The sequence below is a fragment of the Eulemur rufifrons genome, chromosome 23 (assembly GCF_041146395.1).
Source record: "Eulemur rufifrons isolate Redbay chromosome 23, OSU_ERuf_1, whole genome shotgun sequence".
NCBI classification, from domain to species: Eukaryota; Metazoa; Chordata; class Mammalia; order Primates; family Lemuridae; genus Eulemur; species Eulemur rufifrons.
In genome coordinates this window covers 12,466,220-12,570,105 of record NC_091005.1, presented here as the reverse complement: position 1 = coordinate 12,570,105, position 103,886 = coordinate 12,466,220, and the positions used below count along the sequence as shown (strand labels likewise).

The 103,886-nt window shown below is 39.9% G+C and overlaps 1 protein-coding gene across 1 annotated transcript; it reads right to left on the bottom strand.

Annotated features, from left to right (window-relative positions):
• Window positions 1-7,870: 7,870 nt before the first annotated feature.
• On the bottom strand, window positions 7,871-94,936 carry SNTB2 (syntrophin beta 2). The gene is made up of 7 exons (XM_069456546.1): window positions 94,357-94,936; window positions 47,740-47,953; window positions 39,271-39,481; window positions 31,971-32,113; window positions 21,714-21,910; window positions 11,635-11,819; window positions 7,871-9,290 (listed from the first exon to the last, which is right to left on the bottom strand). The coding sequence occupies exons 1-7, from the start codon at window positions 94,934-94,936 to the stop codon at window positions 9,198-9,200; spliced, it is 1,623 nt and encodes a 540-aa protein (XP_069312647.1). The 3' UTR covers window positions 7,871-9,197.
• Window positions 94,937-103,886: the final 8,950 nt, after the last annotated feature.

Here is a 103,886-nt window from a genome sequence, read left to right as displayed (position 1 = left end):
GCACTGATGATTCCAGTGTGATTCCTGAGAAACTGCTCTCTTGCTCTCCCCTCCTCTGTGTGACTCAAAGTATGATAAAGCTCAGATTGGTCCCGTGAGGAAGCTTCTTTCACACAGAAAGTGGTGGCACTGGCACCAAAGCTAAGTTTTTAAGAGTGGGGTTGTTGGGAATCTGCTCAAAAATGGCCCCAGAGCCAGGTGATCCATTTGTTCACAAGTCTCTCCTGTAAAAGAAAAAATTAAGGGGAAAAAACATGCAAGTTGCTTCTGTTCCCACCTTCCCTTCTTTTCCCTGCCTTTCCCCTCCCCACCCCTGAGGTGAGAGGAAGAGGACGCCAGGCAGAGGCACAGGGCCGTGTGCCCGGAGGAAGTGGGGTGGGGGGCAGTGACCCGAGTGGTTGGGGTGCTGGTCACATTACACAAGTAACTGCTTGAGCAAGTAAGTAAATGTATTGACAATAACTGGAGTCAAAGATTACTCACTGTCTGAGAAGGGATTTACAAACATGGACGGGGAAGTTAGAACCCTCGTGTGTTAGAAGTATCTGGTTTTTAAATACATGATCTAGAAATACAGATGTACATATATATGCACAACACACACAGGTGTGCACAGCCACGCACATTGTCTTTTGCCGTGTACGAAGGAGCAAACCAAGCACCCAGATGTTGGTTTCTAAATAGCATTCTACGTTAAAAAGCCTCAGGGCTTCATGGAAAAACGGCTGATTCCAGGACTTTTGAAGGAGCTCCCATTGGCCAAACCTAGGATAATTTGGACATTAAAATAAGCAGTGCGGCCAGGCGAGGTGGCTCACGCCTGTAATCCTAGCACTCTGGGAGGCCAAGGTGGGCAGATTGTTTGAGCTCAAGAGTTCGAGACCAGCCTGGGCAAGAGCGAGACGTCGTCTCTACTAAAAATAGAAAGAAATTATATGGACAGCTAAATATATATATAGAAAAAAATTATCCGGGCACGGTGGCGCATGCCTGTAGTCCCAGCTACTCGGGAGGCTGAGGCAAGAGGATTGCTTGAGCCCAGGAGTTTGAGGTTGCTGTGAGCTAGGCTGACGCCATGGCACTCTAGCCTGTGCAACAGTGAGCCTCTGTCTCAAAAAATTAAAAAAATAAATAAATAAATAAAATTAAGCAGTGCATTAAAACTCATTTAAAACCAGCAATCTGTGAAGCTTTAATATCAATACAAGGGGGAGAAGGGGAAATTGTGGCTTCTGGCAAAAAGCTAACTACTAAGGGCAGAAGGAATGATGCTAGATAATCACCCTTGGCAACCATCCCAGTGGGAGATACAGGAGTTATCAATGTTAAGCTGGTGGGGGTGGCATGAGGAAGCACAGAATATTGGTACATCTGAGTGTTTCCCCAGCAAACGCTAATCAAATACAAAGGGGAAAGTCATGGAGACACGAAGTGGACCAGGTGATTGAAGTTAACGCCGCCAGTGGCGTGCCAGGTGGCCATCGTATGCCTCCTGACAGGATAGTGTGCTGGAGAGCGTGGCGTTGCTTCTGTGGTTTTCCTGCCAAGAGCAGTGGCCGGGTCTGGTCCTGGGCAGAGCTGAGCACAGGGCCGTCCTGCAGAGCGAGACCTGTGCTCTCGGAGACTCCCGGGCACAGGAGAGCAAGGGTGAGACTGAGGAGCTGGTCCTGACTGATGAGACGTGACAAGTGGTCCTGGGCAGGGTCGTGGGCCAGAAAGGAAGGGGAAACGCAGCTGGGATGAATCTGGGGTCTCTGGAGCGGGTGGTGGTCTCGGACCAATATTGATTTCCTAATTGGGAGGGGTGCATGGTGGCAATGCGGGGAATGTCCTTGTGTTTTGGAGGTACACGCCAGAGAAGTTAAGGGTGATAGAGTATCATGTCAGAAAAAGACAAGGCGATGGAAGAAATGTGGTAAAATGTTAACAATTGGAAAATTGGGTGAAGGGCATATAGCAGGTTTTTGTATTGTTTTTGAAACTTTTATGTAGGTTTGAAATTATTTCAACATTTAAAAAAATGAAGAAAATACAAGTCTAAAAGCAATTTTTTATTTACAGTATAAAGGTTACAAAGGTATATATGTATTTATATATAATAGCCTTAAGTTACAAATTTTCATTGTAATGTACAATGCTATACGTTGATATGCAACTCAAGGGGAAGTGTTGTCTATGCATCTATATTTATAGAGTATACATAAAGCTTTTTTAAAAATTAAGAACACAAATACTGCCCTGTTTTATGCCACGGGTTTTTGATTTGGTATCCAGAAGATTTGAGACTTAAATTTTAAATAAGACTTAAAAAGTCATCTTTAAATACACTGTTCTAAAAAGAAGAAAAAATCCAGAATATCACATACTTTTAATTATTTGCAGACATATTATTTAAGCTTTCTAAGTCTTTATAATTAACAAAAATGAAAGCAGTATGGGAAAGAATACATATAAGTGGGTATAACCAGAATTTGCAAAGATTAGCCAAAATAGGCTTTCCGTAGGTAGTGGTTTTCCACATGATGTTCTAAGAAACCTCAGGTCTGGTACCAAAAAGGAAACAGATTCTTTGGGTACCAAGATCTCACAATGCTGAACTCATCCAACAGATTGTAAACATAACACTTGAGTCCTATCGTGGAGGAAAAAATCCAAAACCGGTTGTTACAAGGGCAGATTTGCTACAAGGTGAGAAGAGTATCACCGAGAATGATGACTGTACCAAACTTAGTTTTAAATAAGTTCCTCTCCCCGAATTCTGTTCTCAAAACGGAGGTGAAAGGCTGTGACACCCTCCTTAGCAGGACCAAGATGGAAGGAAAGGACTTCTTCCAACCCAGGAGGAGCAGACACTTACAAGACAATACTTAGGTGTGCTGGTTTCAATAATATACAATGATTAGCACCTGATTGTCAAAAGGGTAGGTTTAAAGTAAAGACCAAGACATTGAAGGCATGCCTAATTTTTGTGCACAATTCCAGGACACTGGAAAACAAAGGGGAAGGACCCCAGGTGATTATGTCCCCTATTTCATTCCAGTCACAGATAGCTTGCCTACTTTCAGAGCATGTCGAGGGACGTTGCCTGAAAAGGTGACCCTAGTGATGAATGGAAGGCAAGGTAGATAGGAAGGGACTGTTACTTTGTGAAACTTATGGGAAAATTCAATCAACCTCTTATTTTCTTTAGGTGCCCTTTTCACTGAGTTTCAATGCCAGAATATTCCAGAAAAAATGGAATTTTGCTAAGTTTTAAACATCTTCCCTATGCTCTATTGTTAGGGGAGAAATACCCCGTCTACCATGTGTATAAAGACTGCTAGCAAATGAGATGCTTAAGTGGTATAAGTGCAGAAATGCATGAGTTTAGCAACAATTAGAGGGCTGATGGAATACGCATTCACCTTTGCTGTTCATAGTTAAAAGGAGCATTTTTTTAAAGACTTTCCATTGATCCACTTTGGGCAACAGAGCTTAATTCTTGTTTGTTGTGATGTATCTTGCTAAGGATGTAGCGTTCTGTTTCCTTTCCCAAACTGAAGTTTAAAGTCCTTTCACGTTGGTGTGGATGAAAGCCTGGGCATCCCTTTAAACATTTCCAGTTGGCCAGATCTAGATAAGCAGAATTGTCAATTTTATACTTTGGAAAAAATATGAAGTGGTACTGAACTGTCGATTGATAAACAGATGGCGTGGTGTGACTGAGAAGGCAGGAGCTGTCTTTTGGACCCTTTGGAATGCCTGGTGCAGAACTACATATTAATAAATGTTAATTAGATGAATACATGAATTAATGTCATTAATTAGCCTTGCCGTTTCAAAGTTCCTCCAAGTACCCAAAGAACCTTTTGTGTATTTCATTAAGAGACTTCTATCGTTTTGGAAGAGGTGACAGCTAGAGGCATGTGTCAATGGCATGGAGGTAAGATGCCTGAGCCTGAGAAACATAGTGAGACCCTGTCTCAAAAAAAAAAGAAGAAAAATTAGCTGGGCGTGGTGGCATGTGCCTGTAGTCCCAGCTACTCAGGAGGCTGAGGCAGGAGGATTGCTCAAGCCTGGGAGTTCAAGGCTGCAGTGAGCTATGATGATGCCACTGCACTCTAGTCCAAAACTGAGAAAGGTACTTACAGGACTCAGAAATCAGAAATCTAACCAGGGCCGGGCGCGGTGGCTCACGCCTGTAATCCTAGCACTCTGGGAGGCCGAGGCGGGTGGATCGCTCGAGGTCAGGAGTTCGAGACCAGCCTGAGTGAGACCCCGTCTCTACTAAAAATAGAAAGACATTATATGGACAACTAAAAATCTATATAGAAAAAATTAGCCGGGCATGGTGGCGCATGCCTGTAGTCCCAGCTACTCGGGAGGCTGAGGCAGGAGGATCGCTTGAGCCCAGGAGTTTGAGGTTGCTGTGAGCTAGGCTGACGCCACGGCACTCTAGCCTGGGCAACAAAGTGAGACTCTGTCTCAACAAAAAAAAAAAAAAAAAAAAAGAAATCTAACCAGGATTCCTAAGCTTACAATATAATGAAGTATCATTTCTCTGTTACGTGTCTATAGTTTTAACCAATCTATCTTAAAAAGCGCAATTCAGTGATTATGGCTTATCTGGTAGATTTTTGTTGAATATAATCAAATGTTCGAGAGAGAGCAAAAATAATTTGCAAAAGGCATATTTATGCATTATGTTAAATGTGGATTCCCTTCTAAAATTAGAATATGCTTCAGTTCAGTCACCCAAAGTGGGAAGAATAGAGGTGGCAAGAGATCAAGCTCCAGTTTATATTGTGAAACAACAGAAGATCTTGTTAAAATATTCTTTCAAGTTAATACATGATAACCATTCTAGTTGGCAGCTGAGCTAGCGTCAGAGAGATAAGAAAACAGATGTGCTTTACGTGCCTTAACCTTAACTTGAAATATCTGTCCTTTAATAGGACAAACTTGTATCACTGATCTGCCAGATTTTCTTTTAAAGAGAAAGGGTTTCAAATTAGCCACTTAAGCAGTCTGTTACTGGTGTAAAATAAATTCCACTTAATATCATTACAGCATAGGAATAACTACATTGCTCAAATAGATAATCCTGATACACAGCATAATTATTTCAGAGCTGTCATGACACATTTACTGACTGTGTATGTATCCAGCACAGGGAAACACACAGCTTAAGTGCAGGGAGGAGAGGACTGCTAGTGTTGGTTTTTAAAGACGGGATGTGGAAAGTCAAAATAATTCTAGATTACCAAGCGATTAAAGTAAGGGCACGGAAGGAGGATGGTAGGTGATGACATTCCTATACTTGCATTTTCAGTGGGAAAAGAAAAGCCACAACCACTGAAATTTAACTGAAAGTGAGTTCCAAACTCAAAGTAGAATATAATATCATACATGATATATATCTGGCATATAATATCATACCTGACAGATATGTAAAAAGAATGACTATGTTCACATTCAACTTAGTTTAAGCAGAATCCCAAATTTAAATGTCTCTCATCACATAGATATTTGATCTAATCAGAGCAATTTGCTATGAGACCAAAGAGACCTGGCATTTATTTTACTTTATTAGGGATTAAAAAAAAGACCTTTGGCTTTCTAAGCAGCCATTTCATTCATGGCGTCAGCAGCCGATGGCAGCCACATGGAAATGTATGCTGGATATTTGGATAGTTGAAATATTATGTACAGTCAATAGCTTATAACCAGTGAAAATAAGAACATAATTCAGCATAAGTGTCCAAGATAAGATACAAAAAAGCAGAAAGTGCTTGAGTCTACAGGTCTTCCCTGAAAGTTTCAAAAATGTCTAACTCTAAGCAGGTAGGGCTTTTAATAGAATTTGCATAGCAGCATACAAGGTAATTTGCATTAAATATGAACAGGGATTCTTCCATGGCTTTGAAAACAAATATATCCACATGCATATAAGTTAAGCAAGAAGACCTGGAGTTTCACACAAAATTAAAAAAAAAAAATCTGTCATAACCTTTTCTCTTCTATCAGAACCATTTACAGCAAAACCTGTTTCTGAGAGAAACATAATCTTGTCCAGATTCCACACAGCTTAATTTTTTTCCCCCAAGAATAAATTCTGGGTTATCAGCTAAGTGCATTTTTTAGCTGGAAAAATCTTCACCATTCTGCTTAGGAGGATAAATTAAGAAAACAGTAACAATGTCAGCCATTTGTTGTTCATATTTTTCTACTTATAAAAATATAATAAATAATCTCTCCTGCCATGCAATGATTTTCAGTAACAAAGTTTGTGAGAGTACAGATGATAAAAACAGGCACTATTAGACTTTCTTCTAGCCTAAAAGGTGCGGAAACATGGCTTTAAAATAGGTGAAGGAAATGTGACATTTTGATTGCCTGTACATGTTCCAATTACTGAACCTGAAACTCTAGGTAGGTGAGTTTACAGTTACAGCTGTCTAATAAATACTGCATAAACACACATGTATTTCTTCATATAAAATATTAGATACTCATTTCCAAGGTAGGTTCATTTGATGACTTCAGGAAAGGGCTTGCTTTTTCAGAAAAAGAAAAACCTAGCCTTTTCTTTTTCTTTTGTTCCTTTCTATTTCTTTTTCTAAGGAGAGAAGTTTCAGGGAGAGAGGAGGGGGACTTGTCACACACCAGTTGGCTGCTTGCAGGTGTCTGTGTGGAATGTGGAGAAGATGTCTAAGCCCCGGGTGTGGGGGGGGGACAGGAAGTGGCCCATCCGAACTGGGACACTAATGTGCACTTTGCTTTCCATTCTACACACGGAAGCCCACAACACTCTCAATTTTCCTAACGCAAAATGAAAAGTTAGCTAGTTAAATAAAAGGTGAAATATTAAAAATGCCCATTTTTAGTTAAAAATGATTTGCCATATTTTGGCATCTAAATACAAAATATTTAATACGTACTTATCAAGGTGTCCCATTGTGGTTTGAAAAGCCCACAGACACACTTAATTGTCACCCATGCTTGGAAAGCTGTTAATGTAAAACAAGTGGCTTACGGGCTCTTGCTCTTGGGGCAGCTAGTGGACAAAGGAAATCTCCCATATACTTGCATTTCACATCACGACTCAAAAGATATTAAAAACCCTACGGACCTCAGTGCCGTCCGTGCCAGTTCAAGCCCGAGCAAAGCGAGCCGAAGTGCACGCAGGCCCTGCCTCCCCTGCTCCCGTTGCAGCCACACCTACTTTACAGATCGTCACGTAACTGATAAGCGGGTGGCTCAGGAGTTCCCCTGCAAATCTCAGCGACTCAGCCTTTCACGTTAACACAGAAAACTTCCACCAAATGGCTTTGCCGCTGAAGTCCGTGAAGACGTGGTTCAACATCTCACATCATTAATGCTCTCACTGCAGCGTGTCCGAATGTCGCGTCTGAGGGTACTATGTGTTGCAATTCTGCTGCTGGAAATCATAGCTGGACCTTCAAGACATTTCTTTCCTGCCTGAATTGAAAATTTATCTCGGGTGGAACCCATCTTTAGGTTTATGAATTTTCAAAACATAAAAAGCTCCTGAAAGACATTCTTGTCTAGATGTTCATTTCCAGTTTTAAGTGGATCAGATAATTCATTTTTGGAACTTCAGTTAGAAGACGCTGGGCAAGAACAGGCATCTCTCCCAGCCTCTGCCTGGTGCTGGTGTCGCTGCGCACGTGGAAGCAGGACTGACTCGCGGGGGAGACGACGAGGTCACAGTGTCTGCCCAGGGCTGTGCCTGCTCACCAGCCTGTCCCTTCACGTCCCCCACCCCACCGGCCAGTCTGCACTGACACCACAGGCTTCTGTTTTGCATACATGGTGTGTCCTCTTCTCTCCCCGCCCCTCGTGCAGTGCCACCCCCACCCTCCGGTGCTCACGTCCTGCTGTGGCAGTCTGGACAGATGGAGTAAATGACAACTTCTCCTAGACTTTTCTTCAGAGGGCGTGAGCATCCAAATCAATACTACCTTTGCTATCAGATCCAGGAACTGTACAGTCTTGACATTTTACACAGATAGTATACTATTTTGTTGTCAGGTATCTACCTCCTCCAAAATTAGGAAAAACAAACTGGGTGTGATTCTCCAATACCACAAAGTCGACAAGTCTTACTGCCGCTGTGTCCTCGGGATGCCATCTGGCTGGCAATGGTTAACAAAACCTTCCTGGAAGAGATCTGCCCACTAGAAAAGATGCCGTTGAGGAAACCCACCTCAGAGACGATTTCTCCAAACCAGGATCGGTGACGTCCCCGGAACGGCAGTGATATCCAGTTACTCAGATGCTGACGACGAGTAAAGCTCCGCTAACCCTAACCAAAGGCACATTTGGTAAGCAATAAAAAATGGCTTAGCCTAACATGAGGATTTTCCTTTAAAATAAATCTTACTCCCTGGCTCCTACCGAAGATAAAAATCAGAAAAACCTAAACCAAGCGAAACTTTTCTTTCAAAGCAGTGGTTTCCAACTGGCTTTTCAAGGTGGTCCTCACCAGAAAGGGAGTGGAAGGCAAGGCAATCAGAGTTTGCAAGTCCTAAGTCCTAAAGGTAGCACTTAAGAGTGGCAAAGCTTGTGATAAGGTGGGAAGGGGCCAAGGTGGGATGTAGTGACAGCCAGGACAGATAGAAGAACCCTTTGGTGACGCAACTGAAGGACTTCCTAGGGTGGAAGGAGCTAGTGAGGACAGCAAACTCCACCAGGACATGTGGCCTATCTGGAATGACCAGGAAGCGACTTGCTGCTGCAAACTGGCACCTGGGAAGGGACAGTCGTCCTAAACAAGAGAGCAAGGCTAAGCCCAAAACAAATCCTACAGGAAGAAGAAAAAGAAAACAGCTCTTCGCTATTAGGTTATGTCTAAAAAGGGAAACACGACGCATCATCCTTTTTAGCAGGGGAAATAACCCTAATTACTGATAAACCACATTAGGAAACAAGACAATGAATCAACGGCTTCATTTTGGAGCTTATTGGAGTGCTACCATGTCCGGCCAAGGTAGCCTGGGAAAGGCAGGATCATCCTCAAACACGGGGCTGGATCGGCAGAGATCTGCGGGTCCTTGGGAAGGCACTGTGCTGGAGGGGAGAGCAGGCAGCAAAGAGCTTTTTGTGCTTTTCTTGTTTGTTTTTGTTTTTGGAGTTGGAAATACTTCTTGTGACAGTCAAGGCTCTTTTCTGATTTTTTTTTTTTTTTTTGCTGCTCAGACAAGCAGTCCCATACGAGTGACTTTGGCTGACAAGAACGTGTGCAACACAAATACGATCGGCTTCGGACAAGAGTGCAGGTCCATGGTCTGTGGAGAGAGGACATTATCACCACCATATAATACAATTTAATAAAGATGCCAGACAAGCACATTTAAATGTGTTCTACTTTTTAGAACTTGGATAAAGAATGTACCAGAGCTATGGAAACTCTTGGGAACTTAAAGCCACAAACAAAAGTACACTATGAAGGAAGGTTATTCTGGGTCATAATGTAATAGTGGTGTGAGGTTTCACATCCACGATTAGGCGGTGTACTGCGTTCCGCCATGCCTGGTAGGAAGAACTGAAAAGTGGATTTAAAGAGGAATAGCTCATATGGAGACCATTAATTATATTCCTGGGGGAAACCACAGCAAACTCAGCGGAACCATGACCATCTAAGGGCGTGATTTTTGAGACCCCTTGTTGGGTTTGTGGTGGGAATGACAAGTCTCGAGGCTAGTCAGGAAGGCCAGTTAAACTCTCCTTAGCACAGGTGTCCAGGTGAACAGCTGCCACGTGATGGACCAGGAGACCTGGGATGAGGCGATAGCAAGTATGTAGCCAGCCTTTGGCACTGACAGCAGAGACCAGGAAGGGGACACAGTTTAGTGAACTATGGCTTTTAAAGAAAACAACTTATTAGTAACATGGATTATAAAGCACTAGTTTAATCACTAAACTTTGTGTAAAATTAAATGTAAAGCAGGGGCTAAAAATATATAAATAGCCAGGAATCAAACAGGGGTTAAAAATATATAAATAGCCAGGAATAATCTAATCCCTTGCTTGCTAAATGGCAACTGATAACTGGCTAATTTAATAGAGAAGAATTTTTTTTTTATTATTTTTTTTGAGACAGAGCCTCAGCCTCCCGAGTAGCTGGGACTATAGGCATGCGCCACCATGCCCGGCTAATTTTTTCTCTATATATTTTTAGTTGTCCAGATAATTTCTTTCTATTTTTAGTAGAGACGGGGTCAGGGTCAGGGTCTTGCTCTTGCTCAGGCTGGTCTCGAACTCCTGACCTTGAGCGATCCTTCCGCCTCGGCCTCCCAGAGTGCTAGGATTACAGGTGTGAGCCACCGCGCCCGGCCTATAGAGAAAGATTTAACTGTCACTAATGCCCCAGGCGTTTGTAAAGCCCTGGACCATTGCTTATCCATACTCTCCTATGTATGTCCATCATTTAAGATTTCTGCCAGGTGCAGTGGCTCACACCTGTAATCCCAGCACTTTGGGAGATGAAGCACGAGGAGGATCACTTGAAGCCAGGAGTTTGAGACCAGCCTGGGCAACACAGAACCCTGATCTTTACTAAAAAAAAAAAAAAAAAAGAAATAGCTGGGCATGGTGGCGCATGTGCCTGTTGGGAAGCTGAGATCGGAGGATCCCTTGAGCCCAGGAGTTTAAGGGTGCAGTGAGCTGTGATTGCACCATTGCACTGGAGCCTGGCTGACAGAGTGAGACTCTGTCTATAAAAAATAAAATAAAAAATAAGATTTCTAGAGCTGGATATGGAAATCTGGTACTATCTACACTGATAGTCCCAGCTACTCAGAAGGCTGAAGTGGGAAGGTTGCTTGAGCCCAGAAGTTTAAGGCCAGCCTGGGCAACATAGTGAGATCCCGTCTCTTAAAAAAAAATTAAATAATCAAAATAAGATTTTTTTAACTGCAGTTTTCTCATTTGGAGGTTAAACTACAATATCTTTAAGATATTTCAGTTCTAAAATTTCAAGACTGGATGTATCCAAGTTTACATCCATTGTGACTATGTCATTAGACATAAGATTTTGTGTGTGACAAGACTTGAACTGCTGGCTAAATATTGATAAAAGCGAAAAAGTACGACTGTACTCCTTTGTCATGACTTATTATTTTGGATGTGTGACATGTTTCTCTGGTCTAAGAGGAATCATGACTTACTGCTGATATCTCCTGTAAAGAACAAGGAGACCAAAAAAGATGAAGGCTGTGTGGATATATGTGTTTCTTTTTTTCTGATCAGCAGAGTTTCTATAGCAACCACGTCACTTTATTACTCAACTCTTACTCCAACAAACTGCTGGTAAGACCAATGGACAGAATTTATTAAAATTTGCCAGCTTTAGTATTTTATATTTTATTTTTGATAAAAGCCTGTTTCTTACAAGGGCTATTTATTTTTTTTTAATAGTCAAACAAAACTTTAAAAAGAGAATGGTTTCCTAATGTGGGGAAAGAAAAACAACAATAAAAACCTAAACCCAATGCCATCTTGGAAACCAAAGGAAAACGTCCTGGCTCCCATAGAATATCAGTCCATAATTTTCTATATAGGAAGTAAGAAGCGATGAGGAGGAAGGAGAATACCTATTAGAATAAAGATGTTTTCCAGAAACACCCTTACCAGTTCTCCCTCGGGACCACCAAAATCCAGATACAGATTTCGGATGCCGTCATCAGCTGACATTTTCAGCCTTTCGAAGGGGTAGCGGTACAGCATGCTGCTGGAGCCTCCGTTCTCCCTGGAGATAGTGAACCCATTTTCATAGTGGATGGTGAGTCTTACCTCTTGGCCGTTTAACATGCAGCCTGTTGAAGACGAGCAAAACACATCATTAGCAAAGTTAGCAAGTATCATAGGATTCTTCTGACTTCAAAAAAGGAAAAAGAATCTCTTGAGTATGTGTGATGCCTAACCTCCACGGAACCTCCTAACGTGAGTTTTATTCGGGTCACTGTTTTGGTTAACGTCTTGATTGAAATGAGGCAGAAATGACCGTAACTCTCCTTGACATCTGATTTAGTTCAGTTCACTGAGTCTCCCGTGAACGCTCGTGGTGGCAAGTGTGTGCGGGCTGTGTGTGGCACTGGAGAAGTCACGGGCATGGCCCCTGCTCTCAAGGACTTCATAAGCGCATCAGCATAAACACAAAATCCCCGTGTAAGGTACAAAGTACAGGACACGACTAAACACCAAACTAAATAAAGCCGCAGTCAAGAAAAGATCTCCTGCAGGAGATGGGAATTCAGAGAGGCCCTAAAGAATAGGTAAAACTGGATAGGCTGGGAAGGATATTGGACAAGAAGAAAGAACAACCAAAGGAGCAAAGGCAGTGATACTCTTCAGGGGCAGTGACATGGTTTGGTTGGTATTTGGGAAGAAAATAAAGATAATGTTTATCAAAGTTAAAGGCTATACTCCGCAGAAGTCATACACTAAGTCTTATCAAAGACACAATTCAGGCCGGGCGCGGTGGCTCACCCCTGTAATCCTAGCACTCTGGGAGGCCAAGGCAGGTGGATTGTTTAAGCTCAGGAGTTCGAGACCAGCCTGAGCAAGAGCGAGACTCCGTCTCTACTAAAAATAGAAATTATATGGACAGCTAAAAATATATATATAGAAAAAATTAGCCGGGCATGGTGGTGCATGCCTGTAGTCCCAGCTACTCAGGAGGCTGAGGCAGGAAAGTTGCTTGAGCCCAGGAGTTTGAGGTTGCTGTGAGCTAGGCTGACACCACGGCACTCACTCTAGCCCGGGCAACAGAGTAAGACTCTGTCTCATTAAAAAAAAAAAAAAAAAAACAGGCCGGGCGCGGTGGCTCACGCCTGTAATCCTAGCACTCTGGGAGGCCGAGGCGGGTGGATCGCTTGAGGTCAGGAGTTCGAGACCAGCCTGAGCAAGAGCGAGACCTCGTCTCTACTAAAAATAGAAAGAAATGATCTGGCCAACTAAACATATATATAGAAAAAATTAGCCGGGCATGGTGGCGCATGCCTGTAGTCCCAGCTACTCGGGAGGCTGAGGCAGTAGGATCACTTAACCCCAGGAGTTTGAGGTTGCTGTGAGCTAGGCTGACGCCACGGCACTCAATCTAGCCCGGGCAACAGAGTGAGACTCTGTCTCAACAACAACAACAACAACAAAAAAAATAAACAAAGACACAATTCAAAGGACACATCTAAACTGAAAAGATATAAAGAATTTTGATCATCGAGACTGGCAAATGCCATTTATCAAGACTGGTAAAGTCCTTGTTTCACTAACATTTGGGTACAGTTTTGTTGTTACTGCAGGGCTATGAGCGAGAGACCCTCTGAGTCTTGGGAATTAACACAGCCTTCTGTGAGCTGAGCTTAAAATCTCCTAAGGATCAGAGCTGAGCTACGCTTGATCACTGTAAACAGAAAGAATGGTTTCTGAACAAGCACAACACATACCCAGACCCCTGTGTTCTTTCACTCGATTATGCAAAAACATTCAATTAGTTGAGGCAGCTGGTGTGTTTAGGAAATAGCAAAAAAGAGTAATTGTTAAATATTATCAGTGTCCCTCTCAGCACTACTCAGAGAGTTTTGGACAATGGACTTTGAATGTTATGCAACAGTTACCCTCAGAAAAGGAATACTAGGCGGTAAACACGGACAAAGTTAACTACCTGTAGGAATAATCCAACGCAATCTGAATGGCTGAGGGGTTTGGAAGAATAGCCAGATCTCAACCAAAGCAACCAGGTATAGTTTTCAAGAGAAATCAATTGTATTAACATGAGTAAAGCCATACCATAGTCAAGGGTGTAGAGGGATCAGTTCTAGTCTAGAATAGCAACGCTCAAAGAGCAAGTCCTCGCAGCACGGGCTGGAGCAGGCACGACGCAGGTGGGCGAGCGTCCCTGCTGCAGGTGTCACCAGTGGGGTGGGATCAGGCAGTCACAGAGGGCCAAGGCAAGCCAGTAGCCCCCAACGAGATGGTTGTACAATGGGTTTGTTAAGTGTTCTCTTTCAGATCGTTTCCCCGTAGGAGGGACGGAAAGCAGGGCAAATGTCAGTGTGCATGTGTGTCTGTGTCTTTAAAAACAGAATGTTGTTTATGATTACCTCAACCTTGAAAAGGAGAAGTAGGATCGTAACCAATGTGTTTTGGACTAGATACTGAGTTTAGTTTAAAACTTGCAATTAATAAACCAGGTGCTTTTGAATGAGAGCGCTAGTTAATCGGTTTCTCTCTGAACGTTCAGTAGAGCAGTTGAGGCAATGAGACCGCCCCCCGCCACCTGCGGAGGGTCTTAGGAGTAATGAACCAAAGGGGAAATGAGCCTTTGACTCCGACTCAACGACTCTGTGTGGGGTGTGTGTGTAGGGCAGGCACCTGTGAGAAATGGCCTTTTCCTGATGCGACAGAATCTGGGGCTTATTAGCAAAGGTCTGAGCTGTTGCAGGCGGCTTATTATGTCATGATTCAACCAGAACACTTTCAGATGGCTATAAATGCACTGTCCACTCAGATTTATACATAAGTGAGTAAAAAATTGAATATACTGACTTTGCCTAACAGGGTTGTTACTAGAAATATACAAAGACACACCTTAGCAGCACAATAGCAGATATTGAAGTGTAAAAGAAGAAAAACTGTTTTTGAGATAATCGAGGGAGGGAGATAAATAAAAGTCAGTGCTGGGCTCCGCGGTGGGTGCTTCGTGTTCCTTTTGTAGAGCACAGTGTGGGCTGACGCTGGTGGGCAGAGCTGAAGATAAGGGAAGCAACTTCACTATTAGCCTGGACCCAGAATAATCAGAAAATATATATGAAGACTGTCTAGTGGAATTGTGAATTATGTCTTGGTTCTCTAGTTTGCTTGTTCAGTTATTTATTTTTTTGTTGAGACAGGGTCTCCCTTTATAACTTAGGCTGGAGGGCAGTGGCACTATCATAGCTCACTACAACCTCAAACTCCTGGGCTCAAGTGATCCTCCTGCCTCAGCCTCTTGAGTCGCTGGGACTACGGGTGCGTGCCACCTTGCCCAGCTAATTTTTCTACGTTTAGTAGAGACAAGGTCTTGCTCTTGTGCAGGCTGGTCTCAAACTCCTGAGCTCAAGCCCTCCTCCTGCCTCTGCCTCCGAGAGTGCTAGGATTATAGGCGTGAGCCACCGCTCCTGGCCCTAATTCATGTATTCTTATTTCTTGAACTCTCGGCTCCCACAGGGCAGCAGGGAAGATGGGTAATCGCAACCAGTGCACGCTGAAAAAAAATTGTTTGGAGCACTTGTTATTGCTGGGTGTTAGGTGCTGGGAGATACAGAGCTGAATAAGAAATCATTTCTGTTTGGACAAGTGAGAAAGAGAAGGAAACGGGCACAGTGGGAGGGAGAGCTGTAACCGACAGCTGGACAGAATGGTGTAGCGGGGAGGTAGGGGGAACAGAGTAACTCCAAGGAAGTGGAAAAGACTCAATAGAGGTGCTATTTCAGTTGGGTCTTAAATAAAAATGAAAATTATAACAATAGCCACTTTGAGTGTGTACTGTGTGTCAGAATTAGTTGTATATACATGACATTTTAACTCATCTAAAAATGAAAATAATCTTTCAGGGCTTTTTGGGAAAATTATTACTAAATATTATGCGAAACAGACATCCTCATCTCTTAGTCATTTCATCCTTGAGACCTACTCTGTTAACCACTCGTAACCTGGGGCAGGAGTCGGGGACAAGGCAGTGATCAGGGGGGAGGAGGAGGAGTGGAGGAGCGAGGCCTGTGTGCGCCAGACCACTGGAGATCAGAAATGGCTCAGCTAAGACCAATCGTGCCAAACAGAGTACTCTGATGAGAATTTCCCTGTATCGTGAATGAGCCGCACTTCCCAAGTCTCTGATTTCACCTTTAAAGTTTCAATTATTACAGGTTTTGTTTTCTGTTTAAGTTTTTAAAGTATGCTCATTTTAAAAATTGCTTTATTGAGATAGAATTCACATACCATCAATCAGTTCACCCATCTCAAGTGTACAGCTCAATGGTTTAGTATATTCAGAGTTGTATATATCCATTTATTTTAAATGAGCATGTGTTAATTAAAACTTTTCATGCCCTAGCCAACTGAATTAGAATCTGTGCAGGTAGAGCTTGCCCGTGGATTTCCAAGCATTTCCATGGTGCAACAGGCACACCAATATTAATTAATAGGAACCACCAATAGTAATATTCGATTTGGGGTATAATTCCTGATGATTATAACTTAATTGGGTAAATAGGGGACACTGGACTTGAGACAAGAGGGCCAATGTTTGGGCCCCAGCACAATCCGTTATTGTTGGCCCCAGACATCATGGGAAATCCTTAGGCTAAAATTCTAATACTTCTCCCAGCTTCTCTGTCACATTATATTGTAAATTCTTTATAGTGATGGTTTTGGTGTATGGGACTGATGGCTCCCTTAGGTAAAAAAAAAAAAAAAAATAAAAATATTGTTTCCTGATTACAAGCATAATATAATGTTAAAAATCCACACAATGTAAAAGCGGCCTACAATTATACTAGGAGATAGTGTTGGAGAAAAAGCCAGGGGTGTTTATGGAAGAAATTACTCACGGGGAAGAGGCAATGGCCACTTCAGCAGCTAAGATGGGCCTGTCCATCTCCCCCCAGCCTCTCTTGTCGCCCGTCTGTCCCTCTCCCAGGCGAAGGCTGACCCCTCCACCTGTGCTTTGGATCCCACCCACCCCTCCCTTCCCAGAAACCGCACAAGACTGACTACTCCTCCTTTCTCTTGCATTTTCAACACCTCCCTCTAAATCAGATTCCTCCCATTAACTTTTTAAAATGTTCAAGTCTCTCTCATTAAAAGAAATGCCACTACTCAACTCCTTACCTGCCTCCAACTAGCACTCTCCTCTCTCCCTCTCATCAGAGCAAAACTTCCTGAAAGATCCCTCCACACCGTTCGCCCCCGTGTCACCCCTGTTCCCTCTTTGCCCTGTGCAATGTGCCACTACCACCACTAAGCGTCTCCCCAGGGGCACCAATTACCTCCATGTTGCTACATCCCGCCTGCTGCTTCAGCCTCATTTGTACTCATCCTTGGCCGAGCACCCAGCTTCTATTTCTCCATTCTCCCTGTGTAGCTGACCCCCAGCTTTATTCAGGTTTCTATTCTGTCCTTATGTGTTTCGAGTTACTCGTAGACAGCTTCTGGGCCGATCAGAGCATGGCTTTCCCCTGGTGATTGTTACGGTCCAGAGTGAGCGCATGAACCAAACTGGCTCAATCAGATTGAAAAGAACTATGACTGGGAAGAGAAGCCCCCGTACTTCTTTCATTCTTGCTCTTTTTTACATAAGATACTACTTTAATATTCTAGTTTTAGTGGGCATGTTCTATTAATTTCAGCCTAAATCATCCCAACTGATACACAGAACCCTACTGACCACTCCTCTCCCTGAAATACTCTTCCTTTGGCTTCCCTGGCCTTTCCTGTCCCATCAATCCTGATTTTCCTTCTACTGCTCTGTCTACTACTTCTCAAACTCTTAAGTGGAGTTTTTCAGACTGGCTTTTTCAGACCACGGCGATGTTGTTGAGTGTAATGACATACATTAAAACTAACTTTCAGCCAGTTGCAGTGGCTCACACCTGTAATCCTAGCACACTGGGAGGCAGAGGCCGGAGGATCACTTGAGCTCAGGAGTCTGAGGTTGCTGTGAACTAGGCTGGTGCCATAGTACTGTAGCCCAGGTGACAGAGTGAAACTCTGTCTCAAAAAAAAAAAAAAAACAACTTTCTAAGGGATTCCCTAGTAGTAAAGAAATTTAACAGAGCTAGGAGGAAAAACAGCTTATTAACTAATCAATCAATCAGTATTACACCAAGGTGAACACTAGTGAATACAACCTATGTATCTACTTTGTTATGTCTTTTTAAATGAGAGACTCCTCTGGTTACCAGGGTGTAATGAAGGACAAAGAAACTAATGCCAAAGACGTTCTATGCTGCAAATCTTGTTTCTGCTGCTCTGGGTCTAGTTACTTAGTAGGAGGACTCTGGAGGGCTCCAGTGTTGCCAGCACATTCCCAGCTCATCCTTCTAGCAGCCATAGGACCATGTGTCACCCAGAGCACCCCAGGAGGGAGTAGGTCTCTCTAGTTCAACCTGGCCTGACTGCCCAGTACTGTGTCAGAGAAAGGCTGGGGCAGCGTTCCCGGTGACTGCACGTAGGATACCCCAGCCCCTCACAGCCAGGGTTACACACAAGAACACGAAACTGTGTTACTCTTTTAGCTATTTGGTCAAAAGCCTAAAGTAGGTCTTATTTATTTTTATTTCTCTTATTAAAAAACAATACCTGATAAATGGTAAAATACTCAGTAAATAATTTGTTGATTTAATGAATTAAGAGAGACTGATCCTGTATGTCCTTCAGGAGTTTAATTTGGTCATAAGAATGGGTCATCTAGAGAGGGCAATGCAGGGACTCTGGTTTTGTTTTTTTTGTTTTTTTTTTTTTTTTGAGACAGAGTCTCACTCTGTTGCCCAGGCTAGAGTGAGTGCCGTGGCGTCAGCCTAGCTCACAGCAACCTCAAACTCCTGAGCTCAAGTGATCCTCCTGTCTCAGCCTCCCGAGTAGCTGGGACTACAGGCATGCACCACCATGCCCGGCTAATTTTTTCTATATATATTTTTTAGCTGTCCATATAATTTCTTTCTATTTTTAGTAGAGGTGGGGTCTCGCTCTTGCTCAGGCTGGTCTCGAACTCCTGAGCTCAAACGATCCGCCCACCTCGGCCTCCCAGAGTGCTAGGATTACAGGCGTGAGCCACCGCGCCCGGCCGGACTCTGGTTTTGAAGTCAGAAAAGACACCCATTCAAGTCCCAACACACTAACGCCAGTGCCCATATCTTAAAAATGGAGGTGGTAACATTTGCCTGAGGGGGTTGTGTGCGGCTTAGATGATACCTCATTTATGCCTTACAGACAACCCTGACACAATACCTCTTATCCTTTGTTTCTGTCCTTCCTCCTTTAAAGGCAGATGCTCTGCCTACCTTAGTGCATATTCTTGTGCTTGTACTAGCTATACTATTTGCCAAATAGATGAGTAAAAAGGGATTCAAGAGAATTTCTAATATAAATACTTTATCCATTTTTTCATTTCTCTCAGATTTTCTGTGTATTTATTAATGTAATTCCTACCTCTATTGCTCCGTCGTCATCTTATCACCAAAGCTACAGAAATAGAAAGTACCTTCATGAAGTTCTTGTATAATTTAAAAACTTTAATGGTTTGTGAATAATTGGTATGATGAAAATAAGCCTTTAAAAGCATACTTGTTAAAGTACAAGCAACTATAAATGTATATGTATTTTCAACTCCTGTGACAAATGGAAAATGCTTTTATATACCTTAGGAGGCTATTTTCTGCCTACTCATCTTGAAGTTCGTATTTGCAAGAAGGAAAAAGTCCTTCTATATCAGGATTGTTGATCAGTTCTATAACTATTATAAAAAGGTTTAAAACTAAGTGAACATTATGAAGATCATTTATTGCATTCACTAGTCAAATTTGGTAGGTACTCCCTGAAATTTTTCTAGATGGGTAAACTGTAACCAAAACATGTAAGAGATGGGGAAGAGAGCTTGTCTTTTGGTCAATTTCCTGACTTGCTTTAGGCCACAAACATCTGAATATGTGGTACAGGCAACAAGTATGGTTTTATGAAGGCTTTCTGAATCTCCCAACAAGGTAACAGAGGGTAGTAACGTGCATCTGAACTACATGCGGCTTATGTATGTATGTGCCCATATATATGTATGGATGTGCACGCTAAGACCAAGTGTACATGTGGCCACAGATTTTAAAGGAATTCTGGCTCTCAAAGTGGTTTACCCTTCAGCCAGTTTAATATATCTGGCAAAGCTCTAAATAATTGTAGAATACAGCTGTGAGTGAGAACAAAAAAGTTTAAAAATAAAAGGAACCAGCTGGCCCTGCGGCTGACACTGGGTAGATTTTTATTTCTTGCACTAGGAACTTTAGCTGCTAGACACCGAAGAAAAAGAGGAAACTAAAAATTGTTGAAAATCTAAGTTGTACTCTTCATTTTGAGAAGCATATGCCTCTGGATTCTTAATTTTTTAAAGATGGGATCTCACTCTTGCTTAGGCTGGTCTTGAACTCCTGAGCTCAAGTGATCCTCCTGCCTTAGCCTCCCAGAGGGCCAGGATTACAGGCATGAGCCCCACCATGCCTGGCCTCCTCTAGATTCTTGAAGCTCGCACCCCAGATGCTAGTGAAGGGCCCGATGAGGGTGCTGGCCTGAGCTGTCAGACCATTACAGAAAGCACAGTCTGTGGCCATGACAAAAATCAGAGTCCTGCAGCCCTTAATGGGGTGACCAAATTCTGTCTCTCGCCAGAGAAAATGTGGAGAGACAGATAGGATGTCTTTTGTCAAAATGCAAGATAGGGTCTGGTTCGTCACTGGTGTCATTGCTTGAATCATCACTGGGGTTTTAAGGAAAATATCAGGCAAGTTCTAAATAGTTGAAGCACTGTGTCATTTTGACAACTTTAAGGAAACCCAAAGATGAGCTATGGAAGTGCTACCTTGTAGTTCTAAAGCCGTGACGATCCCTTACTTTCCAAAAGCAACAGAAAGAAAGATAATTCACAAGAGTTGCTATTCTTGAAACATTTTTTCTTTTTATATAAAATTTCATAAAAGCAGGTTTATGAAATAAAATACATGGAAATCAGGTGATCAAAATTAAGTAAACCAAGGTAGTCAAGGTAAATGAAACCATTTTAGAAACTGTAACTGTGCCTTCATTTTGAATAGTCTGGTTTTGTTGAAATGAAAAGCAATTTGGAAATATCTATATGTATACATATATATGAAATGATACATCAAATTCATGAAGACTGGCCACAAGAGGGCGCTTCCCCCATGGAAAGAGACGACCAAGCTTATTTCACCCTTAGATGCTTATTTATTTAAGTGTTGGGCACACATTTTCAAACTTTTGAAGAGAAATTCTGATTCTGAATCCTTTAAGGGTGTCTATCCATACCTTAGATTCCAAAACTTCTTAATTAACTAGAGAGTCACTGTATCTAATACTTCGTCATTTAATGAGGACTCATTTACCAAGTGTAAAAACGCCATGATGTACAATAGGGTGTTTTGGGCTTAGAGCCATGTATGGGGCTTAGGAAAGTGAAACCAGGTTTCTTTCCATCAGCATCACTTTAGCTGCTATATTTTAGCACATTTTTTAAGTCTGGTACATATGATAATGGGTTTATTTTAAAATAGAATAAAGTATAGTCATGTACTCTATTTAAGTAAGTCATGTCACTTAGCAGGGATACATTCTGAGAAGTGCATCATTAGGCAATTTTGTCATTGTGTGAACTTCACAGAGAGTACTTACACAAACCTAGAATGTACAGCCTCCTCTACAGCTAGGCTGTATGGTATAGCCTAGTGCTCCTGGGCCCCAAACCGGTACAGCATGTTACTATATTCAATACTGTAGGCAACTGTAATACAATGGCAAGTATTGGGGTATCTAAATATAGAAAAGGTACAGTAAAAATACAGTATTATAGGCTGATGGGACCACTGATGTACGTGTGGTCTGTCATTGACCAAGAAGTTGTTATGTGGCCCACGACTGTATTACTGTTAGAAATGAAATGTCAACATCTCTACCTAGAGAGACTTCCTTGATCAGCTCAGCAGCAGCATGGCAGCCCTGAACAAGTATCCTGGTCCAGGTCGACAGATCTCGATGTGTCTCCACCCTGAAGAGGTGCATCTCGATGCCCTGCCGGGAGCCGGTCCTGGTAGCAAAGGTAAGGTCAGAGCCAAGTGAGGGCGATCGACATCCGGAGCCAGAATGAACCAACCTAGGATCACAAACAGAGCAGAGATCAAAAGTAGTTACTGCATTTTCAGACGAAAATGTCAGGAATTTATGTTCCCTGATGAGCAACTTCTCCAAAAACTGCTGCTGGCTTTTATATTTCAAAGCAAGATTAATAAGGTAGATACCATGTGGTTTTCTCATAAAATGACCCCTGGTGTCACAGTCAGATAAGATACTGGGCTGGACACACCAGGCCCCAATTTCCCATAGGCTCCTTCATGCTCCCAGGAGGCTACACCTATAAAAAAGATACCATTTGGTTAGTAGGAAATTATCACTAATACTTCAGAGAGAAAATATGCTCCTATAAGGATAGGTAACTGCATTTCAGCCAGTGAGCACCTATTCTGGGGTGATGGAGAGGGGTTGTAGCTCATAAAGATGCACAGCAAAAACACACTTGAGTTTTATCTTAAAAATCCATGCTGCTTATGCCTTTGACTGTAGAATTCTTTGACCTATGAAGAAATGTCCTGTGAATAAAATGATTTCCAGAATAAATAAAACTGTCTTTGTTTGCAGATTACATGACTGATGATATAGAAAAATCCCAACGAATAGACAAAGCAAGAAAACTCCTGGAACTAATAAGCAATTACAGCGAGGAGGTTGCAGGTTAGTATACAAGAGTCAGTTTCTTTGAACTGTTGAAATCTTAAGTTAAAAATACAATGCCATTTATATCAGAACCATAAAAAATATATAGGCCTAAATCTAACAAAATATGTACAGGATCTAAGGAAAACTACAAAACTTTGACAGAAATCAAAGAAGATGTAAATAAATGAAGAGGGCAGGTGTGGCGGCTCATGCCTGTACTCCCAGCACCTCGGGAGGCTGAGTGGGGAAGATTACTTGAAGCCAGGAGTTCAAGATGAGCCTGGGCAACATAGCACGAGCCTGTCTCACAAAAAAAAATTTTTTTAAGTTAGCTGGAGGTGGTGGTACATGCCTGTAGTCTTAACTACTCGGGAGGCTGAGGATCACTTGAGCCCAGGAGCTGGAGGACACAGTGAGCTATGATTGGGCCACTGTACTCTAGCCTGGTTGACACAGTAAGTCCTTGTCTCTAAAAACAAACAAATATTTCATGTTCATGGGGAGGAAGACTCATTAAGGTGTCAATTGTTCTCAACCTTATCTACAGATTGAGTGCAATCCCAATGAAAATCCCAGCAAGTTATTTTGTAGATACTGGCCAACTGATTCCAAGTTTATATGGAAAGGCAAAACACCCAGATAGCCAAAATGATACTAAAGAAAAGTTGAAAACTGGTACCACCTGCCTTTAAGACTTACGACTTACTAAGCTACAGTAATCAAGATGGGCAAAACAGACAAAGTGACCAATGGAATAGAATAAAGAGCCCACAAAGAGCCCCACACCAATACAGCCAACTGAGATTTGACAAAGGAGCAAAGGCAATTCAATCACAGAATAATTTTTTCAACAAATGGTGCCAGAAACAAGTAGGTATCCATATGCAAAAAAAATTGATCTAGACATAGTTTACACTTTTCATAAAATTAACTCAAAATGGTTCTTAGACCTAAATATAAAACACAAAACTATAAAATTTTTAGAAGACAACAACAGAGAAAATCCTGGTGATCTAAAAAGATAAACACACAATCCATGAAAGAAAAAATTGATAAGCTGGGCTTCATTAAAATTAAAAACTTCTAATCTGCAAAAGCTACTATTAAGAGAATGAAAAAAGGCCCAGTGCAGTGGCTTCCGCCCATAATCCCGGCACTTTGGGAGGCCAGGGCAGCAGGATTGCTTGAGGCTAGGAGTTCTATACCAGCCTGTGCAATACAGTGAGACCCCATCTCTACAAAAAATTACAATTACCTGGGTGTGGTGGCACTCCCCAGTAGTCCTAGCCACTGGAGAGGCTGACGCAGGAGGAGCGCTTGAGGCTGCAGTGAGCTATGATTGCACCATTGTACATATAATTTTTAGACAAAAGGGAAAGAACATAATTGTTATTAAAAGTACTGTTAACGAAGGCTGGGTGCAGTGGCTCAAGCATATAATCCTAGCACTGTGGGAGGACGATCACTTGAGGCAGGAATTCGAGACCAGCCTGACCAAGAGTGAGACCCCGTTTCTACTAAACATAGAAAAAAGTAGCTAAACATAGAAAACAGCAGCACACGCCTGTAGTCCCAGCTACTCAGGAGACTGAGGCTTGAGGACTGCTTTTCCCTAGGAGTTTGAGATTGCAATGAGCTAAGATGAGGTGACAGAGTGAGACTCTGTCTCAAAAAAAGAAACACATTTTAAAAATCCCTTCAAAAACTTTCCACAAAGAAATCCCAAGCCCAGATGGCTTTGCTGGTGAATTCTACCAAGTATTTAAAGAAGAATTAATGCCAAATCTTTTCAGACTCTTCCAAAATTTAGGAAAGAGAATACTTCCTAACTCATTCTATGAGGCTACCAATACCCTAACACCAAAACATTACAAGAAAACTACAGACCAATATAATCTTGTGAATACAGACACACAAATCCTCAATGAAATACCAACAAATTGAATCTGGCATTACCACGCAGGATTTATCCCAGAAGTGACAGGTTCGTTTAACATCCAAAAATCAATTAAGGGTAATACACCATATAAATACAATAAAGGATAAAACCCCCATGATCATTGTTACAGACATGGGAAAAGCATTTGACAAATCCAAAACCCTTCCATGATAAAAACAACAAACATGGAATAGAGGGCAACTTCCTCAACCTGATAAAAGGCATGTATGAAAAACAAAACATCCTACTTAATGGTAAAAGATTGAGGGGAAAAGCATTCAGATCGTGAGCTAACCAAACCTGTCTACTTCTGCCCCTTCTATTCAACATTAGGGCACTTCTAGTCAGGGCAATTAGGTAGGAAAATAAAATAAAAGCCACTCAGAAAGGAAGGAAAACTACCTGTTTGCCAAAAATGTGATCTTGTATTCATACATAGGAGGTCCTAAGGAATCCCATAAAAAACTAGTAGGACTAATAAAAGGATTCAACAAAGCTGCAGGATACAAGAGCAAGCTACAACAATGAGGCTAGGGATGGTGGCTCACTCCTGTAATCCCAGCCCTTCGAGAGGTCAAGGTGGGAGGATTGCTTGAGGCCAGGAGTTCAGTAGGCACCATAGCAAGACCCATCTCTACAGAAAATTAAAAATTTAGCTGGGTAGGGTGGTGCATACCTATAGACCCAGCTACTCGGGAGGCCGAGGCAAGAGGATCACTTGAGCCCAGGAGTTTGAGCTACTGCACTCGAGCCTGGACAACAGCATGAGACCCTCTCTTAAAAAAAAAAAAAAAAAAAGTACTGATTGTATATGCTAGAGATTAACAATCCCAAAAGGAAATTAAGATAATTTCATTTACAGTAGCATCAAATAAAAAAAGCTTATGAATACATTTAAGAAAAGACTTATTTTTTTAACATTAAGAACAATTAATAAAACTTGGATTCTGAAAACTATAAAACACTAGTGAAAGAAATCAAAGACCTAAATAAATCAAAAGATAGCCCTTGTCATGAAGTGGAAGTATGGTGCCATCTTGATCCACAGGTTGAGCACAACTTCTCGAAAAAGAGCAAAGCAGAGGATTCACACTTTCTGATTTCAAAACTTAGCACAAAGGTATAGAATTGAGAGTCCAGAATTAAACCCTCACATTCATGATTAACTGATTTTTTGACAAGAGTGCCAAGGGAATACAATGGGGAAAAGAATAGTCTTTTCAATGAATGGTACTGGATATTCACATGCAGAAGAATGAAGTTTGACCCTTACTTCACACCATATACAAAAGTTAACTCCAAATGGATGAGACTGAAATGTATTAATAGCTAAAACTATAAGATTTGTGGAAGAAAACATAGTAGTAAATCTTTGTCAATTAGGCTAAACCTTCTTAGATGCAACACCAAGACTGATAAATTGGGCTTTATCAAAATTTATAACTTAATAAAAACAACCCAATTATAGGGCAAAGGACTTGAATAGATATTTCTCCAAAGAAGATAACACAAATGGCCAATAAGCACATGAAAAGATACTCCAAATCTATCATGAGGAAAATGCCACTCAAAACCACATGAGGTACCACTTCAAACCCATTAGGCTGTAATCAAAACCACATAATAGCAAGTGCAGACAAGGATACGGAGAAAATGGAACCCGCATATACTGCTAGTGAGAAGGTCAAATATAAAAGGGTTAAACATTACTTCCATATGCCACAGCAATTCTATTCCTAGGTATAGATCCAAAAGAAACAAATATTTACTCATAAAAAAAACCTGTATGTAAACATTATAGCACCACTATTCCTGACAGTCAAAAACCAGAAATAACCCAAATGTCTATCAACTGATGAATGTGGTATATCTATACAAATGGAATATTATTCGGCCATAAAAAGGAATCAAGCGGTGATACATGCTACTGCATGGATGAACCTTGATAACATTATGCTAAATGAAAGAGACCAGACATAAAAGGCAACAAAATATATGATTCCATTTATATAAGATGTCCAGATTAGGCAAATCTATAGAGATAGAAAGTAGGTTAGTGGTTGCCAGAGGATCGGGGAGGAGGTAACGGGTTTCTTTTTGAGGTGACTAAAGTGTCAATATTGACTGTGGTGATGGTTGCTTAGAACTCATTAAAATCCATTAAACCTTTTATTTAAATGGTTGAATTGTATGGTATGTGACTTATATCTCAGTAAAACCACCAAAATCCCCTCAAAAAGAGTGAGGTATACATGTGGATAAACCATAAGAAAAGTAATTTTCCTTAAGGTCATTAAACAATTCAATATTTTATTTCATGACAACCATTTAATCTATTCACTTCTTGTATTTTCCCTATTTTTTAGAAGTGTTAAGTAGATCCATGTAATAGGACAAACATACTATATACCTCATTTATAAGAAATCAGCAATGTTTTCTATACAGAATTTTTAATAACTTGGTAATGAATGTACACCCAATAGAAATAAATTACTTGTTCTGAGCTTCACTGTATACCTATAATATTTGTCTGTAAATTTGCTGGTTCTTTTCTTCATTCCCCTAAGAGGAATCTGGGCAAGAGGATATGGAAGAGACAATGGATTTTCCTCTCCATTTCCTTTAGTTGTCAGGGAGTCAGTATTGGTTCAGATAAGAAAGGCAAGAGTTACTCTCTCAAGGAGAAGGCAGTTTCTTCTAATCTACCAACTTGGTTCAGCAAAGTTAGTTACTGTACTCCTCAACTCTGCCTATTAGAATCACCTGGTGCTTAGCCTGTAAAACTCACTAATGTCTGGCTCACATCCTTAAACAATCAGATTTAATTGGTCTAGGGTAGGTCTCAGGCAACCTTATTTGATTGAAATGCATAGCCCTAATTGAGAACTACTAACCTAGTGGTTTGCCAACTTTTTGATCTGAGGACCCCAACTCTTAAAAACTGAGTACTCTAAAACGCTTTTGTTTACATGGGTTGTATTTGATATTTACTACTAATATATTAGAAATTTAGGCCGGGCGCCGTGGCTCACGCCTGTAATCCTAGCACTCTGGGAGGCCGAGGTGGGTGGATCGTTTGAGCTCAGGAGTTCGAGACCAGCCTGAGCAAGAGTGAGACCCCACCTCTACTAAAAATAGAAAGAAATTATATGGACAGCTAAAAATATATATAGAAAAAATTAGCCGGGCATGGTGGTGCATGCCTGTAGTCCCAGCTACTCGGGAGGCTGAGACAGGAGGATCGCTTGAGCTCAGGAGTTTGAGGTTGCTGTGAGCTAGGCTGACGCCATGGCACTCACTCTAGCCTGGGCAACAGAGTGAGACTCTGTCTCAAAAAAAAAAAAAAAAAAAAAAAAAAAAAGAAATTTAAAAATCTCTCATTTTTAATTCGTTTAAACATAAAAATAAACCTGTTACAAGTCAATTTTTATTAAAATATTTTCCAATAAAATTTAACGAATAGCATTGCTTTACATTTTTACAAATCTTAATGTCTAGCTTAATAAAAAAAAAATCTGAATTTTTACATTTGCTTCAGCATTCTGTTGCATTTTCTAGTTACAGAGTATGAAGAAAACCCAGCCTCACAGAGATATGTAGTTCGAAAGGTAGGAGTACTGTAATAGCCTTTTCAGATAATTGTGGACAGCTTCTGTCAACAGAACCTAGACTCAACAAGCGGTTTCATAAAAGTTAATTACAATGTGGAATCTGAAACTTCAATAAAGTTTCTGTATCATTTTACATTAAAAATCAACTGGTGGCCGGGCGCGGTGGCTCACGCCTGTAATCCTAGCACTCTGGGAGGCCGAGGCGGGTGGATTGCTCAAGGTCAGGAGTTCGAGACCAGCCTGAGCGAGACCCCGTCTCTACTAAAAAAAAAATAGAAAGACATTATATGGACACCTAAAAATCTATATAGAAAAAATTAGCCGGGCATAGTGGCGCATGCCTGTAGTCCCAGCTACTCGGGAGGCTGAGGCAGTAGGATCGCTTAAGCCCAGGAGTTTGAGGTTGCTGTGAGCTAAGCTGACGCCACGGCACTCACTCTAGCCTGGGCAACAAAGTGAGACTCTGTCTCAACAAAAAAAAAAAAAAAAAAAAAAAAAAAATCAACTGGTGTCTCTTACACTTTGAATGGATCTTTTTAACCTATGCATGATTTTATAATATATCATGTATCAGTCATTTGGAAAATTTTTTCGCTGAGTTATGCAGATTTTCCAAATGTTAAAAACATTTCATTATAAAAGATAAAAAAAAAATCACATTTGCTAGTATCACTACTTAGTGGAAAAGTAAGTACTAGAAAGCTGTCAAACTCATGGTAGTGGATACAAGTTTCCCAGAATTCTAACTTGTGCTTGGAAGCTAGAATCTTATCATAGGCAACAAATACAATTGGTGTTTTCCTTAAGTGAAACTCACTTTGGAGAAAATGTCTGTCAAATACCAAAGTATGACTAACCACAGTTCATTAGTCACTCATTCTTTCAACTAAAAAATGGTGTTTCCATGAAAAAAAATCAAGTTCAGTTCACAACTCAGTCATACATGTGCTTTTCCTTGAAACAATGATCACCCTGTGTTATGCAAAGGAAATGCTCCGAGTGCTTCCCATTTCATCAAACAGAATACTAAAAGGATGACTACTCAAGGGTCAAGATTCAGTAAAATTAATAATTTTTACTGCTTCAACAAAGACATTTTAAACTGGCATTTTTCCCCCTGGAAGTCTGAATAGGGAAGGATACAATGACTATTAAGTTGGGTTTCATTCATGCAAAGGCGCCTGCAATTTTACCCACCCTCAGTGCAAATGTCAACAAAGTGGGGGGAAAAAAGCAAATAATATCTTAGTATTACTATGAAAATAGCTTTGAACTCACAAACCCCCTGAAAAGGGGATCCCCAGAGGTCCATGAAGTATACTTTGAGAACTGCTTTACTGAGCTGATTTCCTGTAGAACCAAGATGCCGGTTAAACATTGGCTATCTCAGAAAGAGTTAAATAAATTTCACAGTTACTCCACATACGATCCAAGTAAGACAGTGTTGGGAAAAGTTACAGGGGGATTCTACCACATTCAGATTGCTAATCCCAAAACAAACATTAAAAAATACAAAGTCTAGGAGAATTTTTTCCTACAGATTTGATTATGAAATATTTGGCAAAAAGAATCTAATTCAAACCAGCTGTTGGACTCTTGCTGAGCAGTGGTTGGTTAAGACACACTGCCAAAAGGCCCCCCTTTGGTGGGGAGGCCACATGAGCTCATGCAAAGGCGTTTTTGGAGCTTTTGCCCCATAAGTCCCATAAGCACAACACTACTCAATATTCCACACTCTAGTCACACTTTAAGATCTTTTTCTTTTCCAAAGAAAGCTTACAGTAAAAGACTACAAAATCTACATCCTGCAAAATCCACAGCACCTATAAAACCAATGGGTCTTTCTACCTATATCATGTATCTGGCTTTAATCTCCAGCAGTGCATAAAATAAAAATCCTCTTCATTTATCACATTCATGTTTTACTTAATTTCTCACCAGCCTGAAATATCAGCTATTAAGAAAACACATGCACACACACAGCTTTGGTTTCTAAGAATCTGTAAATGTACAGTCCAATATAAATGGTAACTCATGTTAATGTATATCACTGTTGACATTGAATTATAATTCTTAATTTATCTACAAAAGTAGATAACCTAGGTCTATAATTTCTTTTCCTTACCTATGTGTTTATGCTATCTTTTTTAGAGAAACTAAACATTCAGTCCTTCTCATTACACTCCTATAAATCTCTCTCTCCCCATACTAACAAGACATAAGCACACCGCTTCCTGGCCTTGCCTCCCACTGCAGGACACCTGCTCTGGTTCTCTCAGTGGCTCCCTCGCCCACCTGGTTGTAGAGGATGATTAATCCCCACTTAATTCTATTGTACAGTGACTTCCACCACTTCCACCTGGCCAACGTGGCCACATGGAAAAACTAAACCTCTCATCTGCCTGTCATTTTTGATCCTAATCCATCAGTGCTTCCTGAACAAGGACTAAAGTATTCCTGCTGTTATGTTAATTAAGTTTATTAAGAAACAACATGTTTAAGGGCTGGGTGCGGTGGCTCATGCCTGTAATCCCAGCACTTTGGGAGGCCAAGGCGGGAGGTTCGCCTGAGGACAGAGTTTGAGACCCGCCTAGCCTAGGCAATAGAGTGATCTCTACAAATAAATAAATAAATCAGCCAGGCATTGTGGCACTCACCTGTAGTCCCAGCTACAGGGAGGCTTAAGTAGGGGGATTGGTTAAGCCCAGGAGTTCTAGGTTACAGTGACCTATGATCGGGCCACTGCACTCCAACCTGGGTAACAGCAAGGCCTTGTCTCTAAAGGAAAAAAAAAAAAATGGTAGTAATTCTTTCAGGACAAAAGAGCCCTGCAGAAAGACTCAGTCAATGGGATTGCAGTAGCCACTGCACCCAGCATGCCTTGGAGGAATTGAGGACATACCTCCTTAATTCTGAGGCTCAACAAATCCTTTAACTCTATTCCGTGATCTAGGAGCTCCAGGTCTAAGTTACAGAGATACTCCAGGTAAGGCTATGTGAAAATTATATTTTTATACAAAGAATAATACATGTAAGGGAACTTGGCAAGTTGAGAGAAATCCTATGTGAAGTAAAAGTCTTCCTGTCATGCAAAGAATATTCTTCCTTGTAAGAATCTGTCTACTCAAAGCAGGAAACCCCCCTATTGTTCCCCGTGGGATATACCAGATGGTTCCATCATTTAGGTCTTTTGACCATCAAATACTTTTACTGTGGGGCTCCTTTTTAATGTGTAGTTTTTGAGTGATTCTTGTAGTTGTGATTCTTTTTAAGTCCAAATAAAACTGAATTGGAATTTATTTTCTGTATCATAGATACTATCCCTTAAGATATCCTGGCCCCCAAATCTAAATTTCGCTATTCTTTTCCCTCTCAACCCCCCACATCTGGCATGCTAGAAACGTCCTGTAGCTTCAGGCCAAATCAATGTTTACTTCACATAATCAAAATTATGTGCTTTTACATTAGAAAGAGAAGTTGAAGAATATTTGGGCTGAGTTGTGTGGTTTATACACAGTACTACATTCTGGTTCAAATGATTTCATCACTCAGTCAAAAGGCTGCAGTGGTTTTCTAGTCACAGTCAATAAAATAAAGAAAAAAAACCCTGTTAATCTTCATGACTAAGCAAGCCTTGAAAAGGAGCAGTTATAGAAAGTTGCTTTAACTACTTAGAAAGTGCACAGAAAAATACCAGTGACAGAAACAATTTATTCTGAGCCAGGAGCTGCAAAATGATCAATACTGTTGTTAAAGAAAAGTTTTTGTCTACATCAACGATATATCAGCTATTTAAATGCTACTTAAGGCACCTAATACAATTCACTTTAAAACTCTTTAGTAGATTTAGAGTAGGATAAATATTTTACTTTTTTATCTTTAGTCTTACCTTGTAGCAACAAGAGGGTAGCTATGACACGGTGATGCCCAGGCATCTCTTGTCCACGGCATACAATCATAGAGCAGCAAGTCCTTCTCAGTCACAGCCATGAGGACAGGTCTCCATTGCTGTCTTCCACCGTCTAGTTTTGCCTGTTACAGTAGTCAAATCAGAAATCAGAGCTAACTATAATGATATGTCTTTCTATAATAAAAAGTTCCTTTAGTGATGGCCTAACATGGTGGGTGTCCATTCTGTCTTCCCATCCTAACAGACTTGGCCTACAAGAGACACCCTACCAGCTTCCTTCCCACTGGTAAAGATTCCCCACTAGCAGATGTGAGGTAGTGTGTGTATTTGAAAAAGCTCTCCCCCAGTGAGTTAAATATGTTATTTAGCCATACAGTATAGTTCTTTTTTCCCTATCCCACAATAACTGAATGTCATCAATTCTGTTTTTTTTTTGGAGACAGTCTCACTCTGTTGCCGCAGGCGGGAGCCACCACCATGCCCAGCCTGAATATCACCAATTCTAATTAAGTATATAACAATGTGTTCAAAATAATAGTAGTTTCAGTATGCTAATGTGTAACATCTTCTAAGTACAAGACAGAAATTCCTCCTACCTACTTCTATTAGTAGGATAGAAAATCCTACAAAATAAGTCTGTATGATCTAAACATAAATGTTTTTCAAATGTTTTTGATCAAGACCTATAAGAAATATGTTTTACACTGCAACCCAATACACATATACATAGATAACTGAATAATATGTTTTCCAAAACAACACAACTCTACATTTTGTGCAATGTAGTCTGGTAATTTTTATTTTACTTTTTCTAAATGCCAATCATGGCCAGGCATGGTGTAATCCTAGAACTTTGGGAGGCTGAGGCGGGAGGACCACTTGAAGCCAGGAATTCCAGACCAGCCTGGGCAACATATCGAGACCCTGTCTCTGCAACTAATAGAAAAATTAGCTGGGCATGGTGGCACTCCTTTGTAGTCCTAGCTACTGGGGAGGCTGAGGCAGGAAGATCGCTTGAGCCCAAGAGTTTGAGGCTGCAGTAAGCTATAATCACACAACTGCACTCCAGCCTAGGTGACAGAGCAAAACCCTGTTTCAAAAAATAAACAAATAAAAATGTTGATCATGATTCACTATATTGTGTTTTACAAAACTCTGATATATTGTCAAAGAGTTTCTCATTATATTTTAAAAAGTTTACTTCCGCTTCAAATGTACCATTGCATTTACTTGTATAAAGTTCAGTTATCTCTGAAAAGGTTTAAAAATGCAGGAAAAACAACCACTATTTATCCATACTGTCAAGGATCCGAGGCCAAAAAGTAAAAGACTATATTCAAGAAAAGCCCTATCATCATCAAAACTTTTGCCGTCCTCAGATGAGACCTTTCAACAAGGATTGTTTAACAACACTGTATTTTAACAGTGATCCTGTAGCTCACTGTCACTGACGGCTTCAAGCAGAATTCAAGTTCATCAGTCATTTGCCTCTTAAAGAGTTGTCTTCAGAGCCACTTTTCATCATTTTTTCCTTAATGACTTCGGAAGTTAATTTGGACATGGCAGAACACATCTTCCATCTATAATCTGAAAGAATTCTAGCCAGTAAAGGGACCAGTGTTCTACCATGTGCTAAAGGTGACAAAAAACATAACTTAACTCTGAGAATTCAAACAGAGTACTGTAGAAATAATTACACATTTCTTATCAATGAACTCCAATTTTCTAAGACCCTATATATTAGTCTGCGGGTAACTCTGCAATGTCAGCTCTAAAGAGGTTTTAACCTTAGTTCTTATATTTTTGGATCATAGATACCCCAAAAGGAACTCTAGTTTATATTCACTAGTAAGTCTTTGTCCTCAAGATTATTATGGACAATATTTCAATAGGGAAAATACTATAAAATCTATCTGCCCAAGGGGTTAAAATGATAAAATGATTTTCAAAAATTTTTTTCCTCTAAGTCACGGGAGAGATTTAAAAAAAAATAATATATTGATTTTGCTTAACAGGGTTGTTACTAGAACTTCAACAACAAAAGGACACCACGCCTGGCTAATTTTTTCTATTTCTGGTAGAGATGGGGTCTCGCTCTTGCTCAGGCTGGTCTCTCAGCCACTCCTCCCGCTTCAGCCTCCCAGAGTGTTAGGATGACAGGAGCGAGCCACTCCGCCTGGCCATAATTAACAACTTTTTAAAGTGTTTATTCCTTAGCTCTTTTAACTCCTTAGTTTTTAGAGAACATCGTTTCCCTCTTCTAGTTACTATTGGAGAAAAATGAACCCTCAATTTTAGTCGTTCTGTTCACTTATCTGCCTTAATTTTGAAGGATACTGTTTGTTTTCACTGAAGTCAAAGTGCTGCCTGTTATATATAGTATGTGTTTTCAGTTGTGGTATCAGCACAAGCAGCCTTGGGGCTCCACTACTGAGTTTTTGGCTGGAGAAAAAAGGAATACTAATTTTAGGGTTTTCGTTTGTTTGTGTTTCAACACCCACACATATATACACCTGGCCAAACAACAGCCTTCTCCAAATTTTATTTCCTAATAAACAGAGTTGAATAGCACTAAAGATGAAAAAACACTAATAGTTATTATTCATTCACTAAATCCCTTAATCCTGTAAATCTTTTTTGACAGGTGATATACTTTATTTTATTATTGTAGTAGAAATCAGCAAAACGACTAAGTAAATCTTCATCTTTGGTGCATGGGTGGAGGAAAAAAACCCAAATAAATCATTCCACTGATCCTGAGTTAGTGTATATGTTCCTAATTTGAGTCTTTATACAATTCGGGAGTTATCAGGGACAAAGTAGGAAGTGTTAAAGCTTTTCTGTGGCTGTCTTGGCTTTTCTCATTAATACCCAAATACATCTAAAAACTGGTTTCATAGGTAATACATGTCCTCCAGTTGGTCGACTCAAAGAAAACTTCCTTTTATGAATATAACCAGGCCTGATAAGGTGGCTCATGCCTTTAATCCCAGCACTTTGGGAGGCTGGGGCAGGCAAATCATGTGAGACCAGAAGTTTGAGACTAGTCTGGGCAACATAGCAAGACTGTCTCTAAAAAAAATTAGCCAGACATGTAGTCCCGGCTATAGGCGGATCACTTGAGCCCAGGAATTTGAGGTTATAGTGAGCTATGATCAGGCCACTGCACTCCAGTCTGGGTGACAGAGCAAGGCCCCGTGTCTAAAAAAAAAAAAAAAAAAAGAAAGAAAGAAAAATTAAAAAAAGGATAAAGGAATCACATAGACATTTCTCAAAAGACATCAGGTATACAAAAAAAATACTAATATCTCTAATCAGAGAATGCAAATTAAAATGACAATGCGATATCACCTCACACCTGTTAGATTGGCTGTTATCAAAAAGATGAAAGATAGTAAGTGTTGTGGAGAAAAGGGAACCATTCCACACTGTTGGTGGGAATGTAAATTATTACAGTTATTTGGGAAAACTGTATGGAGGTCTTCAAAAAAACTAAAAAAAGAATTACCATATGATCCAGCAACCCCACTTGTGGGTATATATCCAAAGCAACTGAAATCAGTTGTCTACATTCCCATGTTCACTGTAGCATTACTCACAGTAGCCAAGATATGGAAACAACCAATGTGCCCATCAATGGACAAGTGGATTAAAAAACTGTGACATGTATATACACAATGGAATACTATTCTCAGCCTTTAAAAACCAGGAAATTCTGCCTTTTGTGACAACATGGATGGACCTAGAGGACATTATAAGTAAAATAAATCAGGCACAGAGAAACAAATACTATATGATCTCATTTACATGTGGAATCGAAAAATGTTGAACTTACAGAAGTAGAGAATAGAATGATGGTTCCCAGAGGCTGGGGGTGGGGAGTAGACAGGGAAAGGAGAGATGTCAGTCAAAGGGGTACAGGCCCCAGGTGCAGGGGCTCATGCCTGTAGTCCTAGCACTTTGGGGGGCTCAGGTGGGAGGATCACATGAGCCCAGGAGTTTGAGGTTGCAGTGAGCTGTGATGATGCCACTGCACTCTAGATCAGGCAACAAAGTCAGACTTTGTCTCTAAAAAAAAAGGGGGGGGGGGGAGTACAAAGTTCAGTTCTGGTGATCTATAACATAGCAGTAGCATGGGGACTATAGTTAATAAAATGTACTGTATATTTTAAAATAGCTAAAAGAAAGGATTTTAAATTTTCTCATCACAAAGAAATAATAAATATTTGAGGTGAGGGATATGTTAATTAGCCCAATTTGATAATTCCACGATGTATACAGGTATTAAAACATCACAGGAGAGGGGGCAGAGCAAGATGGCCAAATAGAAACCTCCAGTGATCATCCCTCCACATGAACACCAAATTCAACAACTGTCCACACAAGCATGCACCTTCAGAATAACCAAAGATCAGATGAGTGATCATACTACCTGGTTTTAACACTGCATCATGGAAGGAGATGCTGAAGAGGGCAGAAAAGACAATCTTGCATTGCCTGTGCCACCCCTTCCCCATCCCCTGGCATACACATGGCCAACAGGTGTATGAAAAAGTGCTCTACATCATTAGTTATCAGAGAAATGCAAAGCAAAACTATACTGAGCTATCATCTCACCCCCGTTAAAATGACTTTTATCAAAAAGGCAATAATGAATGTTGGTGAGGATGTGCAGAAAGGGGAACCTTCGTACACTGTTGGTAGGAATGTAAATTAGTGCAACCACTATGGAGAATGGTATGGAGGTTCCTCAAAAAAACTAAAAATAGACCTACCGTGTGACCCAGCAATCCCACTGCTGGGTCTATATCCAAAGGTGGAGAATTCAGTATATCAAAAGGTATCTGCCCTCCAATGTTTATTACAGTACTATTCACAATAGCCAAGATTTGGAATCAACCTAAGTGTCCAGATGAATGGACAAAGAAATTGTGGTATATACACACAATGGAATATTATATAGCCACAAAAAGAATGAAATCCTGCCATTTGCAACAACATGGATGAAACTGAAGAATATTACGTTAAGTGAAATAAGCCAAGCACAGAAAGACAGATCTCGCATGTTCTTATATGTGGGAGCTGAACATCTCATGAAGATGGAGAATAGAATGATGGTTACCAGAAGCTGAGAAGGGTAGCAGGGAAGGGATGATAAAGTAGGGGTGGTCAATGGTGCAAAAATATAGTTAGATAGACAGAATGAACAATATTTGATAGCACAACAAAGTAACTAATCAACAATAAGTTAGGATACACTTAAAAATAACTAAAAGAGTAGAACTGGAATGTTCCTAACACAAAGAAATGATAAATGCCTGAGGTGATAGACACCCCAATTACACTGATTTGATTAATTCACATTGTACGCCTATATCAAAACATCACATGTCCCCTGGAAAGATATACAACTATTATATACCCATAAGTAAAAATTAAAAAAAAAAAAACCCCAAAACATCACAAAGATCACATTGTACCCCGTAAATATATACAATTATGTCAATTAAAAAAAATGTAAACATGGAATTTTTAAAAGAATATAACCCATTAGAGGGTAAAATATTAGTCACATAAAAAAGTCAGTATCAATAAAGAGGTACCAATCTATCTAAACCAATACATTACCTATCAGTTTACCAAATATCAGTAGTATAGATATTCCCTGTTTTAAACAAGCTCAATTTATGAAAATGTGAGGTAATAAAAAAGATAAATTAAGGAGAGATCTGGGGGTGGGGGAGGGGATGGGGGTATGCCTACACAATGAGTGCATTGCACACCGTTTGGGGAATGGTAACACTTGAAGGTGCTGACTCGGGAAGGGGGGGTGGGGGGGAGGGACATATACCTACATGATGGGTGCAACGCGCACTACCTAGGGAACGGACACGCCTGGAGCTCTGACTTGGGGGGAAAGGCGGTACAGGTACATGGGCAACGTATGTAACCTGCAATTCTGTATCCCCCATAACAATAAGATGAAATAAAAAAAAAAAAAATTTTTTTGGGGAAAAAAAAAAAAGGAGAGATCATTTAAAGTTAAATGAATGATCCTTCCTTAATTTATATGCCCCAAATGATTATCTTTTCTAAGTGCAATTCCAACTGTTCCACTTATATGCAAGCTTTTCAGGAACTACACCTCTTGCCAAAAGGAATGTTTACTTACATTAAACAGATTACATGATCCAAATTTTTCTTGACCATTTTCATACTCACAGAATTAACCCATCTTATAGGAAGAAAAGGCTTTGGCATTTACCAAGTTCAATATTTGTTAGATACAGAAACTCATTATAACACCTCTGAGAAATGGTATCCAGTCTCATCTGAAGACCTTATTCTGAGAGTGATACTTGATTTGGGTAACCCAAGAAACTACTTCAAAAAGTAAAAATCAACAGTATTTTAGAAACAGTACTTGCATTAGTTCAGTGGTACTATTTTTAGGGTGGTTGAAACATTTCAACTTAATATTATTTGCCAACCCTGAACTTGTATTCTTGGACAATATTTTATAGTTAGTGACTTGTTTGTTTGCTTTTTATATGTGGACAAAGAAAAAAATTGCTGAGCATCTCCTATACACAACACATTAGGCTAAGTTCTCTGGAGGCAATAAGGATTTGGAAAAAATGTGCTCCTGTCTTCCAAGAGCTCCCAATTGAGTGGTGGAAACACTTGTAAATGTGGTCTATAAAAGGTAGATTGTGGCTGGGCGCGGTGGCTCATGCCACTATAGCCTGCTGCCCATGAAAACTCTGCCAACAGACTAGAACAAGGGTTGGGAAACTGTGACCCCCTGGGCCAAATCTATTCCATCACTGTTTATTTGTTTTTGTAAATAAAATTTTGCTGAAACACACTCACACTCATTCATTTTCATATCGTCTATGACTGTTTTCTTGCTACAACGGCACAGTCAAGTGGTTGTAATGCTATCTGTCCCTTTACAGAAAAAGTTTGCTGACCTTAGTCTAAAATCATGAAAACTACCCTCTGTCATTAAGGGTAGAGATGGTAGTAAGAACTTCTTTTTAGTTCTATTGTGATGGTGATTATCATGATAGTCCATTCTTCCTAGTGGAGGTGATAATTAGAGCAACAAAGAGTTAAAAGGTAGAAAGGGAAGAGAACATAAGACTGACTGACAAACAAAAGCTCTGTAAGCTAGATATCCAGGACCTAACAGTGGGATAAATATTACAGATATATGAAATATGGGAGCCATCTTGGCTCTGAACCAGGTGAGCCCTGGCCATGCCTCCCAGCCTACCTGTTCTGCCAGCCAGGCAATATGCTTGACCTCTTTGCTGCCTCCTGCTGTACTGGTTGCACCAAGCATGGCATTGAGTTCAGCCAACACCTGTGGGAGGAGAGCCATTATGTTGGTGTGGATAGCTACGAACCAGGAGTGTGCTGTGGCTGTGTCCTTGCAGCGTAGGATCAACGTGTTCCTGCTATCAGGAGAATGTAGCTCTATCAATCTGTGTGGAAAAAGAAAAAAAGAAGTGAGCTAGGTCAGAAGTCATCAAACCTGCCAGGGTTTAACATACATTACTGCAAATCTATTTTAATTTTGCATTTCTCAAATAAAGATACTTTCTCTTAATTTCCTAGAGTCTAATTCCAGAGAAAACCACATATGGAAAGATAATCGTCAGAAAGACTAACTGCTGGATCTGTTGTTTCGGCATGTTAATGTAATGAGCTAAAATGAGGGAACATATTGTATAGTATACAGTACAACACTTCACTCTGTTTTAATTTCCATGTCAAAGAAATGAAAACCATGCTTGCTGAACCTCACAGGCACGTTGTGAACAAGGAACTGATATTCTTTTAAATACTTAGGAAATTCTGGTACAAGGTAGTGTCAAGTTAAAAAAAAACCTATCGCAGCCGAGCACGGTGGCTCACGCCTGTAATCCTAGTACTCTGGGAGGCCGAGGCAGGAGGATCGTTTGAGCTCAGGAGTTCAAGACCAGCCTGAGCAAGGAGACCCCGTCTCTACTAAAAATAGAAAGAAATTAGCTGGACAACTAAAAATATATATAGAAAAAATTATTCAGGCATGGTGGCGCATGCCTGTAGTCCCAGCTACTCGGGAGGCTGAGGCAGGAGGATTGCTTGAGCCCAGGAGTTGGAGGTTGCTGTGAGCTAGGCTGACGCCACGGCACTCTAGCCCAGGGAATAGAGCGAGACTCTGTCTCAAAAAAAAACAAAAAAACAAAAAACCTATCGCCAAATAATGAAATGAAATTTACATGATATAAAATAAAGAAAAAGGAAATTAACAGAAGAATATTACTCTTTATGAAAATTTAGAACTGTTTTAATGTCTGGGTAACATCATATAATTAAATCATCTACTGAGTCATGGTGAAAATATAGTTAAGAGATCTTCAACACTATGATTGTTCTATATTAATGTTTAACTGAGAATAATCTATATTTCAAAAGTAACCTTTAGAAATTAGCTGAACGTTTTTTAATGTACCTTGAACAAATTCCTTACAAAGTAGTTTATTCGGTAGTCTTGTGTGTTTTGGTCAAAGTTTTTGCCAAGATGAATGTAAAAAAAATCAAGTAAGTGACTGCATATATGTACTGCTATGTTCTAAGAGTGAACACATACATCTTTCAAAATAGGTGGGGAAAAGCTATTAGAAGTGCTTCTCATGGTAGGCTACAAATTGACAGACTGCCAACGACCGAGGAGAGATCTTTATTTTCTGAAGACAGTTTTTGCTGCTGTGAAGCACTGTCATTGGACTCTGCACCACTTGGCAAAGGTAAGCAATTTACACGTACACTAGTCTTTCTACCCTGAAGCTTGAGTCTCTCTCTTTTGCCACATTTCTAACTAAACCCTTTAAAATTCCAAGTATTTTAAGTTGTCATATGTTGTATGGTGAGCACCACTATAAAATTCATTCATGTAACAAAAAACCACTTGTACCCCCTAAATCTATTGAAATAAAAACAAAAACCAAACCAAAACAGAGTTCTAGAAATTGGCTGCACAAGAATATGAATATATAATACTTACCACTACTGAACTATATACTTAAAAATGATAAATTTTGTTATTATATTTCACCATACTTTAAAAAATTAATTTAAAATGATTTTGTGGTGGTTTGTGAGATGGATTACAATAGAGAAATGGCCTGATGACATTTAATTGGACCCTAAAAGGATGAGACTACACAGAGCTCATCAGCAGCACACAGACTCCTGGACAGTTCTTCCATCCCAAGAGCACCGATGAGGCTGTACCAGGGGCTGTACCATTTTACATTCTCACTAGCAATGAATGAGAGAGTTCTTGTTGCTCCACGTCTTAGCCTGCATCTGGTGCTGTCAGTGTTTTGGATTTTGACCATTCTAATAGGTGTGTGGTGGTATCTCATTGTTTTAGATAATTTGTAATTCCTCATGACATACAGTATTGACCATTCTCCTATATGCTTACGTGCAAACCACATTTCTTCCTTGGTGAGGTATCTGTTCAGATCTGTTAGTCATTTCTATTAATAATTGGGTTGCTTTCTTATTGTTGAGTTTTAAGTATTCTTTGTATATTTTGGATATAAGTCCTTACTGGGTATAGTGTTTTACAAAGATTTTTTTCCCCAGTCTGTGGCTTCTCTTTTCATTCTCTTAACTGTCTTTTGCACATCAGAAGTTTTTAATTTGGAAGATGCTCAACCTGACAATTTTTTCTTTATGGATTGTACTTTTGGTGTTGTATATAAAAAGTCATCACCATTTTTTAAAAGCATAATCCTACAAGCTCAAGAAGGATAGGAGAGGAGCGACTCCAACAAAGACTATAACAAATTTTGGAAGCTGGCAAGCAGACAGAGGAATTAAATGACTTAGCAGATTTAAGGAAAGCTAAATCCCAGCCAACCCATGTTGCAGAATCCCTAAGAGCCTGGAGAAGTGGTGGCACCAGTTACCGCTGCAAGTGGGAGTAAAGCACGCAGCTGAAATAAAGGCTGGATGAGTCTGTTTCAGCATTCCCCCACACCCAGCGGCCAGTGACTGCCCCACCCTTGTCCTAGCAAAAGATTCACATCTACCCTCATCCCCGCAAATTGGGTGGGGGAGGCAATGATGTGTCCTCAGTTCAGACTGATCATTTTCTAGAGCGACTGTTTATTTCCACCTGGTTGCTTTGACACGGCAACCAGCATAACATCCTTTAAACACATGCTAAAAGTTCAGTCACAAAACCATGACGAGAAATTTCCTTCACTCCTCCTACTGACCTACTTACCACTGCAGACAGGAATCAATTCATCCTTTTTTTAGACACAAAACATTCACCTTCTAAAATCTTTTACACCTCATATGGTTCCTAGGACAATCTCTCAAACGTATCTCCTTTGACAGTCTAAATTCTGGAAACCCTGACGTTAGAGATCCTAGTTATTGATAACTGAAAGAATGGAAAATAAATGTTATGATAAAATAAAACTAAGCCTGATTAAACACAAGTAGGTGCCAGGACCACTGGCTGAAAAAAGATGAAAATAGACAGTAAGTTATTTCCCAGTGACGGATCACCAATTTTTTAAGAAAAATTTTGCCGTGTTTCTTAAAAAGGGATTGTGAAATAGAAAATTAAATTAGAAGAAACAGAAAAGAAACTCCAAAATAGGATCAATGAGTCAAGGATCCAGAACAGTCGGCCTTTGAAGCAGCAGCCCCTAAAGCTGATAAAGGGGACAAAGTAATTCCTAAAATCTGCTATTTTAAAAGAAAAATTCAAATGAAAACTCTGGGAATAAAAATATAGAGGCAGTCTGCCAGTAATTGGGCCTACAGGAGAGAGGAGACAGCTATAATGTGTAAAGTTTTGGCCTCTAGTCAAACCACTGAGGATTTCCTGAGAAATGCAATTAACACTTTGATCAGATGAATCAAATCAATGTTTAGGTACACAAAAGCCTACGTCTAGCCTACTTTATTTCTTCTGTTTAGTAAAGTCTTTGATATAATTTATGTGTGCAATTTAGTAATAATCATGTAACTTTATGCCATAAAGCCAAAATTTACCTTTTACATGGAAAATAGCCAATGTAAAGATGACCGAGACATTGTGAACCAAAGAACAGATTTATATTTCCAAAAAGCAGCATTTAAGAAGAACCTTGGGGCTGGGCGCGGTGGCTCACGCCTGTAACCCTAGCACTCTGGGAGGCCGAGGTGGGCGGATTGTTTGAGCTCAGGAGTTCGAGACCAGCCTGAGCAAGAGCGAGACCCCATCTCTACTAAAAAAAATAGAAAGAAATTATATGGACGGCTAAAAAAATATATATAGAAAAAATTAGCCGGGCATGGTGGTGCATGCCTGTAGTCCCAGTTACTCGGGAGGCTGAGACAGGAGGATCCCTTGAGCTCAGGAGTTTGAGGTTGCTGTGAGCTAGGCTAACGCCACGGCACTCACTCTAGCCTGGGCAACAGAGTGAGACTCTGTCTCAAAAAAAAAAAAAGAAAAGAAAAGAAGAACCTTGTTCTTGCTAAACTTCACACTGCCACAATACTGTTTGCTTAGGAAAGGGCTCATGTTCTCTCCCTGGACTTCATCATTATTTATTTAGCTTTCACTTTCCAGAATGAAACGCTTGTAATTATCAGATACACCTAGTGAGGTCTTGAAAACTCAAAGTAGGAGAATGGAGTAAACTTCCTCTTCCCCCTCACTCATCCTGGTAGCACTTTTTTTCAGTTCTAGATAGTGGAATCAAATCAAAGTAGTAAGCTGAAAAAAGGATGTTTCCTTCTAATATCAAATAAGTTTTTTGGTTTATATAGTGAAGCCTTTACATAAAAATGAAGGATGAACCACCAAGAGATTCCACACTTACTAGAAAGGTTAATATTAAAAAGACTGATAACCACCAATTCTGGTGAGGATGTGGAGCAATGGGAACTCTCATACATTTTTGGTGGAAATGTAAAATAGCACAACCACTTTGGAAGAAAGCCTGGCCAATTTCTTTTAAAACTAAAGATACGCCTACCCTTTGACCCAGCAATTCCACTCCTATGAATTTACCCAGGAGAAATGAAAATGTATGCTCACAAAAAGACTTATGCAAAAATATTCACAGCTTTATTAATACTAACTACAAACCGGAAATTGTTCAGGTGATCTGTAGGAAAATGGATAAACACATTGACATTTCCTTTGACAGAGCTCAGATAAATTTAAGGACAATAAACTCCAAGTGATTTTATAGATACTATTTATCCTTGAAGTACATCTAAAGTATATAGTTGAGGAGGAATTATTATGTCTATTTTACAGACAGAGAAAACAAGAAGACAGAGAGGTTAAGGAACATATCTTAAGGTCACAAGAACACTAACCTATAATAAAAACTTCAGAACTTACTACGCCAGTTTTACAATCATTTTCTCATTTAATCCGCCTACAATCTTCATTTAATAGAGGGGAAATATGAAGCTTATGAAAAAACAAATAGCTTGGCCAAAATTACAAAGCCCATCTTCCTAACTTCTATCTTCTCTCATAACTGAGGTCCAATTAGTCAATGGTTCTGTACATTTTTTCTGCCAAGACACATAGATGTTCACATTCCCATGGGTATAACCAAAGTTATGCACAATTTTTGCCAACTATTTATAATTCTACTGCTTTTCTTTTTCTTTAAAAAGCACACTGGAATGCAAGTAAAAGTGATATAATCACAGGAATAATCTTGATTCTCTTCCAATTTGTATTTTACAAAAAGCAAATCATTTGCAAACTTTGGTATTTCGGCTAAAATGACAATTTACTTCACAGTATTAAGACTGAGAATCTCAGCACTACCCTTGATCTTCTAAGACCTTTCCTTGTATAGCATGCCATGGTCAAGAAGGCCGATCATCTTACTTCAAAGGAAGGTGTAATACTACAACTCTTGCAGCCCCAAACTGCCCTCCGTGTGATTCTGAAGACCTATTTCAAATCTGACCATCATGAAATGTCTTTAAAATATAAACATGCCAAAGAGAATGAAACCTCCAAGTTTTAATGAAAACCAAGGGTCCTAGGCTCTTAGTGGATGATACAGTGGCACAACTTTTAGCAAGACAAGCCAAGTCATATCACTTCCTTCCTTCCTTCTTTCTCTACTTCCATCACTCCAGAGTTCTATAGACACTTTATAATGCTTTGCCTTTTCCCCAATACCTAGCTACATCAGCAGCACTACAGGAATCTATTCTCAGAAATGATTATAATGAAATCTACTTTCTACACTTTCCTTAGCCTGACAGCTAGTTGACTAATTTAGTTGCAATTTGTTCTTCTTTATCACATTGTTTTTCTATTCTATTTACGTCTCTATGGTTCATGTTTTTTTTTTTTTTGAGACAGAGTCTTACTCTGTTGCCTGGGCTAGAGTGCTGTGGCGGCAGGCTAGCTCACAGCAACCTCCAACTCCTGGGCTCAAATATTCCTTCTGCCTCAGCCTCCCGTGTAGCTGGGCTAATTTTTTCTATATATTTTTAGTTGTCCAGCTAATATCTTTCTATTTTTAGTAGAGATGGGGTCTCACTCTTGCTCGGGCTGATCTTGAACTCCTGACCTTGAGTGATCCTCCTGCCTCGGCCTCCCAGAGTGCTAGGATTATAGGCGTGAGCCACCACGCCCGGCCTATAGTTCCTATTTTTTAAGCCCATGATTAACAAACCAAAGGGTCTAACTCTCTATAAATGTATCCCATTTGAAGAAAAAAAATTAAATATGTATTCAAGAGGCAGAGGTGATTATTTGCCTTACAAATTAAATTCTTACTTTATCAAAAAATATATAAAATTTCTTTTAAATATCAAGCTGTGTTGCACTTAGATGATTCAACTTGCACACAACCTTTCAGGAATAAACCTATCTGTAACAAAGTAGTTTCTATAATGTCTTGAACTTTTATAAGAAAATCAACAAAAACAATACCAATATATCAGAATATAATTTTTAAAATGTGTACACATAGTAGTTAAGACTTTTCTAAGCTACTATTTCTTGAGAACCTACTATGTGTGCTTGGCTCTGTGCAAGGACCTTCATATGTATCACCTCCTTTAATTTGCAGTGTGAGCGGAGTACCGTTATCCTCTCCCCACCACCCGCCCCCCCCCTTTTTTTTTTTTTTTAAAAAGACAGGATCTTACTCTGTCATCCAGGCTGGAATACAGTTGGCATCATCATAGCTTACTGCAGCCTCAAACTCCTGGGCTCATGTGATCCTACCACCTCAGCCTCCCAAGTAGCTGGGACTACAGGCCTGCTCCACCACGATTGGCTAATTTCAAAATTTTTATAGAGACAGGGTCTCACTATGTTGCCCAGCCTAGTCTTGAACTCCTGCGCTCAAGTGGTCCTCCCTGGCTCAGTCTGTCAAAGTGCTGGGATTACACACATGAGCCACTGCACCTGGCCCTTATTACCCCTTTTTTATAGATTAGAATATGGCAGTTTATGGAGGTGAAGGGACTTGCTCAGAACCTTACTTTGAGGAGGTGACCTAGCTGGGATTCAAACCAATGTTTATCTGATCACAGAGCTCAGCTCTTTCCAGCACACCAGAAGCTTTAATGTCCCCATGGCCTTAAAAGCCCAAGAAGGTCATTCAGTTTCTTGCTGTCTTCTGTGTTCCACCGCATCCTGATTTGGCACTTGGCTGTTCATTCAGATCAGAGGAGACCGTAATAGTGAAAGCACATTATTAAAAGTCTGTCCTTAACTATGTCTCTGGACAAGTTTTTTCATCTTCCCCCTGTAATCTCTAACTTGACACTAGGTCTACCAACTGCCACTTCATGGAGTTAATGAAGACAAAGTCATAGAACACAAATGGCTACAGAACTAATAGGGACATTAGAAATTGTGTTTAACTTTCTGATTTTATAGAAAAGTAAACTGAGGTCAAGAGAGCTAACTTGCTAGAGTCACACTGCTAGTTGATGCAGCCAGATCTGTAGCTCTCTGATTCTTTATACTACCCATAGTATAAGAAATTTGCTTCTAAGGACACACTTTAAAAAATTTTGTTAAGATTTTTTTTCAATTATAAAGTAACACATATTCATAGTCAGAAAAGTAATAATAGCACTACAGAAAGATATAAAAGGAAGAGTAGAAGTCCCCTCTTTCCTTCTACCTTCTAACCCTATTTCACTCCCTAGGGATAATTCCAAGAACAGTTTCTTGTGTGTCTGTCCAAAATTTTTCCATACACGTACATGTTCATATATGTAAAATAATTTAAGGCTGGACACGGTGGTTCACACCTGTAACCCCAGCACTTTGGGAGGCCGAGGCAGAAGGACTGCTTGAGCTCAGGAGTTGGAGACCAGCCTGAGCAACACAGCAAGACCCTATCATTAAAAAATATAAAAATTAGCAGGGCATGGTGGCACACGCCTGTAGTCCCAGCTACTTGGGAGGCTAAGGCTTGATTGCTTGAGTCCAGGACTCTGAGGTTGAAGTAAGCTATGATGACGTCACTGCACTCTAGCGTGGGCAACAGACAGAGACCCTAAGTAATTAACTAACTAACTAAATAAATAATATGTGGAACTCCAAAAATGAATTTCCTATCTCAGATTAATACTTAATATTTTCCTCTGTATAATTTAGTCAACAGAGCCACATAATACTGCAACATGTCCTTAAGTTTGTAAAGCTGTAGGTATGATGCTCTTGCTAGGTACAGCTCACCTGTTTTCCAGATCCGGCATGCTTAGGTTTCTAGCAGCAAAGCACATTTTGAGAGGGATGACCTTCCTGTCCTTGGTGCTGTTCTGGTGTTTTGGAGAACCAGAGTCCTCACTCCCACTAAAGCTTGGTGACTGGGGAGCTGCACCTTCCCATGGCAGATCTGATACTAATGATGGCTTCTTGATATATGGTGTTACTTCTCGGATGAACTTGACTATGAACAAAAATCAAAGAAGAGGAGGTTAGTATTTTTGCTTCCCATGGATGAATGACAACAAATATTCCCATACATGACTTTATTTTTCCTTCCCTAAGTTAGAGCATTAGAGAAGAGTTAAAATTTATCAGAATTAAAGTTATTTTCGTCTACGGCCATACCTCCCTGAAGGCACCCAATCTTGTCTGATCTCGGAAGCTAAGCAGGATCAGGCCTGGTTAGTACTTGGATGGGAGTAAAGTTATTTTCTCATAAGTTATTGAACAAGATCTGCTGAAATTAAGCATAATACTAGAAAATATAATTCCAATGCCAGCATTTAGATATAGTTTATGTATGTTTGCATATACATGTATGTGTTTTCTATGCATAGATATAATTTGTGTATTTCTGGGTGGGGAGGATAAAAGCTAGCTGCCTCAGGTCACCAAGGAGGTTTTTCACCCTAGAAAAATCAGCAGGGGTGCATCCAGTATATCTCTTGAATAGCTGACTCAGGTATTTTAATACATACTTCAGCTTTGTGCTTTCAAGAGAAGATTAGATCACAAGAACTTTGGCAGAAATTCCTAAGGTTTCCAGTCACTGCCAATGGCAGAGGCATGCTTTTTGGACATTTAAGGCAGTGCACCAACTATTGGGCTACCAACAGGGGGAAATTAAAGACATTCTAAATGACTACTCTCGGATATTACAGTAGTTAGAAAAGAACCTCTAATTATCTACTCAGAAGCTCATTCAATCACACAGTAGCATCACTGAGCTGATTACTATACACATCCCAAAACAAAGACAGACACACACGTACAATTTATGGATTGCCTTATTAAAAGAGCAGTGAGTTTCGTGTGAGTTGACAGCAATGCAGCCCATACTCCCATCTAATTAGCCATCCCTAATGGCTGAAGAACTATGAATAGACATCTGTTTCTGATCTACCTGAGATTTGAGAAGGGTGGAAAGTTAACAGTCTTCTGTTTAGTTCTATATTAAGACCTCCCAGTTGTCATAGGGCCTTAACCTGGACACCTGGATGGATAAGCAGAGCCTTTACAAGCCCACATGGCTTTTAGTTCAACTCAGAACCCATGAGGTATTTCAGAATTATTTCATTTTTCTTGACAGGGGAAGATAATCCTCAAAATATTTAATTAAATACTGATGTTTGTAAACTGTTTTGGGTGTTTAGATGCTAAAGATAATTTTCTATCTTCTATTTACTTATCACTCTTACTGAAGAGTGATACTTCAAAGTACCACACTTTGTCCTTTTTAGAGTGACAGAAACATATATATGTACCACACACACACACACCCCTGTAAAGATGTCTGGAAGGAGCTTCATCACAATATCAGTAGTACTTATATATAGGTGTAGGGTTGCATTTGATTTTTTCTTTATGTAGTTCTGTATGATTTGAAAATTTTATAAGTCCATAGCATTTATTAAAGAAACTTATTTAAGAAAACTTATAAAGCTTGTCAGACTTTAAATATGGAGCCAATGTAAACTGAAATCTTGTTGAGCCTTCAAAAACTATCATGCACTGGATGGGATCCAAGATCCAACTGATTCTTCCTTGAATTCCAAGCTCTAATAAATAAGGTTACTAGGAGATCCATGTTTAGGGCATTAGATGGCATCTGATTTGAAACTGAATGCTACTTATGTGGCTTTTAAAAGCTTATCTCAAAGCTACTTCATAGTGCAGACATAGCATATGGCTGTAAACACACATTATTTGGATAAACTGATCACCTTCCCTTATATCAACCTGTCATATAATCATTATTTTCCGTTTTATCTCTTTTATCTTTTTCTTACCCCAGCTGGTGATCTTTACAAAACTGTGAGTTTAAGTGAAACTAAGTTGGTCACACAACATGAGGAAAATGGTGCCATTATTTCCTCTGCTTTTGCAAGCAAGTTTGTTTCTGGGTTATCCTCAGGGTGGAAGATCTGGCTTTGCGTTTTGCACAGTGATGAGTTATGTTGACATCACTGTTAAAGTATTCTCTCAAGAGGTTTCTCCTTAACGTCTTCCCAAGTCCCTCCCCCAAATTAGGAACCTGAAAGATGGCCACCAAAAACACTGGGGAGGAATTGCTTTCCTTTCAGTAAAAAGCCTTTTATATTCTTAACTGTGCAGGTGTCCTGGCCATTTGGGGTTTGAGTAGACTGCAGTCTAGGGTTTGACGATGTGAACCTTGATTGTGTTCAGAGTGACTGATTTCACTTTCTCTTTTTAGTGTAAAGTAACATTGTACATTAACTAATTTATTGAGCTCCTACTATATGCTGGGAACTGTTTTAGGCACTTAGAATAACATACCAGTAAACAAAATGTGCAAAAACAATAATGTAATTAAAAAACAATAATGTAATTAATGTTAATGATATTCTAGAGAAGTAAAAACTTATATTCACATAAAAGCCTATACAGGAATGTTTTTTAGCAGCTCTATTCATAAGTGCCAAAACTGGAAACAACCAAAATCTCCCTCAATGGTGAATGGACTTACTGTAGTACAGCTATAGAATAGAATACTACTCAGCAATACAAAGGAATGAACTATTGATACACTCAGCAACTTGGATGAATCTCACAGGCGTTATGCTGAGTGAGAGAAGCCAGTCTCAAAAAGTTACACACTATATGACCCCATTATTGAAAAAATAAAACTATATGATATAGAACAAATCTGGTTTCCGGGGGTTAGGGGTGAGAAGAATGTGATCATAAAGGGATAGAATGACAAGAGTTTTTTGAAGCTGTCCTATATCCTGATTGTGGTGATAGTTTTAAGAATTTATACATGTGTTAAAAATCACAAAATTGTATATCTTGAGAAAAACGTCAATTTTACTGTATGATAATTGCAAAGTTTAAAAAAATAAGTAAATTATATAGTATGTACAAAAATGTTAAGTGTCATGGAAAAAGGAAACACAGTAAGGAAAATAAGATCAGAACTGCTGTGAGGGCCAGGTGGGTGGCTCACGCCTGTAATCCTAGCACTCTGGGAGGCCGAAGTGGGAGGATCCTTTGAGCTCAGGAGTTTGAGACCAGCCTGAGCAAGAGCAAGACCCTGTCTCTACTAAAAATAGAAAAGATTAGCGGGGTGTGGTGGCACATGCCTGTAGTTCCAGCTACTCGGGAGGCTGAGGTAGGAGGATTGCTTGAGCCCAGGAGTTTGAGGTTGCTGTGAGCTAGGCTGGCACCACGGCACTCCACCTGGGCAAGAGAGCAAGACTATCTAAAAAAAAAAAAAAACGAAAAAAAAAACAAACCTGCTGTGAGGGGAGGTCAGTTTGCAATTTTAAATATGGTGGTTATGATAAGCCTAAACAAGAAGATGTTTGAACAAAGATTTTAGGAGATGGGGGAGTTAGTCATACAAATATCTGGAAGAAGCGTTCCAGCCAGACAGAGACTGTGTCATAGTAGTAAGGAAAGCCAGAGTAACTGGAGCAGGGCAAGTGAGGGGGACAGAGACAAAATGGGATCACAGAGGTAATGGGGGTGGGAGGCAGACCAGGTAGGGCCTTTTAGGTCATCAAAAAACTTAGGCTTTTATTTTGAAACAGGAAGCCACTGGGAGGTTTTGAGCAGCAGAGTGACTATGTTGAAAACACAGAGAAAGAGGGCCCGGGCAGAAGCAGGAAGACCAGTTGGCAGGTTATCAGGTGAGAGATATGGGAGTTGGACCAGGTGTTAAAAGTGGAGGTGGTGAGAAGTGGTCATACTCCATGTCTCTATTGACCATAGATCTACAGATTTGGTAAGGAGGGGAGGGTAAAAAAAAGAGAAGAGTCAAGGATGATTTCAACATTTTGCCCTGAACAACTGGAAAGATACTGACAGGTTTAGGAGAAAAGATCAGGAACTTGAGACATACATTAGATAATCAAGTCTAGCAGGCAGCTAGATACATGAGGCTACATGCGGTTCAGGAAATGGGTCTGGGCTAGAAACATACATTTGAGAACTTATAGCATATGGTTGGTATCTAAAATCATGAAATTGGATAAGTCAGGGTCCCAGCATGAAATAATGGCAGGCATTTAACAAAGGGACAATTTATGAAGGAATGGGAAGAGTGCAGGGAAACCACATGGGAAAATAGAGTGTCCTAGGACTATTAACTAAGTGGCTGTTTCCATACCTGGGCCTAAGGGACTAGGAGAGAGAGTGGTTACCAGACCCAGAAGAAGAGCGTCCTGCAGAGACTGACTTGAGAGTCAAATCAAGCAGACTGAGGTGAACATGCAGATTGGGAGCCAAGGGATAAATACTCCAACCTCACTGCTCTTATCCCTCCAATGTCCTGCTGGAGCGCCACACTGGCCAAACCCAACAAAAACCCAAGGCCAAGGAAGCTTGTTGATGTAGTCCATGCAGGTCACCTCCTGGGACATAGAGCAGGTAGAGAAGTGGATCTAGAAGGCCAAATGGAAGACTTCTAGCACAATCAAGGAAGTGAGTGAAGATGAAGAAGAGGACATTCCACTATTAAAGGGCTGGGGAGGAGAGAAGGTAGGTAGCAGGAGAGCCACGAGATGGAAGTACTCCATAGAAATACTGGCCTAAAATAGTACCAAGTTTACCCAAACCAAAAAAGCCCTGCCTTGACCTGACAAATCCTGACTTGGCTCCTCCCTCGCTTTGCCATTCCTTGAAGAAAAGAAAAAAGGATTTATGCTTGCTATTTCTATTTTCTCCTTTCGCTCCTTAATCTCTTCTGAATAAAACTGCATTCTAAAGAGTCATCAGTATTTTCTTACCCAATCCAAAGGCCCTTTCTCAATTCTTATTCTTGACCATTCCAATATCTATGACAATGCACTTTATCAACTGTTTTTTATTCCTCCTTTCCGGCCATTTATATTTTAGTGCCTTTTTTCTCCTCCTATACCTATAATGTAGGTGTGTTCCCCAGGGCTCTGATTTGAGCACTTCTCACTTTATCTGCACGTCTTTGACAACTTTTAATGCCAGATCTCTAGATCTAACACAGATCTCTAGAACAAATATCTGTTGTTGGCCCCAATTCCTTCCACCTAGGTGCTATCCTATCCTTCAAATTTAACATATCCAAAAATGAACTAATCTTCATTATCCTTAATCCCCTTCTCTTATACTCACTGTTTGAGTTATATGGATTAGCATCAGCATCTTTCTAGCCACCCAGTATCTAAACCAGTGTTAAAGGTTGCCTGAGTATTTATTCTCATGCTCCATCAAGGTTTGGGAACCACGTCTCTAAATCTTTGCAGACTACTAACTGTCCCTAGCCCCCACATCCAATCAGGTGCCAAACCATTGCATCCCACCTCTGAAACTGTTCTCTAATCTACCCACTCCCCTCATCTCCCACTGTCAGCATGCCTCTGGCCAACCAGATCATTGTAATGGCCTTTTTTTTTTTTTCTTTTTGTAATTGTGGTAAAATATACACAATATAAAGCTTACCATTTTAATCATTTTTCACATGGACAGTTCAGTGGCATTAAGTACATTCACACTGTTGTGCAAGCATCACCACCAACCAACTCCAGAACTTTTTCATTTCCCAAACTTAAATAATTACTACCCATTCCCTTCCCCACTGAGCCCCTGGCAACCACCACTGTGCTTCCTATCTCTATGCTGGACTATTCTAGGTACCTCACATAGGTGGAATCATACAGTATTTGTCCCTTTTTATCTGTCCTGGACTCTTAACTGATCCCCTTGCCCAGACTCTCCCCTTCTGTCAATCCTTTACACAAGGGTGCCAGATTGACTGTCTTAGACCCCAACTCAGAGCAGGACATCCTTATTTCAAAGAGCCTCAGTGGTTTCCTACTGCCTAAGTCTTCTGTATAAATTCATCTTTCCAACCAATTCCTCTGTTTTGTGCCCCCATATATCTTCCTTACTACTTAAATTGCTTGCACAGGGAAACCCCCAGAAGATTTCAAGCATAAGCACAGGCCACCATAACCCAGTGAACTGCTTGCAGAAAGGTATATTCTGACCTTTCCTAGCTGTGCCTTTACTTAAATTCATTCCCTCATTTCTTCATTTCCATGTGTCCAAATCTTACCCACTGTCCAAAACACATCTCAAATTTCACTTCTATTAATCCCTATACAGAAGTAATAGGAATTTATGAAGATCTACTACAAGTAAACCAATAATTCTATTAAATATATAGCCAACGGGACCACATCCACACAACTCCACAACAGCTGTAGAAGTGGTAGCTAGTGGGTTCAAACTCACCACAATTCCAGGATATTTGAAGAAACTTAGTACAGCAGCTGATGTGCCCCCTGATATTGGTCAGAGAAATTTCCTCATTATAGGCCTGAAAGCAAAGAAGAAAATTCCTGGTACTATTTAGTATGTTGTTAGCCCTGGGGAAACAGCAGTTTTAAGCTGTCAAATTGGTGCCAGGGTTTTTTGTTTTGTTTCCTTTCTTTCTCCCCACTCTTCTCTTCTTTTTCCTTCTTTCCCCCTTTCCTCTTAGTTTTTTCCTTGGTCCCACTTCTAGGACTTTCACAGGTTATCCTGAAGGGCATTCATACTGATTAAAATCTCTAAGAAACTCTACTTTTCTCTGTGTAGATAGAGGCTACAGAGAAAAACCCAGTGATGTGAAAGACAGTCATCCAGTGACCTGAAAGATAGTCACATAGGCTAATTCTTAGCAAAGAATGCTGTTTCGATGATATAGGTAGGTATATACTACACGGGTGTTGAGATAACACTTAAGATTTATTGCTTAGAATAGTTCTAGACCCAGGAAGTGAAAAAGAAGGGAAAACACCCGTTCTGCTTTGTAGAGTTGAAACTGGCTAAGACATTCCAAACCACTCATCAGAACTAAGTTGTATAACACACAATATCCTCTGCATCTCAATACTCTGGTCTTGTTCCTTTCCTTATCAGCTGTTTGAGAACAGCCTTTAAAGCTAATATTTATCAGTTGGCCTCGTCCTTTCCTCTCAGGTAATCACACTGGAAATAGTGAAAAGAAAATGAAGATAAATACAAAAATTCCTAATTCTGCCATATTTCCTTCCAGACTTTTTAGTCCTGTACTTAACACAAGAGCAAACTCTTCTCCATGACTCTTTACAAGCATCACTTAAAAATAATTATACAGCATCCCATTGTGTGTTTACCATAATTTATTTATTTAGTCATTCCCTAATTATTGGGCACTTAGTTTAAACAATGCTATAATAGACATCTTTTTCAGAGAAATTACTGGGTCAAAGTAATATTTAAGGCTCCTGATAAATATTGCCAAAGTGCTTCTCCCCCCAAATTCTACCATTTCATACTCCCACGAGCAGTGTATGAGCATGTCCAGGTCAGTACACTTGCCAACATGAAGAAACCTCATTTAAAACAGTCTTTGCTATTTTAATAGGTGAAAAACGGTTATATGCCCACCCAATCTCCTGTCTCAACAAATGCAGGATGTTATTATTTTCTTCTCTTTAAAAGCAGGAAATCCATGTCTCTTTATGCTTTTTTTGTCTGAAGAACTGGGAGGAGTGATTTGTAACATCTTAACAGTAAGGAGTCACAGGACAGTTACCAGAACCTCTTATCTAACACAAATGTGAATTATAGTTCTTAATGTACCACATTTCCAATCATACCTAATTTCCCATTATTGCCTTATCAGTTAACTCTGTGCAGTTAGCTCCTTTCTTCTTGCTAGGCTTGGGGGTGGGGGCGGGGGCAGGGCAAGTCTTCAACCAGGAAACCAAACCTGTCCTCAGAAGCAGCATGTGGGCTTATAAGATGTGATTTCAACATTTTCTGGTTTAAAAAGTAACTATGGCCGGGCGCGGTGGCTCACGCCTGTAATCCTAGCACTCTGGGAGGCCGAGGCGGGTGGATTGCTCAAGGTCAGGAGTTCGAGACCAGCCTGAGCGAGACCCCGTCTCTACTAAAAATAGAAAGACATTATATGGACACCTAAAAATCTATATAGAAAAAATTAGCCGGGCATGGTGGCGCATGCCTGTAGTCCCAGCTACTCGGGAGGCTGAGGCAGTAGGATCGCTTAAGCCCAGGAGTTTGAGGTTGCTGTGAGCTAAGCTGACGCCACGGCACTCACTCTAGCCTGGGCAACAAAGTGAGACTCTGTCTCAACAAAAAAAAAAAAAAAAAAAAAAAAAAAGTAACTATGGTTTATGGTGGTCTTGAGATTTCCAGTTCAGTTCATTACCCATCTTTCCTGTTCCACTTCAATCCAAGCCCTGTCCCAGTCCGTAAAAGTAGGAGAAATATCCTTTTGAAGATCTCAAATTACTATTGGGAGGACAAGGAGAACTTAAGTATTCTGTTAAACTTCTTAGTTATAGTGAAATAAGTCCAAATAAACCAGAAATAAGGTAGCTCTGAAATTTGTTTCTAGCAATTAAAATTTCATGATTTTTAAATTATGGCCTTTTATAATGAATGTAGGCAAACTGGCCAAAAAAAAAAATATTTTCTTAGGCCTCAAATTCTAACATGGATATCTATTACTTTTATACAAAAGTATCAGCTTTCTTGGTTTTATATAAACTAACACAGAACAAGCTAGATTGAAATAATTTGGGGTTTTGGACTGTTCACTGTATAATTTCCCCTGGCAGACTTCTTTAACTACTAATCATATGGTAAACTAGTTGTGGGTCATTTATAAAGTAAGTATTTCTTAAATGAAGTTAAAAAGTGTTTTTATTTGGAATGTTTCCTCAAACTGCAACAGAATATGTGAACTTTTCAACTTTTTATGAAAAACATTTTAAACATCTTAGGTTTGCATTTTTAAATGTTTTTGTTAAGGAAGACAGTTACCAGCAAACTTCCTGGTAGAAACTGCCATATAGTAGGTATGTTTGTTTAAAATCCTTTATATAATTAATTCAAAATATGGGAGACATTGCATCTAAACAATCACTTCAAATTACATATTTTTCTTTTGTTTTTGGTATTGAGGTTTATATTTATTTTCTATGCCACAACTGCTTTAAAAGTCAGTTTTATTTTTGTACTTCTCTCTCCCCTAAAAAGTATTGCTTTATGTAACACAATATTCCAATGTGTTTCATGTCCTTCTGCTTATTTCAAAACACACAAATCCGATGAGGAGACTGTGGACAACAGTAAAAAAGTTTTGATCTTGTATAGGATTAGAAAAAATAGACTTTATTTAATTTCATTTTCACTAAAGCAGAGGCAATTGAAAAGGCATAAGAAACAGGTTGGTTAGGAATAATTTATAATGCTTCTTAGACTCCTACTGAAATATTAAAATAGAGGCTAGTTTTTTAGGGGAAAAAAAAAGAAGAATCCTACTAGATTTCTAAAAACATCATAAAATGACTCATATACTATAAAACTAAGGCTGTCAGTGTTATTGCTAAGTGATAAAAGTATTTTATGTATAAAAAAATTATATATAGATCAGAATGTTCATAAAGTGCTCAAGAAAATATGCGAATTTGCCAATAGTGGTTATCTTTGTGAGTGCAATTACAGGGACTTCTAACATTTCTATAATTTTTGGCTTCTCTATCATAAACGTGTGCTCTATAATAAATTATAATGAAGCTGACTTTTAAATTCATGCCATCAAATTATAAAAAAATAGATTAGAAAAGTAATTTCAGAAATAGATTCAACAGCAAAAACAATACACCAATGTTGGGGGAGTCATTCAATAAATATTGAAGCAATAACGGGGTATCAGTATGAAACTGCCTGTATCTTACACCCCACAATGAATCTGTGTTAACCTACAGTTGAAGCTCTCTGGACACTTTTTGTGAAATCATTAAAGTATAAATGCCTAGCAACAAACTCTAGTCAAATGAACCTCAGTTCAAGTCTTGATATTACCATTTACCTTTTGGTACGTTGGAAGGTTACCTCTGAGCCTCAGTCTCCTAATTGTAAAATGTAACATACCACCTTCAAAGGGCTGATGTGGTGATTAAACGAGATGATGTGTGAAAGGTACACAGGCCTGTGCCCGAGTGTTGTAGGCACTGAACATTAGTGTGTTATGTGCGCAATATAACATACTTTGGAAGGAATATAGTGGCCAGAATCTAACATTTGAAATTAAACAGATCCAAATTTGAATTCCAGTTCTGCCAATTATAGACTTTGTGATTTTCGACAAATTCACTTTTGAATCCCAATTTACAAAATACTTTTTTCTGCTGCTTCAGAGACAGGATCTTGCTCTGTCACCCAGGCTGGAGTGCAGTGGCCCTGATTATACCTCACTGTAACCTCAACTTTCTGGGCTCAAACAATCCTCCCACCTCAGCCATCCAAGTAGCTGGGATTACAGGCACAGAACACCATGCCCAGCTAATTTTTTTAATTTTTCATAGAGAGAGCAGTCTTGCTATGTTGTCCAGGCTGGTCTCAAACTCCTGGTCTCAAGTAATTCTCCTGTCACGGCCTCCCAAAGTCCTAGGATTATAGGCTTGAACCACCATGCCTAGCCTAAAATTCTAATACTAACCCTAATTCCAATTTTACTGAGTAAACTGAGGGGATTAAAGAAACTTAACTAATAAAATAACAGTAAACTGTTTAACAGTGCCTGGAAGATAACAGGCATTGAACATAAATGATCTACAGAGTGGTATTATGTACCACTGAAGAGTATCTGGAGATAGTAACTAAGATATCTCTCTAATGACAACAAAGTAATTGTTGTCTTTACTTTCACAAAAAGACCAATTTTGACAGCTCTCAGTCTCCCTCATTTATGTTTCTCTGACACTCTACAGGGCACTATCATGGCTCTTGTCATATGTCACAGTCTCTGGTTTGCCCATCTTTTCCACTTTACCAATGGTATATATTTTTGATACAGAGTCTTGCTCTGTTGCCCAGGCTAGAGTGCCGTGGTGTCAGCCTAGCTCACAGCAACCTCAAACTCCTGGGTTCAAGGGATCCTTCTGCCTCAGCCTCCCCAGTAGGTGGGACTACAGGCATGCGCCACCATGCCCGGCTAATTTTTTCTATATATTTTTAGTTGTGCGGTTAATTTCTTTCTATTCTTTTAGTAGAGATGGGGTCTCGCTCTTGCTCAGGCTGGTCTTGAACTTCTGACCTCAAGCGATACTCCCGCCTCGGCCTCCCAGAGTGCTAGGATTACAGGCATGAGCCACCGCGCCCCGCCTACTAATGTCAAGACACTATAAGAAGTCAACAATAATTACAACACATCACTTCCACAGTGCTTATGTTCATGGTTCTTTCACTTTTTTCTTAGTTACCCTTCAGAAGAACTGTGTAGCAGTTTACACAGGGCTATTTTAAGGCCCTAAATACGTTCTTTTGCACATTTATGAGACAAAATCCATGTCTTTTTCTAGTCCACACATAATCTATGACTCTGGCTTGACATTATGCTTGCTTCTAACCTCTTAGAGCAAGGTGTAGCCCACTCCACATGACATCTGTAACAACAGGCATACTTAGTTGTAGCACAAATAAATTTTATACATTGGTCAAAATTTGGCAGTGTATTGATAAAGCGTTCATAGCAAGGATCACTAGCACATAGAAGATGCATAGTAATATAGATTAGATCAATTATGAAAGATTCTGTTACAAATACAGATACATTTTCGCAGTCTTAATTTCCCTGCTCTCGATTAAGGATTTTTGCAAATGTTGGTTAAAGGGCCCTTGCTCAGTAGTACCATTATGTGCTTATCAATATGTGGGACATGCTCACTCTCTCTGAATACTGAAGGTTGTTACAAAAACTCTGCATGTGTGATCTTCTTTGTTGAGGTTAAGTAAGTTTGCTATTAAAACAAATCTGCCATTACAGCAAAATTCTCCTTAATAAACTATTATCAGCTTAAACACCTGGCTTATGAATGAGCAGTTTGTTCCTGCAGTGACATAAAAATATAATCTTATTATAAGGAGTCAATAATGGATTAAAACATTCTGCTATCAGTAAAGAAAGTCCTGGCCTCACAAAACCAATGTGTAGGCTTTTATCAATTCCAGAATAAATGAGAGGAAACAAAGTTCCCTCTTAAAAATCATAACATTCCCCCTTTTTAACAACTCTCTTTTTGTACAAAGTATGCAGGGTGTTTAAAATGTCTGATATACGGATTTTGTCCTCAAGTTTTTTAGTTGAGAAGGAAAAGGAAGACACCCCCCCTGCAACTTGCCAACTAATAAAGGAGAAATTATAGTAAGACAAAACATGACAAATAGTATGGAGGTATAAATAAAATGTTACACATAATTAATGTAACAACAGCAAATAAAATAAAATAACTGGGAAATACTTATAAAACCCTTTCTAATAATGTTTTCCCACTAGAAAACAAAAAAAATTCCAGCAGTGTAAGTGCAAGGAAATCCTTATCCGTATTTTTGTTGCTAAGTGGATGTGCCTTGGACTAGGTGGATAAACCGGATGGTTTGTTTTAGATCAGCACTCCGAGTGAAAAACTAAAGACGGAAACACAATATTAACCCAGCACAATAGCTGTGTTCAGGGGTCAGCAACCATTCCATCCTGAACATCCAGTCAGAGTCACTACTGGAGAACAAGAATGTCATCCAAGTTTCCATATCTTTAAACACTTTGTAATTTTTTTTTTTATTGTAGAAAAGAACTGCTATTAGTAACTGCCAGGCTTTTTTTTTGTCATTAGGAATTTTCTGACCAAATTGGCAGAATTAACTGAGTTCAGGAAGAAGAGAAAAGACAAAGATGTGTTCATGTTCTTTCCCTCTTCCTTCTTATGTAACGCATAACAAATGAATTCAGTTACAGTAAATTGAGAACTGTCAGAGTTAATAGAAATCAACCATTGGATGTTAAACTATAGTGTAATACACTGCTCAACCCACATCATGTGACTGTATTCACTGAGAACTTATTTTCTTAATTAAAAAGTAATGAAAACAAAAGCTGGAACAATGTGAGCATCAAAATAAATAGTACGCATGGGATTATAACCCACAGAATAAATATCCCTGAGTCCATACTGATAGAAATAATTGAAAAAATAAGTAAATAAATGGGGGAGAAATGTCAGCTCTTTCTTACAGAAAAATTCCAATTAATAAGTGTAGAAGGAATGAGAGAAATAGAAAATAATCATTAAAACACGGGCCGGGCATGGTGGCTCACGCCTGTAATCCTAGCACTCTGGGAGGCCGAGGCGGGTGGATGGCTCAAGGTCAGGAGTTCGAGACCAGCCTGAGCAAGGGCGAGACCCCGTCTCTACTAAAAATAGAAAGAAATTATATGGACAACTAAAAATATATATATAGAAAAATTAGCCGGGCATAGTGGCGCATGCCTGTAGTCCCAGCTACTCGGGAGGCTGAGGCAGGAGGATCGCTTGAGCCCAGGAGTTTGAGGTTGCTGTGAGCTAGGCTGACGCCACGGCACTCACTCTAGCCTAGGCAACAAAGTGAGACTCTGTCTCAAAAAAAATAAAAAAATAAAAAAATAAAACACCACAGGAGGTCAGGTGCACTGGCCCACGCCTGTAATCCTAGCATTCTGGGAGGCCAAGGCGGGAGGATTGCCTGAGGTCAGAGGTTCGGGAGACCAGCCTGAGCAAGAGTGAGACCCCGTCTCTACTAAAAAAATAAAATTAGCTGGACAACTAAAAATATATAGAAAAAATTAGCTGGGCATGGTGGTGCATGCTTGTAGTCCCAGCTACTCGGGAGGCTGAGGCAGGAGGATTGCTTGAGCCCAGGAGTTTGAGGTTGCTGTGAGCTAGGCTGACCCCACGGCACTCTAGCCCGGGAAACAGTGAGATTTTGCCTCAAAAAAAAAAAAGAAAAGAAAAAGAATAATGAGCCCGGCGTTGTGGCACGAGCCTGTAGTCCCAGCTACTTGGAAGGCTGAGGCAGGAGGATTGCTTAAGTCCAGGAGTTTGAGGCTGCAGTGAGCTATGATGATGCCAATGCACTCTACCTAGGGCAACACAGTGAGACTTTGTCTCAAAACAAAACCAAACCAAAACACACACACACACCATACTAATAATTGTTATAAGCAAGATCCACTGATGAATGCTAAAATTAGTGAGCAGGACATTTACAGTCTCAACATATTTCCCCCAATATACTTATTAATTACAAAGGAAAAATAATTTTGATAATGGTTATACAAGATGTTAACATTAGAGGAAACTGTAAACTGATTATTTCAGAATAATTTTTTAAAAAATAAGAATACAGAAAATCTAGAAGAGAAAATAGTCACCTTTAATGCCAAAACATCATGTGTGTCTTTCTTTCTAGTCTTTTTATCTACACTATCTTTTTACAACACTCTAGCTCGGGCAACAGAGTGACACTGTGTCAAAAAAAAAAAAAAAAAAAAAAAAACAACCCCCCACAGAACTGTACACCTGAAAGAGTAGATGTTATTTTATGTAAATTTTAACTCAATAAAGCTGGTGTAAGAACATCGGACTTTCTTGCAGTGAAATATACATCAGCTAAATATTTATATAAAACCATCAAGAAGCTTAAATAAGTTATGGGTACCTTCGGCTTAGAAATACAAAACCTACTTTCTGTGACTATTGGGTATAAACAATTAAATAACTGGAAAAATTTACAACCAAGTGAGAGGGCCCTTTCAAATATAACTGGAATTATATTATTATTCACTGTCTCAGAGATCTGAGTTCATTTCTTTTACCTCCTTGCTTTATTACTGGCTCGGTACATGACCTTAAGCAAATTACTTAATCTCTAAGCTTGTATTATAATCATCTGCGTAGTAATGACTGTCACATTGCCATTACATGCTCTTAAGATTCTTAGTATTGCAGTATATGATGATTTATATTTATGTGTTCTGCCTTTGGAGGGACTGCTTCATAATTCCAGAGGTATATTAGAATACTCTCTGAGTTACTATCTCCAGTGATGTAGCCATTAAACTGACACCTTTCTTTTCCCCAGCTCCTCCATCATGGCCCTTGATGGTCCCAATTTAATTTTCTTTAGGTCATTTAACCTTTCCTAATATCAACCAACTGTAGTTCCATGATTCATAGTATAGTAATCAGGGCTAAATAATGAAAAGTTCCTGATTCAGATCTGATGTCTTACAGGTACTGCAAACTCAACAAGTCTATAGCAGACACTTACATAGCTAACCCAACACCGACTGCCAGTCCTCCTCTCTGTATCTTCACTATAGAGCTACAGACTCACTTCTCCAATCTCCCTTGCTGTTACTGTAAGCCACTGGACTCCGTTCCGGACAAGATATAAGCTGAAATCTGCTGGAGGCACTGCGGAAAGCCATTCTTGATAAAGAGAACAGATCCAACCAGCATCTTTCCCTTTCCTCTTCTTCCTGCCTTGAATTTATGTCTCAAGGCAGCTTTAGATATGATTTCTACAGTTGTAACCATGAGATAAATGAACTTATTATGAATAATACAACAAATATGACATCACAGAGTGCTGTATCAGTCCTAAGAGAGAGCCTACCTTTAGACCTCTTATGATACGAGATTTTATAAAACCTTGTTGCTTAAGCCATTCTTGGTTGGGTTTTCTCTTGCTTGTGGCTTAAAGCATTCCTAACTTATACAATGGCCAAAACCCAAGTCATCTCCCCCATGCCATACTTTCTCCTATTTCTAAATTACTCAGTGGGTTAACGGCATCACCAGCTGTCCAAGTTAGAAACCCAGTGTCACCTTTAGCTCCTTTCTCTACATAACTCTTCCAACAAATAATAGATCAGCAAATGGCACTAAGTCTTCATTTAAAATGTCTCTCCTTATTTTCCAATTCTAATGCCACTCTCAGTTGCTACACTGTCCTTCCTAATCCATCTTCTACACTGCCATCAGTTCAACTTCTAAAACACAGCCCTAATTAAATACTTTCCTGCTTTAAAATCTTTAGTTTTGCCTAAAGAAAAATAAAGTTCAAATTCCTTAATGTGACATAAAACTCTCTCGGTAACATTTTCAGCCTCATTTCTTGCCACTCCCTCTATGCTCACCATGCTTCAGCAACCTGGATGTCTTGGCTGTTTTACTCAGGTTATGGGGCCTTAATTCACTTCGTTCCCTGTACCTGAGGATCCCTTCCCCCTTCCCAGATTCTTCCTCCATGTTCCAGAGGACTAAATACTTGTAGGATACATGTAATACCACATTTAGGTTACAAGCGCCACTCTATTATCAGACAGGGTTGGGCTCAAATTGTACCTCTTCTATTTACATAACAGCTCAGAGACCTTAACTAAGTTGCCCAATTTTCAAAACCTCAATTTCTTCATTTGTATAAGAAGAATTAAATAATAGTAGACTGGTTTGACCATTATGTTAAATTATTCATGTAAAGCATTTGGATGCACTGTACATGACACTATGGCTGTTTTAACCATCTTTGTTTTCCCAATGCCAAGTCTAGTGCCTGGCATATATAATCAATGTTAAAAAAATGCAGATTGCAGCTGGGTGCGGTGGCTCATGCCTATAATCCTAGCACTCTGGGAGGCCGAGGCGGGTGGATTGTTTGAGCTCAGGAGTTCGAGACCAGCCTGAGCAAGAGCGAGACCCCATCTCTACTAAAAATAGAAAGAAATTATATGGACAGCTAAAATACATATAGAAAAAATTAGCTGGGCATGGTGGCGCATGCCTGTAGTCCCAGCTACTCGGGAGGCTGAGGCAGGAGGATTGCTTGAGCCTAGGAGTTTGAGGTTGCTGTGAGCTAGGCTGACGCCACGGCACTCACTCTAGCCCGGGCAACAGAGCCAGACTCTGTCTCAAAAAAAAAAAAAAAAAAAACCCACACCAGATTGAGTGGAGAATTTTTCAATATAATTACTATATGTAAATTAATGGGTTCTTGTGAATATTATTTAAGGCTGGTTTTTAAAAGCTGTCTTTAGTGACTATGATATATTAATATTTTAGTGATTATGATACTATGACTTAAAAAATTTTTTCTTACATTACTTATGAGATAAATGTACAATAATTCTGACTAGAATCTGAATACAACCACATGCTCCTAACCAACTGTTTCTATACTTTATCTCAAATATGTATTTCAGGAATTTTCAGTCAATGTTTAAGAGAATTCATTTGTTTCTTTTTAAAATCAAGAGGTGTTTTCCTATTCACACTCTCATAATGCAACTTTATTTTGCAAACTGAAATATACATGCATGCTACAGATGATAAATGGGGCCAAAAGCGTATAGATGAATAAATACAAACCAGTTACAAGTGTCAGGATGTCAATTTTAAGTATAGAACATGTTTCATTACATGTTAAGTGGTATATTATTATCATTATGATATTTTTATTAACTGTAAAAAAATTCATGCTAGACCTAGGAAATAAATACATACATATATACAACTTTTAAAATTTGATACTTGAAGTGTCTCCTCAAAAAACCCTTAGGAGAAATGGTAAGTGAAAAAATATAACTCAAATTATTGCTAAAACACACATTTACAAGTAAGTATTAAAAAATCTGTTAGCCCGATAGTTCCTGTTTCATATTACTTTAAAAGGAAATTACCGGGCCGGGCACAGTAGCTCAGGCCTGTGATCCCAGCACTTTGGGAGGCTGAGGTGGGAGGATTATTTTTTGTAAATAATTAGCTGGGTGTGGTGGCATGTAATACCTATAGTCCTAGCAGTTAGGGAGGTAGAGGCAGGAGGATCACTTGAGCCCAGGAGTTAGAGGGTGCAGTGAACTATGATAATGCCACTGCACTCCAGCCTCGGAGACAGAGCAAGACCCTGTCTCAAAAAAAGAAAAAAAAAAAAAAGGAAATTAGCCAATCTTTCCCCTTTGATTCCATCTATAATATACACCTATTATAACCCATTATATACCAGTATTTATTTAACCTACCTAAACACTTGTTAATTCTGCATATTCATTACCAGTGTGCTAAAAAGTTGTTTACTAAGGAATTACAATAGAGTTGTAGGTTAAGAAATGCCAATGCCTGTTTCTAGAATTTCTAAATTCATGATTTTTCTTGCTTCTTATTAGGCATACAATAAATTTAAATTCACAGTACCATGTACAATTAAGCACTTAAAATATATTTTCTAAAAGATGATTACAAATTCTTTTCCTTCATTCTTAATGAGCCAGAGTAAATCTGAAGTGTCACAATAATGAACCATAAATGCTTTGACAAAACCAAAGAATACTGTCATTCTAGCAGCATCTATATTTAATCCCAAAATTCCATGACAAATATTCTTGTCAAATAATATTACGGTAATACTACAGAGCAGCTTTGGATATGTGGAGTTTGCCCTTGCAATTGACAGCCAATTTGTGTTAATATTAGCCTCCTGTAATCAGTAAGAATGCTTATCCTGAGATTATATTTGTCTTTATCCATGCTAAATCCTCCTCGCTCTCCTAGAGATTATTCTAGGAAAGGAGAAAGACTCACCAGTGTAATAAATACATATGAATCACAGAGCTATACTCAATATAGAATAAAATGCCATATTTAGGGCAGATTGATAAAATAGCTATTAATTTCAAGGGGATGTGTTCACCTCTCTACACACACACGCACACACACACACACACACACACAGTGTCCTATGCACAAAGACTGGTCTAAGAATAGATAACTTATAGAATTTTAGACGTAGAGGAGACCTTAGTGATAATTCAGTGCAACATGTTCATTTTTTTTTTTTGAGACAGAGTCTCACTTTGTTGCCCAGGCTAGAGTGAGTGCCGTGGCGTTAGCCTAGCTTACAGCAACCTCAAACTCCTGGACTCAAGCGATCCTCCTGCCTCAGCCTCCCGAGTAGCTGGGACTACAGAACATGTTCATTTTTAAAGATGTGTATACTAACACCTAAGAAAGCTGAGGGCCAAAGAAATTAGAAAACTTCTTCCAAGTCACAGTCAGTCTATGGCAAAGCCAGGGCTAAGAACCCTTGTTATCTGCTCCTGAATATATCCTCAACCTTCAGTTTGGTTTTTTTGTTTGTTTTAATGAGATTAGAGTCTCACTCTGTTGCCCTGGGCAGAGTGCAGTGGCATCATCATAATACACAGCAACCTCAAATTCCTGGGCTCAAGTGATCCTCTTGCCTCAGCCTCCCAAGTAGCTGGGACTACAGGTGTGCACCACAACGCCCAGCTAATTTTTCCATTTTTAGTAGAGCCAGGGTCTCGCTCTTGCTCAGGCTGGTCTCAAATTCCTGAGTGCAAACAATCCTCCCACCTTGGCCTCCCAGTGTGCTACGGTTACAGGCATGAGCCACCATGCCTGGCCCAGTTTGGTTTTAAAGACAGCATAAAATCATAAAACGTTATTTGTATAGATTACTCAGCAGCCAGTACAAATGAGTCAGAACTCAAACTTGCTCACTGGGTCTTCTTTTTTTATTTTTTGAGACAGAGTCTCGGCTCTGTTGCCCTGGCCCAAGTGCACTGGCATCACTGTAGCTCACTGCAACCTCAAACTCCTGGGCTCAAGCAATCCTCCTGCCTCAGCCTCCTGCTCAGGCTGGTCTCGAACTCCTGGCTTCAAGCAATCCTCCTGCCTTGGCTTCCCAGAGTGCTAGGACTATTGGCGTGAGCCACCCCACTCAGCCTACACTGGGTCTTTATTAGTTAACGACTGAAGTAGTCAGGTTTTATCTAAGATTAACATGATAATCTCACCAGGTATGAAAGCAAGTAAGCATTTTAATTCATGTTTCAGGAATGGGGAAAAAAAAGAAAGGGACAAACAAAAGTCTTGGCTAATGATCTAACAGAAGGTTTCATTTCATTTCATTTTATTTCATTTCATTTCATTTTTCATGCATTTGACAGGGTCTTGTTATGTTGCCCACGCTAGTCTCAAACTCCTGGCCTCAAGTGATCCTCCCATCTTGCCCTCCCAAAGTGCTGGGATTACAGGCAGGAGTCACCATGTCTGGCCTACATTTTATTACTATTACTTTACCATTAACATATTATAAAAACTCAGGCCATAATCCTTTTACCTGTAGTAATTCACCTTTTCTATATCAGATATAAGACTTTTGAAAAAATAATAGGAGACCAATATGACTGGTACACACACACACACACACACACACACCCTGTTTAAAATCGCCCCAATTATGTTTTTATTTTCTGTTGGTGGAAATCCTGAAAGTAGAAGAGTGCTGAACAAATACTATCCCAGCAATAATGCGAAGAAGACAATGTCTGGAATGAGCAGGAGAGCATACACACATGAACCATAACGGATTCTTTCATAGGAAATGTCTGCCTCTTCTATGTGGGTGCTATGGTCTGAATGTGTCCCCCCAAAATTCATATGTTAAAACTTAATCACTGATGTGATAGTATTAATATGTGAGGGCTTCAGAAAGTGATTAGTGACCTTATAAAAGAGGGTGAAGGGAGCACCCTAGTCCCTTTTTGCCCCATCTAACTCTTCTGCCATGTGAGGACACAGTGAGAAAACACCATCTACAGAACAGGGCCTCACCAGACACCGAATCTGCTGGCACCATGATCGTGGACTTCCCAGCCTCCAGAACTAATAGGTTTCCATTGTTTATGAATTACCCAATCTGTGGTGTTTTGTTATAGCAGCCTGAACTAAGACAGCATGTTAAAAATAAGGACAGAAATCTCTGAAAACACATGTGTTGGGCTCCCTAGGATTATGCAAAATTAGAAGAGACGAGTCACTTTTGTTTTCTTTCTCAATCATCTACACTCTCAAGAGGAAACAATATGATTTCTTATTCTCTTATTTCATGTATCCAAAAATGTGGTAAGATATTGAATATAACTTCTAAGACTGTTAAGTCATGAAATCCTATCTTAATACTAACATAGCGTATTTCTCATTTACAATTAACTGGTAAGTAACCCTTATTAATGGTTAAAATAGATGTTTATTAGAATTTTATATACACTGTACAAAAACCCTAAAACAATACTATTTCTCATAGCACAGCCTAATAAAATGAGGAAGGGAAAAAGTATATAATAAGAACATAAAGGAAAGTGGTTGTGAAGATCCCATGGTAGTGGACAGTTACTGTCAGATTGAATAAGCATTTACTGATCAAATCTATCTTAGGCGAAATACTGGAGAATAAAAAAAATGAATAAAACACATCCTATGTTTTCAAGAAGCCAGAATATAATAGAGTACACAAATACACAATCACTACCTCTATTATTCATTTAATGTACAATTTGTGTTCAAAACAAAGCCAAATGCTTTGTGTGTATTTCATTTAATCTTACAACATCCTTCTGAGATTACTCCCCTTTTACAGATAAGGAAACTGAGGTCTCAGAGAAGGTGAAAAAAAAAAACTTGCCACTGTCACTCTACCATTAAATAGCAAAGGTGGAAAGAAAGACCCAAGATGCAACCATTACTATAATGTACTACTGAATAAATAATTGCAACTCAGTATGTTAAGCACTATTATAGAAATATATACAAAGTAAAAAGTAACAGAAAAGAGTGCTGAGCTTTGAAGGAGGATGGGCAGTAGGGTGGAGTTAGTCAGGAAAAGTTTCACACAGGAGACCTTAATCACTGAAAGACAAGTAGAAGTGCCCCAGGCAGATAACCTGGAAATGAGTGTGCCGGGCTGGGGTTACAGCACAGAGACAAAGGCACAGAGGCAAGGAGAAAAGGAAATATACAAAGAAATGTCAGTAGCTAGCAAGGGCCCGCTAGACTGTAGGGTTCTACTTCTGAAAGGTTGCTGGTATTCACTTAAGGGTTGTCGGATATCATGAAATGTTGTCTTGACTGTTCTGGATTATTCCTCCTTAAACAGCTCCCAAGCTAACTATACAAAAGGAAAGAAGTACCCTAAAATTTACTATAAAGGACTTTTTCCCTTGAGATCACCACTAAAACACAGAGTGGAAACTTCAGAAGATAATGGGTAAGTATCTATTTTCAAAGAACTTAGTTAAAGAAAGGATACAACATAGATCTCACTCACATATCAAACACATCACACCCATGTTGTGAGCAGGACATTAACATAAGATTCCCTAACATTAATACATTATTTTTAGTTCTCACTTTGGTAAACACACCCTTACCTTGCTTGGTGATACTTTATCCCGTTTTCAACTTGAGAATCTTTCTACTCAGTGATCCCCCACCCCAAGATGTGTAAACAATACAGATCTTGTGGTTTTTCCACAAAGTTCCCACCCCCACTTTAATTTCACACACAAACCAATGTAAGTCTGTCTAGACTTGTAATAACATTTCAATTGTTAAGGAAAATTCTGAATTGACCTCAGCTCTGTTAAGGTATAATATTATGAATCTCCTGTGTAATCTTAATGTAAATGATCTTTTTCCTGTATTTTTCACTCCATGAAAACAAGATATCACCTCAAAATATTGTCAAACTGTTGAGAAGTGAATCTCCTGCCCCTTAAATATAGAGCCCAAACTGATAGGTATCGGTGACAAAAATGACTTAAACAACAGAAACAAAGAAAGTTTAAGTAAAAAAACAATACTACTACCATGAGACATAAGTAAGCAAAAATATTGGGCAATTGATAGCAAAAAATAAATAAAATAAAATCCTAGCCAGGTGTGGTGGCTTGCACCTGTAGTCCTAGCTACTCAGTAGGCTGAGGCAGGAGGATCACTTGAGTCCAGGAGTTTAAGTCCAGCCTAGGCAACAGAGCAAGACCATGTCTCTAAAAAGTAAAATAAAATAAAGTAACTTTTTAAAAAGCCTAGTCACTCACTATTATAGTGTGGAAACCTATAAATTTGCCAAATAATTAGTTTTACCCCTTTAAATAAGCTACTTTATTCTATTAATACACTAGTTCACTTCTTAAGGATTTTTGTTAAATATAGGTTATTCAATTTTGGAATTTAAACAAATCATTTATTTAACTGAAAAAGAGAAAAAAATTTTATTGTAGGAAGAATTAAAAATATTCTATTTTGTAGGAAAAAGATTTGTACTGTTAACTTCTTCTAAAATAGAGATAAGTTTAAATGTCATAAAGAACTGAAGGAGCAAATTTTCTAACTCACTCAACAAAAATGTATTCTTAGGCCCGGAGCAGTGGCTCACGCCTGTAATCCTAGCAGTCTGGGAGGCCGAGGCGGGCGGATTGTTTGTGCTCAGGAGTTCGAGACCAGCCTGAGCAAAAGCGAGACCCTGTCTCTACTAAAAACAGAAAGAAATTAGCTAGACATCTAAAAATATACATAGAAAAAATTAGCCGGGCATGGTGGCGCATGCCTGTAGTCCCAGCTACTCGGGAGACTGAGGCAGGAGGATCACTCGAGCCCAGGAGTTTGAGGTTGCTGTGAGCTAGGCTGACACCACGGCACTCTAGCCCTGGCAACAGAGTGAGACTCTGTCTCAAAAAAAAAAAAAAAGTATTCTTGAGCAAAACATGTCCATTAAAGTAGAATAAAAACATAATAAATATAGCTATTAAAATATGAGCTGCTGTGATAACTACTAAAATTGTTTAAAGTATTTCTACTAATGGCCAAAGATTTTGAACTGGAATATATGCTGTATGAGGACAGGAGTCTGTGTTTTATTCACTGCCATATCACCAGCACCTACGGTAGGGACTACCACATAAAGGATGCTCATTAAATGTTTGTTGAATTGAATACTGACTGAATTACTTTATTATAAAGCACACTATTTCAAGAAAATAAATTTAATCCGATGTCAAACTTCTACAGCATGCAGAGAAGCAGTTATAATGCACCTGGGCAGGATTAAACATACCAAGCTTATAGTGAAAATCATGTATATACACAAATAATAATGAAATTGGCAGAAGTAGTAATGTAGCAATGAGGGTGTGGACCAATTTCAGTAACGTCTTCCCAAACAGCTTGGGAAAAAGAACCTAAAATTTGATTAAAAACATTCAAAACCTTATCTAGCTTCTCTATCACCTCCTTGTTCATGCAATTAACAAATATTTGAGAAAGGTATTAGACTAGGTACAGAAGGAAATAGATATACATTTTTAGTTTTTATACTACAGATATATTACCTAGTAAAATGGGCAAGGTTTTATCAAAAATTATTTTTTATTCTTCACTATTTTAAAGATCTCTTCTTTCTTAATTCTGTGCCTCTGACAAATATAGAATCTATCTCTATACTTCTACAGTACAATGGATAAACTGTGGCATGCTCATAATGTGTAATACGACAATGAGAATGAATAAACTACAGGTATATACAGCAATATGGTTTAAGCTCATGAAAGTACGCTGAGCAAAAGACACCAAACACAAAGAGCACATACTATATTTTTCCATTTTTAAATTAAGTTCAAAACCAGACAAAACTAACCTATGGTATTAGAGGTAGCATAAGTTACCCTTGGGTGGGAAGTGCCTGAAAAGGTGCATGAGGAGGATTTTAGGTTTTGACAATCCTTCTTGATCTGGGCACTGGTTACAAAAGTATGCTTAGTTTGTGAAAACTCATCTGGCTGTACATTTATGATTTGTGCACTTTTCTGTATGCATAATCTTAAAACATGTTTAAAATATAGATTTAAACTGAACCTCAACAATAGGCCATCTTCTCATTTACTTTTTAACTGGTCAACATGTAACCTTAGATAAAATCAAATTTTGATTTAAAAACATCTATACTTTAAAGCCTCTAAGAATTCCTTTCATATTCTGAAAGAATAAAAACACAGCAAGTTCCTTATTAATAAATGCTTACAGAAGATATTTTCCTAATGGAAATTAAAAATTACCTACATCTTGCCCAAATAATGTATGTTATTAGAGAAATGAGTAATGATTGCTAAACAAAAAGTTAAAAGGTGGAAGCAAGGAGTTGCTACATTCCCATCACTTCCTAACAAGTATATAGGTGCGGTCTCCAACCTCTGAGCCCTGGCCTGTTAGGAAGTGTGCCGCACAGGAGGGGGTGAGTGGCAGGGGAACAAGTGAGGCTTCATCTGTATTTACAGTTACTGTCTCCCATCACTCCCAGATGGGACCATTTAGTTGCAGGAAAACAAGCTCAGGGCTGCCACTGATTCTGCATTAGGGTGAGTTGTATAACTATTTCATTATATATTACAATGTAATAATAGTAGAAATAAAGTACACAATAAATGTAATGAGCTTGAATCATCCAGAAACCATTCCCCATCCCCACCCCCACAGTCCATGGAAAAACTGTCTTCCACAAAACCGGTCCCTGGTGCCAAAAAGGTTGGGGACTGCTGGTATATAGGATCTGAAGGATTTCATGGACATACAATGGGTTACTTTTAATAATACATTGGCTACATTTAAGTACTTTTAGGAAGCATTATTAGAAACTGCAGTTTTATTTGGGGAAAAGATATCTGTCCTACCTTTTCCTCTTTCAAATCCATCTAAAATTACCAGAATCTTAAAACTCTTCGTTTGGGATCACCAGAGGGCCATACATGTGAAATATGAAAGAAGTAGGTTGGAAATGCCTGATGCAGGGAAGAGGAAATGGGAAAGAAAATATTATCCAAATAAAAGAACAAGTCAACAAGATGCCAGAACACACACCCATGGATCAGTGGACAAAAGAGGAAAGAAGATAAAACCGGAGATCTTCATTCCTGATTTACAAGGGGCCAGAAGAGGTATCTGTTACATATGAATTCCGTTAACAACCTCTTTCCCAAGATGGAATTGAGGGCAATTGTAGAGAAAGTACTTAATATTTCCTCCCTTAAACTCTAGGGAAGTAAACTGGGTCATACATATGAGGACTCCTCTTTTGCTAAGGGGTTCTACTTTGTATACATAACTTTAGGGAAACACACCAAGGTAATCGGTATAAAAATACTCTGACCATAAGTGAAGGACACGGCAGCAATATCACTGAATCTCTTGAATAAATAATTTCCATTTTCACAAGTACATTCAGTCCAACAATCAAACTAGCAATGTGAATTAGGTAGAAAGGTAATTTGATGCCAAGAACGATGTGCTAAACTGGAGAGTGGAAAAATACTTGCTTAGGCCACAGACTATTCAATTGGGATGGATTATTGAAGGGGCTGATGTTGTAAATTTCCTTACGTTGGCAGATCATCTGAAAATATCTTGCTTCAGTTTAAGACTGAATGTTCTTAAATATCTTTTAGATTTCCCAAAGCTTAAATCTGCAGTCAGTTCATTTAGGTTGTGGGAATTAACTTGAGAGCTTTTCTTTCCACAGAGCAAAATTAATGAATCATCTGTCCCTGTGAAGAATTTGTGATTGTGAAAGAATTTTAAAGCTATGCTAGGAAAAGCCTGAGGCGCCACATATAAAGGGGACTGTGGCAAAGTCTGACTTCTCAATTAATACTGTCTCAACATGTTTTTCTTTTCGGGAGCAATGAAATTCCCTACACGGAGTAAGACCTGATGGCACAGCCCAGCGAATCTGGTGCCCAGTGGGAGACGTCTGGTGCTCCTAGTGACCCTGGGGAAGCAACTGCGGCTGAGCAGCAATGCTGTCACCTCTGCTTCCTCATACTCCAAGCAAAGAAGGAGTCCTCACCAGGCTCTAGCCTGTAAGACAACATTAAGGGGACGCTCTCAATAAATAATGGATTCCTACTGCAATTAAAAAAAAAAGGAGGGGGTATGGTGTCACAACATCTTAAAGAAATGAAAAAAAATTAAAATTAAAAAAAAAAAGAGTGGGGAAGGGAACAGTTTACAGAAATTTTTAAATGGGATAGAAAAGGCAAAAATCCAAAGATTTAACACTATCTTTAGAAATTCCAATAGTGCATAACATTCACGACTTACATTTAGAATGATTAGAATCTATCATACTACCTTCCGTTGTAAGTTCCTAAAAGGTAGGAATGTGTGTTTATTCAAAATAAGGCTTACTAAATAGGGATATGTGAGAAGTTATTCCTCTTTTTAAAAGCCTTGAGATGAAAGCTGGGAAGGACACGAACAATGAGAGCCTCTTAGCCAAAGAGAACGGAGGAGACAGAGCCAGAGACTACAGCCCCTTAATTAAATAATAAGTGACCGCAAAGAAGTTTGCCTAGGTCCTAGTTAAATTTGATATGCTCGTAAGGGATAACAGGACAGCTGGGGACAAAAAGGTGTAGGTAAACATCATAGGTGCTGAGGTAATAGGTGAAATTACAGGAACAGTTGACCTGCACACAGGAGGGGGATGAATCAGGGCCCTATCAGCCTGTGCTGCTGCACTGGCCTGCTCCTAAACGAGCTAGCACCAGTTTCGCCACACAGACAGACTGATATCCCAAAGCAATTTTCCATCCAGGTGTGAAGTACAGAAGGGAAAGAGAATTAACAATTTTTGAACATCTATCTTATGCAACGAATTTTATATGAAACATTTTACGTAACCATCTTGATCACTTCATTGAAAAAGAAACTGAGGCTTAAAGAATGTAAGTTATTTTCATGACATCATACACCTACAAATATCAGTTATTTTCCTGACATCATGCAGAACCCCTATGTCTGCTTGGTTCCAAAGCCACAGTGCTATTTCTACAACACAACACAATCACTGGCATAGATTCATTTGGGTATATTCTGCTCAATAGTACTTTTTCTTGCCCTGGAAGATAGGCAACCATGGCCTGTTCTGATTACCTCAATTTGTTGACCTACAGGTTTTGGACCTTTTGCTTTCTCTTAGACCACAATAAGCCGCTGATTCCCTAGTTCTTGCCTTACTTGTGGCTCTCAGGCTGTCCGTATTCAGGCCCATGACAGCTGCACAGCTTACTCCTACTACTGAGGAGAAATTGCTGGAACAATATCATGGAAAAGGCATGCATTAATAGCGGGCAAGTTAAAAACATGTAAGAAGCAGAATTCTACAGGGGTCAGGACTATTAATTAACTCTACCATTCTCACTAGTGGAAAGGATGAGAAAAGAGTCCACAATAGAGGATAGTTCAAAAATAATTTAAAGCTTCAGAATTTTTTGTTGAAGCAGCAACTTTACCTCTTTACATTTACTTTATTCAATCCAATATTAATATTTATCTTCCTTCTTATAGTAAATGCAACAGATTGTGGCCATTCACCCTCCACTCGGAACAAGAGAAGCTAAGAGAAACCTACAATGAAATATTTTAGGAAAATAATCTGTAAAATCGGTCCATCTTATATGAATAATTAAGAATACTATTTAGGCCGGGCGCGGTGGCTCACGCCTGTAATCCTAGCACTCTGGGAGGCCGAGGTGGGCGGATTGTTTGAGCTCAGGAGTTCGAGACCAGCCTGAGCAAGAGCGAGACCCCATCTCTACTAAAAATAGAAAGAAATTATATGGACAGCTAAAAATATATATAGAAAAAAATTAGCCGGGCATGGTGGCACATGCCTGTAGTCCCAGCTACTCGGGAGGCTGAGACAGGAGGATTGCTTGAGCCCAGGAGTTTGAGGTTGCTGTGAGCTAGGCTGACGCCACGGCACTCACTCTAGCCTGGGCAACAGAGTGAGACTCTGTCTCAAAAAAAAAAAAAAAAAAAAAAGAATACTATTTAAAGCCAGGCACGATGGCTGACGCCCATAATCTTAGCACTCTGGGAAGCCCAATCGGGAGGATTGCTTGAGCTCAGGAGTTCGAGAAGAGCCTGATCAAGAGTGAGACCCTGTCTCTACAAAAACTAGAAAAAATTAGCCAGGCATGGTGGCACGTGCCTGTAGACCCAGTTACTCGGGAGGCTGAGCCAGAAGGATCTCTTGAGCCCAGGCGTTTGAGGTTGCTGTGAGTTAGGCTGATGCCATGGCACTCTAGCCCAGGTGACAGGGGGGAGTCTGTCTCAAAAAAAAAAAAAAAAAAAAATACTATTTAATGGTCATGTTTTAACCAAACTCAAGATTATTATCCTTCAAGTAAGAAATCTAAAACAACTGCTCAAATTATTTCTGACAATCTGAGAGAATAATTTCTCAAGTGTTTCTGATTTTTTTTTTAGTTGTTTGCTTGCTTTATTGAGGAGTGTTGTTGACAGTAAGAATCTAACAGGATTAACATTCCTTTCGGCTGTACTCTGTATCCAGACCTGGTTAATATCCAACAATTTAGCAGCAGTTCCCCACCCCCAACTTAAAAATAAATTCCTTTCACAAAGAATTTCAGATTTCTTCAAACGGATCAAATTAATACCTTACTAAGCAGTATTAAAGGATTTTTATGTCCATGCCTCCCTAATCCTTTCTGTTTTGCATTTTTTCCCCCCCATTCAGCACAACATCAACATCACAAAAGTAAGTTAGCCTGCTGCTTTAAGTACAGAACTACATTTAAGAGAGTTCTACAAGTTCTAAGACTACAAGTTTTTAGTTCAGTGCATTTTCTCTCATTTCTTAGTGTTGATGAGTACTCCTAGTTTGGTGACATTATTAATATTACAATGCTAACACTGTACTAGATGCTTAAATAAAAGGTAAAGAAGGCATCAAAATCCATTATATAATCATCTGTTCACATGTAATATTTATTATTTCAGGTGGTAACTTTTAGGCCAGGATGCTTTTTTCCTATGGCTTTCCTAAATCTTCTACTTTCAAGCCAGGGCCCTGGAGGCCCTGAAACTGAGATGGAGAGTAATTATTAAAAACACAGAGAAAACACTTGATTTGTCTGAGATTTTACTGAAGAGGACATCACTGAAGAGGAAACACATAAATTGGCTGCAATATTGTTCAGTAAAGTGTCTGGTAAAAGTTAGAGCAGTCTTCTGCCATTATCCCCTCAAAGAGAAACAACAAGGTTCTCTAGGGTAGACGAACCTTGTCAGTCAAGTGAGGGCAAAGTAATAGCAAACAAAAATACAGTCAACATACAAAAATTACTTCAAGATGGATCATAGGTCTGGACTTAACACTCAGAACCATAAGGCAAAAGAAAGCCTAGAAGATCTTCTCAACCTTGAAGTAGGCAAACACTTCTTGGACATGACACATAATAATACTTAACCATGAAAGAAAAAGGTTCAGCTCATCGAAATCCACCACTGAGAAAATTAGTAGACAGGCTGAGCGTGGTGGTTCATGCTTGTAATCCCTGCACTTTGGGAGGCTGAGGCAAGAGGATCGCTTGAGGCCAGGAGTGCAAGACCAGCCTGGGCAACAAACAGAGAACCCATCTCTACAAAAAAATAAATAATTTTTTTAAAAAAAGTAGACAGGCCGGGCTCAGTGGCTCACATCTATAATCCCAGCACTTTGGGAGGCAGAGGCAGGAGGATCGCTTGAGCCCAGGAATTGGAGGTTGCAGTGAGCTATGATCACACCACTGCGCTCTAGCTGGGGCAACAGAGTGAGATCCTATCTCCAAAAAATAAAAAATAAAAAGTTAACCAGGAGTGCTGGCTTATACCTGTAATCCTAGCTACTTGGGAGGGAGGACCACTTGAGCCCAGGTTATAGTGAGTGATGGTCACACCACTGCACTCCAGCCTGTGACATAGAGGGAAACCCTATGTTTAAAAAAAATAAATAAATACATAGTATTAATAATTTTGTGCTGGTATGCTAATGCTAATAGAGATATATATTAAATTTTTGCAAAAGAAATTAATTTCCCACCTTGTCAAAATATGCCTACATCTAAATTCCTAAATTCACTGTGAGTAAAGGTGTTTGATGACAATGGCCAACACAAATAAGTATAAAATTTATGTAAATATTTTCCCCTTTCTCCTGATTTTTCACACTAAAAAGCAGAAGGAATTATTTGGCATCTAAGTCCTGGACTTTGGAATTTCTTTGCAATATTCACTAGGATTGCAAATCTTCATTGTGAGAGTCTTGCCCTGATTCACTAAAGAACTGTATATTATAAAAACCTCAAGGTACACAATCATCAGTGACAAAATTAATTGCAATCTAGATCGTTCGATATTTCTCTTCCGTACATGATTCTTCTGCGCTTAGAGAAAAAGATCACTTTAATAAATACTGCCTGTGTTCATCTGAAGGAGATTAGGTGCTAGTTATGTTGAAAGATGGAAAAGCAAAAGCTGACTTATCTGCAAATCTATTACACAACATAAAATCTTTTATCTGGCACTTCTAGTGCATCTTTATCACAACAAATTAAGTTCACAATAAGGTATTGCAAATCCTGAGGTTCCATCTTAATCATCAAAGATTCAATTATATTTAGAATATTTTTAGTGTTAAAAATCATTTGATGATATTCAAAATCTCTGACAATCCATAAATTTGTATACCGTCAGTTTATATTAACTGCAACTCTTCATTCTATGACTATCCCACATTTCAAATTATAAAATATGAGCTGGAAGGAATCTTATTAATAGACAAGAAATGTAATGATTGTAACACTGAAATATTTTTTCCAAGGTCACATAAAATTAATGGCCATATGAAATTCTTTGCTATATTTTTTCCAAGAAAAATGAAGTAACTTCTGTAACTACATCCAGAAGTTTGGAGATGCTTTAACTATTCCAAAGCTTTCTTTTCAGACTCAAGCACGGAGGAAATAGGAAAGAATATGAGAAATTAAGAGAGAATAATGGGAGGGAACAGGTAGATGGTAGAGTAATAAGAATGAACCAGATCTTCCTTTCAATCAGTCGCCTTGGAGAAAAGCAAAGGAAAACCGTGCAAGAAAAACATTTTTCTTATCAAAATATATATGTGAAAATATACATGTAAATATCACTGTCTGAGACTACCTGCCAGACCTGGCTGCTAAAAAACAGCTTGTCAGTATTTAAAATTATTTCACTTCTTTATTTTCCAGTATAAATGCTTTATATCAAGCTTTTGAGTACTGTCACTATTCTGTATCCTAAAGTAAAATTAATAAGTACAAAAATCAGGCCGGGCGCGGTGGCTCACGCCTGTAATCCTAGCACTCTGGGAGGCCGAGGCGGGTGGATCGCTCAAGGTCAGGAGTTCGAGACCAGCCTGAGCAAGAGTGAGACCCCCGTCTCTACTAAAAATAGAAAGAAATTATATGGACAACTGAAATACATATATATATACAAAAAATTAGCCGGGCATGGTGGTGCATGCCTGTAGTCCCAGCTACTCGGGAGGCTGAGGCAGGAGGATCGCTTAAGTCCAGGAGTTTGAGGTTGCTGTGAGCTAGACTGACGTCACGGCACTCACTCTAGCCCGGGCAACGAAGCAAGACTCTGTCTCAAAAAAAAAAAAAAAAAAAATAAGTACAAAAATCAACTGTATTACACTGTAAATGGACAACACAGATCAATATTAAAACATTTCTGGGCCGGCCGCGGTGGCTCACGCCTGTAATCCTAGCACTCTGGGAGGCCGAGGTGGGCGGATCGTTTGAGCTCAGGAGTTCGAGACCAGCCTGAGCAAGAGCGAGACCCCATCTCTACTAAAAATAGAAAGAAATTATATGGACAGCTAAAAATATATATAGAAAAAATTAGCTGGGCATGGTGGTGCATGCCTGTAGTCCCAACTACTCGGGAGGCTGAGACAGGAGGATCCCTTGAGCTCAGGAGTTTGAGGTTGCTGTGAGCTAGGCTGACGCCATGGCACTCACTCTAGCCTGGGCAACAAAGTGAGACTCTGTCTCAAAAAAAAAAACAACAAAAAAAAAACAAAAAACAAAAAAAAAAAACATTTCTGGTAGAACAGTGGTTTTCAGAAATTCACTTTAGTCTTTTTTGTTGTTGTTATTCTACAGAATTTATATTTGCCAAGAGCCAACTTAATTGTTTCAATTACTTTTACTTCATGTTCCTTGTAAAAAAAAAAATACATTATTCTAGAATGTAATTAATAATCTTTGAAGAGAGGCAAATCTAAGTGTTCAGTGAAACAGATTGAATTTCATTTGGGCATCCATTTCTTTGTAAAGATGGATACAATTTGGAGAATACTACTCTGTTAAAACTGGTGTTTTCCAAAAGTAAAAAAGCACAGTAATATAGCAAAACATGGAAGTGCTAACAAAAAATGTCGAATTGATTTTTACATTACAAAGCCGTTAGCAGATAATATTACAGTATTTAATGTTCTCTTTTTTTTAAATTTTCACCACTTAACAAGAGATAAGAAGTCAACTCTATCATTATTACTAATAAAACATTAAAGTTATTTTTAGAAGTCAGTGGTCCAGAGTCTTGAAAATTGGCTATTCCATCAAATGCGTTTGCTGGCGTTTGAACATCACTCGCATATTCCCATCTTTGCCCCCTGGACATGCCATTCCCACTCCCCGCAGGTAGAATACCTCTATCTTCCCCACTTCCCACCCCCATTACATGTTCCACCTTCCTCTCATCTGACCCAAAATATATTCCCAACGCTACTTGCTCCTTTACTCCAAGCTCTCTCAGCATGTATCACTTACAATGTATGAAATAATCTGGATTTGTTTATATGCAGTTTATATTAGTCTTTATAAACTCATTTTGGGCACTTCTTAAAGGTAGAATCCATAGGACTCATGTTTTCTGCTTCTCCCAGAGTGCCTAGCAGAGCGCAGGCGTTCAGTGTAAGTGGATTCATCACATAACAGCTTTGTGTCCATTGTGAAAAACCAGAGACAAAGACTGGAAGACATTACATGGATAACCTCCAGACAGATGCAACAACACAGAATCCAGAGCACAATTTTCCTGAACATTAAGCCAATCATAATAATAAATCCTGTTAGTCTTTACACTTGCTAGCTTCTTAACCCAAACTGATCCACCAGAGAGGCAGTCTATTATAATGGTTAATACCAAAAGCTCTGAAGTCCAATAAATCTGAGCAACTAATCTTGCCTCTACCACCTGCAAATGCTGTGACCTTGGGCGAATTATTTAATCTTCCAGGGCTCGATTTCTTCATATTTAAAATGGAGATGATGCCACATGACTCACCGGGCTTTTAAAAGAGTAAGTTGTGATAATGCATGTAAAGTGCTTAGCAAAGTAAGCTCTCAATGATGGTCATTATTATCCATTTCTATTGCTTTAATTTTTAAAAATTTACAATTTAGGCAGGGCGCGGTGGCTCACACCTGTAATCCTAGCACTCTGGGAGGCCGAGGTGGGCAGACTGAGCTCAGGAGTTTGAGACCAACCTGAGCAAGAGCGAGACCCCGTCTCTACTAAAAATAGAAAGAAATTATATGGACAGCTAAAAATATATATAGAAAAAATTACCCGGGCATGGGGGCACATGCCTGTAGTCCCAGCTACTTGGGAGGCTGAGGCAGTAGGATTGCCTAAGCCCAGGAGTTTGAGTTGCTGTGAGCTAGGCTGACGCCATGGCACTCTAGTCCGGGCAACAGAGTGAGACTCTGTCTCAAAAAAAAAAAAAATTACAATTTAACCACCAAAATATTTTAAGCTCTATAGCCTCAATGTCTGTATTGTTATAGTGGACATCAGTTAGCCTAACAACCACCCCAATCCACATTTCATAGTTTGATGAGGCTGTCAATCTTGATAACACCAGGGATGGGCACATGACCCAGGGCTAGCTCAATCTCCATCATCTTGGTAATAGTGATAGGTCGAAGGGGTAGGCAAAGCAGAGATAACTGGAGTCCTTCCTGAGACTGAAATGTGGGTGCTACAAGAAAACCCCTTCTGTTTTCTTCACAGGGGTTAAGTTGGGGCAATATATTCCTTGAATTGCCGGCACCACCTTAGCTGACTACACAGAATTAGACCCTCCACAGCAGGAGATGTTGCAGCCGAGATAATTTGAGCCTTTGGATCCCACTGAACCTAAACCTAGATCCACCCCCAGTCTCAGGAGTTACATGAGGCAATACATTCCACTTCTGCTTAAATTAGTTTGTTCTGGGTTTCTGCAACCAAAATAATTCTTACTAAAAAAATTCTGCCTATCTATTTTGATGACAAAGATTTTTCTCCATCCCAATCCATCTCTGACTTCAAGACCTACCCTTGACCTCTATATATTTTTGTTGTCCTAGCTATAAAAATGTCATAATGTACATTTGCAAAGTTACTTGAAATTCATACAAATGTCATGTTCAAAATACCACTCAAGTAAGTGTTGAAAATAATTTATTACTCACTTGAAGTGTCAACCTTTTCTGGGGGTGGGGGGGTTAAAAACAATTTTTTTTTTAGAGACAGAGTCTCACTCTGTCCCTAGGCTGGAATGCAGTGGTGCCATCACAGTTCACTGCAACCTCAAACTCCTGAGCTGAAGTGATCTCCTGCCTCAGCTCCCAAAGTGCTGAGATTACGGGCATGAACCGCTGCACCTGGCCCTCAAGCGTTTTTAGAAAGCTCCAACTATAGCTCACCTGTACCCAAGCAAATTTATTATTCTGGCTTTTATTTTAATGCTGTCTATAAAATTTCTAAATCTCCTAACTAATATGGTAGTTTCTCATTCAATCTCTAATGTCTTCTGATGTTTTTAGAACAATGTAGTGGATATCTGCTGTTTAGGTCTACCTAGTAGCCACATCCATTTCCCCTTCTTCTGCTGACATCACCTGGGTTATCCTTTGAGAAACCCCCACTTTCAGTGCATGTGGTTCCGTGGGAGTTGCCTCATTCCCCAGGTCCAAGGTGAGTGCTGATCTAGGCCTGGCCAATCACAACTTCTGATACCCCTTGGCCATATGATTGGAACATAGATGAGTCAAGAACCAGTACTTTGGGTTGGAATGATTGGGAAAGAGATATTACAAAGGCATCAGTTCTCTCCAAATTAATTTATGGATTTAATATAATTTTAATAAAAATCCCAAAAGATTTAGGAATGATAAAATCACTCCAAAATTTTTTTGGAGAAGTAACTGCACTAGCCAGCAACTGTTTATATTTTTCAAAATTTTCTTGGCTGGTATAGTCCACTTGAATTACCAGATATTAAATGTTAAAGGTACTTGGCCGGGCGCGGTGGCTCACGCCTGTAATCCTAGCACTCTGGGAGGCCGAGGTGGGCGGATCGTTTGAGCTCAGGAGTTCGAGACCAGCCTGAGCAAGAGCGAGACCCCATCTCTACTAAAAATAGAAAGAAATTATATGGACAGCTAAATATATATATATATATATATATATATATATAAAAAATTAGCCAGGCATGGTGGTGCATGCCTGTAGTCCCAGCTACTCGGGAGGCTGAGAGACAGTAGGATCGCTTGAGCTCAGGAGTTTGAGGTTGCTGTGAGCTAGGCTGACGCCACGGCACTCACTCTAGCCTGGGCAACAGAGTGAGACTCTGTCTCAAAAAAAAAAAAAAAAAAAAAAAAAAAAAAAAAAAAAACGGTACAATATACAGTGTGGCATGTTACAAAACACTCAAATAGAATGTAATAGAAAAACCAGAATCAGATCATAGAATAGAAAAAATTACTAAGTATATAAAAAAAGGTATATTTCAATTCAATGAGGAAAGGACAGGTCATTATTCCCAGAGTGGCAGATGTGTGGCATGTGTATTGCACCCCACACTTGGGCACACATTGCATTGCAGACATCACAGTTAAGCACAGCACTCTCCTGCTGAACCCAGATATGGCTTTGGAATCTTTCCCCACGTGGCACTCCAGGAAGCCACCACCAATTGGGCTAGCATTCAAGAGGATTATTGGACAAATAATGCTGAGGAAATCAGTTAACTATTTGCAAAAATAAATACTGCATACCATATGCCAAAATAAATTCTACATAGATTAAGAAGTTAAATGTAAAAAATGAAACCATAAAAGGACTAGAACAAAGCTACTGCAAAGATATTCTCAGAGAAACAGAGAAGCTCTGAGGTGAGTAGAAAGGAGAGTGAGTCCCTCAGTGCTGTCCTGGTTCCTGACATTTCTAAGGCCCAGCTGTTCAGCTCCTTCTGGAGTCTTGAGACCTGTGTGTTTCTTTATAATACCTGCACTCTAGGTACGGTACTAGCTTGAATAGGTTTCTGTGTTTTGAAACCCAAAGAGCCTTAAGTAAGGCATGTGTATTTTCTTTTTATAAATTTTACTGTAAATCAATCAATCTATACTTTTTGAGTCTCTTTCAATGAAAAATTAAACCTTCCAATTTTCTAAGTGTGAGGTGTAACATTTTATATAAACAGATTATACTGAAAAACACTATTCAACTTTCTCATCTCTGTATATCATTAAGTTTACTTTTCATAAAGCATTCTAGATCATTTGCAAATTTAAAAGCAAGAGGGTCAGAAGACAACAAAAAGAAAAATGTTGTAGAAAAGCCACAGTAAATTTAAAATTTTGCATTTCACATATTCTTAACTAGTTATACGTCAAAGCATTCTAGCAATGTCTTGGAAGCTAGAAATGAAGCCAAGTTTGAATCTTGTTAATTCTTTTATTCTTTCTAAAAGACACATCTACTGACACTTTAATCACTAGCAATTTAGTCATATATAAAAAATTATTTCATGAGTTTTGTTTTTACACTGAAATCAAACACAGATTTTATGAAGGAATCAGGGCATTTCTCTCAGAAAGGCACCCAAATAAAGTAACCAAATCAATTGTATTTCTCCAGGCACAAAATATTAAACTCAACTGAGCACACCATCATTTCTCCAGAGGAATTCAAAAACTTCTTTATCTAATCTAGAAAAAAGACCCTTTAAAGGAAGCATATGCTCTCATTCCATGTGACTAGATATAATGTTTATAAACTAAAATTTTTCTTTTCAAACCCCACAGACAGCAGAGTTACATCGCCTAAGTGCTTTACAACAAAGTTGAATGCTATGAGGGTAATACTCTCCAAAATATTCCATTTTTTCCACTGGTAACCATTCTTCTACTAATCCTAGATAGAAATCTCAGGGCTAATTCACTATATCAAGTTTGCCACCGTATCCTGTTGTTTCTTCCTTTAAAACAGTGATTCTCAATTTTCACCCCAATATCTCTATGGGATCAAACACCCACGCTAGTCACAGAAGCCCACTGCAAGAGATTCTTCACAAATATCAAATCTTTGGGTGCATAGGCAGCTGGAATAGACTGTCCAGGTAGGAAAAGGTCCCCAGTGGATTCTGCAATGTCCCCAGCAAGAATCAGCTGCTTTAAAGTGTTTTTTGAATCGAATCTTCTTCTCTATTCCCACTGCCATCACCACAAACCCCCTCCAAAGGTTAGCACCTCTGGTTTGGATTACTTTTCACTACAACAGCTGTCGTTTTTCCTACCTTTGGTCTTTCCTCTTTGCTTTGCATCCAGTGCATCCACTGCTGCCAACCCAAAATTCTGTTCCCATCATGTCACTTCCTGGCTCAGAAATGGATTGCATCAGTTCCCCACCCCTTCTTTCTCTTCAACCTCTCCCCTTCTCTGTTGGCCTTTTCTCTTGCTGTACAAATATGTCCCAATTCTTTCCCACTGAAAACAAAAACCAAACCACCACAAAAGTAAAATCTTCCTTGGACACTTTGTTCAACTGTAGTTACCACCTTTGCTTCTTTTATTTTGCTGAGCAGCTTTTTAAAAGCACAGTCTACTCACTGCCTTCTGCTCCTGTCACTTTGCTGAAACTGCTCTTACCAGGAGTCCAACAATCTTGTTCTCTAATTATCAAATCCAACGAACTTGTTTTGAGTTCACCTGTCTTGGCTTCTGTAGCGTCTGAAGATGGTGATCGCCCTTTCCTTCTCAAAACTCTTGTCTGTCTGATCACCACTGCACCATTTTCTCCAGATTTTCTCCTACCTCCTGGTCCATTCCTTTCCAGATTGCTCACTCTTCCCTTACTCTGGTTTAAATGTAGGGGCTCTGCAGGATTCCATCCTAGTTCTTCTCTTGTTAACTTGCACTACTCTCTCTTGATGACTTCATCCGCTCTCACGGCTTTAATTACCACCTACCCTGACATCTCATAAATCTTCATCTCAGTTCTGACACTCCTCTGGACTACAGACCTGTACCTGCAACCAGCTACTGGCCTTTTCTACTAGGATGTCACACAGGCAACTCAAATTCAGCATGCCCCAAACTCAATTTATCTTTCCCCCAAAAACTAGTTCCTCTCCTGCTTTCCCTTACCTCATGTCTTGAGCTCCTACACTCCATCTGCCACTCTCAACTTTCTAAAACATCACTCCCTCATTTAAAGCACTTTAGCAACACCCCATGGTCTAAAACTTGACAGTGCACACACATCAGTAAAAATTTGAGTATATACCCTCAATCTATGAATATTTATTAATGCATATATATTATAAAACATATACAAAATATAGAAATCAAGAAAGAATGAGATAAAGACAAAATAAATACATAAACATATCCCTGATGAAGTCATTCTATCATTAGCTACTGTATGATTCAAAGTACAATATACTTTTAGGATGAAGTTCATTACTGGTGATAATGGGTGTACATCCATATTTCAAATAGTCTTCCTGACAATTTCATTTTTTAGGATGACTTTTTGACAGGTATAATTACCTTGAAATGTGACAAAGAGCTCCCATTAGGAGGAGAAATGTCAGCTCTACCTTTTTGTTATTGTTTGCAGTATTAGAATTGTCTTCAATCTATGGTTTCTTTGTGCATATCTTTAAGCCACTTCACTTTGTGAAGATTAACTCAAAGCAGATAACATAACAAATCGCTCAACCAGTCTCAAGAAGGTGCACTAAGTTGCATTCCTCTGCTTTGCGAAGTTTCCACTCTTCCCTTGAGACATCATCTTGTATATCGAGTGTGTAATGGTACCATCTTATAAGACTGAGTGACAGAACCAGTGTTATCTATACATTAAATATTAATAAAACTCAATTTCTTCTTTTTTTCAAGTTGAAAAAGTAAATATAAAACACATTCAGAGACCATTGCTTAGCACTACATACAAGGCCCTGACGATCTGGCTTCTGCCCATCTTTCCAGCCTGCTCACACCTGTGCCCTCCCACGTTTCACCTCTCTCAACACAGCAGCTACTTATCACTGGCTTACCTTTCACATGCTGTCTCCTTTGCACTTCTACCTCCAGTGCCCTGTGTTCTCACCTCTATTAAAGCACACCGTTATCACAACCTGCAGTAACTGTTTCCTTACTGGCCTAAAGGGCAGGGATTACTCCCAATTTAGAATTCTCTACAACACCTTGGTTTGCAGTCAGTACTTAATAAATGTTGACTGACAAAATGAAAAAAGTCCAAATTCCCCTGGCTGGCTTTCAAGGACTTGCATAATCTGACTCCAGTCTATCTACCCAACTTTATTTTCTTCCCCCAAGTCCATATCCATTAGCCATTCTCCTCACTTCCTATCATATGTCATGCTCATTTTGGCTTTTGTTCAAGCTGTCCCCTCAACTTGAACTGACTTCCATCTGCAGAGAAGCAGCCTGTCCTTCAAGCCTCAGATCAAATTCTCCTTTCCCGGTGAAGTCATACTCAATCCTTCCACCCCACAATCGATTATTTCCTTCGGAGAACTCTTGAAGAGTGTGTACTACACATTTGAGCAAAAATTCTCTATGTGGTAGTTCTCTCCTCAGTTTCACTCTAAATTCTGTAATGCCAGGGACCATCTTCAACTTCTTTTGCATACTGATCTCTCACAGCATACTGCAACATGATCAGACAACAGGAAATACAAAAAGATCTGACTGGTTGTAGGTAGCATGGCATTATGGAGGAAGCACTGGACTGGGTTTTAATCCAAGTTCTACTACTAATTTGTTAGGTGACCTTAATCGTGTCACTTAAACTCTCTGGCCATTCATTCCTCATCTAAAAGATGAGACTTTACAACTTTTAAAATTTCAGGTAAGGGATTTCCTCTTGCCCAAAGGAAACATTAAATTTTTCCCCTAAAAATCAAGAGAAATTTTGAGACCTTTAGTAATTCACTAACTTTAGTGAACCTCAGTTTAATCATCTGCTCCAAAAAGATAAACAGCCTACCCAAAGGACTGTATAAAAATCAACTGAGAAAATACAGAACAAAATGCATAATTTTAAAATTCAGATAAAAATGTAAGGCATCGTTATACTATTTAATGGAAAATGCAAGCAAGCGGCATTATTTGTTGTTCAGTTAGTTAGCATAGTGTTAACCTAGCCAAGAACTCTGACTGGATCCTTGGATAGTCTGCTCAGAACAGCAGAGCACTGTTCCACAGCCACAGACTGCACCTCACCACTTATGAACAAAAGCACACATCTGATCACAAGGCAGAGTAACCTTCATCCAGGAAAGACTACACAACAACGAACATATTAGTTAAAGTTACTACTGAGTTATCAGTTGAGATCTAAATTACAGCCTGGTTATGATCCCTAAAAATGTTCTTAAAATTTTCATATCCACTCTGTATTAGAATCGATCAACTTCTTACATTTTGGTAATAATTTGGAGGGTGTATTTGAGCGTGAAGGAGCCTCTGTAAGAAATAATCTGGTTACAAAAACAGCTTCTCATATAAGCATGTCTAATCATTCAAGTGCAACATAAAGACGCTAATTAAACAAAAAGAAACAAGCACAGAAACACAAACATCCTAACAATTTAGTTGTTTTTTAAGAGCTAGATTAGTACATGCAAAGCTCAAAGAAAATGTAAAATGTTTTCCCTAGAAGACTCTCAACTTGTGGAATATACAATGTAGAAAGTGGCAGTGTGGGAATCCCAGCCAGCTTCTTTAACTTAGCAGCCTAATAATGTCAGCAGTATGTTACATGTCCCCTGATGTATAAAAAGAGCCATATTATATATGACACTCAAAATCCCAAACTATTCTATTTCCCTTAAGTTAGTCAAATGAAGCAGTGGGAGTAGAGAAGAAACAAAGAAATCTGTAACTGGTTGTGATCGATTAGTTGTAAACACCATTCCAAAGGGACCAGCCTCAAACCACTCTAGATACAAAAATTATTTTCAATTCTGAAGTTAAATTTCATGCCAGTCTACTTCCTCTATCCAATTTCTTTTCAGTAGATTCGGTAACAATACTTTTAGAATCTTATTTAGGCAATAAAAGATGATTTTTCAACAATATTCCAGTGAGAATCGCTTCAAAAATATTGATCTTTTCTCAAACATCAGACCTCAAGCTAGACATTTTATACGGTCTTTCCTAACCTCCTCTGGAACACTTTTCAATGTGTAGTCTAATTCATGTTCATTTAGTCAACTTCATAGTCTTAAAAATATAAATTCCAGAAACTCTCTGGATCGACCATATTTCTAGAACAAAGGACACAGTACATTCAACATACAATCTGATAGGTGAGTAGAGTTACCCCTTTATGCTTAAATTCTCCATTATTAATACAAAAGCTATCTAATCTGCATACCTTAATATCCATGCTGAGTCACTAGCCAAAACTACAAGCATACACTTAATGGCAAGTTTTAAGGCTCTGAGTAGTAAGTGTGAAGGAAGAGGAAAAAATCAGAGAGATAGGAAACTAAGTGCAAAATTTAAGGATAAAAAAGTTGGCCTGTGCAAGAGATGGCAGAAAAACAAGATTAGAAAAAGCTGTTTGCACCCAAAAAATACAAACTCATTTTTTTTTTCAGGGTAGTCAGGTGAAACAGAGTGGAGAAGGAACAAAGAAATCTAACTGGTAGTGATCAATTAGTTGTAAACACCCGTGCATTCAATCCTTCACCTAAAACAATTCTTATCATGTGTTTCTTTTCAAGTAAAATGGAGCCTTGGATTTTAACAACTTGCTGTCTTGGCTATTCTGAAAGTGTCTTTGTTAACTCACGGCATTTACCTTCCTCATTCAGACTTTGTTGTTCACTGCTGTATTCCCTGTCCCCAAAAAAGCCACCACATAAATTGTCAAATGAATTAACAATCCTTTGAGGGAGGTGTTATCATCATCTCGGTTTTATAAGACGAGGAAACTAAAGTTTAGCAAGATTAAGTAACTTGCTGAGGGGTTACAAACCACTAGCCAGAAACAAACCCACATCTGTCTTGCTTGTCCCCTACTCTTACTGGACAGATTAACTTCTTGATGTCTCACACTTCTGTGCCTTTACTGGTGGCAGCTTTCTCTTCTTAAGGGCAGACTCAATTCAAGCTTCAATTTCTCTATCAAACTCTTCCCAGGTATCCTCAACCTCTAATTCCCATTACTGACCTATACAGACCTCTCTCTCCTTTGTGTTGTGCTCTCTCCAGACATCTGTTAACATCACTCTTGGCCCTTTGCTGGACTGACTGACTTCTGTCTTTCTCTCATCTCAACTCTAAACTTCCTGAGGGCAGGAATCAGGTACCTTTGAGTGCCTCTGGCACATGGTAAGAGCTGAACAAGTGTTTGATGAATGAATGATCCCTACAAATCCCTGAGATGAAAAGGAACCCTTTAGCTCAGTTCCCTAACCACAGGCAACCAGAGACTACAGCTTTCCCTAGCATGGGGGTGGCAAGAGCACGCCTAAAATTCCCTGCCCACACCACAGAAGAGCATCACTATGCCATGTTAAGGCAGTTTTTCAAGTTTTGAGACATCTAACGGAAGGATAATACAGTACAGTTTGAAAACTTTTAAGGACTAAGCACAAAGTATCTTTTTAAAAAGTGGCCTACCTGGATGGAACACCAGCTCTCAAGTTTAAATAGTTTGGTTCAATTAAATCACTGTTTTCAATGATTTTGTGTATTTTGAGTAATTTTATTTTTATATCCTCGGGCTTGAAAATGCAATGTCCTAAGTCTACCATACTGACTTCCCCACATTTGTAAGGACAACAACTCCCTGTCTTATACCAAATGGGAAAATAAAGTAAAACCTGTGTGTTAGGTAAAAAGGCATTCAATAAATATGTTATTATGCTGCCATCTATAAACCACCTTTCTAAAAGCACCTGTGGCGTATTTTACACTAATAAATACTGGGAAGCATTTACTAGGGGGTTTTCATTTTACTGGTATGAATACGAGGTTCAAACTATATCCACACAAAAACTGTTTGTTTGGGTTTTTTTTAATATGGTGTAAAGCTGTGGTCCCCAAACCCTGAGCCATGGCCTCATACCAGTCCATGGCCTGTTAGGAACCAGGCCACACAGCAGGAAGTGAGCGGCAGGTTATCAGGGGAGCTTCATCTGTATTTACAGCTGCTCCCCATCACTCACATCACTGCATAAGCTCCGCCTCCTATCGGATCAACAGAGGCATTTAGATTCACAGAGGAGCATGAACCCCACTGTAAAGTGCACATGCAAGGGATCTAGGGATCTAGGGATCTAGGGATCTAGGGATCTAGGTTGAGGGCTCCTCATGAGAATCTAATGCCTGATCATCTGAGGTGGAGCTGAGGCAGTGATGCTAGCGCTGAGGAGCGGCTGCAAATACAGATCATCATTAGCAGAGAGATTTGACTGCACAGAGACCATAATAAATCAATTGCTTGCAGACTCATATCAAAACCCTATCAGAAGCTAGGCACAGAGGCTCACACCTGTAATCTCAGCACTCTGGGAGGCCAAGGCAGGAGGATCACTTGAGGTCAGGAGTTCGAGATTAGCCTGAGCAAGAGCAAGACCCTGTCCTCTACTAAAAATAGAAAAAATTAGCCAGGTGTGGTAGCACAATAAATGTAATACGCTTGAATCATCCTGAAACTATACCCCCACCACCACCCCCGTCCGTGGAAATATTGTCTTCCAGGAAACCAGTCCCTGGTGCCAGAAAGATTGGGGACCACTGGTGTAAAGGGTTTAACTGCCATCATCACCGAATACTACATAAATAGTATCTAAATTCAGTGTCTTGGCTGTAAGAATTTATATCACTGCCTCAGCTCCAAATGTTTAGCTAGACCCATTTCAAGGTACATGCTTAGGGTAGCAATTGTTTTACATACATGCCCAAGCCACAATCCATAATTTTACTTCTTCTATTAACACTAATTTCTGAGCAGTGTCTAGCCTCACCTATAAGTGGGATATAAATAAGATTTACAAATAAGATGATATAAAGGTAGCACACTGGAAGTCCACAACTGGAGCATATTAAATCATTTCTTGTAAGCTAATATTTTTTCCAACATTCACAATACAGATTTATAGAAAGTGAAAATCATTTTGCCAAGTTAGATTTCTTGCCTCTTGGTTTAATAATTGGTCCCTCTTCAACCTCAGCCCTTCTCTCCTGTTCTTTCTCTGCCAGGAAAACCCTCCTGACTCATCTCTGCCCGTCTATGTCCATCACTTCCTTGGAGACCTGGCTCAAGATTCAGCTCCTCCCTGGCTAACCCCATTTTCACTAACTACTTCCTAACTTTGCATTCTTTTGGCATTTATACACAGTTTGCACTCTAAAACCAAGAACTTGATAGTTTTCCTCCCTATGAGTTTTTTGCATTTTTCTATCATTTCCTGAATTACAAACCAAATAGGGACAGTGTATTCTCTTCTACACAGCTAGCAATAAATGCTTCTCGAATGACTGGATCAGAAAGAAAGCTGATCGCTCAAAAATTTCTAAAGAAAGCAACTGACAATTGCTTCATTTACAATTTACGATCTCATTTACCACACTCTGTCGCCTCCAAAATGCATGAGTCCTTAGAGGAAATTTAATGTTGCCTTAGTTTCATAAATCATAAAAGATCCAATTTACAGATTACATACATATTTAAGGTAAAGAATAATCCTGGCTATTCAAACCCATCTTGTAATTTACCACTTCAAGTTTCTTATAAAAAGCCTAATAGTCTTGAAATAGCACGCCAGTGAGCGGTAGGAAGCTGGCACCAATCTTTTGCAAAAGGGGCGAAACTCTAGTTGGCAGTAAATGTTCAAACACGTGAGCCTCCAGTCAAACAAGCCTCATTAACCACACAAACTTGCTGCTTCAGCTTTCTGGCTTCCACGAAGTGCTATGATCTCCTTTGGTTACTGTTGAGAGCCAATGGGTTAAATTCCCATAAATTAACCAGCGTTTTGGTGGTTTGCCCAAGCACACCGCTGGCATCGGTGTGGATGGATTTTTTTTTTTAATAGACCCGCCCGCCCCGGGGGAGCCAGAGGTGAGTGAAGAAAGCGCCAACCCGGCACTTCTCAGCAGGCAAACGGACACCTACGGAGCTCGAGCCGTTCGGTCTCCGTCTAGTTCTTAGTGTCAGCTTATCGTGCAGAAGGGGGGGCTTCATACGCGGCTGCTTTTTGCTAAATCTCAACCGAGTCTTCCTTAGGGGCTGCAAGCCACACTTCGGTGGCTGCCCAACTTTTCCTGCAAGGAACATCAGTTTTTCCATACTCAAAGCCCCAGAAAACGGAGTTTGGGGAAAGAGGGGGAGGAAAGAGGCTCGCCCCGCAAAGGGAGCAGGGTGGCAGAAACAAAGTGAGCGCCGAAGAGCCCAGGCCACCGGCCCGGCCGCCCGCCCGCCCGTCCCCGCTCACCCTCCAGCAGCACCTCCTTGCCCGCGCGCTTCAGCGCCTGCACGGCCTGGTCGTGGGTGGCCTGGCGCAGGTCGGTGCCGTTCACCGACAGGATGGCGTCGCCCAGCCGCAGCGCCCGGCTCTGGTCGGCGGCCAGCCCCGGGAAGATCTTGGAGATGAGGATCGGCATCCGGTTCTCGCGGCCGCCCTTGATGCTGATGCCCAGGCCGCCCGCCTCCTGTTTCACCACTCGGACCCGGCGCACGGGCGGCGACGCGCCCGCCTCGCTTGCGGAGCCCCGCGGCGGCGCCGGCGGACTCGGGGGCCCCAGGCCGCGGCTCGGGCTCCCGGGCAGCGAGTCGCCGGCGCCGCCGCCGTTCGGGAGGCCGTTGAAGGCGCCCGCCGCCGGCCCCAGAGTGGGCTCCGGCTCGGCCGCGGCGGCGTCGCCCGTCAGACTCAGGCTCTCCCCGCTGAGCTCGGCCACCACCCGGACCCAGCGCTCCCTCAGGAGCAGCTCCACCAGCCCCGCTTTGGTGGCCCGCGTCCACACCGCCATGGCCGACCCCGCTCCCGCCGCCGCAGTCGCCGCAGCTACCCTCATTCCAGTCAGGCAGCCTCGGCGCTTCCCTCTTCCCGCCCGAGGGGGCGGGCCCAGCCCCTCCCCACCCCGCGGTGATTCATTATTCATGAGGGGCCACGCCCACCTTCCGGAGGGGCGGGCTGAGGCCCGGAGCCGCTTCCGGGAGGTTAAGAAGTTGTCCGGTCCCTTGCAGCTCGCCGGACGCGGGCAGCCCGAGTGCGGTGGGCCTCCGGCTCACATTCTGCTTCCACTGGTTCCCCACCGCCCTCAGAAAAACACTCCTGACCTCCACCGTGCAATTCAGAGGAGTTCCCCGGGCACAGAAAGCAAATCCGCTCGGAGAAGCACTTTGCAAGCCTGCAAGACTGGGTGGCACGTTCATTCTTGCATTGATTGGTTCATTCCGTACATACGGAGCGCTCAACCATCTGCTCAGGCTCCTTTTGAGGTCTCGGAGATAAGCTGAGTAATATGTACCACAGCTGAGCGCTTGCGGTCTCGTAGGGAAAGAAAACGCCGAACCAACCAACTAGATGTGATACTGTGTGGTTAAGTGACATGTAGGAACCACCCCCAGCAGAATAAAAAGAACAGTTGGTTGGACCTGAGGTCAGCTTCACAGAGGTGACAGTGCAGAGTGCACAACTCAGAGGGAATCTGTATTAGGGTTCTTCAGAGAAGCAAACCAATAGGATACATATAGATATATAAATGTATGACAAGGGATTGACCACAAGATTATGGAGAGTGAAAAGTCCCACCAAACTGGAGCCCCAGGAAAGTTGATGGTGTACTTCCAATCCAAGCCCAAAGGCCTGAGAACCCGGGGAGCCAAGGGTGTATGTCTGAGACTGAAGGCCAGAAAAAGGGTGGGGTGGGGGTGTATGGTGTAAGTCCTGGTCCCATTGCCAAGACCTGAGAACTAGAAGCACCAAAGTCTGAGGGCAAAAGATCGATGTCCCAGCTGGAACAGAGTGAATTCACCTTTTCTCTGCTTTTTTATTGTATTCAGGCCCTCAACTGAGTGGCTTTTACCCAAGGACATCAGTGGTGCAATCTATCCGCTGCATGGGCTGGAAGAGCTGAGGAAACCGAGGGCCACCCTTGTTAAACAGCGGTGAGGGAAAAAAAAAAAACAAAAACTGAGGGCCGAAAGCTAAAGTCTCTGGCCCAAACCCACAGTGGGGAAGCAGAGACAACTCAGGTTTCCCAGCCTCCTGGCCCAATGCCTTTTTTCACTAAACAGCGTATCTCAGACCTCCAAAATGAGGGTCCAGAAACCACACTGCTGAGAAAGCAAGCTCTCAGCAAAATCATAAGGTCAAGGTGTTTTCTAACTTTCCTTCAGCAGTAAAATCAGAATCCCCATGCTTTCATTTGAGCAGGTTTGGGGACAAGCAGACGGAGTGTGCACCAGTTCCTGTAAAAGGGGCTGTATACTTGCTCGCTCACAAAGTACACGTTGAGGCTTGCAAACCATGGCCATGCACCACTCTGTGAATGCACATTCATGTGCAGGCAGAAACTTCTGCAAAGCCTCCTCTACCAGGAGTTAAAACAATAAAAATAGACGCTGGGAAGCATCCAGGGCCCAAATGAAGAAAGAATTCAAAATGAGAAATGTATCTTACCAAAAAAAATCATTGCAGCAGAATCCTCTTTGCAATTAGTAGAGCAGGATTTTCCAAGTTGCAAATGCCAGCAAAAGCTCAACCCTCCAGTCCTCTCCTAAATCACCTACCTACAGTGAGGCCGGCCCGCTGTTCCGGCAGGTCCCAATGTGCCCAAGTGCACCTGCAGTCACAGACGTTTCTGGCTTTGCTCCAGCTGAGGCATGAGCCCCCAGAGGCCTAAGTTTTGTGAAATTTCTTGCTTGTTAGAGAGCATTTCACAGCTGATTCCTTAAAGTATGAGCATTATTTTTAACACTTGTGCATTTGTAATCACCCAGGGGTTGGGCGTTTGAAGACACCTTTATTAGCAAAAAGGGAGTGCTGGAAATTCTTTCCAGGAGTATCAAATCCTTTCATCAAGAGAGTTGGAAGAAGTCACAGATCTTCCAACTAATAGTAAGTGAGGGCATTACATAAGATAGCAAGTTACATAAAATATTTAACCCTGGGAGCAGAAAAGATAATGGAGATTGGTATGTGGATTACTTGGGAGTTTTTCGTTTAAAAATTATTTTTAAATATATCCATAAAAAACTCCCAGATTATCAAGGTGTATTTATAAGGCTCGCCATCAGAACCCAGGTGAACTTTTCAACATTCTCTTTCGTCAGTACTTTCAGATGGGCCAAACTCATCCAGTGTTTCCCAGTGATGCACATTTTTGCCTAAGTCCTTCCTTGCAAAGGGAACTTCCTGTTCCCTTTGACTACTTTTCCTTCCCAGCTAGCAAGATCTCATTTCAGCTTTCTGACTAACCAGGTTGTTGGGATTTTTCCTTGGAATGATTTAATTCTCTGGCTGGTTTGCCCAAGTAGATTACCAAACTACAGGAGGGCAGGGACCACCCATCAACTTATTTTTATTCCCCATTATTCTAAAAATATTGCCTTGCAGAGAAGGAACTCATTAAGCCTGTGATTGATTGAAATTCAGTGCCTCCTGCACTGTAGTCTTTTCAAATAATCCCTCCGAAGGTTATTGGTTTCTTGCAGAGTGAAAATTACCATCTAGGAAATCTCAAATAGTTAGTGGAAATCTACTTACTGTGGATAATGAAATCTGAAATAAAAAGAGTAGACATCTGTTTGCGCAGTTTCTGAAGGACAGCAAGACAAGTTTAGACAATTCTTTGATCTATTGTATCTACCTCTAAAAAAAAGAAATGGCTGAGATAATTCCTATCACCTTTCATTCCTGTCACCTGTCAATATCTATTGTCCTTTGCTCAAGCTGTTACCTTACTGTTTCTCAGAATAGGCAGGGATCGCTGCTACTGTCAAATGAGGGGATTGTATTCGCTCTCTTGGTTCTATAATTTCATCCTACAATTCTGTGACTCAAGCTCTGATTCTGTGCTCTCTCAAAACCCAATGGTCTTTTTTTTTTTCCTTCTCCCTCATAGTAAATGTATAGTATAGCATGATAATTAAGAGCATGAGGTTCAAATCCAAGTTTGGTCACTTTCTAGCTATCTGACAATGTTCAAGTCAGGTCATGGGCCTTCATTTCTTTTTCAGAAAAAATCAGATACCTTCTACTTCTAAGGGTGGTTGTGAGGGCTGTGTGGGATGAGGTATGCAAAGCATTTAGCAGCACGATACCTGTCACATGGCAAGAGTTCCATATAAAATACCTGTTCCGATTATTATTACCTGTTGACCTTCAGCAGGAGAAACAATAAAACCTTTGGTAGAAACTCTCTAGCTGAGAATCTATACTTTATCTAGGAATGAGTCTGCTATAATACCACTTGTTTCCAAGCTTAAAGGGCAAATGGCCAAATTAATTTCGGTGACAAGCAGATCTTGTATAAAGCTGCACTTCAGCTGAAAGGGAGTATATATTGCCAAGAGTCCATCAAAGAAAAGAATGAGTGGGTCTGGGGCCGGTTCCAAGGTTTGAGTGTTGTGTAATTTCATAAGGAAAGAAGGCTGCAGGCAAAATTGCAGCCCTTAGCAAGCCTGAAGGTCACTGCCACAAAGGCAGCCTGATGCCAAGGAAACAAAAGCGGGAGCCACTCAATTACTACTTAAAAGAGGCCAAAGGGAGAAATAAGCTTGTAAGATAACCAATCCAACATCCACCTTTGAAAATGTATCCATGCGTAACTCTTCCCCAGTTAGAAGACAGTGAGATCAGTTATCCCTTTCAATGGACAGTACGACTTTGCCTTCCAGGAGAAATAACCTACATTTTTCTCCCCAGCACAAACATGCAGTTTAAGAGGGAAAGGTGCACATGTCCTTTAGCTGATGCAAGCATATTTTTAAATTCATCCCGCTAAGATAAATCACTACCCATCTGAAACCCGCAGAAATGGATTAACTATCTCATGCCGTATGACTGTGAAAACCCACATCTGCTAACCACATTCCTAATGGGAAGCAGCTGGTGACAGTTTTGTAGTGCTGTGACTTTTTAAGGAAAATATTAGCAAGGAAATACTAAGCAGAAGTTTAGTTTCATTGAATCCACTTAGTTATGGAAAATCACCAGTGTTTTTTATTGACGATCATGGAAATTACATAATTTGCCATGAAATTCAAATGAGGTCTGACAAGAAAAGTCCCATCACCAGTTCTAACAGAATTTCCAGTGCCTTACAACTTTGCCGTCTTCACCTCTCATTCTTCGTATACCATTGAACACTAAATCGTGTTTCTTGACACCTGTGTTATTTCTAGACTTCAGTCCTACAGTTTTAACTCCCTTCTGAGTTAGTTAACACAACAGCTAATTGGGGGATCAGGGACCCCTTTGGGAAGCAGCCGCATGATGTGGACATGTCTCAGACAGACACATACTTGTGTGCAGTTCAGCATGGAAACTTGGGGGTTCACAAAGTTCTTGAAGCCCTTCCACGGGCTTTGGTATGGGCTCAATTACTGTGTCCCTCCAAATTCTGTAGGTTGAAGTCCTAACCCACAGTACTTCCGACTGTGACTGCATTTGGAGATAGGATCTTTACAGAGGTAATTAGGTTAAAATGAGGTCATTGGGGTGGGCCCTAATCCCTCATGACTGTTGTCCTTACAAGAGATTAGGACACAGACACATGCATAGAGGGAAGACCATGTGAAGACACGGGGAGAAGATGGTCATCCACAAGCCAAGGAGAGAAGCCTCAGACTCCTTGCTCTCGGATTTCTAGCCTCTAGAACTGCGAGAAAATAAATGTCTGTTGTTGAAGCCATCCAGCCGGCAGTACTTGTTGCGGCAGCCCTAACAAACTAATTTAGACCCCAAGTTGAGAACCTACACAACAGGCTGCTTTTCACCTCCCTAACTTGCAGTCTCGTATGCCCCTCCCTTACACAGATGGGCATTTTCACTATCATTCCTTTGAATGTGTCAATGACTCACAACTATGTTTTCCACTGAATGAAAATTCTTAACCACAGACTGTGAGGCCCACCGCAACTGGTCGTATTTCTCACTACATGTTGGCTTAAAGACTCTGAATCCACATCTACTTGTCTTTTCCACACACTTTAACTGCTTAGCTTCCTTCCTTCTGTGGAAACTGCTCTTAATCTTTTCTATGAACCTCACCAGGTTCCTAGTTACTAACCACTAGGGAAGCTGTCACCCTGCTGATTTGAGACCAGTATGCTTTCAGCCCTATGGTCGGCCCCGCCTGCTCTTTCAGCCTCGTTTTCCTCCATCTCCAATACATCCCATGTTTCAACCACGCAGCATCACTAGCAGGCCCTGGAGCAGACTCTGCTCTATTGCTTCAGGCCTTTGCACTGGGAATGCTCCAGGAATTCCTTTTTTCTCCTCCCTTCTACCTGGCTAATTTCCACCCAACTCCAAAAGTTATTAGCTCAAGGACCACCTTCTGCCTCCAACCTCTTCTAACCCTACTGGTTAGATGTCCCTGCTCTGTGCTCATCTCTAATACAGCATCAGTTGGGTTTGGCCAATGGGCAGCAATAAAATAAAAAATAAAAAAAAAAATACTGTAGCATCATTGATCTACTTGTCTCTTTCCCCAATGAGGCTGTGAGGTTCTTGAGGGCTGAGAGCACATCTTTCATCTGTTGTTGGTGCATAGCATATAGTAGGCAATCAATAAATGTATGTTAAGTATTAAGTTCTATAACTTCCTAAAGACAAAAGACTGACACAAAGCTAAGCCCAAATATCTAGGTCTGTGCTGTTCAATATGAAAGCCATTAGCACATGTGACTATTTAAACTAAAATTAAATCAAAAATTCTGTTCCTTAGTTACACTAGCAACATTTGAAATGCTCAATGGTCACATGTAGTTAGTAACTATCTTATTGTACAGCACAGATACAGAACATTTCCATCATCACAGAAAGTTTATTGGACAGTGCTGATCTATACTATAAAATATCTTGAAATATGAAAAAGTAAAAACTTTAGGAAAAAAAGGAGAAAAAGTTATGATGTGCAATTTATGCAATTAGGCAAACAGCCAAACACATAAGAGTGAGCCACTCCATTACTGACCAGGGAAATGCAAAATTAAATGAGATGCTATTTTTTACCCATTAGATAGGCTAAAATTAAAGTCTATTAATACACTGGCGAGGTGTAAGAAAATGAGTGCTTTCGAACACTGCTGATTGGAAAATACCCAGTTTGAAGGGCAATTAAAAGTGAAAGAAAATGGGCCCAGTATGAGCTAGCACTGCCACGCCCACAATTAGCCTGAGAAACACCCAACGTGAGCACTAGGAGACAATGTCCTAGGTTGTTCATTACAATACTCTATATTGGGCCAGGCATGGTGGCTCACGCCTATAATCCTAGCACTCTGGGAGGCCAAGGCCAGAGGATCACTTGAGCTCAGGAGTTCGACACCAGCCTGAGCAAGAACAAGACCCTGTCTCTACTAAAAAGAGAAAAATTAGCCAGGTGCAGTGGTGTGCGCCTATAGTCCCAGCTACTGAGGAAGCTGAGGCAGGAGGACTGCTTGAGGGCAGGAGTTTGAGTTTGCTGTGAGCTATGATGATGCCACTGCACTTTAGCTGGAGCGACAGAGAGAGTCTCTGTCTCAAAAATAAATAAATAAAATTTAAAAAAGTACTCTATCTGATTAACACAAAAGACTGCCCACATAATTCATTATTTTTATTTTTTTTAGAGATGGGGTCTTGCTATGTTGCCCAGGTTGGACTGTAATTCCTGGGCCCAAGTGATCCTCCCACCTGAGTAGCAGGTGCACACCAACATGCCCAGCTCCCATATAACTCAATATTATAGCTAGATCAAGTGCTCAGCCAGAGCAAGAAATGCAGCCTATGAAATGAAAAATTCTTTGTGTACCATGCCATGATGATTCATTTTTATGATCAGGTCCCTACAACTAAGAGAGAGTGAAGGAAGAACCCTAAGAATCCTGTCTTGGCCTCTAACAAATCACCGTGTGACCATGGAAAAAGTCACCTCTTTTCCACTTGGTCACTATTTCTACCAGTATAAAAATGAGCCCAAAAGTATTTCCTTTTACAAACCTCTGCTTCTTCCCACCCCAATAACCAGAACAGCTTTACTTTTATATATAGCACATATTGTGGTTCAGAATTAAGTTTCATCTGAAGTAAGTTTTGATACTCAAAAGAAAGCTTAAAAAATCCTAAAACTAGATGGCTTCTTTCTTCCAATATTCTAAGATTTTAGTTTTTTTCAGTCTAATGAGCTATACTCTCCAAAGGTGAATTAGCCATTCCAAGATCAGATTACTATTAATATTAGGTTATTAAGTAAGAAATGTCTGATTTCCTTAAGTACTAAGTCTGACAGTTGATATCCCTGACATTTCACTTTGACATTTCTTGTTTTATTTTTATTATGAAGGTACAGCCTCATTCTTTCAAATGCATGGTTTGGCTTGTGATTATCTTCCAAATTTTTTTTTAGAGCAATTTTTGTGAAACCATGGATAAGTCAAAACTTCATGTTATTTTCGAATATGATTTCTCTCATGCAACCAATGCAGCACAGACAGCTCGAAATATCAACAAGGTGTTTGGAAAGGATGTGGCTAATGAATGCACAGTACATTGATGGTTTGAGAAGTTCTGTTCTGGTAATTTCAATCTGAAAATAAGCCATGTGGGCGACCAGAAACCAAGGTGGATAATGATGAGCTGAAATTTGTCACAGTAGCAAATGTCTCAACCTATGTGTGCATTAACAGCAAGGTTTGACGTTACTATTCCACAATACTGCACCATTTGAAACAAATGGGCAAGGCAAAGAACCTAGATAGATGGGTACCACATGAATTAAACAAGCATCAGAGAAGAAATCATTTCGAAGCTTGCCTTTCTTTGTTGTCACGACATAAAGAACCGTTCCTACACCATATTGTTAAGTGATGAAAAATGGATTCTTTTTGACGATCTTAAATGTTTGGCACAATGATTGGATAAAGATGAAGTGCCAAAACACAGTCCAAAACCAAATATTCATCAAAAAAAGCTAACGGTGTCTGTTTGGTCGTCCAGCACTGGTATTATCCACTACAGCTTCATGAAACCTGGTCAATCGATTACAGTGGATGTCTGCTGCAACTAATTGGACGAAATGATGAGGATGTTATCATTAAGTAGCTGAGGTTGTTCAATAGAGACAGGCCAATCCTCTTGTAAGACAATGCTTGACCACATGTCTCACAAACAACGCTGCTCAAACTACAGAAGCTGGATTTGGAAACTCTCTGTCATCCACCGTATTCACCAGACCTTGCACCAACTGACTACCACTTCTTCCAGGCTTTGGACCACTTCTTGCAAGGAAAAATATTTAGTTCTCAACAAGCTGCCCTTAAGATGGCAAAACTGTGTCAGTAGTTTAGGCACATACTTTGATTAATTGTACTGCTTCTTGTTTGAGATATAATAAACTTTTGATTAGAAGTCATATATTTCATATGTAATGACCTAATAGCTAGTAAATTAGAAAAGTGATTTTTTTAAAGAGATGGGGTCTTGCCATGTTGCCCAGCCTGGACACGAACGTCTGGGCTCAAGTGATCTTTCCTTCCTAGTCTCCCAAAGTACTAGAATTATAGGTGTGAGCCACCAGGCCCAACCATAAGAATTCTTAAAGCATTTGAGTCAGGTATGCACAAAAGACCTTCCCTAGGCTGGTTTCAAATAAAAAATTTTCCATAGAACCCAAGAATGAGCAGGGATTGGCAAAATGCCCAAAACAGAAACACAATGCCAAAGGTGAAACTATCTTAAACATCCAATTTAGGTTGGGCATGCTGGCTCAAGCCTGTAATCTCAGCACTTTGGGAGGCCATGAGTTCAAGAGC

Bases quoted from the DNA above. Each gene is read 5' to 3' on its own strand.
- SNTB2 (XM_069456546.1), bottom strand. From the start codon at position 94,936: ATGAGGGTAGCTGCGGCGACTGCGGCGGCGGGAGCGGGGTCGGCCATG. The intron at 39,482-47,739 runs GTGAGCTGTACC...TTTTCCACACAG, and splicing joins ATGCCGGATCTGGAAAACAG to ATTGATAGAGCTACATTCTC. The intron at 9,291-11,634 runs GTAAGGGTGTTT...CTCTCTCCACAG, and splicing joins GTGGTCCCGAGGGAGAACTG to ACCATGGACCTGCACTCTTG.